Below are 143,798 nucleotides of genomic sequence, written 5' to 3'. Positions count from 1 at the left end.
TTCATTGGCTAATTTCTAGGATATAGGAGGAGGAGAAACTACCGGAGGAGTGGATGGAAGGTGTAATCTGTCCCATCTACAAAAAGGATGACCGGCTAGAATGCTGTAATTTCCGCGGCATCACGTTGGCCAACGCCGCCTACAAGCTGCTCTCCCAGATTTGGCTGCGTCGTCTATCCCCAATAGCAAGAGAATTCGCTGGGAAGTATCAGACGGGCTTTATGGGGGCCCGTGCTACTACGGATCAAATTTGAACCCACCGACAAATCCTCCAGAAATGTCGAGAATACAACATTCCCACGCATCATATTTCTGTAGATTTCAGAGCAGCGATACAGTTGAACGTGAATAGCTATGGCAGATAATGCACGAAGACGGTTTTCCGGACAAACTGACGCGGTTGATCAAAGCTACTCTGGAGCGAGTGATGTGCTACCTGCGCCTTTCGGGGACACTCTCGAGTCCTTTCGAATCGCACAGAGGCTTGCGGTAAGGGTAAGGCAAGGCAAGGCTGTTCAATATCGCTATTGAAGGTGTGATCCGCCGATCTGGCATCTAGAACGAGAGGAAAGATCTTCAGCAAGAATAGCCAACTCCTAGCCTTTGCAGACAACCTCGACATTATTACTATTACTACCTTGGGACGGCGGCTGCGATCTAAAAACGTGACTATAAACGGGGGCTGGGAGGATAGGGTTACAAATCAATGCGCCGAAAACCAAATATATGGTAGGAAGAGACTCCACAGAAAGCAACGTTTGCCTCCCACAGACAGTGCCTATTGACGGCGATGAACTGGAGGTGGTTGATAGGTTCGTATATTTGGGATCTCTGGTCACCGTCGACAATAATACGAGTAAGGAGATCCAACGACGCATTCAAGCTGGAAATCGAGGAGCACACGCCGCCGCATAAAGCTGACAATGTACAAAACGCTAATCAGACCGGTAGTCCTCTACGGACTCGAGACAGTAACCTTGTTTACGGAAGACATACGTGCACTTGCCGTATTTGAACGAAAGGTGGTGTGGACTATTTTTGGCGGAGTACAAACGGAAAGCGGAGAGTGGCGGAGGCGTATGAGTCACGAGCTTCAGGCACGGCTTGGAGAGATACCCATCATACACCTGACGAATGTTGGGAGACTACAGTGGGCCTGCCACGTCGCAAGGATGCCGGACGCCTGTGCAGTAAAATCCGTTCTCTTCAAGAACCTCACCGGCACCAATTCGATACTTTTACCAGAGATTTTCAAGAAGGCATATCGGTTGTGTTGAAAAAGTCAGAAAATTGAACGATAATCAAATTTTTCACTAATTTGGCGTGTAAGACAATATATTGCCTCGTTTAAAACTTTAAAGGTGCTACGATTTTGTTCAAATCTGGTGTATTTATTCTGAGGCGAAAAATTTTAGACTTATATTTTTATTTGACGCTTTCGGTACCTCTTTTTGAGTTAGTGTGGTAAAAAATCGTCATTTCCTATTTAATTTCATTCAAAAATTGACATAACCTTGACCCACTGAACTGATTTTATGGATTTTAAATTCTAAATTAAAGTGATCAACTTTTCAAAAAATGCAAAGCAGCTCAAAGTATTTCGGACTACAAAAAATTGAAACTTTGCAGAAAGAAAGAATAGAAAACATGATGGTTTTTGTAGCCACCCTAACTCAGAAAGGGGCACCTTAAGCGTCAATTATAAAATATGGGTTTACAATATTGTTCCTAACAAACACACCAAATTTGAACAAAATCGGAGCACATTTAAAACTGCTCCTTTTCCTATCAATACACTTTTAGATTTCAGTACAAGTTTTTTTTTTATTTTTATTAGAGACGTTTTACCCACTCTATGAGATTCAGTACAAGTTGTAGCGTAAAACGAGGCAAAACATTCCCTTACACGACATTTTAGTGAAAAACTTGATTCGAATTTCTAACCTTTTCAAACTACAAAACAGGCATGCCTTCATAAAAATCTCTGGTAAAAACGTTAGAAACGTGGAAGGTGTTCCAGTAAACGTGTAATTTGAATTGCTATCTTTGAAATAGTTCATCTATGTGTGCGCACGTAGATGTTGCTTAACCTTTGCACCACCGCGGACTGGATAAAAGGATGCTCCTCAAACCCCTTGTTAAGCGTGTGGATTTGCGACCTACAGGACCTGGGAGGAGAAGTGGTTTCGAATCCGGTTATAATTAGCTCATATTATAGCTTGGTTCGATGCGCGGATCCTCCAGCTTGGGTAAAAGGTGCTGTACGCAACTTCTTTAAAAAACTGCTTTATTTATCCTCCCTTACCTAATTTTCCGCTCTTTTCCCTTTGCAGCTTGTCCCATTTTGTTTGGATACTATCAACACCTTTGTTTCATTACTTTCTTCTACCATTCTTCAATTCGTCAATTGTAAAAAACTATAAAAAATAACACAGTCTATAAGTTTAAAATAAATTGAAAAATAATAATTGTGCCTATTCTTTTTATCAAAAATGTAACTCTATTAAAAATAGCGCAAGAACATTTTGCAAGTCATTTCGCTGCACTGAGAAAATAGTTCAGAATAATAGATCTCCTCGCTCTTCAGTATTGATAAGAAAATGTGTCTGTTCGTGGTCAAAGGTATATTAGCATGTCTTTTCAGTTCCGCACTTTCCGTGACTAAACGTCCATACCGCGCGAATGTGACATTATCGACACTAGATTTTCCACTCGTAAAATCCCCCCACTTTGTTCGCAATAAATGGTAAACAGCCTGCTTTGTTGTTGATTACTGTACACATCCCCTAAGTTTGGCACAATGAAAAAACGATCCAAAACATTTTGCCTATAACGAACATTGTGCGAAACTATGGCAGCCTTAGGACGATTACTGCTGTAAAGCTCCCCGGTAAACAGGCTTTCGAGTGTTCTCGTTCCGCACACACCTTGTTTGCTTTTATGGTTCAGTAAAGCTGATTTCCGCCGATTTGACCTTATTGAAAATGAACAGAGCGAATTTAGAGTGTTTACCGGTAGGGAGATTATGGAATAACAAAGAAGTATTCTCGATTGAGCTACGATCGGCGAACGATACAATGTCATTGAAACTATCATGAACTACAGCATACAATTTGTTTTTGTGTACATGATCCTGATCAATGTCATTCCTACTCATCGCCTCTCCGCGGACTGAAGGCACCCAACTGGGTGAATTAAACGAATGATATTAAATCGAGCGAATTAAAATCCCCTCACCGACACAGTTTTTCTGTTCTCTACTGGGCTCTGTTCGTATTCCAGAAGGAGTCTCGTTCTAAGAACAGATTTCACGCTCGATTCACTTTTCATCCAGGACTAAATCCACCACCAGTCAACCTCACGGTTGAACCAACGATTTGTCCTGGATACACACACAATCATTCATAGATTCATACGTAGGCATGCATAGAGAGAGGGTGCAGAGAAACCATTCATTGTAAGTACGCAGCACGCAAGTCGGCAGGCAGAGGGAACGATAATCTTATCCCACTTAACGGCCAGAAGTGGGCTCTTAGCGATGCGAATTTCCATTCATTTGCTCACCACTTCCTGGACCTATTGCAATATCAGATGCCCTTTTTTGGATTGAAATGTTTTGCCTGCGGCTTAGGGGTGGCAATTTTCCAGGTTAACCTATCACCCAGAGTCGACAAACTAAAAAAAAAATAAGGATTTTGTTCTTGTATAGAGCAAAAACAAGAACAGAAATGCTAAATAGTTTTCTCGGGAAACTTAAAATTAATAATTCTTTCCATGTGACGTCACCAGCTGAAAAATTGCTCAATTAATGGATAACGAAAAAACTATTGTTAAAATAATGAAAAATTTTCGAAGAAAATTCCAGATTGTTTTTTTAAATTAATCAAAAATTAGTTTGTTCATTTTTAATTTATCACAATGCCCTGTAACTGTTGCCTTTCATAATACCTAGTGATGTTAAATTTATTAAGCATCTCTAATCTAGCTGCCACACTTGGATATGCACTTTTCATGTTTGCACCTATTCTTTTTTGTTCTTTACGACCTTTGGGTACACAAAACTCACAACATCGTTGAAGCAATTTAGCCGAAAAGTCTGTATTGTTCACGTGGTATTGTTCCAATTTTTATATGAATAAGTGCATATTTGAAAAAATCATGTTTTATGACTGATATATTGGTATGATAATATGATTGTATTAATATATATTACATAACACCCAGTCTAATCATTACGTTAAAGCAAACTACTATTCAAATACGTTACAATTATTTGCACCTTCGTCAAATATTTTTTGATAATTCGCCGAAAAAAATATATTTCCAGTTTAACGTACACCGATCTCCGACCTATCATGCCAACCAACAATGAAAAATCAAACAGGCTCGTAAATTTGAAGAAAGAATAGCATTAATCCGGGTATCATATGGTGAATTTTGCTGCCTCTCCTCATTGTCGTAAGCGAGAGTGGTTCAAACATACCCTACATATAGTATGCAACAACAATATAATACCACGCTAGCAAGAGAATGCCACTTGAAAAATTTGCGCCGCACGGAAAAAGCAAAGAGTTTCCACCAGCCCATTTTGCTGAGAATAGAAAATCAGAAGCGGCACTCGTTACACTGTTTGCCGTGAGGATCTGAAGTTGAACAAAGAGCAATTTTTGATACGATGCTTGACTAATATTATTCTTTGTTTGATGAGCAAAATACAACAGTTGGTTTAGTGGGCGTAATTGCGGGATAATTTTTTTTTAATGGGGAATTTTCAATTTTATTCTCTGCAGCACTTGATAAATTATGCTTCGTACTTTGGACAAACAACAGCCTAAAATAATGCTTAAAACTACTCTACAATTGTTCATTCGAATATGATCAGGTTACTTCTATTCAGGTAAGTACCTATCGTCGAAAAGTATGCAATCTTTTTTGATGTGCAAAATTTTATCAGCATCTTGATTTTCGCTAAAACAAAGAAATGCGTGTCAGTAACGCGGATTATTTCTTTGTCAGGTTGATATAATTCCAACACGTGGCGTAATTATTTCGTATCGAATGCTTCACTTCACTAGTAAATCTATTGTATTAGATTCGTCTTGGATTTATATTATGCCAGAGGAATGCAGAGACTCGGTGATGGTCTTCTATAAAGATAGAAATCTATCTTCTAAGAATGTACAGTGTTTTCGGTTTAATGCATTCTAACTAATTACATATACTCCATTTATACAATCATATGACGTTACAATGATTGAATTATTTTAGACAAACTGTGATTTATAATTATGTTTGCTACTGTATGGTGCTTTGGGATTTGTAAATTTGTTTGGCAGACAAATTCAATTTTCGCTTGAATTCCTTCTCGCCGCTTGTAGTTTTTCCCTTCTTCTTTAGTTGGCTCTATACAACTGACCAGAATTCCCCAACCAATCTTAGGTACTAAGGATTAGCCGGAGTCTAGTGCTTCAGAACCATAGTACATATCATCCTGCTGTGTAATAACATTTGGTAACTACTTCCGCACCCCACTAAACTTCACCCGTTTAAATATTTAGTTTCGGTAAATTCATTTATCGTGTTATTTTACTACTTGCGTCTTTTCGTGGAACAAGCAACATCTGTAACATTCTCACGTCAAATAAATTCAGATCGAAAGTCTAACGAAACACGTCCGCTTCAGATTCAGAATGTACATAAGCGCAAAGAATGAAATTATTTATTTTGCTTCAGTATTCTATCGTATATTGTATTCCATTTTTTGAATCATTGTTACCTTTGTTATACTATAACAAAGGTTTAAAAATTGGTCGAAAAACACGAAATTGATCCGAGGCCCGGAGGGCCAAGTCACATATACCAATCGATAGGGTTCGACGATTTGAGCAATGTCTGTGTGTGTGTGTGTGTGTGTTTGTATGTATGTAATGATTTTTTCTATCGCCTGTTTCTCAGAGATGGCTGAACCGAATGGTTCGCTATTACTTTTGTTTGAAAGGTGGTATTGTCTAGTAGATCACTATTGAGTTGTTTCGTGATACGACGTTTCGTTTAAAAGTTATAAGCAAAAATGTGAAAAATACGTGACACTGGTTTCTTCGGAACTACATGATCGATTTCAACGATCTTAGTTTCAAATGAAAGCCCTTATTAAAGCTAAATTGTTCAGGAATTTTTAATTGAAAACAAACAAGTAGTTTAAAAGTTATGCTTAAAAAACCTGTTTTGACAAGGTAATAATTATCGCCTGTTTCTTAGAGATGGCCAAACCGATTTATGCGCTATTAGTCTCATTTGAAAGATAATATATCCTAATAGATCACTATTGAATGATTTTTTGATTGGACGTTTAATTTGAAAGTTATGAGCAACCGTATACACCACACCAAAATTAACAATAATTTATAATGATTTTAACCAAGATAATTAACCTAATTTCAATTATTTTAATATCAAACGAGAGGTTTTGACACTACGAATATATATGCAAAATTGCATAAAAATTGGTTTCACCAGTTAAAAGATATTAACCCTCGAACATTCGCGCCAACTTTTATAACACAATTACTCGCGCGCACAATAGCCCCAAACCAAAGAAAACGTGTGCACTAGAGTTTTGACTGGGAAAACTTGGTTTTAGGTTTATCGAACCTTTGGAAGAGTTTCTTGAAATTGAAAGCTCTATCGTCTGGTGGAATTTAAATTTTGATTAATCCCCCTAAAAGTGAAATAAAAAAAATATTTTTCTTCAGTGTCAATATAACACATTGATGTGTTCTGCAAAGTTATAGAGCATATTATTACAAGAAATTTTGCTAAAGACAGTAACCTTCTATCTCTGCAGCGAAGATAGAAATATCTTATTTATTGTATATGAATTTGTAAAATCAATTTTTCTATTTTTGCTTTTTTTGTAATTGTTGTATGACTTTTTCATGTACTGCAAAATTGTACAAATAGTAAAAATACACAACTTTGCTGAAAATAGTTTGAAAATGTTTGCTTGTTTAGGATCTGTGGAACTTTGATTATAAAAAATACCCTAATTTTGACTCCGCATTACTCGACTACCAGCAGACGGATACATTTTAAACATTTTACATTTGCTGATAGTTTTGCTGCATAAATTTTCCCAACAATTTAAATTATTAATGCATTGAATAATTATGATATTTTCCTCACAGTAAGTTTGTTGAAGAATATACGTTAGTTAAACTACGATTTGTAACTTTATAACAATATGGCGTTGAAAAACCTACACGTGTTGTATAAAATACAACAGCGTGAATTAATAAAAATTGATAAAAATTATTTTTGAAAACTCTATTGATGTGATTCAATAGAATGGCATTACAGAAAACTATGCATAGTTCAAAAACCTATAAACTAGATCTTTACTAGACAATGTATATGCTAAAGGATAAGATTTCCACTTACAACTTACTTTTATTTGCATTTACTCAGATTAATAACAACTTACTTATCCTTACTCGGCAATTTCATGAAAAAAGGATCTATCAAAATTTAAAAGTGTTCCTATTTTGTTCAAATTTTGTAAACTTATTCAATTTTCAAAAATTTTATGTAAACCAACGCACTACGCAACGATAACCAATAGATGAATTATGTTTCGAAGACGTGTCGATTTCTATCTCAAATAGCAAGTAAGACCGTATAACAAAGGTTCCTTTCACCACTAGGTGGATTAAATCGGGTTTTTTCAATAATGTTTAAAATGTTCTTAATTATTATTATTTGCGTTACTATTCATATCCTGGTAAAACGATTTAGAAAATAATAGAATGTTCAATTACATGTTATATTCACAATATTTTTTTGTATTCATGTTACGCAAATATTTGAGTCACTTTCCAATAGCAACATTACAACCCAACGACTGCAGGTCATTTGCTTTCGGCTGCTGTAATGGATTATGATCCGATAAAATGCTTTTTTCTCCGACCAACCCTAGCTGGCCCAGGGGCAACAAATTGAGAATTATTTGTTTATCCCCGAGAGTAGATTGTTCATGTTTGATTTACTTTTCGCGCAATCTGAGCATTCAAACGGATAACCCTCATTATTTGATTGAAACATCTTTATGCTCTTTTTTCAGATTTAGTTCCATCAAGTGCTATGTAGGTTATCTTTACGAAGGCAAACGGCAGGATCTGCTTGACAAAATCCAGTTGTCTCGCATATTGTGCTCAGGTTGTTTGTTTTCTGCTGTTCACCGTATTTACCTTTCAATAGATATACCGCTATACGTTTTATGCTGCTACTTCTGGCATGGAAACCTCTCGCATTAGCTGCACAATGTAACTTTTTGATAAATTAGTACGAAAGCAGTTTGAGGGGAGTATAATATTCCCAGCGCTTCTGGAAGCGAGAATACGTCATAGAAACTCATTTCAGTTCGTGTATTTACAGATCGGATCAGTTCTTTGGCGCGAGTAAATAGCCTCCAGTGGAGTGTGGATTTATGCGACAATGTTTTTATCCTTCCGTTGCCGTTTTCCAGCGCGACTGAGAAAAAGAGTGTAAAAAAGTATGTAAGCATCTCGTGTCTCTCTACTTGAGTGGATAAACTTTCGCTTTTACTTTGTCCTATGTGCAGGAACACAGCAAAATGCAGAGAATCACTAGTAGGTTTCAGACGCAAGCTGCTTTTTAGCACCACAATCGGTCAAAAAATCTTATTCAATTCATTCAGTAATGAAACTGACTTTTTCTTTACAAATTTGAACGCAAATGTCAAGTTGCAACTTTAGGTAGGTTTACAAATCATATAAAAACTATGTATAGAATTAGGGTTAGGGTTAGGGTGAGGTTCAAAACGGATATTCTTACCAGAAACACCGTAGCAGTTTAATACCAGGCACCTCCATTGCATTAACAAGATTTATAAACAACTAGCTGACCCGACAAACTTCGTATTGCCACAAATTAACCTGTGTTGTACATAAATCATGAATCTCGGATGATCTTTGTCACTTCTCGAGTTTTGCAAGCCCCCCAGTGGGCGGCCCTTCCGACGGCGGGTCACCGGCAACACTCGCGACCGGCTCGTCCTGAATGATCTAGTGTTACTATAGATAGTTTTTGTGGTCTTGTTATTGATTAATGTTTTATGGAAGAGTCTCGAATTTCTCGAGTTGGATTAGTTTTTGAGTTTCGCAAAAATTTCTGTTTTATTTGTATGAGAGTCCATATCCCCCTACCACAGGGGTGAGAGGTCACTAACTATCATAAAATAAATTCAAGACTCAAAAATCTCCTACATGCTAAATTTGGTTCCATTTGCTTGATTAGTATTCAAATTATAAGGAAATTTGTATTTCATTTGTATGGGAGCCCACCCTCTTAAAAGGGAAAGGGGTCGTAATACACCACAGAAAAAAAATTCTGCCATCTAAAACTCTCACATGCCAAATTTGGTTCCATTTGCTTGATTAGTTCTAAAGTTATGAGCAAATTTGTATTTCGTTTGAATGGGAGCCCCCCCCCTCCTAAAAAGGTAAGAAGTCCTAATTCATCATGGGAAAAATGGTTGCCTCCAAAAACACCCACATGCCAAATATGGTTCCATTTGCTTGATTAGTTCTCGAATTATGAGGAAATTTGTATTTCATTTGTGTAGAAGCCCCCCCTCTTGAAGCGTGGAAGGATACTAATTCACTGTAGAAAATATTTTTGCCTCCAAAAACCTCCACATGCCGAATTTGGTTCTATTTGCTTGATTAGTTCTCGAGTTATGGGGAAATTTGTATTTCATTTGTATTGGAGCCCCCCCCCCCTCCTAATGTGGGAAGAGGTCCTAATTCATCACAGAAAAAATTCTTGCCTCCAAAAACACCTACACGCCAAATTTGGTTCCATTTGCTGGATTAGTTCTCGAGGAAATTTGTATTTCGTTTGTATAGGACCCCCCCTCCTAAAGTGGGGAGGGGTCCCAATTCATCATTGAAAAAAAAATTGTCTCCAAAAACACACACATGCCAAATTTGGTTCAATTCGCTTGATTAGTTCTCGAGTTATGAGGAAATTTGTATTTCATTTGTACAGGAGCCCCTCCTCTTAAAGTGGGGAGGGGTCCTAATTCACCATAGAAAATTTTCTTGCTCTCGAAAACCTTCACATGCCAAATTTGGTTGCATTTGCTTGATTAGTTCTCGAGTTATGAGGAAATTTGTATGGAAGTCCCCCCTCTTAAAGGGGAGAGGAGTTATAATTCCTCTTATAAAGAGGGGAGGGGTCTCAATTCACCATAGAATAAATTCTTGTCACCAAAAAAAACACCCACTTGCCAAATGTTGTTCTATTTGCTTGATTAGTTCTCGAGTTAGGAGGAAATTTGTATTTCATTTGTACAGGAGCCCCCCCTCCTAGAGTGGGGAGGGGTCCTAATTCACCGTAGAAAATTTTCTTGCCCTCGAAAACCTTCACATGCCAAAGTTGGTTCCATTTGCTTGATTAGTTCTCGAGTTATGCAGAAATTTGTGTTTCATTTGTATGGGAGCCCCCCCTCTTAGTGGGGGGAGGGGTCTCTAACCATCACTAAAACCTTTCCTGGCCCCAAAAACCTCTACATGCAAATTTTCACGCCGATTGGTTCAGTAGTTTTTGATTCTATAAGGAACACAGGACAGACAGACAGACAGACAGACAGACAGACAGACAGACAGACAGAAATCCTTCTTTATAGGTATAGATTATAGTCCAGAAACGAAAAATTACACTCCTTTAAACTTTCGATGCGATGTTTTCATTACAAATATAATTGAATACCTTTCATTTGCTACCAATATCCTTAAAATCGGTTCAGTGGTTCGAAAGTTATGATTTTTTAGCGCAGTAAAGGTTGTCAAAAATGAAGACTTTTGGGATCACCTTAACTAAGAAAGGGACATCTTAAGTACCAAATAAAAAAATATGAATGCTAAAATTTCTGATTTATTTCCGCAATGAGCATAATTTGAACGAAATTAAGAAACCTTAATCCATATTTGGAAATACTACATCAACAAGAGTAAACTTGAATAAAATCAAAATAGCCCCCAATTAGTTCTAAGCCAGTAAACGTATGTTTGAATCTCGGCAAAACGGTGCTTGCCAGAAAGTCAGTTGGATTCTTTCACTAGCCCCGTAGTTGTCCTGTACTCTAACAGCAAGCAGCAAAGTCTTAGAAAAACGTTAAAGCCCAAGGATTTGCTTTTTGTAGTTTTAAGCATTTTGGTAAAACCTACTCCAAAGTTTACATGCAATAGATTACGATTTTCCTGAGAATATTGCCTAGTTGTAGACTGAGACTTCGAATAAAGCTTTGCAGTCGACGTATGAATCTGGATTTTCTTTGATGAGTGATAGTACAAATTTGGTGAGTCACCTACAAAAGTAATTAATTTATCAAATATAATGTTGGCAATTCTTGGCAAGTTTGCGGTATAAATGGAAAATATCTTGGCCAAGGTATCTATACTCACCTTGATCTTGATTTGTTAAATAGCTATCTCTGTTCGTTTGTATACACTTTTGATCACAGTAGTCCAAATCCGCTATTGACGTGCAAAACGTGCAAAATGTGTGACTCGTCCATAGTTTTCGAAGGCAAGAAACTAAAATTATCCGTTTCAAAATTCGGTGTACTCACGTGTCCCAAAACAAGAGAAACTTTTGAATTTCAAAAATTTACATGGACAACTACAAATAGACTGACGTTTGAGGTTATAACTTTGGATGCTGCAATTGTTAGCCTACGTGTACCGGACAGAAATTTTAAGCCGGATGAAGTTCTTCTCGCAAGCTCCGAAACTTTGAAAGCTTATCTTTACTACGCTGAAGCCAATATGACTTCATCGATTCAGTCTGCACCATTAAAACGAAGCAATGAGTGGTCCCAGAGAATTTGGTCATCCTACGTAATTGGACCTGATCTCATTCTAACCAAAGTTGTGCTCGGCGAGTGTATCAATCTGATGATCCAAGTACGATTCAGTGTGACATTTAACAACGAGATTCGGATCGTATACCATGTCGCAAGTGATCGAGTTCGTTCCCTGGAAACTTCTCATCGGATAATGCTAAATCTAGGCGGTCACTGTTCTGCTCATTTGGGAACGTACGATCACGTGGCGCAGTTAAATGCAGATGGTTTCTACCGTTTAAGTGGAAACAAAGCCATTGACAACGTAAAGAAATGTATGGCATCTGATGTGGCAGATCTTCGGGTGGCTCAGCATGTCGGGATGGCGGTATACAGGTCGGAAAGTAACGGATTCGATGGCGTCTATGAGCTGCCAAAATTGGAAAACTCTCAATTCGACATGAGGCTGATCCAGGCGAGAAATGGACGAGCTATGGAGATCTATTCAAACTTTAAATGGATGCAGTTCTCAACGTTGAATAATCTTCCAGATCCAAATCAAAATATTAAACCGTTCTACGCTTGCCTTGGAATAAGAAATATTGAAGACATTTTCAATATCCAGCAACTGATTAACTCCGTAGTTTATGAGGTGGAAGGCGACGATTTGATTATTACAGAGAATTCGACCATTTTTTCGAAGGATTCTGATACACTCAATGAATCGAAAATGAATATTTTTATTGATGAAGTTCTACTTCAAGATTTGGAAGAAAGAATACAAGCATTGAAAGAAGCAGGCATTTTGAGCATTGCAGATGCTCATGATATAATTATTGATTTACTGTATATGAGTCTCGATCTTGGGAGCGAATCTAGTGTCAGCTCCTACGGATTAGAGGAAGAGGAAATCAGAAAAATAATTCACGATTTAATGTTAAAGGCACTTCCAAGTCCTACCATTTCATTTTCTGAAACACTTGATACTTCAACGATGGAAAAAATATCAAACGTTTCATCTGAGGAAACAGAACCAGAGGAAGTCCTAAACGAGTACCAGAAGCATAGTGGAATACTTCTGCAGTTGAGTAATATCCCATTTTTGAAAAAATGCAAACAACGAAGCATGTTTTCCTCTAGTTTTAACTATCGAGCAACTCCTCAATTAGTTTATAACCGTAACGTTACTATGAAATTCGGTATTTGTAAAAAATCGTTCCCAAATAACAATAAATCGAGCTCTACCACCTAAAAACTTGTGAAAACTTCACATACCTTGTACGACGTTAGTTTGCAGTTTTCATACAAATGAAGTGAGCACTTGAATCTAATTCATCCGGTGTGTATGGCTTTGTGCTATGAAACGATCCAATATTCAACGTATCCTGAGTAAATATTGAATAGCACATATTGAACAGAAATGCGGCCAAGCATCGCCTGTGTGGGATTCGAAAATATAGAGCCTCTGCACGCTTCAGAATATTCGACGGAGGTTGGGCGATTGATGTGTGCGGAATGCAAAACCAATCACCGGGTACAATTCCTAGTCACTGCTATATCGGTACACATACATCATCACCATCATCCAGCGGTAATATCATCTTCTATTGATGCGTGTATCAATACGTGCAGCGTACCGTGGTGCACGCGGCAACCTGGAATCCCAGTTCGGTGTTAATTGTAGTGAATATTAATTTTAATATTTGCCTACAAAAATTTCATTGCTGCAACATGCTTTTAAAACATACTTGCTTTCAAATTTCCATATTAGAATGATTATCCTTTGATTAGAAAATTTAACCGAGCATCGTTATCTGGATTAGACACAGTTGCCGAGAAAACCTTTGAAATAGAATCGCTTTTGTGTACTAACTGTAGGCAATAAAATAAATTGTTCGTTTCGAATCGAACTCCCGGTGGCTGGGTGGTATCGAAATCTATGAATGTATGTATACTCACATATGTGTGTGGTTCCCATGCTGTGCGACAGCGAACGCTTGCGGTGGAGCTTCCATTTTCCGTCCCAGGACATCTAAATGTGATTTGTTGGACGAAGAATGGAATCGATGGAACCAAACTCCTGCTTATATCATTTCACCGTTCGGCACCACTATCGGTACCCGGCCAGCAGCGGAGGTGGCAGGATTTTCGAAATCAGTACAATGCATCGTGCACTGCATGCGCTCGATGTGTATCGGTACCTTTTCTAAACAATGGGAAATGTGATTCTGTGGCGCAATTCGAAATGAAACCAATATTTGTATGCTCGGTGAATCGAAATCATGTGGAAATTTGATTGAAGCGGAAATCCTTTGGTAAACGACGAGCAATAGACTTTGAAATCATGGACCAAATCGTGTTCATATAAGCATTTGTAAAAAGCTTCTTAAAATATCTTATCTTTATATTTTTATTTATATGTAAAATACATTTTACAATGTAAGGATCGTCGATTCACTTGAAATAAGGTCACAGCGAATATAGAGTGTACTATCAGAAATCGTGATGAATTCGGATCAAAGCCATGATAGCATTTATTTCCGCCTTATAATGAATCGGAAAAAATAACAGAATTTGATTGTGCGGGCACGGATATGTAATAAATTACTTATAAATATCAATTAAGCCAGTTTCAAACAGCTTTTTGTTCTGCCTACTGAATCCTATAATCCTGTCGAAATTATCATTTCATATGTCTCATTGTCACACCAAACCCATTACCGCAACCGATCATTATTATTATTTATGATGTTTAATTTGGTGACAAATATGAGCGACGATTTATTTTCAAACGCTTCCGCAATTCCGCACCCCTGCTGCCCGGTTGGACAGGAAAATTATTCAACGAGGACATGTGCAAAGCCCACAAACTACTTTGCAGCCACGTCGTTCAGCGGTGAAAGATGCCGCAGAATGAACAAAGCTATACAGCGCACCCTCGGATCTTGGCACCCCTTCCACAATAATTGTCGCCTATCCACCAGCAGTGTAGGCGACTGGGATGTAACGTACCGAGCAATCGCACTTCATAATAAAACAAATATGAAAAGTACGCATTTAATTATAAACATCCTGCTCCCTATTTACGATGGGAACATTATTCGCACTCCTCAAGCTACCGAAAGCAATATTATATTAATGTGACAGGGTACTGAGGATAAACAATTAAATTCAAATAAATCTTGTAATATTAAAAAGCTATTCAATGTGGTTTAGCCTTCTTTTTATATAGACTTCACAACTGAAACCTATGTACTAAGATGTATTCCCCTATAAGTCTATTACAGAGCTTGTGCAGTCTTCTTGCAGGCATAGTCGATGTGGCTCCTGAACTTGAACCGACTATACCAGCAAGAAGGCTTCCACAGCTATTTCGGCATTGTCTCGTATGATCTCTAATAGCTCTGTGGTATATGATAGCAAGCGAAGGCTATTAGCCAACGTGGTCCAGTCCATAATCAGGTATGGCGGGCCAGTGTGGTCCTCGGCGTTAGGTACCAAAAGGTATCTAGCCAAGCTGGAAAGCACCTATCGTCTCATGTGCTTGAGAGTGGCGTATCACACAGTTTCACATGACACAATCTGCGTCTTAGCGGGTTTGATGCCTTTCATGATGATCGGTCTATGATGATAATATCATCATCAGCGAGGACGTAGTGTGCTTCAATCAACGTGGAACTAGAGGCATACGGAGTATCACAAGATCGGCCTCGATGACCGCATGGCAGCGGGCATGGTCTAATTCCATAAAAGGCCGGTGGACACATCGACTTATCCCGGAACTATCCGGGTGCGTCAACAGGCGCCACGGAGAAGTCAACTACCACCTGCCACAGATTCTGTCAGGGCATGGTTGTTTTAGACAGTATCTGCACAAGTTTGGGCATGCGGGGTCCCCCTCGTGTCCCGAATGCGTGGATGTTGAGGGAACTGCAGAACATGCTTTTTTATATGCCCTCGTTTCGCGGGCGCGAGAAGCAACATGATGGCAGTGAGCAGACAGGACACTACTCCGGATAACTTAGTACAAAGGATGTGTTCTAGCTCGGAAGTCTGGGGAGCGGTCAATGCGGCTGCTGCAATGCCAGATCGTACTTGAGCTACAAAACCGCTGGAAAGCCGATCAACGGCGAATAAACAGCCTAGCTACAATAGTCCACTAGTTATCTAAGAGGGTGCGTTAAGCACAACAGCCCCTCCCTGAAGTAATACCGATAAGGTGGTGCCAGGGGGCGTGGAGGCTGGAGACTTGATTAGGGTTTTAGTGGGTCTAGATCCTCACGCCCCATTAGGGGGGTCGGGATACCTAACACCACTCCCTGAGTTGTGTTCTCAGGTGTCTGATGATACCGTATCTTCTACGGTGCTCAGCAGATTTCCCAACTCGTAAAAAAAGAGCTTGTGCAGTGACACTTCCTAGTCAAAGTACTCAGCCTGAGTAAAATAATAGTATACAGTAGGGGAATGTCCCCGGTTATGAAACAGGTTTTGTTTGTTGGCCATAGCTTTTGATCGGATCATCCAATTTTAAATCTTTTTAAAGCATTAGATAGTTTAAACATATACCTATCTTTTTGCCAAAGGAAGTATATGGGTCATTCCACTTGAAATTTACACTCAAAATTTTTTTTCTCTTCGGAATATTTTTTTTACGTTCTTTGTTCAAAAAAAATCGACACGTATTTTTGTATTTCGATGTTACTGTTGGAATTCGCAAGATATGATTTTTTAAAGTATTGTAATCCGCAAAAATCACTATTTTTTAAACGCTGATTGTAAACATAGTTTGTAATATCAAAAAATGACTTTCTACCAGATGTGTTCACTATTCCACAAGCTTTCAAAATTTAATTACCATACCACCTCTCGATTGTTTTTCAATAGTTAAAAAGTGCATTTTTATAAACTGAAATGAGAAATGAAAACTCTGGAAGTTATGAGTTTTTATGTCTCAGCGCGTGTATCAATGTGAAGCGAGCGGTTATGCTCAACCGATGTTCTAACCTACGGGCAGCTTCATAACCAGGCCGCCTTTAATGCTATTAAGTGTAACGTGTCGTTGAAGCGCGCGCGTTCGTCCGCTCGTTTGCTTTCACGTGCGCGCATGGATATAAAAATTCATAGCTTCTAGAGTTTTCATTTCTCCATTTCCAAATTTTGCATGCTTCTTCGAGCAAGATCAACAAATATTTTAAAATAGAAAAAATCGAGAAAAAAAAGTTCCAACTTTGAAAAAATTGCAATTGTTTATAAAAATGCACTATTTAACTATTGAAAAACAATCGAGAGGAGGTATGGTATATAAATTTTGAAAGCTTGTGGAATAGTGAACACATCTGGTAAAAAGTCATTTTTTGATATTACAAACTTTGTTTACAATCAGCATTTATAAAATAGTGATTTTTTCGAATCGCAATACTTTAAAAAATCATATCTTGCGAATTCCAATAGTAACATCGAAATACAAAAATACGTGTCGATTTTTTTTGAACAAAGAACGTAAAAAAAATATTCCGAAGAGAAAAAAAATTTTGAGTGTAAATTTCAAGTGGAATGACCCATATACTTCCTTTGGCAAAAAGATAGGTATATGTTTAAACTATCTAATGCTTTAAAAAGATTTAAAATTGGATGATCCGATCAAAAGCTATGGCCAACAAACAAAACCTGTTTCATAACCGGGGACATTCCCCTACTGTATACTATTATTTTACTCAGGCTGAGTACTTTGACTAGGAAGTGTCACTGCACAAGCTCTTTTTTACGAGTGGGGAAATCTGCTGAGCACCGTAGAAGATACGGTATCATCAGACACCTGAGAATGTTGAAATTTGACCATTGTTTGCTCAAAAGCTATATTACTATGAAACTAGACGTTGGTAGTAACTTGACTGCACTAGGATAATAAAAACGTTCAAAATTATGGGTGTTTCATAACCGGGGCCGTTTCACAACAGGGGACAATCCCCTATAATATACTTGCCGCACCGCATTTTCAACAAAAGCTCAAGAAAAATTCAATATTCATTACTAATATCTTAGTAAGTCTCTCTTATATTTAAACACTATTTCATGCCTGTGCCTTGCCTTTTTAGTCAGATTTTATGTCTAATTTCAAGTAAAATTTCGCGTCTGATTTCAATTCGAATTTAAAGTCCAAATGAAAGTCCAATTTTTAGTTTAATTCAAATTTCAAAATTCAATTTTCAATTTAATGTTAGGTCAAGTGAGATTCAAGTCTAAATTGGCTCAAATTTAAGGTCAATTCCAATTTCAAATTCAAGTTCAAGTTCAAGTCCAAATCCGAGCTCAAATTTAAATCGAAATTCTAATCTAATTTTAAATTGATTTTTATGTCTAAGGGCCGAGGCTGGGGCGCGTATCCCGTCTTCTTTTTTAAATACTAACTGACCCGACAAACTTCGTATTGCCACAAACTAAACTGTGTTGTACATAAATCATGAATCTCGGATGATCTTTGTCACATTCTCGAGGTTTGCAAGTTTTTGAGGAGTTCAACCTTAGATGACTCATTTTGGCAGTTACGTAACTATGAAAGCTTCCCAGATAACCAATAAGCATCACCAATGCTATTCAAAGGCAAGCCAATAAGCATTTAAGTCGCCTTAAATGCTACTTAAATGTTATTTTGGCAAAATATACATCTACTTTACTGCTAACCTTCTTATAGTGCAGACGATGCTAATTTGCAGCTAATTACCGACACAAACTATTTGAATAGAATTTTGGATGCCATTTTACAACACTTATGCAGTCAAAAAGCTAATATACAACAACGTGCAGTATAAAATGCCAGATAGACTCAAGTCTTTTTTTACACGGTTTGTTTTTTTCGATAACTCAAGAACGGTGCAACTGAGGGACCATTTACAAACTACGTGACGAATGTCGGGCCTCTCCCAAATGTATTGAGAAATAAATGAATGGTCCTTAAATTGCCCCGTTCCTAATAATCGAAAAAACAAACCGTGTAAAAAAAGTACTTGAGTGTCTGCTAATTTGCTGCTTACGTTAATACTTATTAGTTACCTGGGATGGGCAGTTTAATATACAAATTTGCAATTTTTGCTCACAGTAAAGTAGAAAACAACTCCCCAAATTGCTTAGCCAGAAAGCGGATAGCAACATACGCCGTGATTATACAACATTTCGCCGAATACCATTTCGCGAAAAACGTTAAGCGAAATGTACCATTTCACGGAAAACTTTTTCGTGGAAAGAACCATTTCGCAGGGGTGATCCTCTCCTTACTCGCTGTCCCTCGTTCGAACCCAACTGAAGGAAAGTAATACAGGTCAGTAGACCTAGGAAAACAAATAAACCTAGACAATGGTGATTTCTGCGGGGGGGGAGGGTTGCATTCCGCAGTGGCCGGCGCTTCCGACGGCGGGTTGCGGGTAACACTCGCCAACGTCTCGTCTTGAATGATTTAGTGTTACTATAGATAGTTTTTGTAGTCTTGTTATTGACTAATGTTTAATGGAAGAGTCTCGAATTTCTCGAGTTCGATTAGTTTTTGAGTTATACAAAAATTTCTGCTTCATTTTTATGAGAGTCATTATCCCCTTATCACAGGGGTGTGAGGTCTCTAACCATCATAAAATAAATTCAAGACTCCAAAAGCCCCCACTTGCCAAATTTGGTTCCATTTGCTTGATTAGTTCTCGAGTTATGAGGAAATTGGTATTTCATTTATATGGGAGCCCCCTCTCCTAAAAGGGGGAGGGGTCATAATTCACCATAGAAAAATATTCTGCCTTCTAAAACCCCCACATGTCGAATTTGGTTCCATTTGCTTGCTTGATTAGTTTTCAAGTTATGAGGAAATTTATATTTCATTTGTATGGGAGCCGCCCCTCCTAAACAGGGGAAGGGTTCCAATTCATCAAAAAAAATTCTTGCATCCGAAAATCCCCACATGATAAATTCGGTTTCATTTTCTTGATTAGTTCACGAGTTATAAGGAAATTTGCATTTGCATTCCCTCTTAAAATTTCTGCCCCCTAAAAGCCCCACATGCAAATTTTAGTTCCAATTGCTTGATTAGTTCTCAAGTTATGTATTTTCAAGGAAATTTGTATTTCATTTGTATGGGAGCTCCCGCTCCTAAACAGGAAAGGGGTCCAAATTCATAAAAAGAATTTCTTGCCTCCTAAAACCCCCACATGCCAAATTTGGTTCCATTTGCTTGATTAGTTCTCGAGATAAGAGGAAATTTGTATTTCATTTGTATGGAAGCCCCTCCTTTTGAATACCGACAGACAGACAGAAATCCATTTTTATAGGTACAGATAATGTAAAAAGATCCGCAAAGCGTAATACGCAAGTCCGGAGTTTTTAATTTAATCGGCCGGTACTCGTATGTTTTTAGTTAATCAGATGTTTGTATTAATTAAAACGACACAGAGTTTTTTGCCATGTTTTCATCTCTGTTAAAGGCATGCTACGTCAACGCATCCGCCGTAGTTATTCTAACAATTTTCCAACTGTCAAATTGTAGCTTTAGACCGTTTATACTATATAATAAAAGTTTAGAATTTGGTCAAAAAACACGAAGTGGATCCGACCGGCCGAGTTTTATATACTACCGGGGACCACCGCTAATTTGATCGATTCATTATGCAAACCCTGTTATGTTTTAAATTTGAACAATTGGAAACCCTAAATCTACTGAAAGTTGCAATGAATTGGCCACCCTGCTTTTTCCTAGTGTTTCCGTGGTGTGATTTAGTGTGATTTAAGCCGTTTTTAATTGGTAAGTTACGCAAATAACCGCAGTTCTAATTAAAAAATGTTCAGATTAAAAACGGCAAACGAACGGAGGTAATTGCCCATTTCGCCTCGCGTGTTCATTATGCCCCTAATCCTCCTATATTATCTTTTCTGGTGAAAAATATTTCAATTTTGAAGTCAGATCCAGAGTGCTTGTATACTCGTTATCGTGGAGGATTTAAAAATTGAATGCGGCTATAAAAAATAATTTTTGTATGATTTCTATTTTTGATTGCATCTAAAATATATCGTCCAAAGAATTCCTAAAGTCATACATCTGGTTCACGAGCTAAATCTGAAAAGTGAGTGGGGCTATCCAAAATAGTCACACCGTATAAAGTGCAATTTCAATGCACTAGTGAACAAGAAGCTGTCTGGAGCTGTATGTTTCCAATCGTGACTTTTCACTTTCAACAACCCATCTCAATTCAACAAGCACAATGAATATATGTGGTCCTGGTAACGACTTACTTGCGCTAACATCCATTTTGATTGCGACTTGTTTCTTGTATTACACGTGTTAAGTCAACCGAAGCGTGATATTTATATTAAACACTTGGCCACGTGTCAACACTTCTAATTAATTTTTTAAGCAAACCCATTGATACTGCGGCGTGTTGTTATGGGAACAAAATATTCAACCTATAAAATAGCCATATCGGTAAATAGTAGATCAAAATTGTCCACAACATCATAGAGATGGTGTAAGAATAAAACGATGTTTACACCCGGAACGTTACACATTGGATTGGCCACGTGTCTACACTCCTATGCCGCACGTTCGAACAAATGCAAGAAAGGAAATAAAAAGCACCCAGTTCGATATTTGTTTGTTGGTATTTATCCTACGAAATTACGAATTTTCATTTGCGGAACATGTTTTTCTGGCGATGATATGATTTGGATTGATTGCTCGCTCAGTAACGAGAAAGAAAGGAAAATTGACGGTTTCACTATCTAACATCTGCAACCTGGTGATCTGGTGATAATAGGATGCCACCATACTCGCAAGAGTGCTTGAATACGAGCTACTGCCTCCGTTCAAAGATCCAGCAGCACTTTGAATAAACAAAATCTAATTTGCTCAGCGTGTGATTGGGCTATATGAGTGCGCGCTTGACAGCAAGTGGTGTCGATAAACGCTTGCTGAAGGGGGTGAACACAATAGTTATAAAAATCAAATCAAATCGTTCGTCGTTTACAATTCACTTTCATCAATGTCTAAATCGCCACTTAATTAAACGGCTACAGAAAAACCGATACCCTGCTGTTAAAAAGGAGCTTGCAAAGTGATCCTGCATGGCGGAAGCAAATTTTTAGTTTCTCACTTCGTAGGTAACAACGAACGGACGAGATATTCAGTTGATTCATACTGTTCAGTTGCTCACACGGGACAAAAGGGTGTGATCCAAATACTATGCAACCGTAATATGTATTTGATTCCAAGGAGATTTAAGGATTTGTCCTTAGAATTGAATAAAAAAGAATTTTAATCTGTTTTCTATGTGTTTGTCTATGACTATGTTCAGATACAGAACACTGTCACTGTCTACACGGACCCAAAACCAATGCCCCGATTACCATCTATACCTATAAAAATGGATTTCTGTGTGTCTGTCTGTCCGTATGTTCCTTGTAGAATCGAAAACTACTGCACAAATCAACGTGAAAATTTACATGTAGGGGATTTTGGAGTCAGGAAAGGTTCTTATGATAGTTAGTGACCCCTCCCCCCACTAAAAGGGGGGGGGGGGCTCCCATACAAATGAAACACAAATTTCTGCATTACTAGAGAACTGATCGAACAAATGGAATCAAATTTGGCATATGGGTGTTTTTGGAGGCTGGATTTTTTTCTATAGTGAATTGAGAACCTTACCCTCTTTAGGAAGGGAATTATGACCCCTCCCCCTTTTAAGAGGGGGGCTTCCATAGAAATGGATTACAAATTTCCTCATAACTTGAAAACTAATTAATAAAATGGAATCAAATTTGGCATGTAAGGGTTTTTGGAGGCAAGAATTTTTGTCTATGATGAATTAGGACCCCTCCCCTTTTTAAGAGGGGGATTCCATACAAATGAAATACAAATTTCCTCATAATTCAAGAACTAATCAAGCAAATGGAACCAAATTTGGCATGTGGGGGTTTTTGGAGCCAAAATTTTTTCCTATTCTGCCCATAAATGAAGAATTTGCTAATATACCACGAACATGAAATTGAGAAAAATGCAATTTTATTACTTTTGTCTGTCAAAGAGGTTTTACGCGGTAAGGGTAACCCGTTTAATGTGCATATTACCCGTCATACATGCCGGAGTCATGCCGTTGAATTGAAACAGCGATACCTGTGGCCAAAAGCCTTCCGGGGCACGTTTTTAACGCAGTAGCCATTTTTTCATTTATTAACCTAAGAAGAGTTGACAATCCAGGGAAAATTTTGCTTACGTGCATACGCTGTCAACTATCTTATGCTGACGAGTCTTCAAAATGGTTTGAAACTATTTAAAACAGTACGGAAGCATAAGTGACGACGAAATGGATAATGAAATATCTAATCCGTGCACCTGAAGAAGTTGCCAACGAAGCGTGAGGTTCAAGCGTTTGAAGCTAGAAGGTAGAAGCAGCTTCATCATGCCGTCGTTAATGGGAGCTGCGAATCCTGCCGTGTAGGATATCATGGCAATGAAAAAAAAATAACAAGATTCGATCCAAAACTTAGCGATTGCTAGCCTTACGCCTGAAACTATCACACCACATGATCCGCTTGAATGTGTGATGGAAAAATGCGAAATAAGAGCACATCGGTTGCTGCGCATGCAGTTTGAATTCATCACGGATATTAGCCAACTTCTCATTTTGGATATTAGCCAAAATTGTTTCACGTCGTGTGCCTCCGGAAATGTAATTTTTTACAATCGGCTACCGTGGGGACGTTGTTTGGGGTGGATACTATCATGTGATATTACTACAAAAGTTCAATTCAATGGACAAAGTAGTCTAAGTCCCCCCAAATAAAAAAAACATGTGATATTATGGTCTCAATTTAAGAAAAAATGGCATATTAGCCAATTTTTCATTTATGGGCAGCTATGGTGTACTGAGACCTCTCCCTCCTCTAAGTGGGGGGCTCCTATACAAATGAAACACAAATTTCTGCATAACTCGAGAACTAATCAAGCAAATGGAACCAAATTTGGCATGTGGGGAATTTTAGACGTATGAATTTATTTTATGATGGTTTGAGACCCCTCGCCCCTGTGGCAGTGTGGGCGGTCTCTCATACAAATGAAACAGAAATGTTTGCGTAACTTAAAAACTAATCGAATTCGAGAAATTTTAGACTCTTCCACAACACATTAATCAATAACAAAGACCACCAGAAACTATCTATAGTAACACTAGATCATTCAGGGTGAGACGGCCGCAGGCCGCAAGTGTTGTCTGTGACCTGCCGTCGGAACCACTGGCCACTGCGGGGGGTAGCCCCCAGGATTTATGTACAGCACAGTTTTATTTTTGGCAATAAAAAGTTTGTCGGGTCAGCTAGTAAGAAATAAAAATATTTTGACTATTCACGGCACATATTTCGATGATTTTATTTAATCTTCATCAATACTGCGCTCTAAAACATCAAAAGCTTTTTCGGTACGCGCTACACTACGTAAAAAACCCATTCAAATGCCCTGTGAAACCACAGACCAATCAGTATGCTATCTGCCCCCACAGGCGACTATTTTGCTTGACCTTTAAGTTTCCTTTAAGAATTTCGATTATTCAACAAATCAAGATAACTAACCGAGTGACATGCAAGTTCAAAGCAAAATTCAAATGAAGGCGTTTGTGGCTCTCTAAGGGAATCCTGTAGCAATCCACTGTTATCAAACTGGTTCTTCTCTAACAGGAAGCTTACTTTATGTGGTTGTGTCAAAAAAAATTAAAGTTTGGTTCGGTTTGAACTAAAATTTAAGTACGGTACAAAATTTTTGTATTAAATTTTTAATAATATGGAAAAATGAACGCTGGTTTCTTCTTTTTTGTTTAGTTATTAAAGGTTTGATTTTATTACTTTTTCTTGACCAGCCCCCCCCCCATCCCTTCAACAATATTTTGAGACAAGGACATCAACTTTTTTTTCAGATTTGTATAAAAGTTTTTCAGCCTACTATTATACTCTTTGTTCTCCACATCCTAGACGGAAAATGATCACAAATTCTTACCAATATGCACTACTATATGATCGCATATTCGTTTCGTAAGGATAAATTTGTTCTCTGGATTCAGGAAATACGATAACACACTTATTCCGATAACCTAAGAAGCATCGCGAAAATACTATCCCATGCTCTATTATGCGAGCCAATTATAAACGGATTCGAACTCAGTAAACCCTCCCTTACCTAATATTCCGCCATTTTCCCTGAACGTCTTGTCCCAATCTGTTCTATTCTATAAAACATTTTTATTTCACTGCCTTTTTCTACCATCTCCTCCGTCGATTGTAATAATTACCCTTATAAAAAATTAAATAAATGCCTAACCTCAAGATCAAAACAAAACACCACGTTGGTCTAATATTACGATGCTTCTGTCTAGTATGTGTTACTAAAACGGAAAAATTGCGACGATCCGACTTTAACAGTGGCCCGACCCAAACAATATTATCCTATCATGGGGGCAAGACCAGTTAAGCCTAGCTAACTTACCTTATCTAACTAACTAAATGCTACTAATTCTTAGCCTAAATGCATTTTTTGACAAACCAAAGTCGAATAAATAGTAAATTTCACTGAAACGACGACAGCAAACTTCCAGCGGGTTATTCATTCCGTACGCAGTGCGGAAAGTCAGTTTGGCGCATCACCCGTGATGGCGTGTTATTATTTATTTATTATTATTATTACAACTTTGGTAGGCCGATCAGCATGCAGCGACTTTCATACGGTGGTAGGTTTGTCCTATCCCTCCAGCCAAGATTCCGAAGAGCGTATCGAATAAACTGCCTTTGCACACGTTCGATTCGGTTGATGTGAACTACATGATATGGTGTCCACTCCGTACTCTAGAACACTCTGCACCAGCGAGCAGTACAGGGTCTTCAAACTGTAGATATCTGCAAAAAACTTCGTATTTCTTTTCAGGAACCCCAACATTGCGGATGCCTTAACCTTAACAGCAGAAATATGTTCTACGAATCCTTTCCAAATCCAATCTAAATCCTTCATAGTTGTTTTTTATTCCAAACTGGGTGTCTGCCATGATGTAATTAAACGCGATTGGTGCACGTAACCTGGTAAAGGGTATTATGCAGCATTTATTCACGTTGCTTCCATTCCGTTCAAATTGCACCTATCCATGAGTGTGTTGATATACGTTAAATAGATATACGTTAAATAGATATACGTTAAATAGATATCGTAAAAAAAGAAAAGAAAATTTGAAAATCGTGTTTTTACAGGAGTGGCGTTTACAATGAGTTTGTTCTGTGCGACACTTATACTTATGTGTACCTACGATCGTTTTTCATCCACTTTCCGTGGTTGGATCATTTCAAAATTAATATCAAAATAAGCATAAAAGTCTGTAAAATCGGAATCTAAAATAAAAAATGATTTTTCAAAATATTTACTCGTTGATGTTAATAATTAATAACTCAGAACCGAACCAACACATAAACATTAAATAAATAGTTAAAACCAGTTTCAATCAATAAGCTCATGTTAAAATTTGAGTGGAATGGGTAAATTCCAAGGTTCGTCCTTACTATCCCAAAAGAAAAGTAAAAAATAAGAACAAAGAAAAAAAATTTAATTTGCTCCAACATGGTGCAGTACAAACGATTATTTTCTAATGAATAATGTTGAATTAATTATACTTTTGCACAAGTTTTATTTCACTAGACTCTTGCAAAATTGGACAATTTTTGGACGATATTCACCATGAAATTTCAACTTGAACTTTCGAATGAGTATGATGCATACACAGATGCTAGCCTGGAAATAGCATTATTTTTAGACACTCAAAGCAGATCATTGAAATTTACACTCAAAATGCTATTTATCTTAACAAATCCTAATATTAGATAATGTTCTTTGGAAAATACAACCAACTACGTTATTGTTTACCGACCGCCGGCAACATTGACATCGTAAAACAGCACAGATGAAACACCGACAAAGGACAAAGAAACATAATTTTCCTTTCACTGCAACAAGCATGGCGGAAATGTACGAGCCGCATTGGAGCATGAGGACTGTTTCCACTTCCTCTACCACACCAATCATGAGCTGCAGGATGGGTTTTACGCTGGTATTAGTTGCTGGTCTGTACTACTGAGTAGTTGCATTATATACCAGGAATAGCGCATCTGGTGTGCTCTCGCTCACACTGCTTCAGCATATAACCTTCGAACTTTACTCGAAAGCAATCGCATGAATCAAAGACACACCCAATTATTTTCTCTCTTTTATATGTACAGCAACGATCCTTTTTCAGCACATACAGTTGTAGCATAGCAGCAGGCCGTCGGACTAATATCCCATTTGGCGTTTGGCGCTGGCGTGGTTTTGCCTAAAATAAATGTTTTACTTAGCAAGGAACACAGTTTTCACAAGTTTTTGAAGCCAGAGTTCCGCGCGTCGGTCGAAATTTACCGCTCTGCAGCGAGGATGCTTTCCGGGCAGGGGAAGGAAACTTGGGTGGGAGACTTGTATGTGCTTTTCGTTGTTATGCTGGCATTGGTACTTTGGTGTATAGGTTACAATACATCCTCGCGCCTGAATTTGACTCACTCGAAGGGATTGGGTGAGATTCTACTGGAGGGGCGTCGAATGTTGGTGAAGAATCCGCGTCCCAGGCGGAAAGAGAAATTATTACAACATAGCAAACGGATGCTGCCAGTTTGTACCCGGTGCCTGGTATCGGGAGGACGGGACAGGAAAACATTGGCATCCTGTGTCGATGTAGCTGAGAGAGAGAAAGAAAACGAGAGGACCTGAGTGAATAGATAACATTTAGTTACGAGTTTTTGCATCCATCAGACGCACACGCCATTATCATGCATACGTGAGCGCAAAATTTTCACAATTTTCCACAAAGTTAAAATAACATTATCATTTTTCTCTCGAACGTTGACGTGCAACGATCTGGCAGCTACGGACAGCGCCGATTCTCGACGAGAGCGAGACAATCACTTGCAAAAGTCCGTAGTGCTTATTTCAAGGATACGATTCAGTCGGAAATCTGTCATGCTTTGGAGTGGTTTGCTCTTCGAGAGAATGTTAATTTGTTAGTGTCGTATAATAAATGTGATTTTAGAGTGTGATGAAACTTGAGACAAGTGAATATGTTTCTTAATAAATCATTTTGAAAAATAGTCAAAACATAAGTCGAGGGAAGATTTAAAATCAAAAGTGTGAAACTGTTTTATTTCAATCAACTATGCATGCCACTGCCTCGCCACTATCGTCACCATCTCCTTTGGATCTCCGGCCCGTGCTTCCTGGTGCAATTATTTCTTCAAACATGCATCCCGCACACGATTCTTTGCACAGGGTTCAAAGCCCTGTCAGCGTTGTTAACAACGTGAATCAACAGCACAACCACCATCAGCATCAACAGTCACATCATCATCATCATCATCATCATCACCACAGCCACCATCTTCAGAATATCCCGAACGGAAATACTGCTAGCAACAATAGTACTACTGCCACCGGAAGCAATTCCAGCAGTGGCAACACTACAAACGATAACACCAGCAATCAGCAGGATGACACCGGTGATGGGAGCAGCAGCAGTGCAGTTGCAACAAACAATAGTACCAACGGAACGGGAAGTACAAAGACTTCACGCGCTCAGGCATTGGTAAAGCCGCCTTACTCGTATATTGCTCTCATTACCATGGCGATACTGCAGTCGCCGCAGAAGAAACTGACGCTTAGCGGGATCTGTGACTTTATTATGAATAGGTAATTTGTTTGAAGTTACTACTTTTTCATTATTTCAAAATTTATTAGATCGATTTCTTATCTAATGTTCTGTGAAAATTAGGAAACAAAATTTTTATTTAAAGTTACACTGATAAAATTATTAAATTTCGAAACAGAAAATATCAACTTCATGAGAGCCATTGCATAATTTCACACAGTCAAGATTTAGTGGTTTTAAGATTTAGTAAAGTGTAAGCATGACTGATGTTTTCTGAGAATGTTGAAGTTTTGTAAGGAACGAATTGAACGCCATTGCCTTGATTTTTGAGATATTAAATCGAATCGAATTTTATATTGCTACACAATGGGATTTTTCTATTTAAATAAATCCGTATAAGAATTAATATCGGATTCTCGTGATATTTATATATTAGATCATTTGATTCAATCCGTCACCGAAAACTTTGGTCCACCACTAATGATAAAAAAAATACAACAAATTGGTAAATGACTAGATCCCTTTAAGCTAAAAGTTACTACTTTACATAGCAAATACAGTCAGTCCACAATCATGGGTCACACACAATTGTGAGTCATTTTTGCTTTAGCTGCTAATTTCCGTTTAAATATCACCTAATAATTGATCAAACTATTAGTGCTACTTATGAGTAACAATTTTGTCAATTAATTAGAATAAAATTCATGCATTAGTCGGTAGTTAAAATGAAAATGAACCATAATTCTGTGTGACCTAGCTTAGTGTAGGCCTAGCCTTAAAAATGAATTGCGTGGATTTAAAAGGGAAAATTTCTAAACGAGAGAAGTAATATTTCATTAAAGTAATAGATGGCTAAATACTTCCAATAACTGGAACTCGCCTAATCGGCATTCTTCCCGACCCCTCAAAAATATTTAAATGTCTAATATCACAATAACTGCATAATTATTTAGTGCAAAATAGTCTGCTGTGCCGTCTCTAATAAGGATACCGTAAACACTGCAGTACAACCACAGCATTCATCAAAATTGAAAATGATATTCGATCCGCGTTGAATCGAAAGCTTGCTACAGCTATAGTACTCTTCGTTTTTAGCAAAGTTTTTGACTCAATCAACAATACCATGCTTTGTACAAAGCTAAAGTGTTCATTATTACTTCAAAAATATGCCATTAAGCTCCTTCATTCATATCTGTCTGGCCGATCACAATATGTTGAGTTCAACGGCATAATATCGGAGTTCCGCAAGGGTCAATTTTAGGACCGCTTTTGTTCTCGATGTTCCTGATATTAACGATCTTCCTGAGCAACTGCTATACTGTAAGTTTCACTTATATGCTGACGATTTTTAATTATACCTTTACGGAAAAAGTAATGAAGTTGACATTCTCGTAAATAAAATTAATATAGTCATAAAGAAAATTATGATCTAGACTATTTAGAGTAACTCAAATGGTAATCGAATAGATGCTGGAAAAACTCAAGCAATCATTTTCAGAACGAAGAGAATAGCTCTTGATGAAGTTGCTCAAATTATGGTTGGAAACCAGACTAATCTCTATTCAGCTGTTGTCAAAAACTTGGGCATACTCATGGATAGTTATATAAAGTGGGACGCCCACTCATCAGCCGTGCGTAAAAAAGTTTACGAGTCTGTGCAATCATTAGTTACACTTCGTCATTACACTCATCAAGCTATACTAGCACTAGCTAGAACTCTGATATTTCCTGAATATTTCCTTTTTTTGACGTAGGACTACGTCTTTGTTTTCTCTACTGGGACTGGGTAGCACTTTGTGGAAACGAAAATAAAAGTGTAACGTTTGAATGTAACATTTCAAATGGTAATAGCTACTAAACTACTAAACGAAACTGAACAATTTATATGTCGTTGGATTTTATGGAGAGAGTAAGAGAGCAATTTTATGGAGGGCGGAAGAGGGGGGCATATAGACAAATGACAAATGAAACACAAATTTCTTCCTAACTCGAGAACTAATTAAGCAAATAGAATTAAATTTGGCATATGAGGGTTTTTGGAGGCATGAATTCATTTTATGATGGTTTGAGACCCCTGTGGTAGGAGAATAAGGATTAGCGCATGTGCCATATTTTCTGCTTTGTAACAAGCGGTAAGCTGCGAAAGTAAACTAGTAAAACCTTCTCGGAGAAAGAGACAGTGAATCGACGACGTTAACTTACGTGCCTGTTGCCATTCATGTCCAAAGAGAAAGACATTCGAATGGCACGTCATATTTGCGATGCACATGCTTTGGCGTTAATGTTTTTTTTAACCAATGGCCCTTTTAAAGGCCACAAGCGAGTTAAAGTAAGATTATCGAAACATATCAAGCTACGCATAATCATATTTAATACAATAATCTGTGGGTTGGTCATTCATTACTATTTCAACCTTTATGATGCACACAAGTGACTTTAAAAAGAAATCTCTATGTCTCAATGGTTGCAGGCGTTGTACTCTAGGTATTTTCAAAGCCACCAATTTTCAATGAAGAGTTGAATCGGAATATTTCGCTTTTCTCTTTTAAACATTCACTTAAACAATGGCACTCACAGATTCATATACACGTACATATGCCAGATATGCAGTTTACATTAGTGTTTGATCTAATGATCTGATATAGTCCTACGTCACCCTTTCGTACAACCTTAGGGCTGTATACCTTGTCGTTTTTTTTTTCTTTTGAAGAAAAAGGACATTTCAAAATGGTTCACCTTAAGTTTTTCTAGGGGTAATTTACATGCTTTATTTCAATTTTGTAACATATCTTGAATGCAAAACATCTGGGTTGAGCTTTAGACATAAAAAACGAAAGAGAGAAATTCAACTATTTATAACTTTGCGCTCCTGCTGATTATTATTTTTGCATGGAAATCTACACTTGAGCTTCCTTTGAGTGTACTTTCATGAAAAAATAGTCAGAAGCTTGATCGCATATAGTTTTTACGATATATTTTAAATTGTTATCTTCATCGTTATTTTTTGCTTTACATTCTTATTGAATTTGTAGTGCACTGAAAGGACTTATTGCAGCAGATAAATGCATATCTAAGCTGTCTATCCTGCTTTTTGTGCGGGTTTAAGGCTGCGTTTTTGATATTTGGTGAAAGTTCTCCTGGCCAGGCACGTAACCTGGGCGTATGTTCAGGGCCTTGCCTTCTCATATTTGGTTGGTGTTAAATCAGACCGAACCAAGTGACAAAAATCTGAAAAACGAAATCAAAGTTTGCTACTGCTGTGATAGTTTAAAGCTATCAATTGTTCGGAATCATTTCATATCTTTGGCAACATTTATGTAATCTGATTATAGCAAAATGTAGCTTAGGAAATTCTTAATCGTTTGCTGTCATTACCTTATTTCTTTAAATTTTGCGACTTGGTCCGGTCTGATTTAACACCGGCCATTTAGACTCGAAGTGACTTATATGTATTGTTTTGTCACAGACTTACAGTGCATAAAATTAAAACTGTAAGAAACACGTTTTAAGAATGTGAATATGAATAACCATTTCACCAGTCTATTCTATGTCCTCCTATATCTTTTTTGACGTAGGACTACGTCTTTGTTTACTATACTGGGACTGGGTAGCACTTTGTGAAAACGAAAATAGAAGTGTAACGTTTGAATGAAAGATTTCAAATGCTACTAACTACTAAACTACTGAACGAAACTGAATAATTTATATGTCGTTGGATAGATAAAATGACCAGCAATTCTATGGAGGGGGTAAGAGAGCAATTTTAAGAAGGGCGTTAGAGGGGGGCTTCTATACAAATGAAACACAAATTTCCTCAAAACTCGAGAACTAACTAAGCAAAAGGAGCCAAATTTGGCATGTGGGGGTTTTTTCTGTGGTGTACTGAGACCCCTTCGCCTTTTAAGAGGGGGGTCTCCCATACAAATGAAATACAAATTTCATCGTAATTCTAGAACTAATCAAGCAAATGGAATCAAATTTGGCATTTGGGGGTTTCCGAAGGCAAGAATTTTTTTATGGTGCATTGAGACCCCTCCCGTCTTTTGGGGGGGGGGATCTTATACGATTAATGTACAAATTTCCTCATAGCTCGAAAAGTAATCAAGTGAAAGGAACGAAATTTGGCACGTTCATTACTATTTCAACCTTTATGATGCACACAAGTGATTTTTAAAAGAAATCTCTATGTCTCAATGATTGCAGGCGTTGTACTTATGAACACCCCCCTAACGTATTTTCAAAGCCACCATTGCATTCAATGAATCTGAATATTTCGCTCTTCTCTTTTAAACATTCACTTAAGCAATGATTCTTATAAACATACATATGCCAGAAATGCCTTTTACATTAGTCTTTGATCTAATGATTTGATATAGTCCTACGTCACCCTTTCGTACAACCCTTAGGGTTGTATACCTTGTAGTTTTTTGTCCTCCTTGTCTCGTGCGAGTAACTATATAGCGTCACATGTAATATTTATAAATAAACTAGCTGACCCGACAAACTTCGTATTGCCACAAATTAACCTGTGTTGTACATAAATTATGAATCTCGGATGATCTTTGTCACTTCTCGAGTTTTGCAAGCCCCCCAGTGGGCGGCGCTTCCGACGGCGGGTCACCGGCAACACTCGCGACCGGCTCGTCCTGAATGATCTAGTGTTACTATAGATAGTTTTTGTGGTCTTGTTATTGATTAATGTTTTATGGAAGAGTCTCGAATTTCTCGAGTTGGATTAGTTTTTGAGTTTCGCAAAAATTTCTGTTTTATTTGTATGAGAGTCCATATCCCCCTACCACAGGGGTGAGAGGTCTCTAACTATCATAAAATAAATTCAAGACTCAAAAATTTCCTACATGCTAAATTTGGTTCCATTTGCTTGATTAGTACTCAAATTATAAGGAAATTTGTATTTCATTTGTATGGGAGCCCACCCTCTTAAAAGGGAAAGGGGTCGTAATACACCACAGAAAAAAAATTCTGCCATCTAAAACTCTCACATGCCAAATTTGGTTCCATTTGCTTGATTAGTTCTAAAGTTATGAGCAAATTTGTATTTCGTTTGAATGGGAGCCCCCCCCCCTCCTAAAAAGGTAAGAAGTCCTAATTCATCATGGGAAAAATGGTTGCCTCCAAAAACACTCACATGCCAAATATGGTTCCATTTGCTTGATTAGTTCTCGAATTATGAGGAAATTTGTATTTCATTTGTGTAGAAGCCCCCCCTCTTGAAGTGTGGAAGGATCCTAATTCACCGTAGAAAATATTTTTGCCTCCAAAAACCTCCACATGCCGAATTTGGTTCTATTTGCTTGATTAGTTCTCGAGTTATGGGGAAATTTGTATTTCATTTGTATTGGAGCCCCCTCCTAATGTGGGAAGAGGTCCTAATTCATCACAGAAAAAATTCTTGCCTCCAAAAACACCTACACGCCAAATTTGGTTCCATTTGCTGGATTAGTTCTCGAGTTATGAGGAAATTTGTATTTCGTTTGTATAGGACCCCCCCTCCTAAAGTGGGGAGGGGTCCCAATTCATCATAGAAAAAAATTTTGTCTTCAAAAACACACACATGCCAAATTTGGTTCCATTTGCTTGATTGGTTCTCGAGTTATGAGGAAATTGGTATTTCATTTGTACAGGAGCCCCCCCTCTTAAAGTGAGGAGGGGTCCTAATTCAACATAGAAAATTTTCTTGCCCTCGAAAACCTTCACATGCCAAATTTGGTTCCATTTGCTTGATTAGTTCTCGAGTTATGAGGAAATTTGTATGGAAACCCCCCCTCTTAAAGAGGAGAGGAGTTATAATTCCCCTTATAAAGAGGGGAGGGGTCTCAAATTACCCTAGAATAAATTCTTGTCACCGAAAACACCCACATGCCAAATTTGGTTCTATTTGCTTCATTAGTTCTCGAGTTATGCAGAAATTTGTGTTTCATTTGTATGGGAGCCCCCCCTCTTAGTGGGGGGAGGGGTCTCTAACCATCACTAAAACCTTTCCTGGCCCCAAAAACCTCTACATGCAAATTTTCACGCCGATTGGTTCAGTAGTTTTTGATTCTATAAGGAACACAGGACAGACAGACAGACAGACAGACAGACAGAAATCCTTCTTTATAGGTATAGATGGTCCCTTTATGAAAATACTAGCTGACCCGACAAACTTCGTATTGCCACAAATTAACCTGTGTTGTACATAAATCATGAATCTCGGATGATCTTTGTCACTTCTCGAGTTTTGCAAGCCCCCCAGTGGGCGGCGCTTCCGACGGCGGGTCACCGGCAACACTCGCGACCGGCTCGTCCTGAATGATCTAGTGTTACTATAGATAGTTTTTGTGGTCTTGTTATTGATTAATGTTTTATGGAAGAGTCTCGAATTTCTCGAGTTGGATTAGTTTTTGAGTTTCGCAAAAATTTCTGTTTTATTTGTATGAGAGTCCATATCCCCCTACCACAGGGGTGAGAGGTCTCTAACTATCATAAAATAAATTCAAGACTCAAAAATCTCCTACATGCTAAATTTGGTTCCATTTGCTTGATTAGTACTCAAATTATAAGGAAATTTGTATTTCATTTGTATGGGAACCCACCCTCTTAAAAGGGAAAGGGGTCGTAATACACCACAGAAAAAAAATTCTGCCATCTAAAACTCTCACATGCCAAATTTGGTTCCATTTGCTTGATTAGTTCTAAAGTTATGAGCAAATTTGTATTTCGTTTGAATGGGAGCCCCCCCCTCCTAAAAAGGTAAGAAGTCCTAATTCATAATGGGAAAAATGGTTGCCTCCAAAAACACCCACATGCCAAATATGGTTCCATTTGCTTGATTAGTTCTCGAATTATGAGGAAATTTGTATTTCATATGTGTAGAAGCCCCCCCTCTTGAAGTGTGGAAGGATCCTAATTCACCGTAGAAAATATTTTTGCCTCCAAAAACCTCCACATGCCGAATTTGGTTCTATTTGCTTGATTAGTTCTCGAGTTATGGGGAAATTTGTATTTCATTTGTATTGGAGCCCCCCCTCCTAAAGTGGGGAGGGGTCCCAATTCATCATTGAAAAAAAAATTGTCTCCAAAAACACACACATGCCAAATTTGGTTAAATTCGCTTGATTAGTTCTCGAGTTATGAGGAAATTTGTATTTCATTTGTACAGGAGCCCCTCCTCTTAAAGTGGGGAGGGGTCCTAATTCACCATAGAAAATTTTCTTGCTCTCGAAAACCTTCACATGCCAAATTTGGTTGCATTTGCTTGATTAGTTCTCGAGTTATGAGGAAATTTGTATGGAAGTCCCCCCTCTTAAAGGGGAGAGGAGTTATAATTCCTCTTATAAAGAGGGGAGGGGTCTCAATTCACCATAGAATAAATTCTTGTCACCAAAAAAAACACCCACATGCCAAATGTTGTTCTATTTGCTTGATTAGTTCTCGAGTTAGGAGGAAATTTGTATTTCATTTGTACAGGAGCCCCCCCTCTTAGAGTGGGGAGGGGTCCTAATTCACCGTAGAAAATTTTCTTGCCCTCGAAAACCTTCACATGCCAAATATGGTTCCATTTGCTTGATTAGTTCTCGAGTTATGAGGAAATTTGTATGGAAGCCCCCCCTCTTAAAGGGGAGAGGAGTTACAATTCCCCTTATAAAGAGGGAGGGGTCTCAATTTACCATAGAATAAATTCTTGTCACCGAAAACACCCACATGCCAAATTTGGTTCTATTTGCTTGATTAGTTCTCGAGTTATGAGGAAATTTATATTTCATTTGTATAGGAGCCCCCCTCCTAAAGTGGGGAGAGGTTCTTATTCATCATAGAAAACATTCTTGCCTCCAAAAACACCTACATGCCAAATTTGGTTCCATTTGCTGGATTAGCTCTCGAGTTATAAGGAAATTTGTATTTCGTTTGTATAGGAGCCCCCCCCTCTTAAAGTGGGGAGGGGTCCCAATTCATCATAGAAAAAAAATTTGTCTTCAAAAACACACACATGCCAAATTTGGTTCCATTTGCTTGATTAGTTCTCGAATTATGAGGAAACTGGTATTTCATTTGTACAGGAGCCCCCCCTCTTAAAGTGAGGAGGGGTCCTAATTCAACATAGAAAATTTTCTTGCTCTCGAAAACCTTCACATGCCAAATTTGGTTCCATTTGCTTGATTAGTTCTCGAGTTATGAGGAAATTTGTATGGAAACCCCCCCTCTTAAAGGGGAGAGGAGTTATAATTCCCCTTATAAAGAGGGGAGGGGTCTAAAATTACCCTAGAATAAATTCTTGTCACCGAAAACACCCTCATGCCAAATTTGGTTCTATTTGCTTGATTAGTTCTCGAGTTATGCAGAAATTTGTGTTTCATTTGTATGGGAGCCCCCCCTCTTAGTGGGGGGAGGGGTCTCTAACCATCACTAAAACCTTTCCTGACCCCAAAAACCTCTACATGCAAATTTTCACGCCGATTGGTTCAGTAGTTTTTGATTCTATAAGGAACACAGGACAGACAGACAGACAGACAGACAGACAGAAATCCTTCTTTATAGGTATAGATAGAGCTGACACCTGAAGTAAGCCCACAATTTTTTCCGAAAACTAATGTGTTGATTGTGAATTTTACGAGAAAATTTTGTTCAGTGATGAAACTGATTAGAAGTTAAATGAATACGTCAGTAAGCGAAACCCCGTAGGACCTGAAAATACCACCGTTTAGTGCGCTTTATGGGCTGACGAAAACATCGGTCCGTTTTTCTCCAAAAATGATTCCGTCCAGGACGTAACAGTTAATGGTGATCACCACCACAATTGAGGTTTTTTACCACAATTGAGTGCCCTTAATGTGCATTAGCTGTGGGTTCAAGAAGACGGCACAACATGCCACATCGCATCCACATGAATTGGCCTCCAAGTTCATGCCTTTGAACACCGTTGGACGTTTTTTATGACACCCAGTTAGCTTTGACTTCTAATAAGCCACTCGTCTTATGTTCGAATCTTGTCTGCATTTTTTGTGTACCATGTGAAATGTCTAGACTACGACGATAAGCCGTAAATGATTCGCGCGTTGTAAAACAACATTTGATAAATTGTGATAATATTTGCTTATTTCGAACTGGAACTGTTAGTAGGTTTTCTTAACTCTGCAGGAAAAATATTGCCTGGGAAAAATTTTCCATGATCGGAAACCACGAAGAAAAGTTAAAATAACTAGGTATATTATTTTTGCGGCTGAAAGATTAAACTGGTGATTGAAGAAGAATATTTCAAAAGGCTTCCAAGTGCTAGGACATAGCTTTTTCGACTTTTCTTTGGAGTTTCCCATCACCGCAGATTTGGTTTTTCTTGCGTTATTGAAACAATTTACTTGGGGAATGTCGTCGTGGTTGGGCCACCTTTTGGCATTCACCCATAACTTCCGTTTCAAACAAAATTCCTGAAATCTAAATGCAACGTAGCAAAGGTCTAAGAATAAGGTATATTTCTGGGAAATCTTGAACTGATTGCTTGTAACATTTACGTGAAGACAAATTTTTTTGTCAAAGTGCATGTAGTACATGTTGAGCCACCGCTGAAAATCCAAAAAAATACCTACATATTGAACTTCTATATAGAGACATGAAAAGAATGAATTCCGTGAAAAACTGCCCCTATAAGTACAAATACTCTATTTTTAGTTACATTTTTGTGAAGTTATGACGATCTTGTAAAATCAATATTACAATCGCCTTTTCTACAATGTACGTGTACTACCACAATGATGGCCCAACCATGACCACACAAGAGGCCCGATCTTTACAATAAACGCTTTTGTAGCACTTCGCCTTACCCTACCCGAACACCTTACTAGACGGGATTTTTCTATGGTCTTCGTATGGAGCACAATACACTTGAATTATTTTCAATATTTATTTCGGTAATTGCATTTTATGAATCATTTCTTGAAGAAAAGCTCACTGCGCCTAGAATTTTTTTTGTGAGATTTAGTCACTGAATTCAGTTCGCGTGTTTTGAATACACGATTGAAACTCACAATATTGTGGAAAGTTAGCTGTCACAGTAAGAACTTTTACAATGCTTGTATGTACATCGATAGCACGAGTTACTAACACTGTAAAATCGCGATGGCCCGACCATAACAGTGGCCCGACGCTAACGACCTTACCCTACATTTTCAAAAAAATTAAAATTTTTAGTTTTTCTGCTATTACTCAGGGACAGCTAGAAATGCTATCGTGAAACTTTTATCACTAAGAAACCATGATTTGTTTACTAAACAATATTTTAAAAACATTTCCATGCAGAAGAACAGAACTTTTTTGAACCTTTCTTTTGATTTTTTAACCACAATGGATGTTTGTAAATGTAATGTTCTTTCGATCAGTATCGCAGGTACCGAAAAGGTTATTGGTGATGAGTGACCAGCCTTCCGAGATTAATCGTTATCCGAATACAGTAGACTCTCAGAAAAGTTAACTCTCTGAAAAGTTAATTGTTCAGAAAAGTTAAGCGTGTATCAGCTCTCATGCAACGCTCTAAAAAGTTAATTTTTGCCTTAACTTTTCTGAGAGTTTGAATTTATTGGTTGTCCAAGCGTTTCTTCACACACGTGTGTTTACCTTCTATCTTTATTTCTCATTTTTCGGCTTATTGTCACCTTTCCACAGTTTCATACAGAGTCGCATCAGAACTGGGATTAAATTAAACTCTTGTATCGGATAGTTGCAACAATAGTTCAATACGGGCATATAGTTACTTCAGGATTTTTGGAAATATACTGGAAAAGCGCAAACTCAGATTGAATTTTAAATGCAAAAGAAGGAACAGCAAGGAACTAAAAATTAGCGCAAACGCTTATTTTTAATCAAAACGTAGACTACGAAAAAACAAAAGTAAACTAGTGTAACCGACTGTTTTAAACTTAGTGAAAGATATTATTTTATAAAAAACTATGAAACTATAATTTCATAAAGATATTGCTACATATTTCTTTCCATTACAACTTCCAGGTACATAAAAATATGTATCCTATATCCCGGAATGCATTTTTAGCTTTTGTATTCATCATCTTCAATGACTTTTAGGACTACTCAGAAAAGTTAATAGTTCGGAAAAGTTAATCGACCGATTCCCCAATCGATTAACTTTTCCGAGAGTCTACTGTATACAGTTCGTTGAATTTATTAGAGTGCATGCTACAAATCAGACGTGCTAATCATTATTCCGAAATCCTTATATGTACCTATATTAAACATAAAATAGTGAAAACATTTTTAGATATTCTTCTAAAATTTCTAAAAATATTTGCTCAAATTTTGCGTTTTAATAATATTTAAACAGAATTTCTAAAAAGATTCAAACTGTTGTAAACATTTTGAATCTTTTATGTTTTTTTTTTTTTTTTCAAAATAAGATGATTATCTACTACTAAAACTCAATGCAACATTCAATTATTCACCGATATTAAATATAACATATTATCAAGACTATTAACTATTTGATACGAATTAACGGCAAATAAGCCAAATATATTTTGATTCATTCAAAAACAAACTTCACTGATTGAATAATGGGATAATACCATGGATAACAACAGCATTAGTCGTAGTCACAGTGTTACTGATTTAATTCTCTCAAGTTACAGACAGAAATAACTAAATTTTCTTATATTTTATGCATTCCCTACAGATTTCCGTACTACAAGGAAAAGTTTCCCGCCTGGCAAAACTCCATCCGTCACAATCTGAGCCTGAACGATTGCTTCATCAAAATACCTCGCGAGCCCGGCAATCCCGGCAAGGGAAACTTCTGGACGCTAGACCCGCTGGCCGAGGACATGTTCGACAACGGAAGTTTCCTCCGACGGCGAAAACGCTACAAACGCACCACCATCCCGCCAGGAATGAACTTTCCGTCGGTGTTTAATCCTTTCGCCCCATTCTGGATACGAAAGCCGGTCCCGGTGATACCGATGCAATTTCCACCGCATGCCAACATGGCAGGATTCGCCGATGGGCTAGGGATACCTGCGCGGGGTGATTTTATTCTGGACAGTAAATTGAATTTGTTTGGAGGAAAAATCGATGATTTGAATGCAGCAGTAATGGAAAACAGTGAATTTTTGCAACGCAATGTGGAGAGTTTGAAAATTTCCAGTGCCATGAACAAATTTTTTCACGGTTATAATAGTGGAGAAGGAGGTCCCAGTGGTTCTTACGAAGACAGTGTAAATAGTTTACAGTGCAATAATAATAACAATAATAACAATAGTAGTTCAATTATTAGTGATAGTGTGAGTGGTTACTTCAGTAAACCTAACAACAACGTTCCTATGACAATCCCCAATGAACGATATCCGTCGGGTTCTTCTCCATCAGCTGTGGCCACCGGGGATAATACCAGTCCTTACGACTTAGAACTTTCTAACGACGACAGAATCGATGTCGAAAGTGATGATGATTACAATTCTATAGGGAGAGTGTACGAAGCCGAACGAAAACACGACGATTGTTATTCAAAGCTTAATGGACAATACTCACCGGCAGAGAAGAAATTGCATACCAAAGATCTAAGGTCTAATGAAATTACGAAGCTTCATAATGAAATCGAAGACGACTGCTGCGAAGATGATGATAACTCGGATAAAATCAGTAGTGGATCGCAGGATTTTCAACGGAGCTCTAATAAAAAAGTTTATAACTATGAAGACTCTGGTCATTTTCTACCAAACGCTATCGCGGGAAGATGTCAAACGTCGAAGCTCACCCTAGAAACTAGTGATGAACTTAATGTAGTCGACAGCTACGGTGAAACGAAGCTGGTTGGATTTGACTTCGCCAATCGAAAGCGCAAGTATGGAAATACCACAGGATTCAGCATAGAGAACCTGATTGGCTGTAACGTGAACGACAGATGAATAGTCAACGGTCTCCTACACCGAATGGTATCGGTTTGCCTAAATGAGCAGTAGCTGAGAAACACTTCCTTTTTTGATACACATGATGGGATAGTGTAAAGTAATTTAACGTTCTGTAAATAATGTACTTAGAATGTAATTATACTTTGTGATGGATTATAAAATATATGATTTTAGAATTTTAAATTGTTTTATTTCTACCGCACTTCTATTATTTAAATTGCATTTGTCAACTTTATGTAAAAATGGAAGTTCTGTTTTCAATTCATTATTTCTAAATACTTGTATGACCGCTTTGACCTGATGATGATGACTTGGTTTGATAGGATTTCAACTCTATATAGACTTTTCCTCTCTCAGTTCCTCTCAGTTAGCTTCGAGGTAAGAAACTAACAAGCTAGTCGTCATATTTTCGAATCTCGGCGGGAATAAACTATTGTTAGAGTCAACAGGATCGTAGCAATTGTCTTGTACTCTAACAGCTGGCTGTGAAGTCCGTCAAACATAAACAAAAGGTCAAGTTTCGAAAACGGAATGTAGCACTTAGGCTTTGCTTTTTTAGACTATTCCGCTTATTTTGACACTAATTTTATAACGACATACAACTAAAGTGGAAAGGAAGCGGAAAGAAAATCTGAAAGTTGAGTTCTAGAAACAATCGCATGGTTGACTTTGCAAATTCGAAATGAATTTTAGAAACAAACGCTGCCGGAAAAACGCAACGAGCGAGGCACAAAAGCAAACGATGCGAAATTGCTATACGAAACGACACTCAGTATGTAAGCACCAGTTATATGACTCGAAAATTTTCTTGCAAAGCCAATAATTACGAAAATAAGATTCCCTAAGTTGATAGCTATTCCCTAAGTTGATAAGCATTTCCTCTTACCAACGCTAATATGCAGAGATGTAGCGCCCTACACGCCAGAATGAACTGGAAAATTTGGATATAGTCCAAAAATATATCGGGTTGCGCATAGCAGGTGGGGTTCGCATCCACGCTCTTTCGGTTGGTACCCGAATGTTTTACTCACTAATACCACCTGTTATATTAGGCAGTCTACAAGTATTAAAAACCCCACTTTTAGAAGTAAAATTATTGAAATTACCGAAATTATGTAGTTAATACCTCAAAAGCTTCATTGTTCGATTTAATGAACCAAAAAGAATTTCAGCGTATTGCATAAAGATTTACTTTGGCCTATCCATTTCTTGAGTAAATGAATCAAAGAAACTTTTGATGGGCCAGATTTAAAATTTGCGGTTCGATCGGTAAAATAGTCGGGAAAGAACAGTGTACAATATAAAGAAGGCTTGCAAGCCCATGGGAAAGTGATAAGCTTTCCTACACACCTACTCGGAAGGCATACAAGTGCCGTTCCATTACCGCTGAAGGTGAAATTAGTCGTCATTGATTCTGCCAATTTCAAAAGCAGTTTTTTTGCTTGAAACAAAAATTCTGTTTATGAAAATATATTCGCTGTGTTCATATTGGCACGAAGAATGCAGTATTTACATTTTTATAAACACAATCCCGCTTTTGGGCCGAAAAACTGCTTCCGAAATTGGGCTTTCTGACGAAAAGTTAATGACTGCTAGTTTCCCGTGAACGGAACAGGGTCAAAAAAGTGGAAAAAATGATTAAAAAGAATCCAGTGAGGTCAATGAGGTTCATGGCTCGGGAAATCGGGTGTTCGGAATTCTCAATCCGGCTAAAAATGGCCAAAAACCTTGGTTATAAGTCACATGCACTACGCAGAGGTCAATTCATGAATGTTGCGACCAAATCACGGCGATTTGAGATAGCTAGAAAACTTCTAAGTCGGTTGAAGCATCCTCATCATAATGATTCTGTCGTCTTTTTCTCTGATGAAAAACTTTAATCAGGATCAAAAGGTGAATCGCAAAAATGACAGGTGGCTTGCACCAGATCGTAGTCAGGTTCTTATCATCATGTTAACAAAGTTTCCGACCCATGTGATTGTTCTTGGTGTAGTCTGCAGCGAGGGGGATGTAATGCCTCCGTATTTCTTTGAACTAGGACTGAAGGTAACAGCTGATGTATACCTGAAGGTTCTGAAGGATGTTGTTGTCCCATGGATGTTCAAGGTTGCTACCGGCCGTCATTTCCCGATCAGATGATTCTAACAAAAATATTATAGAATTGCAGCTCTGCTATAGTTCATATTTCTATCAAAGTTCTATCTAGGCTTCATTTTGCTCATCTTATGCATACGGAGGCAGAGTAATCTGCTTCTCACAACGAACAAGTGCTTTCGTTTTATGTTCAACCGTTTCCTCTCCCTCTGAACGATGCCTGAATACTGTTTTCTCTTACGACCACTCATCTTGCGCAGAAGGAGCACAACGACAAGCAGATCTAATAGTTTCTTCACACAGTGGAGACACGAGACTATTCGCTTAGTGTCCCAAAGAGAATAGGCGATAGGCAATTATATGGACTGAAACGATTTGCTACGTGACCTTGAGAGCATGCATTCGGTAGCGCTTAGGCAGAAAAAGAAAGATGAAACCAAACTGATACTCACTCGCTGCAGAGCAAAGCAGCAAGCACTGCAAAAGCAAAACAAAACTCGTCGCGTCGGAGAAGGTAACATCCGACTGAGAGAGAGCAAATCGATTCATTTTCTGCGCTTTGCCAGTAAAACGCCGAGAATTGAGACTTTTTGCAGAGCACGGCAGAAGCCTGGAAAAATGTGATAGAAAAACTTGCGACACACAAAAGGTTTTACAAAGACTCTATCTCGTTCTGTTACTTATAACGTGGTTTATTACATTTTAGTTATAAATCAGGACAGAATTCTGGTTTTTGTAACACATCTTGATATAAACTAGATTAAATTACATATATCATAATATGATATATTTATAATACGCCTAAAGCGGATTTTGTTGCAATTTTTGTTATTTTAACTACTAGCGAGACCAAATTTATAACGAAATGCAAAGGAGATTTTGGTATAAAAAACACTAATATTTATAACTCATCCTGTTATAAATTTGTTATTAGAGGTGGGCACAATTCCGCTAATCCGCTAACAGCTAATTAGCTCAGCTAACATTTTGGTTAGCGGTTAGCGTTTTCGCTAATTTTTATAACCGTTAGCGTTTTTGTTAGCTTCCGCTAAATTTATGTACCGCTAAATAAACCGCTAACTTTTTTTTGGCAGAAGGAAAATTTGTGAGAAATATCACACAGGCTTCGGTTGAAGGGTTCCAAATTCCAAACTTTTGTTCGTACTTTACCAGCCAAGAGCCGGGGTGGCTCTTACCGTATCAAGAATTCCTCTCCATTGTACTTCTGGGGTGACATTGCGATTCTCGTTTCGAATGATTTTGGTTCGTTTCGCCCATTCGTTTAACGTGGTCGAAACGAACCAAAATCACTCGATACGAGAATCGCAATGTCACCCCTGGGTCCTGGGCTACTCGTTTCCAAATCGTTACGCGTCTCGGCACATGCAAGTCGGCTTCAACCTGGTCAAGCCATCTAACTCGTTTGGCCCCTCTATTCCTAGAGAACAGATTTTACTGCACAATCGTTCGGTATCCTTGCGATGTGGCCGGCCCACAGTAGTCTCCCAACTTTTTCCAAATAGTGACTACAACTCATGGTGCATACGCCTATGCCACTCTCCGCTATCCGTTTGTACTCCGCCAAAAATAGTTCGCAATACCTTTCGTTCAAATACGGCAAGTGCACTTCCGTAAACAAAGTTGCTGTCTCAAGTCCGTAGAGGACTACTTTTGTACGCGGGCTCAAATAAATCGATATTTAAAAAAATTTGAGGCCTCCTACATTCACTGAAAACATCAAGGGAGATTTTTCAATTTTCTCGGACATCACTAGTTTAATAAATTCATAAGTGTTGGGCCAAGTATCAACGCAATAAAGTTTTCACAACAACCAAGGACAATTATTAGCAACAAAATATGTTTTTACAAATTTTCTTCCTGCTAATTCCCTTTATTCTGATTTCATTGTATTTTTACTAAAAACTTGAAATTTTATTACTACCTTTGAAACAAAAATTATCTTTTATTGCCGAAATCAGCGCTTTTCGCTTAAGTAATGTTGATTCTACAGTGCTAACAAATTTAGCTGTTAGCGGTTAGCGTTAGCTTCCGCTAAATTGTTGATTGATTTAGCGGTTAGCGGTTATCGAAGCTAACGTTTTGATTTAGCGAATTAGTTGTTAGCGAAGCTAAAATTTCGGTTAGCGGTGCCCACCTCTGTTTGTTATTTTAATTTGATCGGGTTCATCTTCCAACAAGCCGGAGCCCCTGCTCATAATTCCAACAAACACAAAAATAGCTTGCTAAAAATGTTTCGGAGTTTTAGGAGAAGGAAATTTGGCCCACTAGCAGTCCCGATATCAATCTTTTGGAATATTTTGTGCGGGGCGTCGTCGAGCGGGATACCAACAGGACGCCTCACATGCTCACATCACGCTTAGGTCACTCAGTCAAAACTAAGATCATCGAGGTGATGACGTCTAAGGTAATGTAGTATAATGTGCCCCCCTTAAGAATGAATGGATATATTTCAAAAGGGCTTCCCAAGATTAGCGTTATAACTACGAATATATGTTAATTTTTTAGTCGAAAATCAATTGCAACTGTTTACTTCCTTTAATATTGTAGAATAAAAATACTACGATTTATGTAAAAACGGCCTCTAAAATTTGGGGTTCTCGTCTATGCGGCAATATACTCCAGCTGCAGTATATTACACTCCATGTTGTGCTTCAAGTATATGTGCAATTGACATGCCTACTCTATTTTGTAGAAAGTTAAACTTTCTTAGACATTGCCAAAATATTGTATTTTCATCTAAATTAAACCTCGTGTCGTTCTCCTGGGATAGTTTTTCTTTTTCTTTCTGCATGGGGCATATTATACTACAGGTAGGGCATATTGCCCCGCATAGTTAAGTAATCTGAAATTTACCTAGAATTTAGACGTGGTTGATAAATTATTCCTAGTACTTTTATTCTACAATACTAACTGAGGCTAATAATAGCGGCAGTAGACTATAACTTATATCTATTTAGCTGTATTTATAGCCACATCTGCAATGGGGCCATATTGCACCGTCGCAAGTGGGGCATATTAGCCGCATACGACATGGCGGGAAAAATATACAATAATTAAGCAAGCTAAGCGTTTCTCACCGGTTTTTCGCCTGAGATAATGCTTTAGAGCTTCACTTTACGCAATCAAATCGCAACAACAGGATATTTACAGATTTTACCCTTACGGCTTACGGAAACGACGCAAAAAATTACATCGGAAGCTGTTAAAATACAAATTTATTTTAAGGTTTCTCATTAGTTTTGCATTTTAATTTGTGCTAGTTTGGAAATAAAAAAAACTGGGGCGCCACATTATACATATGTCCCCTATGGAACGAAACATGGTAAAACGTGCATGCGGGGAAGCGTCTATCAACAGTCATTAAAAAGGTGGGCGATTTTTTTTAAATGAAATAATTTACAATTCCCATATGTTATGAAAGAAAACAAACCAGAAAACATTGGTGTTAATTTCCTAAAACATGTCATTTATTGCAAAAATTCGTCATGCATCCCGTAGTGTATGATAGGAAAGAAAACAACGTTTAAAATTTTGACCAAGAATAGCATAGAACACGCAAAACGTTTACTTCAAAAGTATTACGCAAGCTTTATAAATTTCCCATCCACTCCAACATGATGATTTATAACCGTCGCGGACGAAAGCAAAAATCGATTCAATCAAGCTGATAACTATTTTTTCAAGAAAGTACACTCAAAAAGCTCAAATTTTTATTTTTATCCAAAAATAATAATCTGGATGAGCGCCAGGGAAGAAATATATACCTAGTTTGCAAAAAAAACTGGTTTTTAATGTCCAACGCTCTACCCACGAATTTCTTCAAATCTAATACTTCTATTAAAAAATTTAAATTAAGCATTTCAGTTATTAACAGAAAAATTTTGAGGTCGAACATTTTGTTCTAGCTATCTTTTTTTCAGCATTTGATTTCAAGTTTTCAATATTTGTGATTAGCTATTCAAGTTTATAATAAGTATGCGATGGTCTATTTATTCTATCAAAGGCCGGTGTGAGATCAGTATAAACTGCGTCAACCAAAGCAAAGTTTTCGATTCGATTTGTGCAAAATAACTAAATGTGATATCCAATATCGTAGTACACTATTAGCCAAGCGACTCATCTGGAAAGATATCCGCATCAAGAATTTGCAATTGGGTAATAGTAGAAGTGTACAGTTTGAAAACTCTACAGTTTGAAAATAAGCCACTCTGAGACTTTATTTTTGGATAGGACCATTCTATCTAAAATGCCCGATGTTGTACATTTTGAAATAAAAAGGATTTTCCTAGTATTTTAGTAGACGCAATGCAACAGATTAAATAAACCAGTTACCAACCGGAATAACTAAAATCTTTTCAAAAGCAGTAAGGTATTCACCGCTCTCAATCACGAAAAAACACCCCGTGGTCTAGCGTCAAGAAAGAATCCATCCGAAACCGGAGGATGTTTGCTTTGTTGTGTTACAATCTAGTGCTGATGATACGGCCCGAGTGATATCGCCCTGTTCGTGAGGAAAGCGTAACGAAAAATATTTTCATCTCAGTCAAGCGTTTAATAGGAGTGTAATTTAAATAACAATTAAATTTGCTGAATTCATTCGGATGACGAATGTTTCAATTAGAAAAATTTGCAATGGATAAAATATGTACTTACGGCACTGTAGTAATTAGGTCACTATTGCACATGAATAACGTTATAGTAGAGATCAAAAAATTATCCCGTGTTCCCCAAATGGGAAAAACCATCATTAATACTGAAGATTCTTAAAGAAAAATACTCAAAATAGAATTTTTGAGACTGCCATGGTCCTTGCAAATATTAATTGAATATGTCATAATTATTGACGAATCAAAACCATATTGACTGCTACCTAAAATAGATCACAAAGAAACATAATCCTGACCACATGTTTCCTCAAAATATGCGGATACGTATACGTATATACTGCGGAATAGTATATTAAGTGAAACACCCGTTCTGTATAAACCTCAAATAATCCTCTCGTCATAAGGGTCTCGATATATTTTCCGCACGATGTGATGATGATTATCATAATGATGATAGTAATCCGTGAAATATTGTCGCACATAAAAGATGAAAACGCCACAGCCAGCAGTGTCTTTATTACTTATTTGTGACGAGCAAATTGTGCTCGCTTCTATCGAAGCATCTGCACAGAAGCGACAAATAACATATTTGCCTATCCGCTCAACCGAACGATCTTTTCCCCTGTCGGTTCCTATACCTTCCATATTAATACTATATTTTTCCTACTTTTAGTTACAGTCACCCTCGCACAAAGCCAAAACCACCTCCTCGGTTTGGTTTGGTTGGCCTATACAGCGAAAAAGAGGGACGGGATGTTTGAAGAAAACAAAGCACTTTTCCAGGATAATGCGGGTTTGGCAAAAGGATTAAACTCGAAATAAAAATTTACTATTCAAAGGAAATAGGGAGTTGATATTTATTGCTTGCTAAGAATACATAGGGTTAGATGGATATTTTTGTAACGCGATTTTATTTGTAACTAGCTGACCCGACAAACTTCGTATTGCCACAAATTAACCTGTGTTGTACATAAATCATGAATCTCGGATGATCTTTATCACTTCTCGAGTTTTGCAAGTCCCCCAGTGGGCGGCGCTTCCGACGGCGGGTCACCGGCAACACTCGCGACCGGCTCGTCTTGAATGATCTAGTGTTACTATAGATAGTTTTTGTGGTCTTGTTATTGATTAATGTTTTATGGAAGAGTCTCGAATTTCTCGAGTTGGATTAGTTTTTGAGTTTCGCAAAAATTTCTGTTTTATTTGTATGAGAGTCCATATCCCCCTACCACAGGGGTGAGAGGTCTCTAACTATCATAAAATAAATTCAAGACTCAAAAATCTCCTACATGCTAAATTTGGTTCCATTTGCTTGATTAGTACTCAAATTATAAGGAAATTTGTATTTCATTTGTATGGAAGCCCACCCTCTTAAAAGGGAAAGGGGTCGTAATACACCACAGAAAAAAAATTCTGCCATTTAAAACTCTCACATGCCAAATTTGGTTCCATTTACTTGATTAGTTCTAAAGTTATGAGCAAATTTGTATTTCGTTTGAATGGGAGCCCCCCCCCCCCCTCCTAAAAAGGTAAGAAGTCCTAATTCATCATGGGAAAAATGGTTGCCTCCAAAAACACCCACATGCCAAATGTTGTTCTATTTGCTTGATTAGTTCTCGAGTTAGGAGGAAATTTGTATTTCATTTGTACAGGAGCCCTCCCTCTTAGAGTGGGGAGGGGTCCTAATTCACCGTAGAAAATTTTCTTGCCCTCGAAAACCTTCACATGCCAAAGTTGGTTCCATTTGCTTGATTAGTTCTCGAGTTATGGGGAAATTTGTATTTCATTTGTATTGGAGCCCCCCCTCCCAATGTGGGAAGAGGTCCTAATTCATCACAGAAAAAATTCTTGCCTCCAAAAACACCTACATGCCAAATTTGGTTCCATTTGCTGGATTAGTTCTCGAGTTATGAGGAAATTTGTATCTCGTTTGTACAGGACCCCCCCTCCTAAAGTGGGGAGGGGTCCCAATTCATCATTGAAAAAAAAAATTGTCTCCAAAAACACACACATGCCAAATTTGGTTCAATTCGCTTGATTAGTTCTCGAGTTATGAGGAAATTGGTATTTAATTTGTACAGGAGCCCCTCCTCTTAAAGTGGGGAGGGGTCCTAATTCACCATAGAAAATTTTCTTGCTCTCGAAAACCTTCACATGCCAAATTTGGTTGCATTTGCTTGATTAGTTCTCGAGTTATGAGGAAATTTGTATGGAAGTCCCCCCTCTTAAAGGGGAGAGGAGTTATAATTCCTCTTATAAAGAGGGGAGGGGTCTCAATTCACCATAGAATAAATTCTTGTCACCAAAAAAAACACCCACATGCCAAATGTTGTTCTATTTGCTTGATTAGTTCTCGAGTTAGGAGGAAATTTGTATTTCATTTGTACAGGAGCCCCCCCTCTTAGAGTGGGGAGGGGTCCTAATTCACCGTAGAAAATTTTCTTGCCCTCGAAAACCTTCACATGCCAAAGTTGGTTCCATTTGCTTGATTAGTTCTCGAGTTATGAGGAAATTTGTATGGCAGCCCCCCCTCTTAAAGGAGAGAGGAGTTACAATTCCTCTTATAAAGAGGGAGGGGTCTCAATTTACCATAGAATAAATTCTTGTCACCGAAAACACCCACATGCCAAATTTGGTTCTATTTGCTTGATTAGTTCTCGAGTTATGAGGAAATTTGTATTTCATTTGTATAGGAGCCCCCCCTCCTAAAGTGGGGAGAGGTTCTTATTCATCATAGAAAACATTCTTGCCTCCAAAAACACCTACATGCCAAATTTGGTTCCATTTGCTGGATTAGCTCTCGAGTTATAAGGAAATTTGTATTTCGTTTGTATAGGAGCCCCCCCCCCCCTCTTAAAGTGGGGAGGGGTCCCAATTCATCATAGAAAAAAATTTTGTCTTCAAAAACACACACATGCCAAATTTGGTTCCATTTGCTTGATTAATTCTCGAGTTATGAGGAAATTGGTATTTCATTTGTACAAGAGCCCCCCCTCTTAAAGTGAGGAGGGGTCCTAATTCAACATAGAAAATTTTCTTGCCCTCGAAAACCTTCACATGCCAAATTTGGTTCCATTTGCTTGATTAGTTCTCGAGTTATGAGGAAATTGGTATGTAAACCCCCCCTCTTAAAGGAGAGAGGAGTTATAATTCCCCTTATAAAGAGGGGAGGGGTCTCAAATTACCCTAGAATAAATTCTTGTCACCGAAAACACCCACATGCCAAATTTGGTTCTATTTGCTTAATTAGTTCTCGAATTATGCAGAAATTTGTGTTTCATTTGTATGGGAGCCCCCCCTCTTAATGGGGGGAGGGGTCTCTAACCATCACTAAAACCTTTCCTGGCCCTAAAAACCTCTACATGCAAATTTTCACGCCGATTGGTTCAGTAGTTTTTGATTCTATAAGGAACACAAAACAGACAGACAGACAGACAGACAGACAGACAGACAGAAATCCTTCTTTATAGGTATAGATATTTCTAAACGTTTATTGTTATTTTATCAGTTTGACGCATCCGGAGTGACAACGTATTTGTGAACGTAATGCGTGAATAGAATCAGAAAACCAGTAATAATCTGACGACTAGCGCAATTCAACGAAGCAAATATAAAATTTGAAACCAATTAAATTTGTATCGTAAAATACGAAGTTCATGTTTTACGATTAACAATGAATAAAGCAGAGATTTTCTTTCAAATATTCTGAAATTTCAGCAATTATACTAATTACTATGAATTAAAATCAACAGCATCCTGCGAGTTTATTCGGTTGTGAATTAGAATATGTATCTTGTGACTTGATAATTCAACAAATTCATATTTTGAGACCATGATTTGGCAAATTATTTTCGAACAATCTCAATCCTTTTTAAATTTCTCCGTGTCCTAATGTTCAGCGGCATATTGCCAAGTCTACAACACATTCGGCTTTTCTTCTACCTATTATGAGAAAATCAATTTGTTATTATGTTATTGCGAGAACCAGAGATGTTTGGATGGTAGAGATTTGAACGAAAACTGGAAGGAGGATAAGCCACCACTGCTGGCTGTGTTAGCCGTTCATATTAGAAAACAACAAAAGATCCGCGCGACGATGATTCGCATTGTTGTTCGCCCACTGCAAAACACGACCCACCGGGAAATGGTTGGCAGGGAAACAGAAGTGAAAGCAATAAAAGCGGATTTTCTTTAGATTTGCGCCTTTTTCGAGCCCTCTCGGTTAGGATCGTGACGGCTGGTGGGTGCTATTGTGCTTTTGATCTCATTCGTAGCCTACTACTGCTGTGTCACCACCCCCTTCCAGATGAATGCTGATTGCGGAGTATTTTCATCAGAACGAGAACCAACAAAAGGTTCTAGTGGATTTTGGACGATATAAATTGTGTGGTGTTTTGACTTTTTGAGGGGACAATTTGTCTTTATTGATCCCGGTTGTTTTCGGTATGAAGAAAAGTGATGAGCCACTGAAACGCCCATAGAAAGAATCCGCAGTCCTACTGGTTAATAATCGCTGATTTTATTATTATACTTTCTTGCAGAATTTTTCGACGTTGTTTCACGGTAATTTATATAGAAAATATGATGTTTTTAAAAATAAATCTACATTAATAACAATTAGAGGAAATTGTCCATTTAATGCTTATAAATACCTATAATTAAGCTCACCTATTTCAAGGCAGACAAGACAAGATTTTTTGTTCACCTTTTTTCTCATTTTCTCCGACCGATGTATTTTCTAATCGGTTACCAACAAAACAAAATAAATAGTTTGTTCCAATGCGGTGCTCAATTTGCTCGGTTTATGACTGTGGGAGCATTTGAACAACCAAATCGGTAAGGTTTATCGTACAGATCGTACACATATTCATACTTACAAATGTTTTGATAATTGTTGATATAAATGAATTTTACCCGTTTGATATTTGATTGTTTTAATAAATTTTGTTCTAAAGCAAACAAAATAAACTAAAATTGAAAGTTTTTATTCGTTTTACGATTTGCACCAATCAAAGTAAGCGGTATTGCCATCACAACATCACGTTCAATTTTTCGCCGAATTAGTAACAAGTCAACGCCATGACTTCAAAACCAGTTAAGCTTCTCGATCTGCTTGAACTTGCATTTGAAAAGCCAGAATCAGGAGTTGTAAACCTTCACCTGCTCTACAAGCTTTTCCGGGAAGTGATTGTAGGGTTAAAGATCGGTGATCAACTTACTGTTACGGAAACAGGCTTGGATAACGAAGCCGGAATTTCTCCGCCTAGAGATGAATCTAGTCTAGAGCATCCAATCCCGCAAGAACCCGCAACTCAAGAAATAACATCTCAGAACGATACTTCGCAAAATGGCATATCTCAGAAAGCTGACTCTAAGAATTCAATTCCTCAAGAATCAGCTTCTTCCATCATGAGTTTAGAGGCCGCAATCGACATCAAGTCTACTAGTGTTAACGAACAACCATCCAGTGACGAACCTACGCCTCCTCAATCGTTGAATACACTATCTTCGAACACCAAGAATGAATCTATCACGACCGGGCTCATTACACAAGAGGAACTGACAACCGAGCAATCATCAGAACCGTTGGCGGACACAACCTATACCTCAATCGGATTGGGAACTGAAGCAGAAGCTTCCCTAGCAGGTGAACCACTCAGAACGGACGATTCAACTAATCAGTTGCCAGCGATAAATAATCTGCTTAAAGCTTATCTGATACGACTAAAAGCTCTTGAAAATGACGTAAACACTATAAAGTCTAGGAACCTAGAAGTGTTCGAAATTTTGGCTAAAATTCTTGAACAGGTTGACCATTTAGAAAGTCGTTTGTGCGAAGAAGAAAAGAAGGTTGCCAGGATAACGTCTGACATGGAGTGCCTTAGTTTAATAATGTCTCAATATGAATCTAAATTTAAAGAATTATACGCCGGGTTAGATCATCTTGAAATCCAAATTCGAGAAATAAGATGTTCTATTAGGTGCATTGAAAAAGAGAGGGAGCAGCTTATACAAAACATCCAAACAGTCACAGAGCAAATGAACTACTTTTCAACTATTAAGGCAGACAAAGCAGAAGTACTCGCTGAACTATCTCTTCGAGCCTATATCACGGATTTAAAGAAATATGTTCCATTCGAATGCTTCAGGACAATAGAAGTAGATGTTTCAAAGAACATTGGACTGCTTTATGACGAAATTTTCAATCAAAATAAATTGAATCTTCCAAAATTCTATGAAGTTCAAAGGTCGATCTCTACTAAAGCGCAATCAAGTGAAACCGAAAATATACAGAAACAACTTGAGAAGGTGCAATGGAATCTGCAACTGATGAATGATCGCCAACACTCCAAACAAAAGACAACAGCGTATTCCGCTAGTGTTGCGTATAAAGAAAGCGGCAGAATTTCAAACTGTTTGGCTTGCGGTGACCACGCCACTCTGGAAGAACGCAATGAACTCATTCCCCAGATGAACCGTTTTATACCGTCCGGCGGAAATAGAAAGGCGAAGGAAATTTTCACGATTCATAAACGGAGCGCTGGTGGAAGCTACACCAAAGTAACGCGCAACGAGACAATATTGAAAAGTACATCGCTGCAAAATCTTTGCAAAGGTATGAATACAGCTGTTAGTGTTAAGCAAATTGCAGGAAGTGATGGCTGCTGGTATCTAGCCGACACGGACACGAATAAATAGCTTTCCACCAGGGGCTTGCGATGGGTGCCATGTTTTTGTTGCCAACATCTCAGCACATCTCGACAAAGGTTGGCAGCAAATCTACCTGTCAGACGGGCGCTATTTCTTGCATTTTTTGAAATAGCGCCCTTCGTTAAGTGGACTGTCAAACACCGTTCGTTAAGATACGGATAGCACCCCGCTGCTTTCCACTGAACATTTATTAATCACAGTTACTTTGTAGAAGTAGAATAAAATATCTTGGCGTAACCAAGGTAAAGAAAGAGGAATATGTTTTACTGAAAAATCAAGATATAGGTATATAGTAAATATATATAGTTGATTTCGTTAATTTACAATTAACTACATCAACATTAGGCTCACAGGTCACAAATAGAAGCTTTTTTTATGTATTAGCAACTTTGTCGAAAATAATATTGCGTATTTTCATTGCGTATCGTATTTTCAATCCAACTCTAAAGAATTTTCAAGCATCTTGATAAGTAATAAATAAGATAAATTCTCAAAATTATCATCTCAAAAATTTGAGAAATTCACGACAACAAATATGGACAGTGGACTGGATATCCAGTCCGGTGTGGTTCAAGGGCTCACCAATATCTACCCAACAAACATTTTTGTTGAATAACAGCTTATCAAGCGCTTGTTCACGGGATATTAGCTGTATATTGGATAAACTACTCCTCAAATCAAATGGTTCTTGGGTACGATCCACAAGTTGAGTTCGAATCCGGTTGAAAGGTTGAAATTGGCTCTCATTATAGCTTAGTTCGATCAGCAGATCCCCCAGCACATACTGCACATACCTAATAAGCGTTGCTTCAGTGACTCTCCCTTACCTAATTTTCCGTTGCGTTTTGTCTGCCCCTGGGGACACTGGGCCGTATGAATAAAACAATTTGCTTTGCTTTTCCCGTGTAAACCTGATGGGAGAAGTAAAGCGAACCCTTTCATTCATAGGGCATACAGTATACTGTCTACACCTTAGTTTCGTTACTTTCTTCTACCGTTTCCTCTAAAACTGCCGTCGATTGTAAAAAGAGCTGGCAAAGTTTTGTAACATGTTATCACGTCCCATACAAGATGTAAATAAAATATAAATTAAAGAAAAATGTATTTTGTGTTGCATGTCCGGAGTTAAGCTGAAAAAATGTTAAAGTTTAAAATAAAATCCCCTGCTTGAAAGGCCGCGGTCTACCCGAGAGCAGAGGAGTTTTGCGTAACGCAAGGAAGTCCCACTTAAACCTGGTGAAAAGAAGTTGCTAGGCAATGGCAAGAAAGACAGACCCTCATGTTCTGGCAAGCAAGATGATCGAACATATTCGCTATGACGGCGCCGCAGTGGAGACACCTACATTAATTTCGAGTTTGCGTGAAGCAGAATAGCGATTTGTTAAAAAAAAGGCGATTTGTTACTTGTTAGGCAAAAGACAGAAATATATCGGAAATAATTTTCACGCATTCAGCTACGGGCAGTTCTGTAGGTGGAAAAGAGGTCGTGCGGTGCCGTCATAGTGCCGTACATCGTGAATGCATACATACAGTGTAATTTTAATAACCCACCATAATTGTTGCCTAACATTTGAAAAGGACAGATAAGCCAACTGTCAAACAGAACGAGTGAGAGTTCATTTTCCTAATGCTGCTCCAGCAAAAATAACTCTCTCTCGTTCTATTTAACAGTTGGCTTATCCGCCCTTTTCAAATGTTGGTCGGCAATTTTAATCGCGCAGTGCAAGCCCAGTAAAAAAATGAGTTTTTTCGTAGATTATGTTAAGATGCTTTTCAACCTATTAATGAGTCTATTTGGTTTTAGCGTGCACAATGGATTTGACAACCTGATGGTTTTCTACAGTCAGGTTTGTCGAGTTCTACAGATTTATTGTTTTATAAGTTACTGCAATTGTAATATATAGTATTCTCTGTAATGCCGAAGAAAAAAACTGGTCAACGTAAGAAAGCTGAAAAGCAAAAACTTCGCCAGAAAGAGATTCGGAACCGCGAATCTCAGCTGCCGGAGCAACCATGCAATCTACCAATGGATTGTGAAAAATGTGGCAAGTAAGTGATAACATCTGTGAAACCTGTTTTTATCGGTCCAATAGTTAATATTTCCTCAACAGGAAGCAGAAATCTCGTGCCTTTTGCTACTTTTGTCAAAGTGTTCAACGTTTACCGATCTGCGCCCAATGTGGTAAGCAGAAATGCATGTTGAAAACTGGTGACTGCGTCATAAAGCATGCAGGAGTTTTCACTACTGGTTTGCAGATGGTTGGGGCAATTTGTGATCACTGCGAAGCATGGGTCTGTCATGGCCGGAAGTGTCTGCAGTCACACGCCTGCACCTGTCCTCTTATCGATGCTGTTTGCGTTGAGTGTGAACGAGGAGTCTGGGACCACGGAGGTCGCATGTACAAGTGCTGTTTCTGCGACAACTTTCTCTGCGAAGACGATCAATTTGAACATCAAGCGTCGTGTCAGGTACTGGAATCTGAATCGTATAAGTGTCAGTCATGTAACAAGCTGGGTCAATATTCGTGCTTACGATGTAAAACATGCTACTGCGAAGATCATATTCGTCGAAAAGGATTCAAGTATGATAAAAACAAGCCGATTCCTTGTCCCAAATGCAACTATGATACAAGTCAGACTAAGGATCTGAGCATGTCAGGTGAGTTTCTATTTTAAGATAGGTAATTTATTTTCACCCTTTTTTTAAATAGAACTGTTACGTCAATTGTTAGGTTAGTTGGGCCAAGTAAAATTTTGGGAACTTTCTATTCTTTCTAATATCATTGTTGAAGTTTGTAATTTACAAATATAATCTATTTTTCAGTTCGTAGCCATAAATATGGCCGTAAACGCCAAGATGACTCCGGAGATGAGGATGACTACGTTTACGATGCCGAGTATACTGCCTATCGTCAAGCTGCAGATCGCTACAACGAAACTGATTCCGACGATGACGACGACTATGATGATGGCTCGGACGATGAAGAGGATTCCGACGATGATGAAGAAGAAATCAGCGAAGATGAAAAGGCTGCTGACAATGCTGCAACTAGCTCCGGTGGACAATGCGGTAAATGAAAATCTTACGTTTGTTGCTTGGTTTTGTTGAATTCTGTGTATTGTGGTACAAATATACCGTAGACGGGATCTAATAACTATGAGAAATTTTGTAATCGAAAGAACTTAGCTGTTAACAGTTAAACTGCTTACATTTGACCAAACTACTAAACCGAGCGTCTAGAAAAATAATCCTCGCATTCTACGCCCCATTCCCTGGCGATCGTATAAAACGTTGAATTTATTAACTAGTTGATTCATATCGTTGGACACCTTTGTTAAGGCTCCAAGATATGTAATGAGACCAACATCATTCGATTGCTACGAAAAAAAATAGAGAATTTCAATTGCCAAATTTGCTCAGATTATTTCAGGGCTTGCCAAATGAGCAACTTACCGTATAAAATTCTTCTTTGAAGGCTGGGTTCTGAATCACTGGCAGACGACGGCTCAAGGAGAAAGCACCACGGAGTATTTCTTGATTTACCTCTAGTTGTCCAGCCTCAACAGCTTTAATGTATGCCAACACAATTTTCACTCTTGAATGCAGCATTTTAATAGCATTGTGCTGAGCAAGCAAATGTTCAGCAACACTCGAATTTTCATCGGATTCGTTAGTAGACATACGAGCAACGTGATCAACTCCAATTCTTTCTGCTTCTTCGGTTGCCAACGTGTACGTCAGTGGAACAAAAAGCATCACTGCGTCGCCTTGGACGATATCGATAACGGATTCATACAGTGAAATCGGCAACTGATTCATATTGCGACTAGTTGGATCTAGCAATAACATAATTGGGCATTCGTTGATTTGACAAATCTGTTTGTGAATATTGATGTGCTTCTCAGAAGGAACACCACCAGTGGTATACCAACCGAGAAAGTCCAAATCGCTGAAGACCTGCTTGTCTATAAAATAATTTATATTTTAAGTAGAATTTGAAACTGCGCTGCATTGACTTACATTGTTGTTCTTTTACATTGTAGTAATCCATCAAAATATGCACCTCATCTTCTACTACATCGAACTTTAATTCGAAAGAATTCATCACCTCGATGTTTCGTCCTTTCTGCTTACCGATTAGGGCTCCAAAAACCTGAGATCTGAACCCATTTTGTGCACGAATCCTTGTCCAGTGATCGGATATATTCATAATTACCAACGGATGCAGGGAACATGTCACAGACGGTACTGTAGCGCTACCGGCCATAACATTTCGCGATTCTACACATACCGACTTGCCGAGTCCTACCTGGGACGACGCAGACGGGACCAAATGAGACGACGACATGCCGGGTTTCGCATCGGAATCGACGTCCATTTTTTCATCTGTAGCTAGATGACTCATTTTGATTCAAATTCGAATGGTTCGTTACAAAATTCTGAAATAAGATGTAATTAAAAAGATATGCAAACAAAAGTTTTATTTGCAAGTTACCAAACAGTGCGCTTTATCCTATTTTCAATCACGCAGAAACGAGATATAGTAAACGTCAAATACCAAATCAAATTAAAACCCTACAAGCGTATACCGTATACCTGCCTTTGTAGAGCTTGGTGTCATAAACGATAAATCTAGATAGAATTAACAAAAGGGCGAATGTCGCAAATGTAAACAAAACGAGTGAGAGTTATTTTTTGCTGGACCAGCATACGAAAAACAACCCTCACTCGGTTTGCTTACGCTTGCGACATTCGCCCTTTTGTTAATTCTATCTTCGTTTGAGTACACTCTTAAATGATTCTATTTGTAAATAGGTCAGATTTAGTCAAAGCTAGGTTGAAACTACTCAAAATGCCCTTAAAGTGTACAAACTCAAACTTTGGGTAAAAATTTCAACCAATTTTGGCTACTTGCTACCGATAATTGCATTATTCTCTATGACAAATAACGCACTTGTAAGTTCCTACTACCAATTTTTTGGTTGAAAAACTACTCAAAATCTGAGTTTGTACACTTTAAGGGCATTTTGAGTAGTTTCAACCTAGCTTTAACTAAATCCGACCAATTTACAGGTAGAATCATTTAAGAGTGTATGCCACACACCAGAGCTGCCACAAATACAGATATTTGTGCATACATAAATTTGGGACTCATCAATTATTTCTATTTATGTTATTACCTACACTCTTAAATTATTCTACCTGTAAATTGGTCGGATTTAGTTAAAGTAAGGTTGAAACTACTCAAAATGCCCTTAAAGTGTACAAACTCAGATTTTGGGTAGTTTTTCAACCAAAAAATTGGTAGTAGGAACTTAAAATTGCGTTATTTGTCATGGAGAATAATTCAATTATCGCTAGCAAGTAGCCAAAATTGGTTGAAATTTTTACCCAAAGTTTGAGTTTGTACACTTTAAGGGCATTTTGAGTAGTTTCAACCTAGCTTTAACTAAATCCGACCTATTTACAGGTAGAATCATTTAAGAGTGTATAAAGCGCTTACCTAATAAAGGTACGCACACTTCGCCTTGTATACGTTATTTATTTACCTCTGGAAAAATTTACCTACAGCGAAATACAGTCGCACTTTAGCAATCGTTAAATAGATCTGACCATAGTGATGTACATGTTAGTCTTGGCCGAATTCCATTCACTTCATACTCCAAGCAAAGCCGTGGATTAAACGTCCTTTCTAGGACTTGACCCTTGCTTATCGACACACTTCGCAGCCGGCTATAGAGTACAGAGCAGTTACGGAGCTAGTGCAAAATCCTACTGACTCTATCTAGCAGCACCGCCTAGCCGAGATTCGAACATACGACGACTGGCTTGTTAGGCCAGCATCGTACCTCGAGACCAACTAAGCGGTATATCACTGCATACTTTCTGAGCTTTAATATACCAAAGGTTCTGTAGATACAAACTAGCCACTCTGCCCTGGGTTTACGATTGGCGCCAAATCGAGGTGGCAAATTTGGAAAATTTCTTCAATTTGGATTATATCACTACCAGCTGATAGCGATGGCTGGCAAAGAAGTGATAAACAACACAACTCAGCAGAAATCGCATCAAGGAAAAAGAAATGACTATCTTGATTGGAATGAATATTTCATGGCGACAGCTTTTTTGGCGGCAAAACGTAGTAAAGATCCTAATACACAGGTAGGGGCCTGCATCGTAAATGAGGAGAAGAAAATTGTCGGAGTTGGTTACAATGGATTTCCAATAGGATGCGACGACGACGAGTTTCCGTGGACCAAAGCCTCCGGCGATCCGCTGGAGAATAAATATCTATATGTGTGCCACGCTGAGATGAACGCAATTTTAAACAAAAATAGTGCCGATGTTAAAAATTGCACGATCTACGTTGCCCTGTTTCCCTGTAACGAATGCGCTAAAATGATCATACAGTCACGCATCCGGGAGATCGTTTATATGTCAGACAAACATAGCCACAAAGATGCTACCATTGCGTCCAAGAGGATGCTTGATGCTGCCGGGGTCAAGTATTGGCAGTATGTGCCAAAAAGCAATAACATCTTGATTGATTTTACAGAAATAGACTGGGATAATTTAAAACAGCTGAAATTATGTTAAGGAGTGTATCAACAATAAAATATGAGTTTTATCTCGTAAACAATAACAATATTTTTAAGTAGAATGAAAGTAATGCTTTTAAATGGTTAGCTTCGTGTCGGTGCTATACAATGATTTGTTAAAGCTATGGAACTAAAAGAGTCTCAAGAGACTAAATAAGAACGTGTCAAAAGCCGACTTATTGATAACACATTTTATGGTCTTTTGCTCTTTTTCGAAAAATCCCTACACTTGTAACCTTATATTGTTGTTGCAGTTGAAAACCGTAATAATCGACTCGCGACATTCGGTTTTATTCTTGTTCTGTGTGTCGCAACTATGTCGCACGTGGTGCGCTGTATAGCGCATCAATGTGCGAACACAGCGCACTACGTGCGACGTAGTTGCAACACACAGAACAAGAACAAAACCGAACCTGGCGAGTCGATTATTACGGTTTTCAACTGCAACAACAATAGTAACCAAACACAATTATTGTAGCTTTCCTGTTTACTTACTATTAATGTTTTATCATAACTAGAAAACATTCGGGACGCTCATAAACGGCTTAAAGGTTCAGGGATCATGGCTGAGAGGTTTTCTTCAGAGAGCTATGCGCTTGCTAGGTCAAAAAAAGCCTTGGGCTTATACCGTCTTTAGATATTGCCCTTCTTTATCGACAGACTTCGCAGCCGGCTGTTAGAGTACAGGAAAATTACGAGGCTAGTGCAATGATCCTACTGACTCTATCTAGCGAGCAGCGCCCAGCCGAGATTCGAACATACGACGACTGGCTTGTTAGACCAGCATCGTACCTCGAAGCTAACTGGGCGGTTAAGCGCTTGCTAGGTCATGAAGAGCTGATCGCGCGTTTTGTCACATGTAAATTTACTCCTGAATATCCAGCTTTTTACGAGCCATAATGGCGGACGTGTTCGTAATATTTGAACAGCATTTTTGACATTTCCCCAATACATCGCACGTTTTCATTCCGCGCGTTCGCGGTAAAACTAACGGAATGTACGGAAAGAAAACGTGCGATGTATTAGGGAAATGTCAAAAATGCTGTTCAAATATTACGAACACGTCCGCCATTATGGCTCATAAAAAGCTGGATTCAATTGCAATGTAAAATTGACATGGAAAAGATTTAGTGTGAACTTTCTATTACGATCTTGTGTTATCTGGGTGGTGCTATTTAAATGTTGTGCGTCAGATATAAGAAGAAACCGGTAACAATGAATCAATCTCAAACGATTGATTGTTTGTCACTGAGCTGGATCCTCTCTCTTGACGCCTCCATACACGTACGTACATGTTGGCGGGAAAATGTTGGTGAATTCATGTTCGTCCAACACGCTCGCTTGTGTGTGAGTGCCACGAACCAAACTGGCAGAAGAAAATGTTCGGCTCGGCACTCGGTCGGAATGACCCTCCAACATTTTGTTCATTTCCAACCCAACATATCTAGACAGAATTAACAAAAGGGCGAATTTCGCAAATGTAAACAAAACGAGTGAGTTATTTTTTGCTAGACATAGGAAAATCAACCCTCACTCGGTTTGTTTACGCCTGCGATATTCGCCGTGTATGGGGGCCTTTAGGTTATAACTTTAAGTTTTAGCTGAATCCGCACTCTTAAATGATTCTACCTGTAAATATGTCGGATTTAGTTAAAGCAAAAACATCCCATCAAGAAGACTGGCAACTCTGCTAAAAGTCGAGCGACAGTAACAGCAATGCTACCTGCCGAGTTAAAGTTGAACTTTCACATACTAGTGTGTGTATATTAGAATATGGATGTACACAAACACGTATGCAATGCATTGCCATGCTCGCATATACATATTTTCTCACCAATACATGTACACACAGCTTCAACTTTTGTCGGGAGGGGTGCGCTGTTCCTTCTGTTGCTCGACATTTTGTATGGGCGCGACGAAGAGATGCCAGTCTTCTTGATGGAATGTTTTTGGTTAAAGCTACGTTGAAACTACTCAAAATGCCCTTAAAGTGTACAAACTCAAACTTTGTGTAAAAATGGGCAACCAATTTTGGCTACTTACTACCGATAATTGAATTATTCTCTATGACAAATAACCACCCCATCGACATCTCTATATCGAGCTGCAGTGAGCGTCAGCGACAGCATGTCCTGGGCTCAAAATTTGACAGCGGGCCCAAATCAGACTGCTGGCAGTTGAGTAAAACGCAGTGCTGATATGTTATCTCATTTTCGCACACACGAGATGTTTGCGGCGAAAACATGGTTACCTGTCGATGTGGTGCAAATAATACACTTTTCTAACTTCTCAAAATCTCAAAATCAAAATCTAAGTTTGTACACTTTAAGAGCATTTTGAGTAGTATCAAGCTAGCTTTAACAAAATCCAACCTATTTACAGGTATACTCTTGGGTATACCTATAGAATCATATAGATATATCATATAGATATTGCGACATTTGCCCCTATTTAGACTACCCCGATTTACATGATTATCACAGTCGAATCTCGCACACGATTTCGCTAAAAAAAAAGAAGTGAAAAAGAAGGGAAAGAAGGAAAAAGAAGTCAAACTCATTAGTAGATCAAACTAGAAGCCAGTCTAGTGGCAGATTAACAGTGCAAAATGCGCTACGTTACATTAAATGATTATCACAGTAGTCTAAATAGTGCAACCTATTTATAGGTAAACTTATTCAATAAGATTGCAGAGTATTTCTTACTCAAAATCTGAGTTCGGACACTTCAAGGGCATTTTGAGTAACTTTAACCAAGTTTTAGCTAAATCTAACCAATTTACGGGTAAACTCATTTAAGAGTGTAAGCTGTTTGTTTACCTCTAGAAAAATTTTGCTACAGCGAAATACAGTCGCATAAATACCATAAAATTAATAGCAATCCTTATAAATATTTAGAGCTTACCATAAATACTGATGTGCATGTTGGTCTTGGCCGAAATCGCCGAAATTCGTTCATTTCGTACTGCTGAACTTTAACCCGTTTAACACCAAAGGTGCTGTAGATACAAACTGGCAACTCTGCCCTGGGATGACGTCGGTGCTCGTTACGATTGGCGGCAAATTGAGATAGCAAATTTGGTAAATTTCGATGTTTTCCTCATCGTTGAAAATTTTACATTTTTTAAACATTTTAGATTATTTCAGTACCAGCTGGTAGGTGATAGCGATGGCTGACAAAGACGTGATAACCAACGCAATACAACGGAAACCGCACCAAGGAAAAAGAAATGACTATCTTGATTGGAATGAATATTTCATGGCGACAGCTTTTTTGGCGGCAAAACGTAGTAAAGATCCTAATACACAGGTAGGGGCCTGCATCGTAAACGAAGAGAAGAAAATAGTCGGAGTTGGCTACAATGGATTTCCAATAGGATGCGACGACGACGAGTTCCCGTGGAGCAAAGTCTCCGGTGATCCGCTGGAGAATAAATATCTTTATGTGTGCCACGCTGAAATGAACGCAATTTTGAACAAAAATAGTGCCGATGTTAAAAATTGCACGATCTACGTTGCCCTGTTTCCCTGTAACGAATGCGCTAAAATGATCATACAGTCACGCATCCGTGAGATCGTTTATATGTCAGACAAACATAGCCACAAAGATGCTACCATTGCGTCCAAGAGGATGCTTGATGCTGCCGGGGTCAAGTATTGGCAGTACGTGCCAAAAAGCAGTAACATCTTGATTGATTTTACGGAAATAGACTGGGATAATTTAAATCAGCTGCCTGCGACACCCGCGAAAAAACAGTGATGTTGAGAAGTGTATCAACAATAAAAAATAAGTTTTATCTCGTAAACAATGATAATTTATTGTTATATAACTCTGCTATAAATAGTATGTAGGTTATTTTCTTTACAAACGGACAAATAGACGCCAATAAAATTGCCAAGGACTGGTACATAAATAAATGTACATTGTATTTTTGAGACATTTCCTGCTTCAATAAATTGTCAAATTGTAAACTGCTATATAACATTCTTGCAAATCTTACAGCTGACTTCATAACTATACTATATTCCTTGCTCACTAGTGACCTTGAGATGTTAGTATAAAACTCTTAACTAACTTCTTGTAATTAAAGGAAAGTCGTGCTTTTAAATGGTTATCAAGCTGCTAAGCTTCGTGTCAGTACTATATAATGATTTGTTAAAGCTATGGAATTAAAAGAGTCTCAAAAGAGACTAAATAAGAACGTGTCAAAAGCCGACTTATTGATAACACATTTGTATGGTCTTCGCTTTTACTCTTTTTAGAAAAAAAAACCCTACACTTCAAACCTTAGTAACCAAACACAATTGTAGCATTACTTTTTTCCTTACTCATAATGTTTTATCTTAACTAGAAAACACTCGTTACGCTCATAAACGGCTTAGAGGGTCAAGTAAGTTAGTCCTATTTGTAAAAATTCAGTGATCGTGGCTGAAGGGAGGTTTTCTTCAGACAGCTATGCGCTTGCTGGGTCATGAAGAGCTGATCGCGAGTTTTGCCACACGCGAATTTCTCCCATTTTGGATCCAGAGTCTAAAATGAAAAGAAAATTATAAATCCATGCAACAATGGGGCCTTAAATATTCCATACTTCATTGCCTACTTGACTTTCTTGTGTTCGAGAACATCACCTTGATTTTATCATAAAATCATATATCTTTTAAGACTAAAGTCGTCAACGTACTTACGTCTAAAAGTATGAACATTCATTGAAGGATTTCAAATCACGCATATTTGTGCTGTGATTATTACATACAGTCTGGCGACTGACTTTATACTCACTTTAAGGGGAAAGGAGTCGTCGTTAACTTTTCAAATTTCAGAAGCAGTTTTTAGGCACAATATAAAAGTTTCTTTTTTTTAATGTATTCACTGCATTCTTCTTGCCAATCCGATAACATGGCATATGTTTTATGAACACAATTTTTATTCCAATTAAAGAGAAATTAGTCGTCATTCGAACGAAGAGCGCGAAAACAGACACTGATGAAGCCTACAAGTCGTAGGCGAAATACATATCTGTCGCGAGTAAATAGTAGCGTTTTTGTTTTTGCTTATGCCCAACCTAGATTCGCCCTAGTTCCAATCGAATGGCGGTCAAAACATCTGTTTTTTTCCGTTTTTTCAGTCAGGTTGAACTTTAGTTTCGCCGTTTTGACAGCTGTTGTGTTGGAATCGGAGTAAATCTAGGTTGAACCAAGGTGAGTTAAGATATCTTCCTACACTTTTTGTTAACATAGTCAGTGATCATCAAGGGTAACACCCAGCAGGGGTGATAAACAAATTTAAACATCAGAGAACATCTCTTGGCTCACCTTGGGTTGAACCTAAGCAAAGACAAAAACGCTATTATATTAACGGGTTAAACAACCATCGAAGAAGCAAGTAGTAATGAATTAGCTTCTAAAAATATTAGTCGTTTCTCACCCCTGAAGAACACAACATATAGATGATAGAGATGATATATGACCTATTTATAAAAATGTATAAGAACTTATGATATCGTATTCTTATCGATTCAACCGTTTATTTGTATTGTCCGGTAAAAAACCGCTTTGACTGTTTTGGTACCAGATCATTTTTGGCAAAAAAATCGAAAATTATGTTATAATTCTATAGTCGTAAGCACTTGAAATATTGATATAAGGCTTTAGAGTATTCGTCGCATCGGCTGCACAGTTGTCAAATCTGTTCTCTGATTTAGTATAGTTTTTGTACGATGGCGCATATCTCTGCCAATTTTGTTTTTTTGTATTTGTAGTGATCACATGACAAATGCCATGATACAAAATGGTTCTTTATGGAAACTAACCAAAGGAAACGAGCAAGTTTTTTTTTTCAAAGAAATGTCGAACCATTCAACTACGACCATCCTAGTATACTGATGCAGATGCAGATGCTTTATTTTGAGCACCTCAAATGCACTAAAGTTGACAACGTTGATATTCTTCCTTGCTACCCCAAAAACGGTAAGGCCACAACTGAAACAGAGGAGTTAGACCCACCTCGATCGGCTCAGCCGGCTTAGGCTGAACTACGTGCGTATTGGAAGGTTCCAGAATACCTCCACCTCCGTCCAGCAGAAGGTCCGAATCGCTAAGTGTTTCGCGCAGTATGCTGGGTGGCGAGAAAATAACGCCAGAATCTGATATGAGCGATTTACTCTGTCAAATGCAAAGGAAATTTGTTATCAGTAAATTAAATTTGCTAAAAACCACCCGTTTATCACTTACCGGTGTCTCAGCAAAGAAGCTCATGTCGGAATTTTCCCAGTTTTGTGTGAATCTAGCTTTTTTTGTATGTGGTGATTGCGGTACGGGAGGAACAGCATTTTTCTTAGACTCGATCTGCGACGGACCAACGTTACCGTTCACGGCGACTACTTTGCTAGATCTTCCATTGTCAGTTTCTTTAGCCTGTTCGTTGCTCATGATTTCAGCAATGTCCTCACCAAGTCGGGCTGGACTGGGCGGTATATAACTGTTAGATAGAAAAAAATAATTAGAAACAATGCATTTGCAATTTATGAGAAACATTTTCCTTACACTTCTGAGCGCCGCTTCCCCAGCTCTGCCATTGCATTTTTAAACGGTGTCGGTGTACGGGGCTCCATCGACTTTGAATCTTTCAAAGGCGTTTTAATAGGATTTTTAACATCCTCATCTGTAATCTCTCTTTTTAGAGGTTGGTTATCTTTTAATGGGACTGGAGTACTCAAAAGACTAGTATCGTTATTCTAAAATACAAAAAAGTGTTAATTTTAAATATACGATAGTCTGGGCAGAACAAAAAATAGCAATAATAAAACATAACAAACCAAACAACGTACTTTAACGATGAGTTTCTTAACGGGTGTACTGGCCGGTAGCTGATCGAATGAAACATTCAAACTGGGAGAATTCAAAAACTGACTGGGTGAAAATGGAAGTGGTTTAATGGGTGTAACAGTTGGCGAAAGGAGATGCTTTTCGGCCTGTTCCTGATGCTGGTGCAGCGTCTGAGACTGAGATGAATGATGCGGTACGCTAGGAAGCGACTGACTTGTGGCGGATGTCGCCTGCAGCAGTTGCAGGTGCCGTTGTTGCTGGTGCGCAAGCAATATCTGATGCTGCAGGTCGTTCTAAAAGTGCATGGAACGATTTTTGATTATTTACATTGGTGTGTTATACTCTACGATTTATTGAGTTTTACAATGCTTTGCAAACAATGATTTAGTTAAGTAAATACCCTAGCTAGCTCATATTTTGTTTCAGTTTTTTTAATTTACTTAATCGTGATGAAAAGCAAAATAAATTGAGGGTTGGCACACCGTCGTGAGCGAAATTAAGAATAAGAAACAAACGCACATAGAAATAAGTACACAACGTAACAAAAATAAGCAATCAATCATAAAATATGAAATCAAAGCACAAAATTGTTAGTCTCACCATTTCGTTCTCGTCCCGGAATCGTCGCCTTTTCCGTAGGATGCTTGGTGTGTTGATCTTAAACTTTCGATCGCTTCCATCTCCATCGCTGCCACTCAGTAGATCACTAAAATCTACGCTGGTTTGTGTGTACGGTTGATTGTTATTATTGTTGCGGTTGGTTTCAGGACATCCACTGCCGTTATTAATGTTATTATTATTGTTGTTGTTGTTATTTAAAATTGCTTTGGCATTAACAAACGTGGTTTTCCCCGCCGTGTACAGTGGTGCAATGACAAACTGTTTCTCGCTGGTCGCATTCGGCAAGGGTGAAATGAGAAAATCTCCTTGCTCAGTTGAAACTGCCACGGTTGTATTATCTTTATCGAGCGAATCTTCATCAATTATACTCTCGGGCGATGCTTTTTTCCGATTATTACAGATTATGTTCCGCAAGCTAGTCTGGCTAGTTTGTGCCTGCTGTGCAGTCACTTGTACGTGTCCTGTTCCGGCAAGATGCTGTTGATTTTGGGATTTCGGTTTACGACGTGTTGCGTCAGGTCCTTCGTACTTTCGTCGCATGGTTGAGTTCCAGTGGTTTTTGATAGCATTATCCGTACGACCTGGCAGCAGTTTGGCAATTTTTGCCCATTGATTACCCCATTGCAGATGGGCTTGATATATGATGTTATCCTCTTCATCGGTCCAGGCGGTTTTCTTGATGTTAGGATTAAGATGGTTGTGCCACCGCTCCCGGCACTGTTTTCCGATACGGCCACGAAGATGACGCGCGATGAGGGTCCACTTTTTTGGGCCATATTTGGTGACTAATTCAACCACTTTATCGTCTTCCTGCAAGATACAATAAGATACGACATTGATGAGTTTTAGAAATAAATGATATACAAGAAAATCGAAAAATGTCCCTTGGAGTTTTGGGAACGTTCAAATTTAAAACTACCCATGGCCATGTACACAACTTAATTAAATTCGGAAATCCTTCAGGATGAAGATATCTCGTACGATAATTTCGATTTTAGTTTTACTCCAACTCTAGCTCAAAATGTTTTTATTTTATTCTAACTCTATTTTGGGGGGCTCCGTAGCCGCAAGATTACCGAGTCAAGCGAGTGGTGGTGGGTTCGAATCTTAGTAGAATCAAGCCATTCGATGTCAAGTGACTTTAGCATGGGTTTATTCTCAGGCCCCTCATTTGCTTTTCCTTCATGCTGAATTTTATATTTACTCTCTGAAGCCTCTTGACAGTGCAAATGTCCCTCATATAGTTAAGTGTACTGGTCAGAGGTACGAATGAGTCCTCGCTAGGGATGGCTATAATATGGGATAGTTACTGGCAACGAGGAACAAGTGGGTAAAGTAGATCAAGCTTTGAAGGAAGGGTAAACCCCAATACACACAAGCACGCATAAAATTTAATAAGCATATCGCTCATTCAATAGCGATTATAGCAAAAAGAAATGCTGTGCAGGTCATACAACAAACACCCGGGCGATATCACAATAGATCAACTATATACTGGTCGCAGTGAAGAGTCCACACATGAAAAAAAAACTCTGTTTTACTAACAGTTCTAAAATAATAACAATGGTTAGTCTGAATTTTCAAATATCGTAATTGTAACAAATTTTACAAAAAATATATAAAAGAGATTTGACCTCTTTCAAATTATTGGTAGATTAATACCAGTTTTTGTTTTTCTTTTAATACCTAAGTGTAGCCTATTTTATCTATTGTGTCTGGTTTAGCTTCTAAGTCATGAAATAAGGCAATTACATCTCCTAGGTGAAAAGAATAGATAACTGGAGCTTATTTCACATCCTCCGTATAAAGCCCTGCATAGAGTTCCGAGCGAAGTGAAAATCCAATACAAAATGTTCAACTTTTTCGCTAGCGAAAAAACGTGAACCACCGAATTTCATTCTCTGCTTTGCTTTTTGATGTAACCTATGTCTATGCTCCGGTGACAGGAAGCGATTAAGGATGGTGCAGGCAATTCCCAACGTTGCAATGGAATCCGAACTTACACATCCACCATGGTCATATAGACAGACTACGCATAGCTTGTACTGCTCTACTGCTCTCAGGCGATAATTCAACGTCATCTGCTTGAATTCGTCACAGTTCCGGACGCGACGATCAACCCTTCCGCATATCGGACATGGCTTTCTGATCGGAGCGTCAATAGAGTCCCCTGAATTACTGTGAGAATTCTCGCGAAACTTTTCAAAAGGACCTAAGTAACATTGAGAGACTCTCTTTGGCGTCCCTCTCTTCTGATTATTACGGCGATATAAATGCATTCCAACAAAAAATTTCCTCACGTTTAGCTAGATAGTGACGCTAGCAATAGATTCATGCAGAGCTGGTGTTTTAAAGTGCATTTGGATTGCCGTGGGAGGTGAAAGAGAAGAGACGCAAAGAGAATCTCTCATTGTTACTTAGGTCCTTTTGAAAAGTTACGCGAGAATTGATATATCCTTTGTGTGACGATCTACCCTTTTCGCATTTGATAACATCCATTTTCAGCGCAACCAGTGTAGTAACCTCGCTCGCATCCATCACCAAGTTATCCATGAACACTTCGAATTCTTTCAGAGAAGGCTCCTCGTACGCTCTCTTCCATCGCACCCAGTCTAACTTAATCATTGCCGGTAATTTTTCCACTAGCTCCTCCAAAAGCGTTGGATTAGCGAGTTGGCTTCGAAGGTTGGCAGCTTCAAGGTTATCGCAAGCCATGCCGAAGTTGATCAACGTGTCCAGTCGTTTTGGTTTCGGAGCGTCCATACGACGAACTTTCCCCAACAAGTGTTTCACCAGAAACTCTGGCCGTCCATATAACCGTCGCAACGTCTCTATTATTGATGGAACACTGTTCGGAAACATCAACTCTGTTACCTCAGCTTCCCGTGCTGAGCCCTTTAAACTCTCCTGAAGTCTCACAATATTTTCTACATGCGAAAACCCACATGCAGAGTTCCCACTTACTAGACTATTGTGAAAAACTGGCTATTCACCCGGTTCGCCCGAAAAGAACGGAAGCCTTGGCCATACTTGCCGCGCGGTCAACTGACTGGGAGTAAGGCTAATAGCATTTTCTTACGGAACAGTAATATCGCGTGGCACGTTCGGTCTTCTCTCCAGCTCTAGCTCATTTCTTGGTTCTATAACTCCTACCCGATCGTTTGCATTACTTGGTCGATTCAAAGCTACTTCGCCCTCTGCCAACTGCAGTTCTACTGCACGATCCCGTTCTACTCGCGTTGGTGGGGTTGCTTCACGCACGGGACTGCTGACTGACTGTTGGCGGAACATTTCCGCTAGTAGTATCTTGCTGCTGCTGATCGATCCAGTCGTTCACTTTCGAGGTACCGCTCCGAAAACTGACCTGCGAAAGTTCATCGTCCTCGGCGAGCTGCTCCTCTGGGTCGTACTTCTCATTAAGATATTGCTACTCTGCTTCGAATGCCTTGGCTTTCGCCTTGCCTTTTTTCAGCTTTCTCTGCTTCAACAGACGTTTTTCTTCTAACTTCTGTAGTGACAACAGCGTTCGAGCTCTAGAGCTTGAAGTGTTGGCGTTCGCAGAAGCCGCACAGGAACTTGCTGTATTCAGTATCTCCGGATGCTTTTTCGGGGCCGTGACAGTTACTTCTTGTCTTGGGAAATTTTCCATTACGTTGCCAGACTTTGAACGATCACTCTGTGTAACCATTGGAATGGTTCCCGTGGGAGGTTTAACAGCCGCTTGCTGCGGGACTACGAGCCGATAACCGATGGCGCTAGTACTGCCTGCAGCCGATTTCGCCGATGGTTTTCTTCCACCTTTCTTTGCTTCCGAAAGTACTGTTTGTAAAAGATTATCTTTCGACTTTGATTTTGACAGCACGAGGGGAGCCGGTGGTTGAGGACATTTCGCACAATTCCACGGTCGATTTTCCACTCCCGGCGATACTCCGGCGCAACTTAGGTGATACCACGTTTGGTAGTTTTCACACTCGACCATCTTCGCTTCGGCAGAATTAGACCGACCACACGCCCAGAATCATAGCATTCCATTTCTTCCATTATCTAGAGTAATCTTTAATATTGTTTGGATAGTTGTAGGGATAATGAATCTTTGCAGCGATCACCTTAGTTTGAGTAGCTCAAAACTAAGGTGAAATCGCTGCAAGGATTATTTATTCCTACAACTATCCGAACAATCACGGGTGAATGCACAGCATACAATTATACCTAAATCACAATCGGGTTAGCTTCCTTCTACTGCAACGGGATCAACAAACTGCACGTAGGTGCACTGGTTGATCTGTAATGCAATATCTATATCGCAGTTGCATCTCAGTTCACGTCACCGTAATACAGATTCAACTTTCCAATTACTATTTAATTTCACTCTTACTGATTATCTTCACTCGAATCTAGCGGACACAATTCACTTTGCTTTTAAATCTTTACCTTGCAATCTAAACTTTCACTTCTTTTCCAATTTTAACTTTGTTTATTTATCTTTTTCCGATGACACTTGATCGATTGCCTCGTTGAAGGCTGGCTGTGAACCATTTCGCGAAATTTTTAACTTTTTGGTTAAAATTTGACAGTACGATGGTTTTTCGAAAATAACCCTGCTCGGGAACATGATTAGTTTTAAGTTTTAAAGTTCTGAGAGCCAATAAGATATGCCACAGGTGAGGAAAGAGCTTCGATGTGTTTGACTGAATTTTCCTTGAATTTTTTTTTCACCACTGGCACTGTATGGATATTTAACATATAACAAATTTGTTTATTCAACCCGAAATGAAATGAGATATAGTTTATCTATCAAATAGGAGCAAAGGAACACCAAAAATTCATCCAATTCCAACCTGGGCTGAATAAATAAATTCGCTGTTATAGAAACATAATATCTTCATCCTCACCTTATATATGCTCTCATTGAGTAAAACAACTATCAATCTGTCAAAATATGAAATGGTTCCCATTCTGAACTGATTTTAACCACTCGAGGAGAAATAGCCATGGAACTGTCAAATTTTAACTAAAAAGTTAAAAATTTCGCGAAATGGCTCACAGCCTAAACGATCACTTACCCACTGCGAGTGTTGCAGTGTCGCCAGGACACCCTTGATCCAACTAAATATTAGTGATTCCATTGAATATAAAATTTTGGTTTCGAAATAGTTTAAACATACACAAAATAAAAGAATATAATAATAAATTTATAAGGTTTATAAGGAGCACCTGCTTTTTTATATACGCTGAAGTCGCTTTTTGCGCGGTTTTATATACAGTTTGAATTAACGCGGTTTTTACGCGAATTTCGAGATCTGCGCGGTTTTTTACGCGATTTTGTTTTACGCGGTACGTATCCTTCGCGTAAAGAGCGACTTGAGTGTAATCATCTCTTAATGTTATAGATTAGCTTTTTGTAATTAAATTGATATTCAGCGAAACTCTCTCATTGAGTTGCAACATTATAATAGTCTACTTCCGTACATTGTCTTTCCCTGCAAGAACATTTCTTGAAATGCGAGTGCTGATCATTCTCTTCTCTCTGATTTCTTACTGCGTCATCATATCCATTAATGTCGATTATCTATACTGCCGGCCGGTGCGTTCAACATTGCAAGTACGATCGACTGCCCTTCTATCGTTCGTTTCATTTCCCTACCTAACACAGGAAATATCATAAAGCAAGCTTCCGTTCAGCATGTTCGACAACATACTTTTGGTTGCGATAGGTAAAACTTTTCTTATATAAATTTCTTAGACGCAAAAATACCTATATTTTCACCGCATCATAAAAACATAATATTGTCGAAAATAGTATACAGATATTTTTGTCGCATTGGTCATATGCATGAATGCAATACAAGCACACTCGAAAGACCCCTATGAATAAACTGAAAGGGTTGCCGCCAACCATGTAAATAAGTGCGCACTGGGGTGAGACGACCCTTCCTACTGTTAATAGTTAGTTACAGTCACAGAACGATGCACAGTTTAGTGGAAGCAGATAAAACCTGTAACTACACTACACTATGTACAGGAAAAAACCTGACACGAAAGATCATGTTTTGCTGTGTTCCTTTCGTTTGGAATGCAGGAAACCTACCTCCTTTGTCCACGGTCCCTTGATGAGATCGGGATTGACTACTTTGGTCCAACGCTGTTGACATTGTATGTCAGTGCGGTCTTTTAGAAATTTGGCAATCACGTCCCACCGTTCACCGTACTGCTCCACCAGTGATTTTAGGGCGGCATCCTGCAAAAAAAATATTTTGTTATTACCGTATATTGCTACAACAAAGGGGAGGGGGTGTTTTCAAGACAAAAAGTATACATATATGTTGATATGTTTGCTCAGGTGCTCAGATTTGCTTAAAATTTATGCATGTTGTTGTTCTTTACTTGAAATTTTTGGTTTTTATTTACAATTATGAATTTTAGTTAGAATTTTAGACGTTGGTGTAACAAAACAGTAGTCGTATGTTTGAATGTCGATTCACAGTGGCTGTTAGAGTCAACTGAATCATACTGCCGTGAATCGCATAACAGTCCCATTTATATAGGAAACTCCATAGAAAATAGGACAGTTATGCGATTCACGGCAGCATTGTACTAGCCCCACAATTGTCCTGTATCCTAACAGTCTGCAGAATTAAAACAGAGGATCAAATTTCGAAAACGGAATGTAGCACCTATAGAAATGCACAGTATTTTTCATGCAGATTGAAGCCGTGAGAATAAAGTAGCATTCAAATAAACTAGACCAGTAATGCAAATTTACTATTAATCAGTAAATAACAAAAACAAACATGAGATTTTTCAAAACAATTAAATACTTATATGATTATTTCAGTCAACTCCAAACCATACGTATATGTTGAAATTGATGGTGAGACTATTGATCGCGTAAATGAACTAAAGTATCTTGGAGTAATCATTGATGACAAGTTAACCTTTAAGTCTCACATTGATAATGTCTTAAAAAAAATGGGGATGCTACCTCGATATTTGTGTGATCGAATTGAAACTACAATAACTAGAAACGCGGAAGATCCAAGAACACATGTTTTGTTTGGAAGATCACTGTCTCACTCTCTGTTGTACAACGGAATAAAAAAATTTCAATTCGATGCCCAGACAAATAAAACGTTCAGCAACGTTTGTATTAATTTAAGAAGATTGCATATTTATTCATATTTTGTATATTTAGTGGATATATTTATATTATCATGTTCACTGATGTTCAAATTATACTACCAAAATGAGCAATTTTAACTGGCTTTCAAAGTAACCTCGACCAAAGACTGTTTATTATCTTATTAGCATTTGTTTTGATTTTGTTTCTCTATCAATCAATACTTTATATCAAACCTCCTTTGAATTCTCTTAAAATTCTTTTTTTTTATTATCCAGCTGGTCGCTTAGCACCGTATAAAACTCTATGCCGAGCCTTTTTTGTATTGTCATCGTCATAGCAACAGGGAGGCCTCAGACACCAGTTCTATCTGACGAGACAGCCATTGTCGAGTACTAAAACACGAGCAGATCTCCAAATATAGCCGACACACCTATGCCCGCAGACAGATCTCGCGCGAACCCAACGAACAGACTCTGGAATACCTCTGCCAAAGGCCGTACTGTCATTTAAGGTGAAATGTAATGCTTAAAACAATGAAATGGTATATTTATAAAACGTTGCACAGTGGTCTCAGAGGTATCTAAACCCGCGTTTTTTAATTGCACTGAAATAGTTGATTATACTGGTTAAGTATGTTCAGAGAAATTTCTTAGCGTTAAAATCTTTTTCTTATGACATGAATGATTCTTTGATTAATCCCCCTAAAAGTCAGATAGAAAATTAATTTTTTGAACAGTAAAAGATACTGCAAAACAGTGTTCTTCAAAATTTTTTGAGATTATTATAAAGAACTTTGCCAAAGAATCTAACCTTCTAGCTATTAAAGTTTTAGAGATAAGGAACAATTTTTGTGGAGACTTTGTAACTTGCAAATATAGAGCAGCTTTCAAGCTTAATTCAGTGCTTAGCGGTTACCTGGGTTTCGCTGTATCTCTTACTGTTCAAAAAATAAATTTTCCATCTGACTTTTAGGTGGATTAATCAAAGAATCGTTCATGCCATATGAAGGAGCTTTTAACGATGAGAAATTTCTCGGAACATACTTAACCAGTATAATCAACCATTTCAGCGGAATTAAAAAAACGCGTGTTTGGATACCTCTGGAACCACCTTGCGTTGTAGAGATGATATTAGATTCTTTTAGGTTAATGTGCTGTCTATTGATAAAAAATATACGGAATACGCGAATTTGATAGCTATAGTAGTGGTAATACCTAACGGCTGGGCGATGTTATCCAAGCGAATTTCTGATTACCGAGGAGATGACTTTATATATTGTAGAGCACTTTGATTGACATTAGCAGAAATTATAATTTTCAGGACACTGTAATGTTACTTGAGCCAATGGAGGAGCATTAATTTTGTATGATGAGCATTAAATTAAATTAATTGGAAGATTTCAGCGGGTCACATGCACAAGATCAGCGGGATGTAGGTATCGCGACCCGGTAAGGTAGTAAACCGAAACTTTCATTTATCACGAACAACGAAAATGGAAATACCGAATGGATCAATCAGTATAGGAGACGGCAAAGAACAAGGACGATCGTGGAACGTATTATCCACGTAAAAAAAGTTTTTTTAACTAGTTGTACATGCTCGTTGACAGACCAGTATTGGCATACGTTGTCACGTATGGTGGCGGAAGGGGGAAGTTTAGACTCAGACGGTTCTCACAAAACTGAACCATCTTCAAAGGATACATTTAAATAATGGCACTGTCTGGAGCATTTACTACAATTCCAACTGCCGCCTTAGGTATATATTAGCCTTATATCAAGCCTCTATATTTACATCTGAAGCAGTCTTATGTGCTTATCGACAACATACGACTAGCTTTTGACAGTCTTGGGTTGACTCCATTGATTATACACGATTGTGGTCGGAAATAATTGCACTTAATAAGTTCGCTTAGCACTTTGTCGTATAGAACCTTTTTAAGCAATAGTAGATATTAGGTTACATGGAAAAGAAAATTACCAACATTGTCGTGGTATTAATGTTTATTGTCATTAACCGAAACCGAGGGTATGAAATGGGAATGGCAACTAGTATAAAAAGGGCCAACATAGCTCTAGTAATCCCAAACCTAGCCGTTTCCACGTGGCCATACCAAATACTTCAATTTGTATTATTGAGTAGCCAAGCTAAGTAGCCAAGGGTCGGGGTTGTATGGTTTTCTGTTGCTTAACTCATAACTGTAGTTTTAGGCAACAGTTGAACCACATAACTTTAATTTCAAGTGTTATAATTATTTAAACTAATATTTTTAGTAGACCAACCTATTTTCAGAGATAGAAATAAGGCGCTATATCCTTGGTTAATTTCAGCTTGGCTTCTGGTCTAAATGCCATTAGTTCATCCCCGAGGATTTTTTTCTTTGTAAGAGACTAAACCACTGCGATCATTATTAGGGATCTATTGTGGATTTCATTGAGTTGAGTGGAATTAGGTATTATTTCTGGTTTCACTTGATTTCTTGGAATTCTCTCTGTGGTACATGCTGCGCAGTTGGCCTGGCCGTTGACAAGAAAAATGATTGATTCAAGCAATTGTCATTTTCCAGGATGCTTTCTAGAATTGGCTGCGTTAGTATGAGATTAGATTAAATTAGTTAGCCGAAATCAATAGTTACTGCACTTTTCAAGCATTATAAAGCTTTTTTTCTGAAAACTGGGTGGCTATAAAAGTCGATCATACGGTTATTTCAATATCAAAATGCGTACCATATTAACATGAACATAAATAAACATCCGGAACGCCGTGTATCAGGTTGTTGGTCATACTCACACAACCAGAAATAAATGGGCTGATAGACTTGCTAGATCTAGAGCAGAAGGATCAGTTGCCGCTTGAATATCTATGATGTATCGATTGCAGTATGCCTAACAAAACAGACGATTTAATCTTGTTGTTTACTTGAGCATGGAAGCTCCCAGAATTTTAAAAAGTTATACACAGGTATAGTTTATGAACGTATGAACGAGACAGTATATAAAAAATCTTAACTATTAACTTTCCTAGAAAATTTCCTAGAAATTTTCTTTTCAATCCAGGAAGAATACGCATCCGGAACGTTTTCTACAAAATTCTTCACGGCAATGTAAAGTCCATAAGCAGTGGGAAAGCAGCAGTCAGCAGTCATTGCATAACCAGTCATTGAAAAACTAAAAAAAGTTACTTGGGCTTGGTTGAAGAATTCTGGCTTGAAAAATATAAGCAAGAATAGAAAAATTGCCATTAAAAATTTTAAAGAAAATTAGTGACATTCTATTTCTAAATTATTTTTTTCCGTTCATATACACACCAGAGTGTTCCATTCTGTTTTCACCAATCAACTAAAATTCACTCGAGAATGGGGAATTTGTTGGTCGACACATTATAAGAACACGAAAAAATGAATATTTCAAGAGCAACCCAGTAACTTTTAATCTTAGTAAAATATTTTTGTTCAAAAGCTCATTGAAGCGCCTTTCATGTAATAGCGATATGATTACCTGAACTGATGGTAGTTCGAATTTTATGAATTTTTGAAGAAAGACAGGTGGCAATGACGATAATTTGATCCACCTTAATTCAGAAGAGAGTACTATAAGATCCACATAAAAAATATGAGTTTAAAACTTTCCGAACAGAAAACAGGTACACAAAATTTGAACGAACTTGGAGCACTTGCTCTAAGTACATTCTAAAGCAACCGGCTCCAAAGTCATTATCACGGTGACCATTCATGAACATTCAAATCGAAGCCCCTGAAAATGGATAAGACTACCTAGAACCCACAGGCAAATTTTTTTAAATTTTGGTTGAAATTTGACAGATCTCTCTAAGAAAATGACCACCGACCTGTCTTATTTCAACTCAAAGTAAAACATTTTTCTAGATGACCTGCCTACATGTAAACAAGCTCAGAGCTGGGCGCTCGTAAAAGTTCACCGTGGTTCCATTTCTATATTGCCACGAAGTACACGTGTAGCTAACTTAAAGCGATTGCATGTTCATTAGTCAACCGAATTTTAAAAAATAACCAAAATTTAATGTCAGATTCCAAAAATGGAAATGTAGCACCTAGGTTTTGCTTTCTTTAGGCAATCATCAAACGATTAGAAGAAAAGAAGCGTCCTGCAAATACCTTACCTCATGTTTTGTCCAACGAGTCTTGCTGGACTTGTCCCCTTGCGAATGTTCCGAAAGATCATCGTCCGAGCTATCCATAACGTATCGTGGGCTGGCTAAACAGCTTACAACAAACTTTCAGACGGCTGGTTCTCCCTAAATGTTTACCTTTCCGCGCCGCCTCTTGATCGCTGCTGAAGACTTGGCACACTTTATTCTCCCCACATGTCTTATGCTGCTTCTAAATTTATTCAATTACGCACTTTATTCCATCCGGTTATGTTCTCACATACATTCAAAATTTGAACATAAAAATTTATGCGGGAATGGCCAAGCTCTTTTCTTTGTACACTTCCTGTCTATGTTTCCTATATACATACAGCAATAGGCTCAATTTTCTCCTGGTTCTTTACGGATACTCCACCACTGTAACACTAATCACCTTTCAGGGCACGGTGTGTCTTCTTCTGCTGCTGCTTCAGGCGTTTTGAACCATCCTAGTAATATGAGGAAACACTTATTGAAACTAGCGATGACTTCATTGCATTTAGTACATCGTATTTTGTTTATTACTATTTTTCCAACATATTTGATTTTTAACCAATAAAACCTTCTGACATCCCTACTAGTTTCAACACAACTCACATATGGGTAATATATATTCCTTGTTTAATTACACTTCTACGGCAGATGTTTTGTTTTCATGCTTCTGCGCTTCGCGTGTGGCGTTCGTCCTCGATCTCTTCTAGATATAAATTTCTACGGGGCGATTTTTCGCTACCTCTCTTCCTATTCACTTCTTATACCATCTAGTCGCTCTTGCTCACTCACACACGACGGGACAGGCATCCACAGCACCAGCAGGAAGAGCTCTATTCACCCGGTGCTTATACCTATGAATCTATATTATGTATTGATGTGGAAGCACAACGCGAGGGTCGCTGCCATTGACGTCCCCTTATTTTTTCAAATGCAGCACATCTTATGCTTCTAGCGGCAAACAAAACAAAAGCAGAACAAAGTTGTGTAAAGGGTGCAATAAGCTATGTATGCGGTATTGAATGATAAGCACTTACGAAAAATTACAAGTGGATTTTTGATATTATAAAACTTCACATAATCTAAACGCTTCTCTAATCCTTCGATAACCTTTTCAATTCTTGCTGCTGCCACAAGACTAGAAACACTAGATCCCCAGCATAACACACCTTCTTTTCACGAATTTATTCAATAACACACAGCACGCATTTGATTTTTTATGCCAAGTCAGCTAGTTTGTAACACATATTTACATAGTATTCACCAAAATTTACCACTTTATACCTAATGCTTTAAATTCTAACCATAAAACATTTTGTTTTAACTTTTTAGGTCTTTAGGTAATACGTCTTATCGAACCGAAATACGGCAAATTCTAAACTGATTGAAGAAACGAACGATGTTCGTTTGTCGGGTGCTTACCTTTTCAATTTTGACGTTTATTCGAAGCGTCGCGTAAAAAGGCCTTTTTCCTCAGTATTTACTGCAAGGGGTTTCCAACAGCAATGATTACTACCTAGGGGTTTCCAGAAAAGCGTATGAGTGAGTGCGTAGTAATCAGAGATTACTTTTATAATCATTTATACGAATTATTTAGGTAATCAATGGTAATCAGTAGAGTAATCAATAATAATCTTAAGTAATCATTGGTATTGCCCTTTGCATTGAAAGTTGGATTTTGAGCACACTTGTTCAGTCACACATTTTGTAGGTGAGAAAAGTTGCCAAAATTTCGTGGTAAAAACCCATGAATCTTGGTTGATTCCTATTTGAATTCTAATGCTTAAGTAGAGTTGTTATCGACGCTCCGAATAATATAAAAATAGTTTCTAAATACATACTTCCGCGCATAATTCATAATTTTAACAAATATGCAGTATATATGAAATAAATGAAAAGTTAAATACCGTGGACCCCCGTTCGTTTGACCATTTTTAATCTGAACACTTTTTAATTTGAACCCCGTTGGTTTGCACGACGTGCAAATTAAAAATGGTTCAAATGTCATTCTCAACATGACATCATTTGTTTATGCAGACAATGCACATAAACACGATTCGTTTGTACTGACCTAGCGTGTTTCATCGGTTTCACATTTCGTTTTCCTAACGATTAAGAGAGAAATCCGATTGGAAAATGCAATATTCGCACTTGCAACTGCCAACTAAAACAAACCACCAAAACAATAACAAAGAGCAGGGCGGCCAGTTCACACAGGTTTCAGCATATTTCGGGTTACCAGTTGTTCAAATTAAAAAGTAACCCCGTTAGTTTGCATGAGGAATCGTTCAAACGAACGGGGGTCCACTGTACTATTTGCTTTTCCTACAACTGGTACTGGCGCCACTGCTAAATCAAATGTCAGCTCAGATGGGAGAGTTGTAATGATGGGAAATGCCGATCAAAATCTATAACGATTATGGATCAAGTTTTCTTATCGTTAATAATTAATAACGATAATATGACTGTATAAGCAAAAATACGTAACAAATAGAACAAAAATGTTAAAATAATAACAACCCAAGAAGAAGATTTCACTTTAAACCCTCCAATTTTCGATACTCTTCCGTGACGATAAAGTTTGATGGTATTATCGATACAAGATTACTAGCGATTTTATCAGACTTTTCATCACAGTTTTGAAGGTTGCACTTTATAACTGTGCAGTCCAATTGAGTGTGAAGAGCGCAATATCATGATTAATTTATAGTAATCACAAGAGATTGATTACTGGTAATCAGAGGTAATCAGTAAAGTAATCAAAAGTAACTTTTTTCGAAGGGCGTAGTAATCATTGCTGTTGGAAACCCCTTGATTACTACGCACCTTTGAAAAAAGTTACTTAGATATAATCAAATATTGCAATTGCCTATCCTGCTTTATAATTCACAGTCATGAATTGTATATGAAGACACGCACGACTGCAAAACAACTTATTGTTCACTTCGATTTGACATACTCTAATCATTATACAATTCCATTGTGAAGTTGATATGAAAACGATTTAATGTGAACTTACGATGTTGTGTTATCTGGGTATGTAATCTACGAGTAATCCTTCAATATAGCACCCCTTGAGCAGTAAGTGGCAAACAAAATCTTGATGTCGCTGCCATCGCTGCTACACTGAGAAAACTTTTCGTATAGTTTCTATGTGTCCCACATATAGATTTTTGCAATGTGCCCAGTAAATGATCTTTATGTGCCAAACAGTTATCATTTATGTGCAAGCGAAAAATTAGCACATACTATTCATATGCGTATATTTTTTATGTGTATAGTTGCACATACTATTCATACGCGTATAATTTTTATGTGCATTTTTGGGAGGATTGTATTTATATGCAGCTCATGATAATCATATGAGATTTCATATGGAAATTTACTATTAGTTATGTGCAGAATATTTTGAGTGTATGTATTGTGCTTCCCCAGAAAATATTTCGTTTTTCAGCTTTATATTGTTGTGCGCAAAGGTAAATTATCCCACATAACAACGGTAGCTGAATTGCAAGAGCAATGGCTGTTTACGGGTTGGTTTAGGGCGATCAAAGCTGCACAAAGTAAGCACACAGAGAACAGATTAACAGACTCAAAGGAAGTAATCGATTTTTTGTGTGTAAAATCTGTCGGTAGCGCCCTCCAGAAATAGTTTGCCAAACGCATCCAAAAATATCCATGTACCTTTATCAAAATTTCTTTGTGCTGGAGTTACATAGCAGCGATGGCGTTACATAGCAGCGACATCAAGATTTAGTTTGCCACCACAGCTGCCAGAAATACAGATATTTGTGCATGCATAAATTTGGGACCCTACCGTTTTCTCCGGAGTATTTAATTTTCTCAATCTATTCTTTTAAATAACATAAATAGTTTATGGACTACTTTAAAATTCAGGAACATTAGTAGAGACAGAAATCACAGCAACTGAAATAATTGATGGGTCCCAAATTTATGTATGCACAAATATCTGTATTTGTGGCAGCACTGTTTGCCACTTACTGCTCGAGGGGTGCTCTATTGAAGGATTACTCGTAGATTACATAAAAACCTTTTACACACTTTTTGTCAATTACCTGGTAGTCTGTTCTCTGTGTCGAAACTACCTTTCTAATAAATACAGTCAACTTTCGTTCGTTGGGCTATCTTTAACTGGGCTACGTTTTAATCGGGCTCCCGTTAATTGGGCTATAGCCCATCTAAAACGAAGTCAAACGTCATTTCTGACAGCGTATTTTTTCTTCCGAGGGGCTCTTGAATGTAGTTCATTCAAGTGTGGAAAATAATTTATATAGAAAATATTAAAATTAATTGAATGAAACACAATTGCATCATATCGTTTTCCGATCCCTTATGAACTTGACCCTCCTATTTTTAGCATCACGATGAAACAGTTAAAAATGCCAATATATATTAATATTGTAGCATGAAATTCAGCTATTTGCTTGTTAAACAATCTAGAACCAAATTTCAACAAAGAAAAGATTAGGTTCCACTTTGATTCTGTATTTAATATAAGTGTATATTTTTATAAACCTTTCTGCGACGATTTCGACAAAAACAATCGATATATCCCTCGGTTTTGACATCTCAGCCCAATTAACTTTCGTTAATTTCACTAAACGGGCTAAGAGCTTAGTGCAATTAGCGAAAGTTGACTGTATTAGTCTTGCATAGTGCATACCCTCCTGAGGCTGAGGCTTTTCGCGGGAAAGCCGGGGTTTAGGATATTGGACTAATTCGGATTACTAGTTTGAATATTCGAATATTCCATGTAAATCACTTACATTTTATTTCACAATCATATCTAGTATAACTCAAATAATATCAATTTTTGTTTTCTAATTGCAATTCTTGTTTAATTTGTGCCAACTAAAGTGAAAAATATTGCAATGTGTGAAAATAAGCACTTCTTTATATTCAAAGGTAACAACTAGGTAAATATTTTTATATATTTTAAAAATCCCGAACATTGCAGATCAACAATGTAAATTGAGTGATGATGTGTTAGAAATTGTTAATCTCCGTAATCCAGCAACTGGAAAATCATCTAAATACATGCTACAAAAAAATGAAGACGTGATATGGGAAATCAGTTGTTTCGCTGAAGCAAACCGATCCTGGTTTGTTGATGAATCGGTGCATTCAAACGGTAAAATCTATCTTCCGACTAGGATGGATCCGCTGTTTCTAGTTATTCCTTACCTTGTCAAACATTGTCAAAATAAGGCAGTTCCGTTAGAACATATATTAATTGATGATGATTTTCCTCATACTGTGAAAATTGTGGATTCATTTCTTCACGAAAAACAGCTGGCCCTCATTGCCGATGTAAAAAAAGCTGGCAATATTTTAGCATACAAATATAATGAGTCTAAAATACTAGATTGGCTTATGCAAAAATGCATTCGCGTAAAGCAAACCTTAGGACATCAACAAGTATTTGCTGCTCGCTCGCAAAATTTCATCAAAGAAGAAAAAGAAAATGAACATCCCGAAGATGAGGCGATGCATTATGCTCATGGAATCATTTCCGATTATCTAAGCTTGGAATTGAGTAAAAAGCTAGCAAATATATTAGGATTTTCGGAAGAAAAACTTAAAAAACGTAAGTCAACGGCAGAGATAGAAAGTAATCAAATCAAGAAAATCAAGAAAGAAGAGTTGAACGAAACAACACCGGCTAAGACAGCGAATTCGTCGACTAAAAAAGTAAGTGCTAAGTCGAAAGCACTGGCAAAAGCAGCATCTGGAACAAAGGGGATTGCAAGTTTCTTTAAAAAATAATTCTTTTCGGTACCTTCGGTATTATGCAATTACATGTTGTATTTCATAAATAAAAAAACGATTTATTGCTGGTTAAAATGAGTTCGTTTAACTGTGAGGTTGTCCCTGGATTGACTGCTCTTGTTGTTGGCAAAGGGAAACTAGACGTTCCTGTTGTAATGTATCAATGAGAACAAAAGTGAATTACTATTAATTGTTAGTGAGAAACTAGTGATGTACGTTATTCTTAACGGATTCTTTTAACCCTTCGTTACTCGCGTTGCTGTATTTTGTGCCACGCTTGTGACCCGTAACTTTATCTCGGGATTCCAGCAATAAAGAAAATTACTGTTTTCAGCAAAGTTGATCCGCACAACAAGATCTTTCAAATGGTGGAAAAAGATATAGATTTTTCGCCAAGTGGCATTAGTATTCGAGTGAATTCGAAAGGTTAAATACGATCGATTTTTTTCTGTAAAGTTAGATTAAAGCTACCTATTCTGTAAAGCTATTAGTATCATACAAGGATGGTTCGATCACTATGGCTCAATTTTGATCCATTTGGCAGTACCGTCCCAGTCGAGCAACAGTTTTATAAATGTATCATATATCACTTTGTCAAGTTTTGCTCGGCTGAGGCGGTACTCTCAAATAAATTCAAATTCAGTCAGTGATCAAACCATCCCTGGTACCAACATTACGAAATGACATTTTCTAAAAAGCGAATTTCTAATAGTTTTCAAATGGGATTAAAATCAGTAATTACAAAAAAATTTACCAAATTTACATTGGTTTTAACGCGATGAATAGTAGCTATATTTAATCAGCCTGCAAAATTTTTACGAATCGAATCGATATCGAGTTTGTCGAACGTTTTTTCATACTCAATTGGAACAGGGTCACAAATTATTTGTTAATTAGGCTTTATATCTAGCAGTATATAGCTTAGTCGATGAAACTCACCTGAGCTCCCTGTAAAATGTTCATAATTACGATGACCTTCTGTTTTACGTGTACCATACGTTTGAAATATTCGTGAAGTTGAGGATCATTTTCAAAGTTTAGGTTCTTCATCTCCACCGACAAATTGTCCAATTGTTGACGCAATTCCATTTGACTTATACGGGCGCTGCGGATATTATTATCTAGATCGTCAATCACCGGTTTAAATAATCGAAAAAATCCTTCGGAAAGAATATCTCGAGTCGGATTGCCACAAAAGTTTTCCGTGTTATCGGTGCGCTCTTCATCATCTTCGATGGAAGTTACGGAGCTATCAGAAGGATCGTCCATACCAATCTTGTTTTGGATGTTTTTGGATTTTATTATTTATCAAGTTTAATCTAGTTATTTCGAAGGTAATTTAGCATCCAGGATATAAATTTTCAGTAAAAAACAACAAACGCAGGACGCAGCCGTCAAACTTATCAAACACTGATCAAAAGCGTTGCCAGCACTTTTTTGAATTCAGAAATAAAAACAAAATCAAATGAAAAATGGGAAAAAAATTGTTCTGGCTCAGATCGAATTTCAATCGAACTCTTGTCCATAGGTATTAATGATTAAATTTTAAACATATTACAAGACCATAGACTACCCAACCTATTTTCAAATTTGCTATAAAAAAAAAATTTAAGTTTTGAATTCAAGGAGTACGTTCTTTTACAAGTAATAAAACTCACTTTTTTCAACAATAATAGGTAGGGTTATTTTAAATATATTGTTCACATAGCATTTAGTATCATTGAAGTAATTTAATAATTTAGGTTTCGCCTTCTCAAAAAACGTTGAAAACTTAGCGAATCATGTACTAATTTCCAACAAAGCGCTTGTACTAATCGTAATTCTAATAGAAAAGAGACGTCTTTACTTTCGACGATTACCCCCACCACCAGCCAATATGGTAGCAATTCTAATAAATATGTTCATTGTATCCATGTAAATAGACATTGCCCTGAAAAGAATGTACACGTCCATTATGGTAATTTAAAGATTGCAAATATTTTCTACTTACGAGTTAATTGGGTCAAAAGGTCGCGATGCGTACATTGGGTAGTGTTCTGCTCGCTTAACGATTTTCTGAGTGTCGTACAGTAAGAATCCACTAAACAATAAAAGGCCTCCATATAGCGAAAGTGAAGCTATTCCAGCTCCTAGCGCAGTAGTAGGTGGAAGGAACATTGAAGCCATTGAAGAAGCAAAAACTACTCCCAAGCCAATTGCCAATGGACCTCCCATGTACAGAAACTTATCACTCGGTGCGCAGGTAGCCACCGTCGATAACCCACCGACGACGCCTGCGGTATACCAAGCAGCTCTTACCAGAATTGGGCCACCAATAAAACAGATGGGAGCAATTACTGCTCCTACAATAGCTGAATGTGCCGCCCAAGCTAATTGCTTACTTCCGAAGCCTGGGCTGTAAGGAATTGATTGAGCCAGCATGCCAGAGCCGATCATCACTGCAAATGTGCCTAGAATAGACTAAAATTTTCACTTAAAAACATTATCATATCATATTACATACTACAAAATTTACCATCCATCCATTTCTCGAAACCAAATTGAGCAGTGTCGGATTACGAAATACAGCCACGGCACTGGCAGCTGAAATAGCTAACGAGCTCCCAAAGTAGAGATACGTGTCACGAATGCGTTCACGAACAAACTCTGGCCAAGCATGAGATTGTTCCAAAGCACTGGTACCGCTGCCGAATCCTAGCCCATAAAAACATAATGCACCGATTCCAAGAGCTGCTCCGCCAGCCAGTGCTCCTTTACCTAGGGAATATGCGTTAGGGCCCGGCGGGGCCATGGCACGTTCGCGAAGTGTTTGCCGCTCGGCACGAGTTGTCCAGTTAGTACCTCCTTTCACGTCGCGGGCATAATAACGAATCAGCTGGGGTCGTCGTGAAACTTGTTTGAACGCCGGTTGTACCAGTGAAGCCGATGCCAGAATTCGGCCACTGCATGCTAGACGGGACAGCATTATCAAGGTGTTGCGTACCCTATAAAAGTTATTTAATGTTCGCACATAAATTGAACTCAATCCATTATTTATTTTTTAATTAGAGTTGCCAAGTCTGAAAATTACAAAAACCGGCCGGGCTGTTCAAAAAAGAGAGGACAGAGGATTTGCCTGGAATGTGTAACGTGCGTCAATGACGTTAATATTATTTGGGTAGTCTGCCGGAAGTCGGTTGACAGTTTCCCGTATAAATGAGATGAACAGTCAGTTGTAGAGATAGCCAACGGTAGGACATCACAGTCGAAACCACAACAAACATTGAATGGATTATTGAAGATAGCTAGTTCAGTGATAACTACTGGTGCTAGTGGACAATTTAATGTATATTACCCCCAGAAGCAAAGTATTGTCACCGCAAAGCTGGTTAACTTCAATGATCCATTGCTCAGGATTGCTTATAAATTTATCAAAAAATTTAACAAATCAGGCAAAAAGTAAAAAATCCGGCTTCATATGTCGGAAACCCGGCCTTTTTGCAGGATTGATCGACCACTGGCTTTGCAAGTGAAAAACCGGTCGGGCTTGCCAAAAACCGGCCACTTCACAACCCTATTTTTGATATAAATTTGGCTAGTTCCAAGAATCTTAACCTTCTGGGAAGCGGCTGTAGAAAATGATGCAACTCGGTTGTAATATTTGCAATTATTCATAGAAGAATTTTAGCTTTGAATATTTACCTGCTTTAGTACAACTGTAAATAAAATTCGGCCGAAAACAAAATTTCGTCGCAATTTCTCAAACTTTCACAAAAAACTTTAATATTGTTCTGCACACTTTTCCAGAAGTTTGTTTGCGACAAAGGTGCCAGATATTTTTAAAAGTAATCTCCGCAGCAATGATAATGATGCCAAATGTTTTATTCAAAGCAAGATTAAAGGGATTAAAGCGACCCCCCGGCACGACGCCATTTTTCTGTGACTGAATCAGAAGCGTCAAAAATAAATACTAGGCGGGAAATCACTACTTCATAGAAAATCAATGCAACGGTGTTGTTTGGGGTACAATACTGAGGGGTCCAACTTAATGGGGGTACTGTCAAACTCTGTAGACCAAGATAGCGATGTCGTGGAGGTGGATTAAAGGCCTTTAAGCGGAGTACCGAGCACCCTAAATACCACCCCACTGTCACAACCCGGGCAACCATTTCTTCATGTTTCTTCATTTTTCGATATATCACTTGATATATCAGTCTTTAAAGACACCAATAGAGAAAATCGATGGCGATCGTTACCATTTCTAAAAGAAATTTCTACAAACTTTAGAAAATTAAAGTTTACTTTATAAAGATCTTCACCAAAATATCGATATCAACCGTCATCTTCGAAAATAAATATCAATTTCTGTCGCCAATTTGTTATTAACCTTTACGTATTTTTTTTGTTTTTATTTTTGGCTCGGGCAAGTTTCGAACCCATGCAATTTCTAAACTGTACCACTAATCCTCAGATCTACGACTACTCTTGGGGAGCTTAGATTAAAATGGCAATCATATTCTAAAGGATCACATGCATGTATATTAACATATTGGCGAATTCGTCTATGTACGAGAGTCGCGAACTAATTTGGCGTAACTGGCAGAAGAAGATGTTTGGGTTCAGTGCTCAGTTCAAATGATTCGGCCAACATATTGTTAATTTCGGGTTGAGCATACATCATATATGCACATGTATACGCATCGATGCCATTCTTCATTATCCTTTATCAATGTTAAAAGATACAATGATATCAAAACAGAAGTAGTTTTAGATAAATATCGGCGAAGAAAATTAAAGTTTTTGCGATACTTTCATACTGAACAAAATTTAGTGTAATCCCAGATAACACAAAATCGTAATAGAAAGTTCACATTAAATCCTTTTCATATCAATTTCACATCGGAATTGTATAATGATTACAGTATGTCAAATCGAAGTGAACAATAAGTTGTTTTGCAGTCGTGCGTGCCTTCATATACAATTCATGACTGTGAATTATAAAGCAGTATAGACGATTGCAATATTTGATTATATCTTAATCTTATATTCAGGAGTATTTAGTTGCGTGTTATAAAAACTACGCAAAATAGAATTACAAATAATTGTCAAAATTTTCGCACGTATATCGCCTCCACTTTGGTACATATATGTTCATATATGGCGTGAAATATAACTTTTTCGTTCAGATATGATTTCGTATATCTCAGTTGCAATCGAGATATACAAACCAAATGGTTTACTGGAATATCTTCAAAGATTTTTATCAAATTACTGACAAAGAAAATGTTTTAAATGCGAGTGTCGATCATCAAATCAACTCTCACTCGGTTTGTTTACGCTTGCGACATTCGCCCTATTGTTAATTCTATCTTCATATGATACCTCGTTTACGCTAACGCTAACATCACAGAACAGATGTGGAAGTCCGAACGATTCAGCGATCAAAACTGGTAACCGAGTCTTTTTTGTTTTTATTTTTCTTTGGGAAGGTTTTCGCATAGAAGCGAATAACAGCAATATAAGTAGAACGCTATATATAGTTCGGCGGATACAAAAATCGGGAGCCAATTAAACGTCAGCGGAGCCAAACGTTTTTCAAAATTCGAATTGTGGGAGTAATGGTAATAAACACACTTTATTTTTATAGATGTAGTCATTTTCAACACCCGCTAGCAATTATTTTCCGTAAAATCCTGCACATTTCTCCATAATTTCAAATTTAATTTAAAAAATCAGGGATGCCAATTCGCCTGGTTTTCTATCCGCCGAACTATATATATGAAGATAGAATTAACAAAAGGGCGAATGTTGCAAGCGTAAACAAACTGAGTGAGGGTTGATTTTCCTATGCTGGTCCAGCAAAAAATAACTCTCACTCGTTTTGTTTACGTTTGCGACATTCGCCCTTTTGTTAATTCTATCTAGATATACTATACTCGCTTCCAATCGCATAGCAGCTTTCACATGCTTTCGTGTGCATTCGTATGCGTTCGTGTGTTTTAGTGGAAAAAAGTGACTCGCTACCGCCAGGTTCGCTAGTATCTGTAGAAAGTAGCATGTACGTTTTTGAATTTCTACTTCCATTTCTATTCTGTGCTAACATGTTGGCATCGAAAACATGGCTGCCAGTAGCTACTTGGTTTTTTCAAAGCCCCCCACCTCCCTCTTCGGCAGACGTCTTCTGTGAATGACGCCCAAGGCTTGTAATTTTTTCTCACCTTGCTGTTTATCTATCATTGAAGCAGCCCGATTTGTCTGTCAGTTTGCGAATGTCAGTCAAACTCAAACTCAAAAATGTCAAAACATTTTGAGTCATCCATATTGGTGATGGTGTTCGTGCTTAATCTGTTTAATCATTTTTAGTAGGTTTATGGAATCTAAACTACGTATAAAAGGATTTAGTGGATATTTATGTTAAGCCCCAACTTCTAAACAGCCATTTTCTTATGGCTCAGATCCTGTTAAAATAGAAAGTGCAAGTGGTTCGGCATGAAAACAAAGAGCGGTCGTTTTCATAAAATGGTGTAGAAACTCTGTGCAGTGTATCCTAGACAGACTGTTTTTTTGTGTATTCTATCTACTAGATAAAAAAAACACTAATTAACTCCGTACGTCAAACAACGTCGACAGCTGGGCAAGAGGAATCGTGAAGGCGATCCGCTATTTAGCATTCTGATAGTAAAAGCAACCTGAAAAGTGTAAGTTTTTCGCATAACTTCTTTTTGCTGCCTTTTGTTTGATTCGACCAATCTATGCTACAAAAATCATTGATAAGCTTGAGCTGTGTTACAATTGCAACTATATGTATTTACAATTTATTCCATTCGTGAACACGAAACATATAGCAAGCCTCGGTAGATACAAATGGCAGAAATGTATTGATTCAAATTGGTAATGAGATTTAAAAGTTGAGGAGAGAGAAAAGTTGACACAAAAAATTCTTTAATACCTATTATTAGTTTAAATTTTATAATTTTCAATTTGAGTGGATGGATTTGATGATATAAAGAGTACGTTTGTTTCAATATAAATGTTTCATAATCTCACTATTAAGCGCAACAATGACAAATAGTTTATTAGTGTACATATTGAAATCTCAACAATGAAAGATTCTTATAGTGCATTTAATTTTGTTAAAATTGAGTCGATTCATAGACAAACCGTTTATTTAAAACACATTTAGTCCTAATCGTTAATATATATTGCCTCGATTTTATAACTTTAATATTGTGCACAATCATTTATCATCGGAAATAACTTCTACTGAATCAGTGGTAGTATAGCTTGAAGAGAACCAGTGTATTAAATTAGCATATATTCAACATCAGTATCGGTACTTCCCGGTGTTTCATAGTTAAATTGCGACCTAGCTATCGTTAGTTCCCGGTAGTTTGTACTTTTTTCTGCCACCAGATGATTGGAATACTTTCTCGAGTCCAATACCGCAGCTTTGATAGGTATAAATTTAACATTTTAATCCCAACAGATGGTACAATATCTATATGTATAACGCTAGTCTGCCCTCTGCCTAAGGTGAAATTAGTCGTCATCGATTCTGCAAACTTCAAAAGCAGTTTTTTTGTTTGAAACAAAAATTCTGGTCATGAAAATATATTCACTGTAATCAGCAAGAAGAATGTAGTGAATTCATTTTTTGAAATAGAATTCCGCTTTTGGGCCCAAAAACTCCTTTCCAAATTAGGCTCTCCGACGAAAAGTTAATGACTGCTAATTTCCCGTGAACTAGTCAATTTCGGCTAGGAGAATATGAGGGGTTATATCGGTTATATCGCTATATATCAATAATTGTCCTGTATTAAAACGACTGAAATATAGAGAATTCCCAATATTTAACAGTAGTGCATTTAGTAGTGCGGTCAACTAAAACTGTTTATTTTCACTAAATTTACAAATACATTGTAGGTACATGGATAGGAGGGTTTGCATATGTATTATTTCTAGGTATGGTAGGTACTAAAGCATTTTGTGTAAGAGAAAGAGAATGTGCAGTATTTCGCGACAATTTCTTATCACTGTTAGTGCGTTACGGTTCTTTAAGCTCGTTCTTTCTATGCCTAACCAATATACAAGTTAGAGCTACTTGGCCATAGTCAAAAGAAATTTTTACAATCAGTTGCAATTAAAGAAACGTGGTGACTTCAAGGTTTTTTTTGTTCCTAGCAAACACAGGAATCATGCATTTAATGGAAGAATTTTCTCTTCGAGTTATTGGTGGTTACGAGTGGACAGTAGAAAAATGTACTACGATAATATATTCAACATCATATTAATCACTAACTGTAAAACCAAATGTAGAAACAGTTTTTTGTAATGTCTCCTATTTAATAATAAGATTTGAAATATGAATGAAAATTATAACTTACTTTATATTACTAAAAAAAACTTATTCATTACAGTGAGCAACATGTCTGCGGGACCGTATAATTATTCATACATTTTCAAGTACATTATCATTGGTGACATGGGCGTAGGCAAGAGCTGCCTATTGCATCAGTTCACGGAAAAAAAATGTAAGCTTCGAACCGTTGAAATTTCATTTGCTCCATATTAGAGTATCACAGTTGTCAAATAAATTTTAGTTATGGCTAGCTGCCCTCATACGATTGGTGTCGAATTTGGAACGCGCATCATCGAAGTCGACAAGCAAAAGATCAAATTGCAAATATGGGACACTGCTGGCCAAGAGCGGTTTCGTGCAGTCACTCGGTCGTACTACAGAGGTGCAGCAGGAGCTCTGATGGTCTACGATATCACTAGACGGTAGTTGTATACAGTTTAGATTCGAAGAACTTGATATCAATTCATTTTTTACCATAACAGCTCAACTTATAATCATCTATCCAGCTGGCTAACAGATACTCGCAATCTAACGAATCCAAGTACCGTAATATTTCTCATTGGTAACAAATCGGACTTAGAGAGCACTCGTGAGGTTACCTACGAAGAGGCAAAAAAGTTTGCCGACGAAAATGGGCTAATGTTCGCAGAGGCCAGTGCAATGACGTAAGTATATTTGATTTGCCACGCAAGCAATAGGGCGTGGGTCATCGCTCCGGCAGCTTGGTAAATATGAATATTTACTTATTCGTAACAGTCCCGCCTGGAATTTGATTGTAAAATTTATCAGGACTACAACAATTACTGCTGATTTTGAGCGGCAGCCATCATGAACCATCAAACGTCTGAAATATTTGGGTGAGGGTTTTTTTTTCAAATTGTACAGGTTTGGTTAAACCAAAAAGTCCCAGAATTTTATGAACTTTTATCACGGGTTTAAATAGTTTATAGACTCATAAACGAAAACAATAATGTAAAAAATTTGAGATCTCGAACTTTTCCTAGAAATATTTCAATTCTCCTGGAAATTGCCTATTTTGAAAATTCATAATTCTTAAACAAAGCATTTTAGAACGAAAGTTCTTTTATAAAAATGAGACCAAACGTTATTTGAAATGTTTTCATGTTGTCAAGAAAAGTTGGAAAAACTTTGTATTTAATAGAAATTTTTCAAAATATTTTTACTTGATCCTTATCTTTCAGTGGTAAAAATCTCATTGGGAGTGATCCCACTACCACAGACTAGGTAGTAAACCATTTACTCTTTAGCAATTCTAAATGTTCCTCTGCCTGGGCTATTGCTGCCCTAGTTTTATGCCCATTGTTTCCATAACACTCAATATTACTCACGCAAGAGCTCCTTGTTCGCTCGGGTTGAGCGGAAGAACAAAACAAACACAGCATACTCCTGTGAGTTCATAGCTACAAAATGCTTTCATAACATTCAGCGTTCCAGTATCCACTGGATACAATGAATACATCCCATGAAGCAGGAAAATTGTGCTGCTGAATAAAAGAAATTGAAAAAAGGAAAGAGGCCGCATTTTCGGAGGATCCAATGTAGAATCTCGCTTGACCGTCATTAGAGAATTTTAATTTTTCAATAGCACTCTTTTTCGTATAACAGTGTCGCTTACATGAAAAGATGGAGGTTAACCAATAATGAATTCAACGGGTATACCTCGGGACACCGAAGATCACTAGAGCGCCATAGCGAGTCCATTTTCGAAACCATTTTCAAACACGACAGGCATTAACATTAGAAAAAAATAATCAGTTCAGCGGTTTCAACAAACTGGAAGAGTATTCTGACAGATAAATGGCCGGTATAAAATCAAACAAGCATTCAGTTTTAATAACAATCAGCTTAATTTAAGCAGGACTGTTACCTCATGATAAAAAATCTACCTTTTGAAAACGGACTGATTTGGTACAAAATTCCCTTATTTTCTTACGCACGAATATTTCGTAATTCTTCGAATTAAGAAGAAAAAAGAAGAAATCACAAGAACAAAACTATCTTGTGTTATGTTTAAAGTATTTTTTACTGATATTTATATATTTGAACATAACCGGGGGAACATGAAATGAACTGACTTTTGTAAAAAATAACATGTTCCTGCTTTAATATTCATTCTGCAGCGGTCAAAACGTGGAGGAAGCTTTCCTGGAAACAGCCCGCAAAATCTACCAAAGCATTCAGGATGGTCGGCTTGATCTGAACTCTTCCGAGTCAGGCGTTCAGCACAAACCGGCTCAACCGGGCCGAACAACGCTGAGCAGCGACGCGCAGAACAATAAAGACAATTGTTCGTGTTAATTTCGTCCAGTGGCCATTGTGTGTTATAGTTATTTAGCGAAATGTTGGGATGGGAAATACTTGATACGAGATCTGTGCTGCCTAAGGCATTGCAGGACATACCTTGAAATCATATTCGTCACTTTATAGCCAGGTGACTCCGAAATCGAATGGTTAAAAATTATGGGTCAAATCAAAGGAGAACGTAATCCCATAGTGTAATTGTCTTATTGCTGTGTATAAGCCAAAAGATCGTTAAAAATGTATCTTTGTTGTTGTATATGTTACTTTTGAGTTTTCTTTCTGTTGCAAAGTGAAAATTTAGATATATAATTAGGTATATATACATACTTTTTATAATTTTCAAAATGTTTAATCATTTATGTTTCGTATACACTATTCCTAAGTTTGTAAACACATTCTAGTAGTTCTAAAGAACCATTATAATTCCAAGAGGTGTAACAAAACTAGCACTAAGAATGGCCCAAACAAAATAAACAAAAAGTAACTTGTAGATATCAGTGAATAACATTGAATGATTAACCTCGAAATTGGTGTCGCAGTTCTAGCAACTTTTTAACGCAAACGTAGGTTGAATATTGTGATCCGTACTGTGGACTTTGAATGCATACATAATGTTGTAATGTACTATTTCAAATGCTTCACATAATAAAACAAAAATTATTTGTGGAAACGAGCAACCCATGCAAATTGAAAAAAAAATCGCCATTTTTATTCCGGACTTCTAGCTCAGAAGTATCCGCCAGGATTTTACCATTAAACAAAAGGTGAATTCTTTTATGCTTACCCTTAATAGCATGCAGTAGAAAACTTCTTTAGAATATTCCATTTAACTGCAGTCAAATTCAAAAATTTTATATTCTCACGTGTACTGCGACCATTTGAGCGTTTAATTAAGTATACAAATATAAGACCTACTATATATATGATATATAATATATAGAAAATTAGAAGTTTAGAAATCCGAAATGCAAAATTAAAGGATAAAAATTGACATTTTAGTATTACTTTATCAAAAAAGTCTTGAATATACTGAATATAAATTATATTAGCCAAGGAAAAATTACAGTGTGGTTCGTTTAAAGTTAGACAAACAGGACAAATGAAAAGAAAAGCGCTAAACATGGATACACTTACTGAAATAAAACTTTATAAAGCTACTTATTCCGCCACTAAGAAACAGATTATCTGTCACTTGAGTAGGTATATCACATGCAAGAAATAATTAAAAAGAAATTTAAACCGAACCTTCGAGATTTCTTCGATTAAAACCGAATTGCTCCCAATTTTATCAAGACGAACCTTTTGAACGACCAGTTTGAATAAACAACAAAAAGAAAATTATCAAAAAGGGATTTATTTGTTACCATATGACACAATATTACATATTGCGTATTGTTCGTTTGTTTAACTACAATATTTTGGCCTTAATTCTTACGTCAACATTTTATACAACTAATCAAACAGCTGAGTTACATTCTATTGACATATTGTTGGGATTTGTGCTATTTAGCAGCGAAACATCAGAGCTGGCATCAGTCGTATTCATATGATACGAAGTACTCATCAATTCCACTTCATCCTCATCTTCGTACATTTTTTTCATGCGTTGCTTGTAACTAAAAAACAAAACTTTCGATTAACTTGGTTTCAACTACAGACATCAAAACATCCCCACATTTGACTATCAGGATTATTCTCCTGGTTGCGACATTTTTCCAATTTTTTCTCCAAAGCACGAACTTTGTCCTTCTGTGGCAATTCAATGGTACGAACCATCGAGCGGACTCGCTTGACTGTTTCAATTAGCACCGGAAGTTTCTCCTTGGCCGTTCCGAATAGAGATTCTGTGACATAGCTATCAAGGTTTTCCTGTTCCTTACTGGCAGCATGTAGAACAGCAGCCAAAGCAATCTATCGACACGAACAATTGCCAGAAAGAAACAAATTATTACCAATATCGTACGTACCTGAGATGGAGCATACATCAAGATTGCATCAGTAAGAAATGTTTTGTCTATAAAATCTTCGATTCCGGGCCTCAACCGGTCTGGGTTATTCATATTGCAGCGTGTCTGCAAAGGATAGTGGTTTCATCACTGATTGAACACATTTCATCACAGATAATACCTTTATGTCTATCAAAAATCCTTCAATTGGTCGAAAAGGATTATGAACGGTGAGATAGTAGTTTAACTCCTGCATCAATAACAGTTCGTTGGAGAGTATAATGTCCATTGCTTTACTACGATCACCTTTAATGTTAGCTACAAACTGTCCTATTGACACGTTGAACTCTTCTACTTTACAAGAAAGGTACACGCATGTCGCTCTAAAACAAATCACCATTAGCATGTTGCACCGTTTTTACGTGATAAATCATAACTTACAGAATTTCTTTGGGATGATAGTCCATTGAGGAATTATTTAAATAGAACCTTTTAAAGTAGTGAAAAGCCGTTCCAACCACGCATTTGGACATGGGTGGCTCAAAGCGCTTACAAAATTCTTTAAGCTGCAACTCATACTGCTTTAGAAGCAAGCGCTCTTCATCTGCCGATAGGAAAAATGCCAATTTTTGTTCTTCCTAAAAAGATACATAGAATGTTTGAATGAAACTTGTTTACGTTTGAAATTCCGAAAACATACGGTCATTTTTGCACCATGCCGAGCGATGAAATTACTATTTTGTTTCACTCTCAAGTCTGCCAGTTCCTGCTCACTTTTAAAAGTCCAGTATTTTTTTTGTGAACTTTGAGGATACATTTTGCTTTACAAATTTATTTTACTTTATTGAGGTAATAAGATCAAACGTTATTCATACAAAACAATTCGATATCAAGGATATCAAAAATTGATGATCAATGTCAACATAGAAAGAATCGTGTTTGATATGTCGCCGGGTCGCCGCTCGCGCTTGATAATCGTTACAGGGATGCCACATATAATTCTGTGTTTTTCGTTGGAAAAATCTGACAATCTGTACGGCGAGGAAAAATATCTGTGCAATAATCTTTCCAATGCAAAACAATGAGAGTGAAAGAGATAGAGAGTCATTTTGCTGACTATTTCCGTCTCTTTCACTCTCATGTAAAAGCTCAACAATCTGTTAAATCTGTGTAATTTGGCGAAAATCTGTATAAGGTTTTGCAAGGTGACGTCACGAATGAACCGGAATGAACGCAATTCACCCATTTGACATCCACTCGTGGTTTGTTTACTATTTGTTAGGCGAACGCAACCCGGTAACAATGTGACAGCTCCCATACTAATCAAACGTACCTAAAACTGCTGGTTCATGGTTCACGACAGATGTTTGAAAGCGGCGTAAATATCGAAGAAAGAGTTTATTATCATTTGTTTTGGCAAAAAATCCCTTGTGCGTATAAGATCTGAATTGGTTTATTATTTCAATAGAGTATTTTACGAACTGACAATATTATGTCAAGTACCAAAACGTTTCCGTGGTAATGACAATAGCAGCATAACTGGTTCTTCTGTTATAATAACATGCTCTTTTTGGTTCTGTCATGTAACAGAGTGTTTTTTGTACAACTGCAACGATCTCTATTGCTTGGATTTACTCTTGAATTTTGCTTAACTTGTTCTGTTAACGATAAAATCGATCCAGCAATCATGGAAGAGCATTTCATTTTGAATTGCGCAGCGGATAACTTTTAATGAAACACGCAATATTGAAATACTTTAGAGCAGACAACTCGTACACAAGAGTGACAATCTTGTAATAAATACCGCTTTTTATCTTGTAAACAAATCAATCAAACAACCCACCAAGAATTCAAACAGTTTTACCGAAAATATGAAACAATGCTGAAATAATCAATACGCACTTTTCAAATCGTTGTCCAGACAGCTTTTTGCGTTCACATTTAAAGCGGGGTACGCTGCTGAAAAGTAATGGGTAAAAAGATAGGACAAGAAATGCTCAAGAAATCGATTTCGTTTACGATTTCTTAAGCAGTACGCACTTCATAAGAAATATTATGTCACGTTCAGATGGCGCAGTTTTACATGCAGGTGAATTAAAACGTCACTTTTCCGTACGGAATAATATCCGGCGCAATTATTACCACAAGAAAAAATGACAGGTGGTTGCTTGCATTGGAGTTGTCAAAAGTTGTCAAAAATATTATTCCGTACGGAAAAGTGACGTTTTAATTCACCTGCATGTAAAACTGCGCCATCTGAACGTGAAATAATATTTCTTATGAAGTGCGTACTGCTTAAGAAATCGTAAACAAAATCGATTTCTTGAGCATTTCTTGTCCTATCTTTTTACCCATTACTTTTCAGCAGCGTACCCCGCTTAACGTAACAAAAATTAACATTTCCTTTGGAAATCGAAGGTGCGTCAATTTTGACTGGCACGTAAAAACGATCGTCGCGACATTTTGGACACTGGCGGGTGTTATGGGAAACTGTTAATAACTGTCACTTTGTTACGGGGTAGGGCGAACGCGATATGCATAAAATGGAGTTAAACGTTTTAAAAGCGTATTATCCAGCAGTGTCGCCCTCCAAACTACTCGGAATGGCAGTTTTTGTGCTTTTCTGACTTGCCGTTAAGGCCTTAAGCAATATTCAGTTTCAACTTGTTAACCCATGTTCCAAGTCCATGTAAACAAACCACTGATAGACGTCAAAGAAGTGAGGTTATGCTCGCCCGTGCAAAACCTTATTCTATGCATACAGATTCTGTACAGGCGATTTCTTTCAAATATCTGTTAAACACAGAATAATCTGTGCATGTGGCAACCCTGAATCGTTACGTTATTTGTCGACCAACATTTGAAAGGGGCGGAAGAGCCAACTGTCAAACAGACCGAGCGAGAGTTATTTTTTGCTGGAGCACACGCTTAAAAAATTTGACCCACTTTCACGAAAAGTGGAACAGCTCAAAACATGCGTATATTTTACACACTATTTTGAGTAACTCTTACTCCTTTTATGAGTTCCACCGTAGAAGCTCATTAATGAGCAATATTTACTCAAAAATGAGTGCCATTTCACCCAAAACTGAGTAGTACTTACACAAATTACGAGTAAATTTAACTCAGTTATGAGGTCGACCTAAACTACTCAGAATTTAGAAATTGCCATTACTCAAATTTTTGGGCTGTTCCACTTTTTGTCATAGTGAGTCGGTTTTTACCAAGGGGTCGGACACTCGGCACAGCCGTTTTTATGTTAGGCGACTTGAAACGAACCGAACTGTGCCGGTGCTGTACCGAAAGTGCCGAACTGCAAGATTTGTTAAATTTGTTAAAATCTGATAGACTTGGCAACCGTGCGAGATGATTTTGACAACTGGCAGTGCTCCCATTTCATATGTAAAATTGAACCGGAGGTGTGTAAAGCCCTATAAATGTTATTTTTATAAGGCTTTAGAGGTGTGCCGTTTGATATTTCTGCAGTGCCGGGGCACTATGTGCTGAGTGTCCGACCCCTTGGTTTTTACTCATTTTTGAGTTGAAAGTCACTCATTTCTGAGTTAATCTTATTCATTCGCGGGTTAAATTTTTTAAGCGTGCAGCATAGGAAAATGAACTCTCACTCGTTCTGTTTGACAGTTGGCTTATCCGCCCCTTTCAAATGTTGGTCGACATTTATTTTAGAGTGACTATATGTCGACCAACATTTGAAAGGGGCGGATAAGCCAACTGTCAAACAGAACGAGTGAGAGTTATTTTTTGCTGGAGCAGCATAGGAAAATGAACTCTCACTCGTTCTGTTTGACAGTTGGCTTATACGCCCCTTTCAAATGTTAGTCGACATATACAGAGTGGCGACAACTCATCCCAAATGTATGCAATGCGGTTTTTCCACCTCCTCGACATCGCTATCTTGGTCTACAGAGTTTGACAGTACCCCCATTAAGTTGGACCCCTCACTATTGTACCCCAAACAACAATGGCCGTCGCATTGATTTTCTATGAAGTGATTTCCCGCCCAGTGTTTTTGACGTTTCAGTTTCAGTCACAGAAAAATGGCGACGAGCCGGGGGGTCGGGTTTTTCCAAAATTTTTCTTTCTCTTTCCTGCATACGCGTTGGATAGGTCGTCTGCTCGATTGGAATGACACTGACAGATAAATCAATCCAATTTTGACATTGTCGCCACTCTGTATAGTCACTCTAATTTATTTATAAGGTTTTGCACGGGCGAGCATAACCTCGCTTTTTACGTCTGTCAGTGGTTTGTTTACATCGACTTATGTCGAATTTGTTTATTCAATCCGGATTGGAACTGGATGAACTTTTTGTGTTCATTTGCTCCTATCTGACAGATAAAATTCATCCAGTTTCAACCCGGATTGAATAAACAAATTCGACATTAGAATGCGGGTTAAAATGATTAAAGTGAATATTGTTAAGGGCGTCTGCGGCAGGTCAGAAAAGCACAAAAACTGCCATTCCGAGTAGTTTAGAGGGCGACACTGCTGGACAATAAACTTTTAAAACGTTTAACTTTAGTTTATGCATATTGTGTTTGCCTAACAAAATAGTAAACAAACCTCGAGTGGATGTCAAATGGATGAATTGCGTTCATTCGTGACGTCACCTTGCAAAACCTTATAGCGAATTTGTTTATTCAATCCGATTCCGGGTTAGAACTGGATGAATTTTTTGTGTTCATTTGCTCCTATCTGACAGATAAAATTCATCCAGTTTCAACCCGGATTGAATAAACCAATTGGGTTGTTTAACGGTATATGGGTTTTAATGGCATATGATGTAGATTGGCATAAAAAATAAGAAAACATAAACTATTTAGTTTTTTTTATTGTATAAACGTCAAAAAAAAATTTTTAATGTTTAATATGTCAGGTCAATATTTAAGACCACATGCCATCAAAAAACCATTCGCGACATTCACTGCTTGTTTGCCTGATATTTTGTGACAACATTACATTCAACATCAACTATAGGCGTTTTTGACAAGCTATCGCCCGCTTAGAGGCGCTGTATAAAAAAAGTGATGAAAAGTAAAATCGCTGTCAAACTCCATACATTTTTGAAAAAAACTGAAATAAAACGCAGTTTTTGATTAACCCTTTCAATTGTCAGGATTTTAGATAGCGAAATATTGGAAGAAATTTGTTTATCTACGTTAAGGTAAGTGAAAATATTCGAATTAATTAACTTTATGGCAGAAAAATGTTAATGTTTGATTTTGTACCGCATGAAACAAAAGTACATAGAGTCAGCTGTAAAGTTTACATATCCTGGATAGAGAATCACCAATTATTTTCAGTCTTCAGCGTTTTCCAATGTGTTTTCAAATGCTAACGGATTAATTTTCTTGATTAGCGTCATCTGCGCCAAGAACCAAAGATATAACCTATCAGTTCGTAACCATAAATACACTTGCGAAGCTCTAATAATCTCCCGAAGCAGGAACAATATATATCAAATGAAAGGTAATGCTTTTTCTTACCTTTATTATCCATTTTCATCATTCCCACTGTTGGTAATTCAATAAAATATTACATTTAAAGTCGAGTTCCATATAGGTGCCAGCAAGCGTTTTGGGAATTGCACTTTTTTTGTAGTTCCAATAATCACAACCAGGTAGCGAACGGTTGCTCTTAGTTTTGCTCGAATTCGCCTATAGTCCGCCGCGTTTGCGAAAGCTTTTGACATTTCTTGATGTCACAGTGATGAAATAATGTCCCTGTTGAAATCATCTTACGTGTCTTCTGCATGTTTTTCAACGTAACTCACGAACGTCATTACACTCAACCAAAAGACCACATACATTTTACGTGTAAATGCACATACTTTTAAAATATCAGCATTCATATGAGTTTTATCACGACCATCTAATATTCAAATAGTAAAATATTAATATTCAAGTAGACAACATATACATTTTATATACATATACTTCATTGTCATATGCCTTTCACATAACTGTCACGTGATTGTCAGGTGTGCAAAATAAATTGTTGATATAAAGTAATTTTCATGTGCCGTTCACATAGTTGTCACGTGACCTTCAGGTATGCAAAATAAATAGATGATGTAACATATTTTTCATATGCCGTGCACATTGATGTCATGTGATAGTCAGGTATGCAATACAGATTATGTAACTTGATTTTCATGTGCCATTCATATAACTGTCACATGACTGTCAGGTATGCAAAATAAATAGATGATTAACGTATTTTCCATGTGCCGTTCACATAGTTATCACGTGATTGTCATGTATGCAAAATAAACAGCGACGAAAAAAAACATTCAAGATCGCGTCAAGTGACAGTGAGGCAAATTGTCTTTAAATTGGTGTTTCGCAGGCAACTTACTGCACTTTTTCAAAGGTAAATATAAATTATTATTTAAATAAGCAATAAAATACATTTATATCAATGATTTCAGGATTTCGTTTTTCTTATTGGAGTTGTCGCACAATATTATTTGGAGCCAGGAAAGAAGGTAGACTGCGAATTTCTGCAGGTCCTTGCGATCACAGTCCCGACACTCTTTAGGCTTTAGGAAAAAGGTAACTGTTCTCATATTTCAGTAATCAATTTATAAAATAGTTATCTTTTTAGGAAAAAACAATATTTTATTACAAGGCGGAAATCCGCTCCGTAAAAGGATATCCATTTCTGCTTTCTTGGCCCTGATAATGAATTTCTAAGTTGCGACGTTTGCAGCTAAAAAGCGATTGGAGCTGCTGATTTGTTGAAAAGTTTGAACACAAGGAATACAAGCCAAGGTATAAATTCATCAACAATTTAAAGATATTATGTTACATATTATTTTGTATTTTCCAGATACGAAACTTTGTATCGCGTTACTTCTCCTGCTTCTCCTAAGCACCGTATAACCACCAACGCTTGCAGCATCCAGATCGAATCCAGATACAAACTATTCACCTGTAGAACAAGTGGTTTCAGACTAATGCTGAGGCAAAAATTAGGAATAAAACAATCACAATGTAAACATGGAATGTAGGTATATAGTGCTTATATATACAATTTTAAATAAACTTTATATCGTCATAAAAAATTCGTTGTTTTAATATGCACAAAAAACAACTTTTAATATCATTATTTATGGAATTGTCCGTTTCGCATGAAGCAGATAAGATGTATGTGACGTTCAACTAAAAGTTAAATGAAGTTCTGACACAAGGTATCTGCATTTCACGTAACTTGTATGTGCACCCATAGATCATATTAATGTAATTATTTACGTGAAAAACATATGGTATTTAGGTGAAAAGTATTATGGAAAATATTTATATGGTTTTGCACCTGAAACGTAAGTGATTATTTTTTTGAGTGTTATATAAACGCAAGTGTCTTTTAATAAAAATTTAAAATAATGTTTTTTAAAATATCGAAGCTGTAGACAATTTAAATGCAAAAATAAATTTTGTTATATGTTCCTGGAAGTGTTCTGCGTGCATAAATGTGTTAAAATGAGACATTTCTCAGGCACTAAACAACCCAATTCGACATAAAGGCCCCGCATATGTTGGGTTGGAAATGAACAAAATGTTGGAGGTTCATTCCGACCGAGCGCCGAGCCGAACATTTTCTTCTGCCAGTTTAGTTCGTGGCACTCACACACAAGCGAGCGTTTTGGACGAACATGAATTCACCAACATTTTCGGCCAACATGTACGTACGTGTATGAGGGCCTTAATAAGAGATACGCGGAAACTAAAGCCAATAATTTGGCATCAGTGTACAAAAACTGTCAGCACTTGCTACGGAGCAAAATGCTGTAGCAGTGTGACTTGATCGTTTTCAACATGATCCGCTTCAGTTTTATTTACATCAATTTTGCACAATAGAGCGATACCGTGGACCCCCGTTCGTTTGACCATTTTTAATCTGAACACTTTTTAATTTGAACCCCATTGGTTTGCACGACGTGCAAATTAAAAATGGTTCAAATGTCATTCTCAACATGACATCATTTGTTCGATTCGTTTGTACTGACCTAGCGTGCTTAACTTGGTGCTTAATCGGTTTCACATTTCGTTTTCCTAACGATTAAGAGAGAAATCCGATCGGAAAATGCAATATTCGCACTTGCAACTGCCAACTAAAACAAACCACCAAAACAATAACAAAGATCTGGGCGGCCAGTTCACACAGGTTTCAGCATATTTCGGGTTACCAGTTGTTCAAATTAAAAAGTAACCCCGTTAGTTTGCATGAGGAATCGTTCAAACGAACGGGGGTCCACTGTATATCTTTCAACTTAATCAGTGTAAAATGCATTACAAAGCTTTATACACACTGTGTCCGAGTATAATATTCAAGGTGCCTGACAATAGCTTAAGTAGATTTCATAACTATTTCAATAACAGACCTCATAGTCCATAGACAAGTATTGGCGCTGGCATCGCGCTGGTGGCTATTTTCTAGTTATGTGTGTATTGGTGCTTGAAAATGAGGCAAACAAAAACAGTAAACAAAAGAGATGCATTCCTTTGTCACCAAGGTACAGAATGAATTTCGTCTTACGCTGGCTTAAATACCAGCAAATTTTCAGAATATGTGCTTGAATTTGGAACAGGATGGAAAATTTGACTGAAATATGTGCTCTGCAGTGTGGCAAACGGAGAAACACAACTACCCAAGTAACCAATAAGCATTAGTATAAGCAGTAAATCAATCGTTTATTAGAATCCCTGGCGTTTTATACTGCAAGTTGCTGTTTATCAGCCTTTTGACTGCATAATTGTTGTAAATTGGCATCCACAATTCTATTTAACTTGTCGGTAACTAGCTGCAAATAAGCATTATCAACACTATAAGAGGGCTAGCAGTAAAGTAGCCGCATATTTTGCCAAAATAGCATTTATGTAGCATTTAAGGCAACTTAAATGCTTATTGGCTTGCATTTAAATTGCATTGAAAATGCTTATTGGTTACCTGGGTATAGAAATCGCTATTTTTCGGAATGTTCCTCCAGCATCAGCTGTTCCCCAAAATGAGGTAAACATCATGTATATACACGCGTATTTCGTGTTCGCTAGTGTGGGTGCTTGAGCTGTCAGAAAGCTCTATAGGGCTTTTGCCACGCACACATGCAAGACGTCTGCTGGGCACACATGGCATCTTTTCCTATTCGATGCAGCAAAAACGCGTTGGATAAAATGATCATTTTTTCTAAAACTATTTATCCATTCAAAACAATTAATGTTTAAATCAGCCAAGAAATGTACCCCGATATACATGTTTGCATTTAGCAACTGATATTTCAGTGAATTAGCATTAAATCGGTGACTCAAAAATACGGCTTTTGGATGCAGCATCCCAGTAAACCATTTGGTTTGTATATCTCGATTGCAACTGAGATATAAGAAATCATATCTGAACGAAAAAGTTATATTTCACGCCATATAAGAACATATATGTACCAAAGTGGAGGCGATATACGTGCGAAAGCTTTGACAATTATTTGTAATTCTTTTTTGCGTAGTTTTTATAACACGCAACTAAATACTCCTGAATATATGATTAAGATATAATCAAATATTGCAACTGTCTATCCTGCTTTATAATTCACAGTCATGAATTGTATATGAAGGCACGCACGACTGCAAAACAACTTATTGTTCACTTCGATTTGACATACTCTAATTATTATACAATTCCAATGTGAAATTGACATGAAAACAAGCATGAAAACGATTTATTATCAACTTTCTATTACGATTTTGTGTTATCTGGGATGCCGCATAGGCCAAGTTCGAAGTAAACTGAATGTAGCTTTAATTTTAGCATAATTTATGGTTTTCTTGTCCGAAAGCAATCGCTGATTATCGATATTTGTTCAATCTTATCCCGCTAACATATGTCGAATTTGTTTATTCAATCCGGATTGGAACTGGATGAACTTTTTGTGTTCATTTGCTCCTATCTGACAGATAAAATTCATCCAGTTTCAACCCAGATTGAATAAACAAATTCGACAATAGTTAATACACTGACGAACTGACATGACACTTAGAAGAAAATCCTTTATTAAGGCGGAACCGAAAGTGGCTAACGTTATTGTGTTAGTGCGACAAACACTGTACTGTACATCTCATGTGTTTGTTAAAAATCTAAACGTTTATTTGAATATTGCATTAGTATTGGTAATATATGTCAAATAGCGGAGCTTGCAAACATAAACAGCTGATCCGCAGCCAACCGCACTGACTACAAACATCCCGAAAAAGGGTTTGTTTTCTTTATCAAGGCATTCCGATTCAATCAAAATTAACAGCAGCAACTGAATAATGCGTAGGAGCACTAGGATGTTTAATTAATCCGCTTGCATCGGATTGCGTTTTTGATTCCTGCGTTTGCGTTTTGTTTGTTTACCTCACTCTAAGCTCATCGATGCGGCGAAAGTTGAAAGCTCTTTAAAAGCTCATTGATGTGACGAAAGTTTGATACTGTGTTGCTGCTTTTTCGGAAATCGCTAGTACAACGAAATATGTGCGCAACCAAATATTTATTAACTAATTCCAAATTATACATTGTTCGCTTTTATGAACACGTAATGATCGATATAATCAGTTAAATTTATTTTCCATTAGCAATTATGTTTTGCTGAGCGTTTATTGATACATATAGCAGATCGATAAATTGAATTACAAGTTTTAGGAAATTATAACAGCGCTGGAAGCACTGATTACGTGGCGAAAGCGTACTCTGCCAATACAGATGCATTTTTAAGGTGCAAAACAATACATGCTTCGAATGGTAGCCATTTACCCAGCCATCTTTGAGCCACTTTCGGTTTCCCCTTAAAAACCATCGTCCTGCACATTTTGCTTGCACACTAGCACCCTCTGTTATGCATGTTGCGGAGTAGCTTACATTTGCAGGGTTTTATGCTGTTGGGTTTTGTACATTTGAATGGTTTTATACTGAAAACTCAAAGCAATACCCGCGCGCCGCGGTGTGAACATGTTGCGAAATATGCTTTTTTGAAAAATGAGTGGTTTTTGATTGGACGATGGAATTATCGCGAGTGTCTCGTCTGTTTGTCTGTGGTTAATAGTTACATTTTTGATCATTTCTACCGCGTTTTAGCTTATTTGTTGAAAATAGATTTGTTATTTAGTAAACAGATATATTACATTGCTATACATATAACGCAAATAGTAATTTCTGTTTTAAATGAAGAAAATAAATTATTTAAAAAGTCTCGCCCTTCTCAGCCCGTATAGTTTACATGAAGCAGTCATTTTTACCTGCCCAACAGCTCTCCAATACATAAGCAGTCTGCAAACACCCTATAGAGCTTGCTAAATTGCACTTGTGTTGGTGGTTTGTTGTCCCCCAGTTTGAAAAACATCATAGAAAAACATTCATCTTAATTTCACAACATGTGTAAAAGCTCAGCCGCCATTTTAAAAGTATGTGGTAATGCTCCTGCTACGTGGCGCTCACATCACTAAGAGGATTAACTTGGATTTTCAATGTCTGTCAATGCATATCAAAGTATTCACGTGTTCACCAAGGCGTCGCTACAGCAACTAGCGCGTTGTTTATGCAATTTATCCAACCAAAAATAAAAGTAAACAACATTTATCTAAAATAGTAGTTCTTGAGTTATTCCTTTTTAATCTTTCCGTAAATAAACCAAGTTTTTTTTGCATTTTGGTTCAAAGTGATTCTGTGTAGCTTTCGCACCCGTTCGTCTATATACGGAAGTCTTCATAGAGGTAAGGTTTTATGGAAGTCGAGCAAAGTTGAAAAGGCTGCTGCAGGTTCCGCCGCGATGGTGTCAGACGGTACGAATGGTGTGTTCAATTATAGAAAAACTCTAAACATGACACCTATTTACCGGTAATTACCAAAAAAAAACAAAATCTTGAGCCGTTTCTATTCTTGATTGTTAGCCAGGTTCAATAAATAACATAAACAAAGTTACAGTCGTTGCTACAGTAACTTATATCAGAGTAGCCAGTATTCCGAATATGCAGAATATAACAAGACAATATATTAAATTTGGCAACGAGGGTATTGAACAACTGGTGTACCTCAAGAGAGATGTCGCTAGTTTCTTATTGAAAAGTTTACACACCATTTGTATGATATTTTATATGAGCATAAATGTCTGTTCTCTGTGGAAAAACTAACAGCAGCAGCAACAAATCGCGTGTACTTATACGTGGCATGGTGTGCCATATCTCAAATTCTCAATATCGTGTTTGCCAAATAGTAAACAAAGCACGAGTGGATGTCAAATGGATGAATTGCGTTCATTCGTGACGTAACCTTGCAAAACCTTATGTCGAGCCTACATGTATGAGGTCTTTAATAGAGTTGGAGAAACAATAGAGCTTACTACAACTCAAGCACTCACACTAGCGAACACGAAATTCGCGTGTACATACATGATATTTGCCTCATTTTGAAGGAGAGCTGATGTCTGTTTGCCTCGTTTTCAGGTACCAACACACACATAAATGGAAAGGTCTATGCGTGATGGGACACGCAGAAAATATTTATTTAATAAAGCATTGCACGCAGATGTCAGTGCGTTTGTTTTCGTCCCAGGTTTGACAGTGCTGTGGGGTTTGTTTTGATTACTTATTCGCAAGACCCAGAAGCAAAAAACTGCAAAAATGACAAAAATATATGTTGTACAAAACTGCTATCATTTTTCTGCTTCGGAAAAGTCGGGCATTTCCGGTTTCCGCAAACAAGCGGTACGAATTACAAGTAATAAACCCACTAGCAATAAAATTAGGTTACAAAGGGAATCAAAACAAAACACTCAAAAACGTCAAACCAGAGTTGAGGTTAGGGACCGTGCAAAGGTTTATCACGCTAATAATTTTCGCGTGGGAATCGAAGAAAGTGGAATCTCCGCAATATTTTAACGAATGCTGATGTGACATTTCTTTTGGCATCTCTGCCAGTACCAGTTGTCAAGCAAAAGTCAATGAATGAATGAAGCGAATGAAGTAAAGTGAAAATCGCAATGAAAAAAGGAAAAGAAACCTTCATTGTTTGTATCGCAGTGACAGAAGATGATACAAAGTAGGCAGAAATAATATTCATTAACAATAAAAACGTTTAAAAAATCCATATTTCTAAACCAAAATAATCGCTTGAAGTGAAAATGGTTCGCAAAAAATAATCTATTTCAAAGTAGTTGCTGCCGTATAGAATATCGAACATATGGGCTTAATTTTTCATTTCTAACATTGGAAATAGGCCACGATATGCATGGTGTCTTTTTCAAAAAGCAAAACTAGACATTGATAAAACACGCAGCAAAATCAATTTACAATAACCGTGAAAATCGTTCTTTAAAAGTGTGTATTTGGCTTTAATTGTATTAAGTTTCAACAATGTCAGGAATGTACGGTTCTAATAGAGAAGCTGTTAGGGTGAAAGTCAAGGTACGAATTTATTACTCAATGACATGATGGTTTGTTTCATGAGCTTATTTGCAGAAATGCGAAAAAAATGTCCCGCCCGAGACACGTAAATTTAGCGTAGACCCTCAGATCACAAGTCTGGAAGTTTTGTATTCGATTCTCGCCAAAGCATTTGATTTAAAGACTGATTTTGGTATAAGCTGCAAAGCTCCGGACTCTACTGGGCAGGAAAGTTATCTGGTGGTTCTTTCCGACTGGGATTTGGATGCTGCATTTATGCGGGCGCACAATCAATCCATTGCAACTAAAAGCGAACCGTGTCTTTATCTGAGAGTTGATATTAAACCATTCTCGGAAACTTCGGAATGGGATGGTTCAATTAATACAGGTGGTATTACCAGAGAGCTAGCATCGCTGCAACAATCCTTTGGTGCTGGCCAGAAATATGTGCAAAACAAGCTACCAGGATTGATAATGAATCATATGGAAAAAACCTTTTCTTTAGTGCAACGGGCTTTAAATTTGACTGAAGATCCACTGATGACTCAAACGATACGGCCTCCACTGTCTGATGCGGAATTTAGAACGTTTTGTGATTCTGTTGGGCAAATTATAGAATCTGAGCAATTGCGTAAAGTAATTTACCTTGGTGGCATTGACCCCAGTTTACGAAGAGTGGTTTGGAAACACATTCTTAATGTTTATCCAGATGGTATGACCGGTAGAGAACGGATGGACTACATGAAAAAGAAATCAGGTTAGTTGTGTGCCTAATGAATAGTTGAATAGCGTACGCTTCAATAATTTATCCATTCACTATGTGTCTTTTTCAAGGTGAATATTTTAAGCTGCGTGATGCTTGGCGAACGGCGGTTCAACAGGGTAATATTGTCGGTGAACTAGCCTATGTTACAAGTATGGTTCGGAAAGACGTACTTCGGACAGATCGGTTACACCCATTTTACGCAGGAAGCGATGATAATCAAAACATTGCTTCGCTTTTCAATGTACTAACAACGTACGCACTTAATCATCCTGCTGTTAGTTACTGCCAAGGAATGTCCGACATCGCTTCTCCTTTACTAGTAACTATGGCTGATGAAGCTCAAGCGTATATATGTTTTTGTGCAATTATGACTCGGCTTAGCTGCAACTTTATGCTGGACGGAATTGCAATGACTTTAAAATTTAATCATCTTTCCGAAGCGTTGCAGTACTACGACTCGGACTTTTACGCATATTTGAAGATGCATCAGGCAGATGATTTGTTATTCTGCTATCGCTGGTTACTTTTGGAAATGAAACGGGAATTTGCTTTTGATGATTCGTTACGAATGCTGGAGGTGCTCTGGAGTTCGCTGCCGCCCATGGCTCCGAATGGTGAGTTAGCTCTGTTTGAAAAAGAATACAAACCTGCTCCACCAGATGACGTACCTCAACCAAAAAGTCCTTGTCAAGCAACCTTAAGAACACCACGCGAAAATCCGTATACTAAGGTCTGTGCACTCAGGCGTCAAAGTTCAGCCCTTTCGTTGAGTTCATGCACTAATCCGATTAATATCCAGGGTGGTCTCACTAAACTGAATGCCACTAAACGACTTAATTTAAGTCTTGACGAAAATATTACTCGTGATAACTTCTATTCTAGCAGAAATATTACTAAAACTCATCAAAGCTTAGACGAAGCAAAAATTTCACTTGTAAAACAACGTAAGACATTTCATAGCGTTGGAGACGATGACTTCCAGGAGAGTAATGGCAATGCTTGCCAGGAAGAGAACGAAACTGTCGATGAAGATGATGAAGTCTTTCCTTCTTCTCAGCCAAACGCGCAGGAGGGCGACCTCCCCATTACCACGGTTACATTTGGAAAAAATCCTTTTTTGGATAGCTCATCAGAATCGACGACTCCTGTAGAGTTGGGAGAAGTAAGTACGCAATCGGTGACTCCTAGCAGTCAAATAAATATGATCACCGTGAGAGAGGATGTCAAAAATGTCAACGAACAAGTAAGCGAACCACAAACGATGCCGCAACAACATCCTCCACAATCTTCGAAACCAACAACTGCTGCTAGTAGTACACGAAATTCGCCAATTAGTCGGAACAAAAGTTTGTTTTCCACCGGAACGGGAAATTTGATTGCACGACAGCTTAGCAGTCAGCGGAAAAATTTCAGCGCATCTGGGGGTGGTCATTTTAAGGAATTGAAGGAAAAACTTGCAGCTGGCAAAAAAGGTAAAAATTGCGATTTATATTTGCATTGCCGTATTATTTTTCTTCTCGCTTTCATTAAATTATGGTAATTCTATTCTATAGATTATATTTCTAAGCTTGTCTAATTAAATTATCAACAGGAATATTTGCTTCGCTGGATAAGACCGATACTGATGGACTTCCCACCAACACTAGCGGTGAAGATCGAAAACCAAAGCTGGTGAAAAATTTCAACGAGTTTCTCAGTTTTGCAGCTATGAATCGCAGTCGTATTAGCGACAAATTAAACACTAAGCGGCTGCCCACATCGCTGGATTCCACGGGAAGCAATACGACTCTGACAACCGGTTCTTCTATTACTATGGATGAAGATTCGACAGAGACAATTGAGTATGACGAACTTAAGCCAAAACCACTTATCAAACTAACAAAATCTTCGTTCGATGACTCTGATTCTTCTAGTTTTGGAATAGCCGATTCTGTGACGGCAGTTTCGCGGTCTAGTGATAATAGTAGCTTTATTGTGGATGACAGTTCCGTATCAGTATCGCCTGTGAACCAACCACAAGAAGTGAAATCTTCAGACCAGGACGAAGCCGAAGATGAAGATTTCTTTTTCCAGTCTCAAAGTGGGCAAGAAGGTAGTAGTCCAGACGATTCTCAAGAATATTTTCCCATGACAACTTCAATGACTCGTGAATTACGGTTGGAACTGGAGAATTTGGATCGGCAAGTATTCGGAACTGATTGTCACAACCAGCAACGATACTATACGCTGAGTGGTTGCATTGATTTGGATACTCCACCGGAAAGCGGAGAATCTATACAGGATTTAACTCAAACACGTCAAATTAGCAATCAACAACAGATTTATAATGGCTCGGTAGACTCTATGGAGATACAATCAGCAGATGATGTTTGTGACTTGAAGGAAATATCCGTTGTAGATACAGTACGATATCGTCATAAATCAAAGGGTGTCAGTGACACTGACACTGATGCTGATAAACGAATTAGCTCTTCCAGTGCCAATGCTGATGTGTTTGTATGGGAGAACCCGCTGCACCAATGTGAAAGTCCTCTATCTGCCACAGTTATTGGGGATGCTTCAACGCAGATGCACGCACCAACGACAACGATAGTAGAACGAACAGCTACCACTCCCGATGAACATCCTGAGCTAGAGTACGATGGTGACATAATTGTTGAAATGTCAATGGGAAAAAAATCCATTACTCCGATTAGGCTGGTCCGGCGTACAGGTGATCAATCTAATAACAGTTCTAATCGTAATTCAATGATCCTTCCCGATTCGGAATCGGACTCTGATTCCCCCGAGCAATCCCGTGCAATCAATTTTAAATTTCACCCCAATAATCCTTTCTACGACGCCAATTTTACTGAACCAATGGGACGTACTCCTATGGCCAGTTTAAATAATTCTGCACAGGAACGATCGTTGGCTATTCCGAATACGACGAATGTGACTAGCATTGCCGACTGTAGCAATTCTTTCGAAGAAGCGTCCGAAGCGTCTAAGGTGGACCTAGTAATCCGGCAACCAGCAGTAAATAGCTCAAATGACGCCACGTTACCAGAAAGCTCGCGCACAATAAAAATAGCCGGTGTTCTTCCACCTCCACACGAATTCGGCGGAGGAAATCCTTTTCTAATGTTCCTTTGTTTGACTATTCTACTGCAACATCGTGACTACGTTATGAAGATGGGTATGGATTACAACGAAATGGCGATGCATTTTGATAAGATGGTGCGAAAGCATAACGTTACACGAGTGCTGAACCAGGCACGGCAAATGTACGCCGAGTATCGAAGAATGTACCAGCAACAGCAACAGCAAAGAAATACAAACGGTAGTGCCAGTATGAGCAGCAGCATGTACGGTCGCCTAGGTGTAATGACAGTTACTAACACAAGTGATGAAGGATCGGCTCATCCCAGACGTAACACCACTAGCGGACTAACGTTCACGGCGTAGGTACTGAAAAGGTACTATTTTTTGCGCAATTTTTAATTGAATCAAGAGGCATGCATTTTGTGCCGAATAACATAGAGTGTGTGACTTGAAGTTTAATTACCTATCTTAGGGTTCACACTTTATTTCTTTGGTCCTACAACATATAGTGTATTTGTGAAAATAATGTACTGTTTTTCAACTTTCAGCTGTGACAAGGTCGCTATAAGCGAAGTCAAGATATAACTGTGATGAGATGGGACAACCATGCGGATAATCTCCATCATTTTGCATGAATGAGTATCAATATTAACAAATATTGCTATTATGTGAACATCAGACTTGTAGTGAGATTTTAACAAGGTAATTTAGTGGACTACAATAGAACAACTCAATTGGGGCATTTATCACATCATGGCAGCATCTCATTAGCTAACCCCAGTAAGAAAAAGCCTCAATTTTTGACATCGTGGCAAATCGGCTCAATATAGGTAACTTACCGTACTATTTAGTATTACTACTTGCCTCAACTATAGAGTGACGAGGATACCCTCGGTGAAATTACAAATTCTGTATTCATGCTGTATGCTTCGAGCTAACAACAGACTGTTTTTACTTTCAAGTATTTTTTCGAAATTTACTATTGTTTTTCTCAGGCTTCATTTTCAGTTTTTTGCTCAATAGATGCTCATTTGACTGCAGCGACTCAACGAAACAGAATTCGAAAAAGTAGTGTAAAAGGCAATTGTAGAGCTAATTATTATCTATGTTATTGCTGAAGAAAGTATAGTTCTATCTTTTGTATTTACGGCGCTATCGGGCTGCTACCCTGTTGGTAGCAAAAAGAGTGCTCATTTGGCTACCAACGGGGTAGCAATCGCATAGCGCCGTAAATACAAAAGATAAAACTACTTTGTTCAACAATAATGTAGATAATAATTGACTCTACAATTGCCCTTTACACTACTTTTTCGAATTCTGTTAAGTTGAGACTCTGCAGTCAAATGAGCATGTACTGAGCAAAAAACCGAGAATGAAGCCTGGTTTTTCTACCGTATCGTGTTTGCGAAACTTACCTTTTTGTAAACTTTAGTCCCTAATTCTTGTTCTTGTTGAGTCAACCCTTGAATTAATGAAAATTTCGACAATTGCTTGTTTCTAATACAAAAAGGCTCGACTCTCACGTGCTAAGCACTATTAAGTAGTATGAATAAAATTGACTGATAATTCCTCTTTCAATTTTCGTAACGTCGTCACTTTATTTATTGGCACTCTCTCGTATACAATTTAAGCCGAACTTTTATTTTAATTGTGTGAAATACGGTATGTACTAAGTTTCTCTATTTATTTTGATTTATATTTATGCTTTAGATAGTGCTATAGTTCAATCGAAGTAATTTTTATATCTTGCTTTTATTTTGATGGTTTTAACATGTAAATCGACTAATTGGAAAACTACTTTTGAAGAGAAATTTAATTTAAGACTCATGTCCAATCATTTCTAATGTTTTGTTTTCGCCAACTTTTTCTTATTCTACTTAGTGCAACTTTGGTTAGTTTCAAACAAAGATGAAACTTTAGGCATATGGATGGCATGAGGCATAGTAGTGTGTAGTAGTAGTGTTGGGCCAAACAGACTCGACAGAAAATATATATTTATCATTGATGTGCGAATAGTTCCAGATGAAATCCAAACTGCCACAAGTTATAAAAGTATGAAAGTCTACATTTTGAAATATTAGGGTTTTGAATAGAGGAAAGTTCTTATATCTTCGTTCTATGTGTCCTCTTCGAATCAAAAATAACATCAAAATTTGAAAAACGTGGGTTTGGTGAATGACCCGTCGGTTCCAATATCCAATAATTTAATTTTTCGTTGTGATATCCATGTGCATTATTTAAACTTGTCACGGCCAAAGTTTTCACTGTACAGTAGGAGGTGCTTGATAGGCTAAAACGAAACAAATCATTAGAATACCATATTAGGCTTTCCTGGCCGTGTGGCTCAGCCGTCTTCCCAAAATCGCAGTTTTGAAATCAGGCAGCCGGGAACCACCCAGCATCGCACCCAGCTTAGCTACTCAATAGAGCATTACCGGGTATGACCGCGTGGAGGCGCTAGGTAGGGCCTTGAGATGGCAAGAGCTATGTTGGTCTTTCTTGTTTGCTTTCCCCATTTCATACCCACCAAACGCAGAAGTGAAACATATGAGCAGAAACTACGAGTGAAGATCAGCCTGCCAACACGAAACAATCTTGGGATCTCCGGAAGATGGATTTTGGTCAAACCATGCCAGCAAACATCCCAACAGGACACTGAAATAGAACCTGGTTGCTAAAAATCGTGCAACGAAACTGTACGACCAAGATGTGACCAAGTACAACAGATGTATGAAACATATTGTTGTATGTATTGTTGTATGAAACATGGTTGAAACGTATTTGAAAATGGGATTTGAACAAATCCCAGGTCAAAAATATTACCCGTTTAGCCAGGTAATATTTTCTAGGAGGATTCTACGAGTAAATTCAAAAAAAATCAAATCTACGAGTAAATTCAAAGCAAACGTAAATTGAAGAAGTGTGGCAAAATATTCAAAACACCATCTGATATGGAAAAGTGGTGGAAATAGATGACAGATGCGATGATAAAAGACGAAGAATAATTTCTCTTGTATTTAGTCCTCAAAACACCAACAAAAATAAATTTATACAAAATTTGTTCCTAATTTCCTCATGGAGAAATTGGAAATTTTATGCGGCCGAATTTTAAATGGAACGCACTTTATCCCGAAATTTTCACCATTAAAAGTCTGTGAATTGGTAAACAAGGAAAAAATTATATTGACATGTTTCAGTTCACTACACAGTTTTTCTGACGATTGATCAGAGCTGGAAAATTTTGCTAAAAATCTTTTTGCAGATATTTTTCTTGGAATGCTGAAAACATGTGCTTGTACTTTTACGAAAAAAAACTCCCCTACGATGTTAGATTCAAGAGTTCTAAATTTTTCAAATCAGTAATGTCCGAGAACATCGAAAAATTTCGCTCAAGGTTTTCTGGGAAAATAGGAGACCTCGAATTTTTTGGAAATCGTTTTCAATCATGATTCCGGAAACTATGCTCGTGATGATGCAACGTTTATGAAATACCGAAACCTTTCGGCCCAAACCTGAACGAAACTTTTGAAAAAATGTCCCAAGCCTCCTAAATCACGCTCATATGCCAGTATCATTTTTTGAAACTACTTTATAATTTATCCAAATGTCATATTTAGGCTACCTATAATTGAGCTGATTTTGTCGTGGCATTAGACAGTACGTTTTTTAAACTCATTAAAATACATCAACATAAACTAATATAATGGGCAAACAATTTCAATAAAAATCCTGCAAGCTAAAACTGCTTTTATTAGAACAGAGTGACCGAATAAATGACGTACGTATATATATAACAAATATATTTACTACCAAATCTCTAAGCGCTGAAAATTCAACGATACTATGATCGGGCATTAAATTAAACTGACTTTTCAATTTGAAATGATGTAGGTGAATTATTGAAAGCGAAGAAAGTGTACCGAGTATTTTTTGTTTATAAATTATTGTTGTTCATTTGCTGAAGCGAAATATCACCTACTCTAGTTTGTTCATTTCGTTAAAATACTAGTAGCACAACGCTGGTCTCACTTATTCCATTTAAATTGTGTCTAACTCTAAGGTTTCTAATCATTCCCTCACATTCTAAGCGATTGATCTATTTTTTGCCTCATGATTTAAATTTATTGTGCATCATTAACATATCATGTAGTATACAGCACTGGTTAGCTTTTAAAAAAAATGTTATGTTTTACAGTTCAAATTAAAAAATGAATGCTTTGATTAGAACCTTTAGTATGAATTTTTCTAGGTATATTGTGTCCCGTGAGGCGCCATAATTCTTTGCACTGTTCATATTAAGTTAATAATTTTCTAGTAATTTGTTTTCAAAAACTGAAATTTTTAACTCCGAAAGCAAAATTATGCATGTCAACCATTTGCTCCAAACTTTTAATGGTTTTCATTGTAAAACGTACACAGCAAATAGGCCTGAATTAGTACTTGCGTACTTTGCGTTACTTAGAGAACGTTAATCCGTTCTGTCAAGACTGTCAAGATCGTTGTTTTTGCAACAAATAAAATAATATATTTTGCACAATCCTTCGCACCAATTGATAAAAAAGTCAATCAAAATTAATGGTTCAAAGCACGCTAAGATGTGTTACGCCTGATGTATGTTTAAGGTTCTGGGTTCTGTGCTCACGCAGTATGCAATGTCCCGTACGACTTTTTTGTTGCGCATTTACTTAAATTATAAACGCGTAAAACAGCTGGATTTTTTAAATATTGCACACGTAAACACAGCTAGGGAAGAAAGGGTGACTGAATAAAACAGTGAAATATTACAAAGAGAATCATTAATAAAAAAGCACACAATTTGTGCGCTAGTATCCAATACTTTGAGTATCCTATCACATACATTTGTAAGAATTCTGTAAAATACAGATATTTTACAGATACGAATATTTGTATCACTTGAATTTGTTTCCCATTATGGTTTAATTTCAATAAAATAATATACCTATACTAAAAGGTTCTAACAAGTTTCATCACTCTTCTTAATCATTGGGTATACATTTGAAATGCAAGATTTATGGTTTGTGATAGATTTTTTTTATTAATATTTTAGTTTTTCGCAAAGTGTGTCAACTCGTTGCACAATTAATACAACGAAAAATCACCTTCCCATAATTTCTAGTCCCTAGTAATTGCTTGATATAGTGGTTTTTATAGCTCCTTTATAGAACCTTTCCAATTATGCAATAATTATTGTTCCAATTTATCCAATAAAATTACATTGCCACTGCTGAGAGTCCCTAATCCCTAAATTAGGGATTTCGAATCATAGCCAAAAATCCATTCTAATATTGTTCTAAAACGTACTAAAAATGTCGCCTCACCAACAGGGGCTTCTATGTTATTCACCCTTAAGACTAATTCATTTTTATATTATTTTATCGATAGATTTCAGACAGTCTGATTTTTAAGTTCAATTTTAATATCTTAATTTTAGCTGGCGTTTTTTCTTTTTTACAAATTATTTAAATAAGTGTTTTGACAGCGCAGCTGACTTTTATATGTTTTTTTATTCAAGTAAAATTAGATATTTGAAGGACCGTACATAAAATACTTAGACCCTGGTATCAAATCGTAGATAGTGCGTATGTAAAGAATTAGAAATACCCAGAATTCATAATAATCGCCAGTATCACCATTTGCCTTTAAAATTGATAAACATTGCTGCAAGTGCACCTAAACGCTAAAAGCCCTGTCAAATTAAGAGAAGTTTGAAGAATCCAACTGAATCCTGTAGAATTCTGACGCACCGATCCGTTTCATCTGTTTAATTTATTGTTTTTACTATACTATAGGTTTGGTTGTTATTTCTTTTATTATCTGGAGTTTTTGGCAAATTTTACAAATATAACTTACATTACAGTATAATAACAAAAAGAACGAGGTGGAGTTTATTGATATTGATTGAACATTTTCGAACTATCGATTTTTTTTAGAATTAAATCGCCTATTGGTTCGCTATTTAATTTTTTGGTTATTTTTACTGTATCAAAATTCTTAACAACAAAATAACAGGCTGCTAATCCGTTTGTTTTCGAAGCACATAATTTATAAGTTAAATAGGTTTCTAGTCAGTGATGCACATTCGATTCTGGCAAACTCCGTAGAAACAGGGTCACAAAACTAATACATAGTTTCCGACAACTCGTCTATGTCATTCCAAAAAGCGATTTCCCAGGATTATTGTAATCAGTCTCCAGGATCTTATTTATATACAAACAAATATGAATAATTCTCAATATTCCTCTGTGTCGATCTCATTTATATAAAGTTCTGCTTTAATTCTACTATAGTTTATGTAACCGAGATGAAAAGAATTGCAAGGTAATAATAGAGCATAATTACAAACAAGAAATGCAGATGTGGGATGAATAATGTGAACATACATTTAGGATATCTGTCAAGATGCATGAATGTTGAAATGAATAGTTCTTTTGAGAGATAAATAATAATCAAACATGAGGAAAAGGTGTTAATTAAATAAACTAAACTATCGGAAAGAAATACAATTTTGAACGTTCTATTTCGGATGACAGTCTATTTCAATTTAAAAAAATATATTAGGGGGTGGTGTTCGTAAATAAAATAAAATAAAATAAAATAAAATAAAAGAAGTGAGGAGATCCCATCCCATCCGAAACTATCGTATAATTATTAATGAAGCCCATATTCAGAAAACTAACCACTGGTTATTTGTCTATTATAGAAATATTTTGCACAATATAGGTTGTTAGGCTAACCAGGAGTTTGTACCATTACCTGTTATACGGTCGGAAATGAATGAATGTGGTTGTTTGATACGCCTATCTGAAAGGGTTTCCAAATTAATTACCCGAAAATGGTTTGTATAACTAGGAAGATTTATTACATCACTAGCTGACCCGACAAACTTCGTATTGCCACAAATTAACCTGTGTTGTACATAAATCATGAATCTCGGATGATCTTTGTCACTATCTCGAGTTTTGCAAGCCCCCCAGTGGGCGGCGCTTCCGACGGCGGGTCACCGGCAACACTCGCGACCGGCTCGTCCTGAATGATCTAGTGTTACTATAGATAGTTTTTGTGGTCTTGTTATTGATTAATGTTTTATGGAAGAGTCTCGAATTTCTCGAGTTGGATTAGTTTTTGAGTTTCGCAAAAATTTCTGTTTTATTTGTATGAGAGTCCATATCCCCCTACCACAGGGGTGAGAGGTCTAACTATCATAAAATAAATTCAAGACTCAAAAATCTCCTACATGCTAAATTTGGTTCCATTTGCTTGATTAGTACTCAAATTATAAGGAAATTTGTATTTCATTTGTATGGGAGCCCACCCTCTTAAAAGGGAAAGGGGTCGTAATACACCACAGAAAAAAAATTCTGCCATCTAAAACTCTCACATGCCAAATTTGGTTCCATTTGCTTGATTAGTTCTCGAGTTATGAGCAAATTTGTATTTCGTTTGAATGGGAGCCCCCCCCTCCTAAAAAGGTAAGAAGTCCTAATTCATAATGGGAAAAATGGTTGCCTCCAAAAACACCCACATGCCAAATATGGTTCCATTTACTTGATTAGTTCTCGAATTATGAGGAAATTTGTATTTCATTTGTGTAGAAGCCCCCCCTCTTGAAGTGTGGAAGGATCCTAATTCACCGTAGAAAATATTTTTGCCTCCAAAAACCTCCACATACCGAATTTGGTTCTATTTGCTTGATTAGTTCTCGAGTTATGGGGAAATTTGTATTTCATTTGTATTGGAGCCCCCCCTCCTAATGTAGGAAGAGGTCCTAATTCATCACAGAAAAAATGCTTGCCTCCAAAAACACCTACACGTCAAATTTGGTTCCATTTGCTGGATTAGTTCTCGAGTTATGAGGAAATTTGTATTTCGTTTGTATAGGACCCCCCCTCCTAAACTGGGGAGGGGTCCCAATTCATCATTGAAAAAAAAATTGTCTCCAAAAACACACATATGCCAAATTTGGTTCAATTCGCTTGATTAGTTCTCGAGTTATGAGGAAATTTGTATTTCATTTGTACAGGAGCCCCTCCTCTTAAAGTGGGGAGGGGTCCTAATTCACCATAGAAAATTTTCTTGCTCTCGAAAACCTTCACATGCCAAATTTGGTTGCATTTGCTTGATTAGTTCTCGAGTTATGAGGAAATTTGTATGGAAGCCCCCCCTCTTAAAGGGGAGAGGAGTTATAATTCCTCTTATAAAGAGGGGAGGGGTCTCAATTCACCATAGAATAAATTCTTGTCACCAAAAAAAACACCCACATGCCAAATGTTGTTCTATTTGCTTGATTAGTTCTCGAGTTAGGAGGAAATTTGTATTTCATTTGTACAGGAGCCCCCCCTCTTAGAGTGGGGAGGGGTCCTAATTCACCGTAGAAAATTTTCCTGCCCTCGAAAACCTTCACATGCCAAATTTGGTTCCATTTGCTTGATTAGTTCTCGAGTTATGAGGAAATTTGTATGGAAGCCCCCCCTCTTAAAGGGGAGAGGAGTTACAATTCCCCTTATAAAGAGGGAGGGGTCTCAATTTACCATAGAATAAATTCTTGTCACCGAAAACACCCACATGCCAAATTTGGTTCTATTTGCTTGATTAGTTCTCGAGTTATGAGGAAATTTGTATTTCATTTGTATAGGAGCCCCCCCTCCTAAAGTGGGGAGAGGTTCTTATTCATCATAGAAAAAATTCTTGCCTCCAAAAACACCTACATGCCAAATTTGGTTCCATTTGCTGGATTAGCTCTCGAGTTATAAGGAAATTTGAATTTCGTTTGTATAGGAGCCCCCCCCCCACTTAAAGTGGGGAGGGGTCCCAATTCATCATAGAAAAAAATTTTGTCTCCAAAAACACACACATGCCAAATTTGGTTCCATTTGCTTGATTAGTTCTCGAGTTATGAGGAAATTGGTATTTCATTTGTACAGGAGCCCCCCCTCTTAAAGTGAGGAGGGGTCCTAATTCAACATAGAAAATTTTCTTGCCCTCGAAAACTTTCACATGCCAAATTTGGTTCCATTTGCTTAATTAGTTCTCGAGTTATGAGGAAATTTGTATGGAAACCCCCCCTCTTAAAGGGGAGAGGAGTTATAATTCCCCTTATAAAGAGGGGAGGGGTCTCAAATTACCCTAGAATAAATTCTTGTCACCGAAAACACCCACATGCCAAATTTGGTTCTATTTGCTTGATTAGTTCTCGAGTTATGCAGAAATTTGTGTTTCATTTGTATGGGAGCCCCCCCTCTTAGTGGGGGGAGGGGTCTCTAACCATCACTAAAACCTTTCCTGGCCCCAAAAACCTCTACATGCAAATTTTCACGCCGATTGGTTCAGTAGTTTTTGATTCTATAAGGAACACAGGAAAGACAGACAGACAGACAGAAATCCTTCTTTATAGGTATAGATTCCACGGCAGCTGACGCAAGGCGAATTGCCAAAAGCTTCTCTGAATTTGCTCAATCGCATTGCAGTGGCTGTAGGTAATTACTATGCACTTTTACTCTTAACGAGTTGTTACTACATACAATTAGTAAACGATTAATATCTTTCTGTACTGCGGTGCAATTGACAGGAGTAGCAACCGTTTGAAATTGTTGTAGCTCGTTGGCAAATGAAAGCAGCTCCAGTGAGTTATTAATGTAAATTATAAAGATGAGAGGGCCAAGCACGCAGGCTTGAGCTACACCAGACCATATTCACAATACTTTGGAACACATGGAGTTCACTGTAACGAAGGATTTACTGTCGGACAAGTATGAGGAGAGCCATTTAGTGAACCATTAGGGAAATCCGAGGTGATTCATTTAGATGCGATGCTTCACGAAACCGTGCTGGCTGTTAAGGGGGACCCTACATTGGAAAGTCGGAAAAATCGAATTTTATATTTTTGCATTTTCAAAAGGCTTATGAATTATTTAAATTGTTACGTATCGTTACGTATTCTTACGTATTGTTACGATATCTCAAATTTTCAATTGTTTTTTGAGCTCTCAATTGTCAATTTTTGATGAAAATACACCATTCTTTTGGAAAAATTGCCACCATTTTGGTAATTTTACGAATTTTCAAAAACCGCTACGTAATAATTTAGGTATTGTCCTAAAGCTGTAAGGAACTGTTTTCTACAGTTCTATACCTTAACCGATAACCAGAATACCTCATCACTTAACTTTAGTTCCAGCACGCGAAACAAATTTTCAAAAAGCCATTATTTTTTGATCTTCCAGCCACACCTCCCCACCCCCCCTTAAGAGATTACCGGTGCAATTGCTCTATACAAATTTGTACGAATAAATTTTTCAAATACTTTACTAGTGTAGCATAGTATGGATATGTACTTCGACAGTTGGTATCAGGTATCAGCATCTTTGGCTCGAGCAGCAAGTTCCTCACAATCATGTGGAAGCCCTACCTTGCCCATCTTGCCCGTGTCATCATTTACCTGATGAGAACGGGAAAGAAAACAGAAGGAATAGGAAGGGGTGGATGAGGAATTTGGATAAACACAAACACATACATACCGAGAGATTTTTGTGTCCCCTAGGGATACTGCAATCCTTGGTAGTTAACTTATCAATAGTACACCCACGGGGGGATATACTCATGATAAATAAGAGCCTATAACTCAATACCACTTTCGGTAAGAAACATCAAAATGTCTCGTAATTTTAGTTTCTTAAAATCCTATTCATTCAAGACGTAGAATCCGAAGATCCTATGACGCAATTGTGCTACTGCAGGACAGTTTCAAATTACGTGGTGTACCGTAGTCGGATTCACATAAATTACAATGAAACGATTCAGCTCGCTGAATCGTAGCCATATGACAATTTTGTCTGCAGTGATCAGTCAGTGATCTGACAAGAATACTGCAATTTACCTTTGAGTGTTGCAAAAGAAATTTCGCAACCTTCTCACAAGGCTTAACAATGAAACTTTTCGTTTGTAAACAAGCTTCAAGATTTTTCCAATAACGTTCATGCTCAATCTCGTGTGTTTTTATATTGCCTGTATTTATTGTACCGTTAGTTATGTTAATTTAGTTTTATCATTCAGACAAACACTATGTCAGATGATTTTTATACACCAAATAAACGTTCATGTTCAGATGAAAACCAAGATCGAATCTTTTGTCTTATCCAACATGCCGCAATTGGTAAAGCAGGTTCCGGTCCGAAAACCGACTTTTCTGCTCCAGATCTTGCTAGTTCATCAGCCCATTCATTTCCGGTTATACCAGAATGGCCCGGAACCCAAATCAGATGAACGGCATTTAGAATGCTTACTTACTTACTTAGGTGGCTTGCCGTCCTAAGACAAAGCCTGTTGAACAAAATTTCTCCATGTAACTCGGTTGAGGGCTACCGCTCTCCAATTCCTCGGACACCGAGTACTCTCCGCCAGATCTCGCTCCACCTGGTCTAACCATCTTGCTCGCTGCGCTCCTGGCCGTCTTGTTCCTACCGGATTTGAGGCGAACACCATCTTTGCAGGGTAGTTGTCCGGCATTCTTGCAACATGCCCTGCCCATCGCATCCGTCCAGCTTTAGCCACCTTCTGGATACTGGGTTCGCCATAGAGCTGTGCGAGTTCATGGTTCATCCTCCGCCTCCATACTCCGTTCTCCTGTACGCCGCCGAAGATCGTTCTTAGCACTCGTCGTTCGAAAACTCCGAGCACTCGCAGGTCCTCCTCGAGCATTGTCCATGTTTCATGCCCGTAGAGAACAACCGGTCTAATAAGCGTCTTGTACAGGGTGCACTTTGTACGGGGACTTAGTCTGCTCGACCGCAATTGCTTGTGGAGCCCATAGTAAGCACGACTTCCGCTGATAATACGCCTCCGAATCTCACGGCTGGTATCATTGTCCGCCGTTACCAGTGAGCCAAGGTAGACAAATTCATCGACTACCTCAAACTCATCGCCGTCGATCAATATACTACTGCCCAAGCGGTGTCGTTCGGCCTCGGTTCCGCTGGCCAGCATGTACTTTGTTTTAGACGTATTTACCTTTAACCCAATCTTTTCTGCTTCGCGCTTTAGTCTGGTGTACTGTTCAGCCACCGCCACAGATGTTCTGCCGATAATATCCATGTCATCGGCAAAGCAGACGAATTGACTAGATTTGTTGAATATCGTGCCCCGCGTGTTGATATCCGCTCGGTTCATAACACCTTGTAGCGCTATGTTGAACAGCAGGCATGAAAGACCATCACCTTGACGAAGCCCTCTGTGTGATTCGAATGAACTTGACAATCCACCCGAAATCCGAACACAGCACTGCGTACCATCCATCGTAGATTTAATCAGTTTGATGAGCTTCCTGGGGAAGCTGTTCTCGTCCATGATTTTCCATAGCTCTTTCCGGTCGATGGTATCATATGCGGCTTTGAAGTCAACGAATAAATGATGCGTTTAGAATGCTTAGTTCTTCTAATTGGGTGTGGCAGGCGATGACTGTTTTAAATTTAGAATTAGCCGCACAAAGGGCATTTATAGCGGTTTGACTATCAGAACAGAAGTAGATAATCTTGCCTATCAGTTCTTTCTGAAGTGCAAACTGAGCTCCGTACATAATTGCAAAGATTTCAGCTTGAAAAATGGTGCAGTAACTACCCAACGAATAGGATTCCTCCAATTCCAGCTCACGGCAGTAAACACCGCGCGACCTTCGTACAAGGAACCATCGGTATAACAGACCACATAGTCGAAAATTTTCCTTTCCATGTAGCCTGACATCCACTCCTCTCTAGGAGGAAAGTCACTTGAGAAAGTCCTATTCGGAAAAGTACGCATGAGCGTTACATCGCTAGGAGCAAGGGAAAACTTGTCCTCAGCAATAATTTGCGACCACAATCGAGTATGACCAGTGGAACCGTCCACAGACTGCCAAAGGTCAATCGCGTGTAGTCGTTAAGCACATATTAGTGCCTCTTGCTTCAGGTGGAAGTGTAGAGGTTTAATATTGAAAATAGCTTCTAGGGCGGCAGTAGGAGTTGTAGTAAATGCACCAGACATTGCCAATAACCACATCCCTCGAAGATGGGTTAGCTTTGTCTGGACAGTCACAACTTCTCCTCTCCGCCACCATACAAGACAACCATACGCCAGTATTGGTCTGACAGCGACCGTGTACAACCAGTGTATGTATTTGGGTTTAAGCCCCCTAGAGTTGCCAATTGCTCGTCTACATTGTCCAAAGGCCATGCACGCTTTTTTAATTCGGTAATCAATATTTGTGGACCAGTCAAGCTCAAGCTTGGCGTTGAGAATCAACCCCACGTACTTCACCTCGTTCACGACATCAACATCTGAATCGTAAAAGCGCAGAGCGTGAGCTCCATTGGAATTTCTACGTCTTGAAAATAAGACGATAGATGTGTGTCAAATAATGTGCTTATGCACTTTCCAACTACTAGAATGAGATAGTCATCCGCAAAACCATATGCCGGATAGCCTAGACCATTGAGTTTCCTCAGTAGTCCATCCGCCACAAGGTTCCATAAAAGAGACGAGAGAACGACACCTTGTGGACATCCACAAACGCTTTGCTTCCAAATGCTTGCTTGCTGTAAGGACGAAAAAAGCAATCGTTTACTAAGCATTTGTTCTATTCACTTTATGATTATTGAAGGCACATTATGATAACGAGTAACCTCCAAAATGGAACCGAAAGATACGTTATCAAATGCGCCTTCAATATCCAAAAAAGTTCCTAAGCAAGATTCCTTTTGTGAAAAAGCAAATCCATCACCTCTTTTGAATGATTTTCAGAATCAACTACTTTTAATTTTCTGCCACTTTAACTTGCTGTCAAATTATTAGTTCTACTTATGAGTAACAATTTTGTTAACCAATCAGTGTAACATTCATGCATTAATCGGCAGTTTGTGGAGTGACTGTAATCAACTTTAGGTTTTGTTTGCCATAAACACTCAGAAGAATGAAGTTTGATATCCTTTTATATCCTTTCAACAAGTAGAGCACAAAATGTAGACATTTTTTGAACTAAATACTAAATACATCTCTGAATAACGTATGCACTTTGTGGTTCGTACTGCCACATTATTTTTGCAATGACATATAATACTTGTGCTTCAGGAATGTGATATAATGTCAGCATTTGAAAGTTGTAAAATACACCAAAACGAAATTTATTATTCCAAATTATAATAGTAGAAGATGAGGTTCCAAACTTTCATGCTGCGGTGGCTGGTAGGGTCGACCGTTGTGTGATCCGTTGTGTGATTGTGTCCACCTTTCGTCCATACGATTTTTGAAACCTGTTACTGGGAGCAAGGGATGGCAAATGATTTTAAAATTTTTGATGAATTTGAGTAAATGAACCAAACTGAAAATAAACTGTATTGGCGGTAATGGAATTAACTGTTGGAATCATATTTTCCTTTTTTACTTTTTTAATTTATCAACTATCCGAGCGAATCTCAATTTGGATTTGTTTTTTTTTTTGTACTAAAAATAATGACGCAATGAATAAAGTAAACTTGTGCTGCTTGTGTTAGAAGTAAGGAAATTGCAAATTTAATCAAGTAGAAAGCAGTTTTCCTATACAGTTTCCTCGTAAGCTTCGCAGAGGACTCGATGAGAGCATTTATTTTTAGCCATATTAAATCTGAGCTCAGAAGTGAAAGCGATTGAAAATTCAAGCTTTTTATTGAGACACGAAATATCAATGTTTTTTGGCTTTGAAAACTAGGCATAAATTGTGTTTGAACGTAAAAAAATATGACAAAAGGAAAGCTAGCAGTTTAAAGTCATGTTCTGTTTAACAGAAACTGGAACTGGAAAAGGGAAAGCTGTAAATTAGCTGGAATTGTACTGTTCGAATTTGATGGCTTCGAGCGACACTGGCATAAAATCAATTGCTTCGAGAAATTTGATTGAGCTGAAATATTGATGCCACTTTGAGCGGGCCGTTTTGATCGAAATGTTACATTTAGATTATTGCTCTTCTAAAGACGTATTGATTACAGTATATCATTTTACGAAAATTGCAACAAAATACGAGATTGAAAAAATAAACTTTGATCGACACACAATAACGGCAATACAGAAAAAATATACTAACAGATAAGTGGTTTTCGATAGTGAAGCAAATTAGCTGTGACACACCGAAATCATGAAACACTGACTGAAATTCTTTAAATGGTTCCGTTCTTATAACTATGTTTACAGGAGGGAAGCGAATGCCACGCTTAGGGTGGCACGTGAAACAAATATATCATCATGCTGCAATTTCTTCTTGTAGCTGAGCAGGACTGTAGGTATTAGTTACAACATTTTATATTTTTTATAAATAAATGCAGGTAAACATAAAATTAATTATTAATTTGAAGCATTACATATTCCACAACTAAATGCACGACAACCTTACAAGTATATGCTCCAACGAAAGATAGTAATGTTTATTCTTGTTAGACGATGTTTGGTGCGTATTTCCAAAAATACATGACAACATTGTTCACCAGAGTTGAGCGTTTTTATTGTTAATAAGAAGTAATTCCATAAATTAATTCATTTTCGTATGTTTATTTGCAGCCAACGTGACATTCCAATCACGATTGTTTTCAGCAATGGAAACATTTTTGAAAACTTTCATGTATTTCGTTTGATATAATGGTGTACAACATATCTTCCGAGTTGTTAAAATTTTCGCAGATTTAACAGCTTGTTTATTTATTTTGGCATAGACTATCTGGCTCTTTAAAACTTTAAAACAACTTCACGAAAATCTTTTAAAAACAATAATTTACCTAGACTTTCTAACTTTATTATGTTTTTCTTTTTTCTGTTCGCTATCCTATGCACCATTCTCAATACTTGTTTTACTCTAACTGCAATATTTAGTAAACTTTGCGAATCTGCGTTATGATTCCGACGACAAAAACAGAAAAAATGTATTGAATTTTGAGCTGAATATGATTCGAGTAATTTATTCCCTTGTTTAAGTTTGACAGTGGATTAAAATATGATCATCATATTCCATCGAAAAGTCAACATTTCGTTTTCCAGCATAAGGACAACTTGCTTGAGCCGATTGGTAAAATTTTTTGTCAAATGCTATTTATAACCGAAACAATTGTAGCAGACAGTATCCTGCGAGCGACTACTTTACTTACCTATTCTTGTTTGGAGTGTGATGAAATATGATGATACTTCCTGCGTTTGTTAAAATAGTTTTTGAGTTTTTAAAAGTCAAATCTGTGTTAGGTTTGTATCTTTCTGAAGTCTTTCAGAGTTTAATTTCATATATTCCGAAACGTTAAGATAGATGAAAACTGTTGAATAATTTCTTTTGAGTAAAACAAGTATATATTTGAACATACAAATTTAAAAATAAAAACTTATCCACCTGCAATGGTAGAAATCGGTGCTACTTAACTTTCCCTCATTTTATCATACAAGCTACGATTAGATTCATAATTTTTGGTTTCTAGAAAGTGACATACTTTCTTAAGCTATGGTTTATTTTTAATTTGAAGTAACTATCATTGTCTAATTGATATTTTGTCTAGTAATTGATGTGATTTATTAGTTCTCCGCCTATTCAACTGGTGCTAATCCAGTAGTTATTTACTAACTGTGTCAATATGATGAAAAATGTCATGGCCGTGATCACACATGCAAAAAACAATCATACAGGTGTTGAAAATAGGTGGAGTCACAGGTTATATTGTTGATAGATACTTTTTTAAGGACAAAGGATAGGTGATGAATCTTTTTTATTAGAAGTGATTATGTTAGATCTTGTGATCGGGATGTCAAAACAAATTGTGTTTAACGTTTAACTGTTTTGAAAGTTTGAAAGTGCTCTTGTGAAACAAAGATAAATCACTCTCCGTTTGCCTTTGCTCAACAAATATCCAGATTCCACAGACTTTCATTGCGATGGTTTTTTTTTGCAAAATACACATTGTATGAGAATACAGTTATGCTTTTTCAACTTTGTGAGGAATATATGTGCTTTTATTCTTGTACCGGTTGTATCTATATTTGCAATTAAAACTAATCTAGTTCTCAGATTCGATTCGGTTCAATTTGCTATTGGAGCACAATAGAAGGTACAATCTTTTTACCTATCGCAAAACCGAAATGTATGACGATTTCAATCTGTTTCTTGTCGTAATCAAGCGAACTTGTAACGAAAAAATAATTTAATGAACAAAACCCTTGCAGATAAATTGCAGAAAATGAACTTTTGTCCTCCTATTGATTCCGATAGATCACAGGGTTGGTGATTTCGCATCTATTATAAAAAAACAAAAAGAAGGTTAAGATGACACTTAACCTTATTATGTCTTTTTTATGTTTCCCTCACATCTCACTTTTAATAAAGGTTCTATTTCGCGTACAATCCTGGTACAATAGAACGTAAACATAGTCGCTTGAAAAACGATTGTTTGAGATTAGACTTCCAGTTAATTTATATACTGTAAAGTCGACGTAACAATGATTAACAAATTCCAATAACATCTGAGGGGTTAAACACTTGTTGTTTTTTCGTTTGAAAATAATCATTGTTGTACATTAAAATGTGGGTATAAACTTAGTTTTTACATAGAAAAACGTTAGATTGATAATTTTTAGCGATAACAATATATAAGGGCAGTAATATTCTGGAGCAAAGCAAATTCATATTCTACGAAAGCGAATTGGTCTGCTCCATGCAGGCAGCTCGATACCGCATCATTGTGCCTAAATTAGTTTGGATATACACTTATTGTCACGCCTTTTGCTTATTATACAGGATAGTTAAACGAGCCCGCGGTAGATAATACTAAGCGTGTTAAGGTACTGTAATCAATAATTGAATTGCATATGTCTGATTTGAGAGTGATCAATTCAACAGTTTGCAGATGTTTGTCAGATTAGTAAAATGAATTGAAACCTAAAGTTTTCGAGTTTGCAGAGACACGCAATATAAAATGGGCAATTTTATTTTATATTTGAATTACTTTTCTTTAATCAGAATAAAATCTTACGGTACGCAAAACAGAAAAAATAATGTAAGGCAAATACACAGGTGCGACCATGCGGCAAGAACATTAAAATTTCAAACGGTGCAAAAAATTGGAAAGCTTTATCTAAAAAGTAAAAACAGTATAGTTAACTTACATTCATTCATATACCACACATATACAATTTAACGAAAAAAAAAATTCTCAAAACGGATTATAGAGCATGCAATATTTCAGCTTATTCGTTCTGGTTTCGCATTATTTGCTAAGTTGAAACTGTAATCAGATGAAAAAGCGTGATGTTACCGTGAAGTGATGAGATATCAGAATTACGTTAATAGGCAGCAATATAGGAATTGCCGTTACAGTTATGTCTGACAATCACGAAAGAAGCGCCGGTTCTGAGCACATATTTACATTAAAATACATTTTTTTTTTCGAAATATAATGAAATAAATAATTTTCTGCAAAAATCCCAGCAGCCTACTTTTTTCTTGCAGTCTTTACTCGGGTAAATGTTGGGTTAAATATGGGCAGAACAAATTGTAGCGAAAATGTGGAAAAATTAAAATAATTAGGTATCCAAGATAGAGTAACTAATGATTTGGAATGTTGGCAAACTAAAAAAGGTGATTCGGAGCTAGACAATATTTGTCCTTTTATCTTCTAAAAACCCCTTGTTCAAACTACAGAAGCGTCAAAAATAAGAAACAATTCAAAGCGTTTATCAGAGGTTATAATTTACTTTAAACGTCAAAAGTCAGTCATTGTGAAATAGATAAATACATTAAATCTGGCGAGAATCGAGTTGACTTTAAATAGGCTATCTAATTTTCTGATGATTCGATGATTTTGCGTTATAAAACTAATTAGCTCTGAAAATAGTTATAGATTTGGGCTAATCTGCAATTATCATTTTCATCGAACAAATGTAACGTACATATTAATTAAAAGGCTACATCTTAGTCTTTATAATATACCATTTGAGGAGTGTAGTATTTAAAGTATGACCCTTCTTCAAAAGTTTAACATGTTTCGAAAATCATAATTTTCATTGACAATGCAATTCATTCTTTAAAATTATAACCAAAATTTGACAACTATATCACGATGGAGTGCAACGGGGTTTATATCGTGAAAAAAACAAACTTTTAAACAGAGATCAATGTTCATGAAATTGCTGAAGGGATTAATGTTTAAACCCTATGAATAATTTGACTGTTCGACAGTCAAAATTCATCCAGTTTCTACCCGGTTTGTATAACCAAATTCGCTTTAAAGTAATCCACACGATAAAATTTTGATATAAGCTGAAACTTTTTGCAGTAGGAATTACGTAAATAATATCTCCCCCCTCAAACCTACACATACGAGCCCCAGCCAATGTCATTCTCGTTTAGTGACGTAACTGTAAATTTCTCCGTAAGTCAACAAATGTAGGTACTAACGAGTTGCTGAGTTTGATACAGGAATGAATTTTCCACAACCTTTAGAGGAGTAAATACAATAGACAGTGTGTTTTCTACGTTTGACAGGCCTAAACGTGGGACAGGTTTCAAAAGTGGGACTAAGAGCCACGTGAATTCATAGCATAAGCAAAAGACGAGACTCACTAACTACAAATGAAGTCGGGTCACTCGGTTTTATGTTCTTTGCATTGTCTCTTTGGTAATCTGTAATTTCATTCTGTAGTCAATAAAAAAGTTCAAAATGAACTGAAAACAAACGAAAAAACGGTGTGTGCAATAGAATTCGTACGTATTTGGACTGCTATGGAAATATTTGAGTAAAAAAAAGTTGGATGCAAAAGTTGAAACACATCGCTAGAGTTGTTTTTGTTTGATATAACTAGAACAAGGGCGAGTAATAATAATTTTCCAGGAAATGCAATTATACTCAATATGTAGTTGCAAGTTTTTTATTTTGCTCATTTTTTTCTTGGAATCAATATTTTCGATGACTGCTTCAATGTATCAAAATATTCAAAGAATGCTTCTTTTTGTTCGTTTAACAATTATAAATTTTCCAAAAATGTGTATATCTGGTTTGTCTTACAGTATTCCGGGTGCATCTTATTACTTGTGACATCCATCGATTTATTTGAATGAATTAGTACGGTTTTACGCGTTCGATCATCGCCGTTGAATCCGTCATCAATTTAATTCGATGTCGCGTCTACGTGCAGCTTTCTTAAATTTGCTCTATGAACCAGATTGTTACCCCTATTAATTTTAACTATTGTGGTCTGGGGTAGTATTGTAAATAAGCTACAATCTCGTTATCATCAAAAATGTGCACAAAAAAATGAAGATATATTTTATGTTTAAATATATTCATTTAAAAGTGATTGAAGGTCTTGAGTCATAATTTCCATAGTGCCAAAAAGATGAAGAAGATTGGGGGTGGTTATCATTGTTTTATTTTCGCTGAAAACAAGCTTGTCTCATGCGTTGAAAATAAAGCTTATATTTTCAATAAATAGCGTCGAAACAACACGGGTATCACTTATTGTCTTAAAGAAATGCTGTTTATGCTAGAATTAATAATTCCAATAATTGTTATTGAAATTGTAAAAGGAATAATGCAATCCTTTATAAAGCTCATAAAGTATATAAATTTGAAGAACCAGAATTTTCGACTTTATTTAGACTTTCATTAGAAATGCAAAAAAATAAATGATTGTATCAAGTTACAACATAATTGCATATAAATGAAGTATTTTGGCAACATTGCAGTAGACTTAAATATGATAAACATATTCGAATGGGAATTTCATTGCAGTTCGACGGGGAACCTCTGTTACTGTTACTGTAACTGAAAAATTTAGCCTGTTTTTGTTCTGCAAGTTTTCAAAAGTTTTTGTTCTGTACTTCTGTGAAATTGTTCACCATTCAAAAATTTATCAAAAACGAAAAAGAAAATAATTGTAAAAGCGTAAATTTGTTACATTCATATTTAATCAATTACAGTATTTTTAAAACAAGAAACTAACCAGTTTTAGAATTTTCTTGCAAAATGGGATATACTGAGAAGCAAAGGCTTAACGTACACATAAATAGGTCTAGAACTTTGCAATCAGTTTTTTCTTGTTCATAACATGTAGAGCAATTCTAAGCTCGCACGCAATCCATCATTATTATGCAGTATTTGGGTAACATTTAGATTACGGATGTTTTATTTTTATTGTTTTAATATTCAATAAACATATTTAGGTTGTTAGTAAAGTATCTTTCATCATCTGTGGTTATTTTCTCTAGTGTAAGCTCTGATTAAATTTACAGAAAAAGAATCAGTAGTGATCAAACTGGCGTTTTTTTTGTTATGAAGCCAGAATAGGACTTCTTCCTATATCTTATCGTTATCAGAAGGCCCATTGTAAATAAAGGTATTCGTTACTCTAGGAATGAAATTAAATATTGTGCATTAGTTTGATTATAGAGCGTTAATTTTCTGAGATGATATCGAAAGCTGTTTTTAAAAGAGCGAGTAAAAAAACATTCGCAAGGTCTACTGTGCCTGTCAAATTCGTAATAGTAACAAAGCATGCGTTTGCTGTATAGTAGGCGCCATGATAAAATGTGATGAAAACTTTATATTTCCACCCAATTAGAGTTCAACTTGCTGTTTGTAAGTATATGTTCGTAAGGTATACTGAACTATTGATGAGTTTTCTATTTGGTATGATAATGCTTATGCATTCATGTGTTTAGAATATATTTATCAAGGAATCTGTTTTATCGCCATTTCAATCTAGTTTAAGATCCCATTACTTAGAAAAAAAGTAATTAACTTTAAAAAGAGACATATAAATTTGACAAAGTATACAAGATCTGTCACAAGTGAGAAGTAACAAACTAAATATTGTAACGTTAGCCATTTAACATCTCTGCTCTTTGAGAAAAAACTGGACAATTTTAAAAACCAAAAAATACGGTAAAATTTACAAGAAATATTTAAAACAATTTTTAACCTGCTGCAATTAATAAAATTTTAAATATTTGATTTCCACTTTATTGTGGACGACCAGAGAAAATAATCTGATGTAATTTACGATTTCGGTTACCAGTAGCGGTAACAAATAACACTAACTTTTGCAGTTGTAATGTTGTAATTTTGGCGAGGGGCATTCAGAAATTTTTGGTGAACCTATGATGAGAATGCAAAATCAGAAAAAAAGTTTACTCTGGACGGACGGTAGTTCAGCTCTCATTAACTCGTATTGTGTTTTGGCTTTCGTACAGTTTGCATGGTGCTTAGAGTATTTAAAGTAATATCCGACAATTTCCATACAGTGCCATACTATTTTGTATGAACGTCTTGCCGACTTCATTGAAATCATAGCGTTGCTGTTAGACATTCTGTAATTAGTTTACATGTAACGATATTTCCTAGAGCTTATTCGATCCAGTATAAAAGTATAATAGAAATAAATTGCTATTTACAAATGGATACGTCCATTAGCTGTGGCATTCCAGGGTGATAGGTAGCTTATGTCTGTTTAATAAATCGTTTAACTAAGACTGAATCAATAAAAAACTATGCATCTAATCACTTTTAGCTATCAAACTACCGCTAAGTTTTTGTATAATTGAAAAGGACTAAACTATATCTACTAGAAAATATCTCTGTATTTTTGCATAGCTCACGTTTCTTTTTTGCCTTTTTACAACTTCCAATGTCGTCATCAATCACAATATTGTTTTCTACAATTTTTATGGCTTTATGTTTCAAATTAACGGTCAACATCCAGCCGGTTGATATTCACGGTCTAGCTTGCATGGAGCGAAGATAAATTATGCATGTTTATAGAAACTTGTTATGATGCTAATGTTAAAAGGTAAAAATCTGACTAGATAGTAGAAAGTGATTAAATCGGGGAAAGGGTTCTAAAAATTCAAAAATCAAACCAAATAAAGTGTTAATTGCATGCAAGTACTAAGACAGACTAGACAAACAAATGAATTGGGTATTTATACAGCAAAGAAAAATCTACACTGAATGTTTCATAACTTATTGTGTGGCAATAGTGCACATAACATTCAGTAGATCTTTCCACATTGCGTAGTGAGTTTTTATAACATTTTATTCGTTTTGATGAAAACAAACTTTTACAATAAGACTGTCGCAAGCCATAGCTTTTTTTACCATATGGAAACGTTGATTTTTCAATACTATTGCTTGCAACGGCTCAATTGGGTGTCAGTTTTGCTTATCTTTTCTCTAAATTGCGTTCACTGAATGTTACTGTTTGTGTACGTAAAGTGAAACAATAATGGTCTTTAAGTTGTTTCCTACACTCTTTTGCTACACTACTAAAATTTTATTAGGGTCTTATACATCTTGGCTTATGTTGAATTAATACCAAATCGTTTTTGTTAGATAAATAGAGGATGAAATAAAAAAAATGATAATCTTAGGTAGGTAGCACTTTGAGTAGTTTAGGAAAACTTAACTCAAAGAATAATTTTATATTTATCTCGTTTAAAAGGAAAGGTAACGGAACAGTTAAGTTTTAGAAAAAAGTTTTAACAACAACATAAGATTTTGTAAAATTCAAATTTCCTTAAATGTGTGATAGTCGATTTCCATTCAACATTAAACATTGTCAATTGAACGTCACCGGCATAGTAATAGAACGGTGCGTCAATGATTATTAGACCGTATATTCAAGATCATGCTGACATTCCAGTAGGACTCTGTCAATAGTTAATCTAAATGATCTCAATTCTGTAACGGCCCTCGGAAATATTGTATGTTCTATGTGAGCCTCGTGTGAGCGTGCTAGAGCTAACTGCGGTAATGGTTATTAGGAATAAACAAAATAGAATGAAAATTTCCCATTAATTTTTTATGGAAGAATGTTGGAACAATTTTGTTAACCAAAAACGTATAATCTAACTGAGGGTTTTCAGGAAAATACACTATTAGAAGGTTTAATATTCATCTACCAACTGACAAATATAAAAAAATTAAGGAAAATTGATTCAGTTCAGAGTGCTCGGTTTACCGCAACACCCTTCGTGCCGTGTTTAGCAGATACACTGCTAGAACGCTACCGATACACATCTTAACGTTTAGATGTTTGGTAATGAGTATGCTAGGGCTTGAATTACACATATCTTCCTCACAAAAACACATATGACCATTGCCTGAACTTTCCATCATACACACGTGATCTACCATGAACAAGTTTATCTGTAATTGAGACGTGCACATTCGTCTTACAACTTCATAAGCTGAAATATTTTAAGATAAAATATTTTTAAAGCACAAATTTGTTACATTTCCAACAGCATTTTTTTGTATGAGAAAATAATGAGCAAACATATATAATGATGGATAATGATAGTACATAAGCGTGGGTGAGATATGGTAAGAATATAGAAAAAAGAGGAAGAAGAAGAAGAAAGGTTTATATTAATATATCGCTGTCGCTATTGCCTAAAAGTAGATTTATTTTAAATTAAATATTATTGTGTATAATAAATTTTTGCTTTTTAATGGCTCGTACGTGAAACATTATCTGCTGCTGCAAATATAGGTACATATACACATCAGACCTCTCTAGAGAATTTTAATTTGAAGCCTTGACTTGCACTCACATCCAATTTAAAGTCAAATAAAAGTTATCCTGCGGTTTCATTTTCTCCGACCTGTACTACTGTACATAATTTTAATCGATCAACAACAGAAGAAATGAGATGGACAACGGAGATGGATTTTCAAACTTACGCGTCCGCGAGTGTCGCACCATTTTGACGCAACACCCATTGCATGTCATCAACGGGGGCTGATCTCGTGGTAATGCCGTGTAGTTAAATGGGTCCTTGCAACGGGCATCCGTCCAACTGTCGCATTCGTAGCAATAGATCGATCGAGCTAGATTTATGTTTAGGCAATTTGTTGGCAAATGTTGTCATTAGCAATAAAGAAAAGCAAAAAAAACGTTAGAAATTTTATGGAATGCCATAATTTGAAAAGTTGATAATTAATAATACATATTTTCAAGTTTATGCTGTTTAGAACAAACACATTTATACATATTTTTACTTTGTTAATGTTTATCTGGTTAGTGAGCGTTATTTGAGACAAGCAGTGGGAAAGTTTTAAATAATGGTAAATTCTACGATCGTTTTCGTATTGATTACCACAAACATCAAAAGAAAAAAAAACTTCATTATCGGATAAACGAGCAAAAAAATGTTAATGATTTACGTTTCGCAGTCCTTGGACGTTTCAGCAAGACTCGGCACCATCTCACAAAGTGCGGGTGAACAAAAATTGGCTGAAAACAACGGTGCGAATTTCATTTCGACCATATAATGGCTCTTGTATTCATCAGATGCAACGCCAACGCATTATTCTTCCTGGGTCATTTTGGAGAAGGATCGTGGTAAAAATACACCAGCCTTGAAACACTGAAGGAAACCTTTGTCGAGCAGCTTGCGAATCATTTTTAACCATATCAAGACCATAGTAAAGGCAAAAGGTAGTTATATCGGAAGTAAGGCAGATTAATTGTTGACAGATCAAATGTAGTACCTAGGCTTTGCTTTGTTTTTTTCTAGTTCTAAAAGCTAAACGATATTTTTACAAAATAATATCAGTTTGTTCTGTCAATTCAAGATAGTCTCTTAAACTAGTTTTAGGGGGCTCCGTAGCCGCAAGGTTACCGAGTCTCTGCTTTGACAAGCGAGTGGTCGTGGGTTCGAATCTTAGTAGAATCAAGCCATTCGATGTCAAGTGACTTTAGCATGGGTTTATTCTCAGGCCCCTTATTTACCCTTTCTTCATGCAGAATTCTATATATTTACCTACTGAAGCCTCTTGACAGTGCCAAAGTCCCTCCTATAGTTAAGTGTACTGGTCAGAGGAACGAAGGACTCCTCGCCAGGGACGGCTATAGTATGGGATATTACTGGCAGCGAGGAATAAGTGGGTAAAGAAGAACAAGCTTTGAAGGAAGGGTAAACCCCAATACACACAAGCACGCATAAAAATTAATTAGCATATCGCTCACTCAATAGTGATTATAGCAAAAAGAAATGCAGTGCAGGTCATACAGCAAACACCTGGGCGAATTAGCACAATTTTATTTTAAGACCATTTATATTTCGTGCGGTTTTCGGCATTGTAAACTTATGTAAACAAAATAATTGAGCGTATATATTTTCCTAAAAAAAACCTTGTTTAAAATCTTTCTATAAACCGTTTACAAACATTGTTGTTACTGTGATACTGGATCAAATGGATTCCTTTACGGTCAAACCATTTTTTTTGTATGAATATCATTTTTACGACCAATATTTTGATCTATTGTGATGTCGTCCTCTCCGGTGTATTTTTCTGAATTCTGCAGTTTGTTCTTTGCAGTATCGATATGGAGTGAACGAATCACTTATTATCCGTGGTTGAGAATCGATGTTTACCACCCTTTTTCACTTCCATGGTTTTTAATATCTTTTAACCAGTCTTTAGGTTCTTAAGGACCAGGTTATAAAGTGCACATGGATAAGAGGTATCATAATGCACCTTGAGCCAGTACCATTCTTATAATCTTGCTGTGGCAAGGGACTTCAAAGCAAAGCATAGCCTAAATGCTTCATTTCGTTTTCGAAACTCGACCTTCTGTTTTTAATACTACGATCCTAGTGACTCTAACAGCCTCTCCCAGCTGAGATTTAAACATACGACGACTAGCTTATTAAACCAGCGTCGTACTTCGACGCCATCTGGAAGACAGCAAGAGGCTTTATTGTTGATAATCGCACAGTATAATATTAAAGAAGGGTAGGGGCTGCGCTTAAAGCGGCACTACTTGCTTTGACGGACTTGCTTCCGGATACTGTGGTATTGTACAGAAATTCTGCAGACTATCCGACTTCGGCACATCCTAGACTTCTTAACTCCCCAGGCGGATAAACCGTTAACGCCTAAGCGTGGGGCTTTCGTTCCCCTAACCCGTCGGGCAAACAAGTGTTCTTCATGTCAATTATATCGTCCAGTCGATTTGGCTTTTTTACTTACGCGATTTTTAAATTTATTTCGTTATGTTTAAAAATAATCAAACTATGGTTTCTCGGAAACTAATCAAATTATTGAAACAAACTATGTTCTGTTTTGTTGCTAGACGATTTGGAAACATGTTTATAACATTTGAGCTTTGCCACAAATCTTACCCCATAAACTTTAAAACAAAAGTCGGATTTTTTAGGATAAATTCGACTACTTATTTTATTCTGACAAATCGGTGACAGCAGACACTGAAGCCTGCAAGGGGTAGGTGGTATTAGAATAAAATAAACAGTAGAATTTGATCGAAAAAAGTATCGACTTTTCTTTCTTTAATTTTCGTATTCTATTACGACGCTCAACAGACAAGCTTTTGTTAATACTTTAGGAAAATAGACGTACATTTTAGCCAATCAACGATCGAATTACAAAACGTATCCGTGTTTACAGATTAATTTGTCACAGATAAACTTTTATCTTATTATATTTATTTTCTGTTTTCATATACTTATTTTCTCGTTTAACGTAATTTGTTGGTCACAGGTAATTGTGATACTCATGGCATATTAATAAGCAGGAATTAAGCTTACTTTGACACTCTGCCGACACTTGCGGTATCCAGTACCAAAACACTCCAACTAGCACTGAGAAAGCAGCATATTTTCAAGAAGTAGATAAAAGTTTTCGAATATACATATATGTAGTACTTCAAACAGAGTTGGTGAGATTTCATGATTAAAATGACTAGAAAAGAAATATCGTCAAAGTGATGGTCGAGGGCAGATCAGTAAATTAATAACATATAAACAAATATGATTATTCAAATCAATTTAACATATTCAAACATAAAATCATTCACATCAGCTCGTTAGAC

The 143,798-nt window shown here is 37.3% G+C and overlaps 13 protein-coding genes across 20 annotated transcripts in view; 7 read left to right on the top strand and 6 right to left on the bottom strand.

Annotated features, from left to right (window-relative positions):
- Positions 1 to 11,579: 11,579 nt before the first annotated feature.
- On the top strand, positions 11,580 to 13,115 carry LOC128740764 (uncharacterized). The gene has a single exon (XM_053836330.1). The coding sequence runs from the start codon at positions 11,580 to 11,582 to the stop codon at positions 13,113 to 13,115; it is 1,536 nt and encodes a 511-aa protein (XP_053692305.1).
- Positions 13,116 to 28,095: 14,980 nt separating this feature from the next.
- LOC128743431 (fork head domain-containing protein FD3-like) lies at positions 28,096 to 41,486 on the top strand. The gene is made up of 2 exons (XM_053840004.1): positions 28,096 to 28,625; positions 40,259 to 41,486. The coding sequence occupies exons 1-2, from the start codon at positions 28,096 to 28,098 to the stop codon at positions 41,484 to 41,486; spliced, it is 1,758 nt and encodes a 585-aa protein (XP_053695979.1).
- A 15,263-nt stretch (positions 41,487 to 56,749) lies between these two features.
- On the top strand, positions 56,750 to 58,071 carry LOC128743382 (zinc finger protein 330 homolog). Its single transcript, XM_053839945.1, has 3 exons — positions 56,750 to 56,971; positions 57,034 to 57,581; positions 57,747 to 58,071. Exons 1-3 carry the CDS (start codon positions 56,838 to 56,840, stop codon positions 57,998 to 58,000), a joined length of 936 nt encoding a protein of 311 aa, XP_053695920.1. The 5' UTR covers positions 56,750 to 56,837; the 3' UTR covers positions 58,001 to 58,071.
- Positions 57,755 to 59,463, bottom strand: LOC128743381 (COP9 signalosome complex subunit 6). Its single transcript, XM_053839944.1, has 5 exons — positions 59,419 to 59,463; positions 58,944 to 59,362; positions 58,377 to 58,888; positions 58,133 to 58,300; positions 57,755 to 58,077 (listed from the first exon to the last, which is right to left on the bottom strand). Exons 2-4 carry the CDS (start codon positions 59,326 to 59,328, stop codon positions 58,160 to 58,162), a joined length of 1,038 nt encoding a protein of 345 aa, XP_053695919.1. The 5' UTR covers positions 59,329 to 59,362; positions 59,419 to 59,463; the 3' UTR covers positions 57,755 to 58,077; positions 58,133 to 58,159.
- Positions 59,464 to 59,585: 122 nt separating this feature from the next.
- On the top strand, positions 59,586 to 65,281 carry LOC128740763 (uncharacterized; the record flags this gene model as incomplete). The annotated part of the gene is made up of 3 exons (XM_053836329.1): positions 59,586 to 59,610; positions 60,997 to 61,515; positions 64,689 to 65,281. Coding segments are annotated over 3 exons (1,137 nt in total), but the record flags the coding sequence as incomplete, so codon positions are not given.
- Positions 65,282 to 65,325: 44 nt separating this feature from the next.
- LOC128740572 (myb protein) lies at positions 65,326 to 81,613 on the bottom strand. 8 transcript variants are annotated; one of them, XM_053836129.1, is made up of 9 exons: positions 81,527 to 81,613; positions 80,225 to 80,700; positions 75,056 to 75,205; positions 68,947 to 69,777; positions 68,349 to 68,639; positions 68,065 to 68,255; positions 67,753 to 67,999; positions 67,525 to 67,683; positions 65,326 to 66,052 (listed from the first exon to the last, which is right to left on the bottom strand). In XM_053836129.1, exons 2-9 carry the CDS (start codon positions 80,300 to 80,302, stop codon positions 65,924 to 65,926), a joined length of 2,076 nt encoding a protein of 691 aa, XP_053692104.1. In that variant the 5' UTR covers positions 80,303 to 80,700; positions 81,527 to 81,613; the 3' UTR covers positions 65,326 to 65,923. The 8 variants fall into 8 exon arrangements, with proteins under 8 accessions (XP_053692104.1, XP_053692103.1, XP_053692100.1 ...); XM_053836128.1 differs by having other exon boundaries at positions 81,517 to 81,603; XM_053836125.1 differs by having other exon boundaries at positions 80,849 to 81,592.
- A 3,377-nt stretch (positions 81,614 to 84,990) lies between these two features.
- Positions 84,991 to 86,095, top strand: LOC128742795 (ribonuclease H2 subunit B). Its single transcript, XM_053839253.1, has 2 exons — positions 84,991 to 85,168; positions 85,221 to 86,095. The coding sequence occupies exons 1-2, from the start codon at positions 85,135 to 85,137 to the stop codon at positions 86,027 to 86,029; spliced, it is 843 nt and encodes a 280-aa protein (XP_053695228.1). The 5' UTR covers positions 84,991 to 85,134; the 3' UTR covers positions 86,030 to 86,095.
- On the bottom strand, positions 86,066 to 87,395 carry LOC128742796 (SNAPIN protein homolog). Its single transcript, XM_053839254.1, has 2 exons — positions 86,972 to 87,395; positions 86,066 to 86,179 (listed from the first exon to the last, which is right to left on the bottom strand). Exons 1-2 carry the CDS (start codon positions 87,299 to 87,301, stop codon positions 86,117 to 86,119), a joined length of 393 nt encoding a protein of 130 aa, XP_053695229.1. The 5' UTR covers positions 87,302 to 87,395; the 3' UTR covers positions 86,066 to 86,116.
- A 318-nt stretch (positions 87,396 to 87,713) lies between these two features.
- On the bottom strand, positions 87,714 to 89,820 carry LOC128742787 (growth hormone-inducible transmembrane protein-like). The gene is made up of 4 exons (XM_053839243.1): positions 89,714 to 89,820; positions 88,548 to 89,016; positions 88,023 to 88,492; positions 87,714 to 87,962 (listed from the first exon to the last, which is right to left on the bottom strand). The coding sequence occupies exons 2-4, from the start codon at positions 88,995 to 88,997 to the stop codon at positions 87,875 to 87,877; spliced, it is 1,008 nt and encodes a 335-aa protein (XP_053695218.1). The 5' UTR covers positions 88,998 to 89,016; positions 89,714 to 89,820; the 3' UTR covers positions 87,714 to 87,874.
- A 2,511-nt stretch (positions 89,821 to 92,331) lies between these two features.
- LOC128739169 (ras-related protein Rab-14) lies at positions 92,332 to 97,929 on the top strand. Its single transcript, XM_053834598.1, has 5 exons — positions 92,332 to 92,709; positions 94,429 to 94,542; positions 94,612 to 94,792; positions 94,853 to 95,035; positions 96,512 to 97,929. The coding sequence occupies exons 2-5, from the start codon at positions 94,437 to 94,439 to the stop codon at positions 96,687 to 96,689; spliced, it is 648 nt and encodes a 215-aa protein (XP_053690573.1). The 5' UTR covers positions 92,332 to 92,709; positions 94,429 to 94,436; the 3' UTR covers positions 96,690 to 97,929.
- Positions 97,930 to 98,057: 128 nt separating this feature from the next.
- LOC128743158 (cyclin-H) lies at positions 98,058 to 99,511 on the bottom strand. The gene is made up of 6 exons (XM_053839682.1): positions 99,339 to 99,511; positions 99,080 to 99,276; positions 98,820 to 99,021; positions 98,660 to 98,764; positions 98,368 to 98,603; positions 98,058 to 98,308 (listed from the first exon to the last, which is right to left on the bottom strand). The coding sequence occupies exons 1-6, from the start codon at positions 99,453 to 99,455 to the stop codon at positions 98,149 to 98,151; spliced, it is 1,017 nt and encodes a 338-aa protein (XP_053695657.1). The 5' UTR covers positions 99,456 to 99,511; the 3' UTR covers positions 98,058 to 98,148.
- A 12,241-nt stretch (positions 99,512 to 111,752) lies between these two features.
- On the top strand, positions 111,753 to 117,102 carry LOC128739177 (uncharacterized). The gene is made up of 5 exons (XM_053834606.1): positions 111,753 to 112,090; positions 112,145 to 112,826; positions 112,904 to 114,307; positions 114,427 to 116,293; positions 116,468 to 117,102. Exons 1-4 carry the CDS (start codon positions 112,040 to 112,042, stop codon positions 116,280 to 116,282), a joined length of 3,993 nt encoding a protein of 1,330 aa, XP_053690581.1. The 5' UTR covers positions 111,753 to 112,039; the 3' UTR covers positions 116,283 to 116,293; positions 116,468 to 117,102.
- A 22,813-nt stretch (positions 117,103 to 139,915) lies between these two features.
- Positions 139,916 to 143,798, bottom strand: part of LOC128743584 (protein quiver) — a 4,393-nt gene continuing 510 nt past the window's right edge. Inside the window, exons 2-4 of the mRNA XM_053840183.1 lie at positions 143,515 to 143,568; positions 140,645 to 140,791; positions 139,916 to 140,148 (exon numbers count right to left, since the gene is read on the bottom strand). Coding sequence (XP_053696158.1) covers positions 139,916 to 140,148; positions 140,645 to 140,791; positions 143,515 to 143,568 — 434 coding nt within the window. The remainder of the gene's footprint in view (positions 140,149 to 140,644; positions 140,792 to 143,514; positions 143,569 to 143,798) is intronic.

Source organism: Sabethes cyaneus, chromosome 3 (assembly GCF_943734655.1).
Source record: "Sabethes cyaneus chromosome 3, idSabCyanKW18_F2, whole genome shotgun sequence".
NCBI lineage: Eukaryota > Metazoa > Arthropoda > Insecta > Diptera > Culicidae > Sabethes > Sabethes cyaneus.
The sequence above is the reverse complement of the archived record's forward strand: the minus strand, read 5'-3'. Positions and strand labels throughout refer to the sequence as shown.

Excerpts from the sequence above, each read along its gene's own strand:
- LOC128740764 (XM_053836330.1), top strand. The coding sequence starts at position 11,580 with ATGTGTGACTCGTCCATAGTTTTCGAAGGCAAGAAACTAAAATTATCC.
- LOC128743431 (XM_053840004.1), top strand. The coding sequence starts at position 28,096 with ATGCATGCCACTGCCTCGCCACTATCGTCACCATCTCCTTTGGATCTC. Across the intron at positions 28,626-40,258 it reads TGTGACTTTATTATGAATAG|ATTTCCGTACTACAAGGAAA; the intron begins GTAATTTGTTTG and ends CATTCCCTACAG.
- LOC128743382 (XM_053839945.1), top strand. The coding sequence starts at position 56,838 with ATGCCGAAGAAAAAAACTGGTCAACGTAAGAAAGCTGAAAAGCAAAAA. Across the intron at positions 56,972-57,033 it reads GATTGTGAAAAATGTGGCAA|GAAGCAGAAATCTCGTGCCT; the intron begins GTAAGTGATAAC and ends TTTCCTCAACAG. Across the intron at positions 57,582-57,746 it reads TAAGGATCTGAGCATGTCAG|TTCGTAGCCATAAATATGGC; the intron begins GTGAGTTTCTAT and ends TCTATTTTTCAG.
- LOC128743381 (XM_053839944.1), bottom strand. The coding sequence starts at position 59,328 with ATGAGTCATCTAGCTACAGATGAAAAAATGGACGTCGATTCCGATGCG. Across the intron at positions 58,889-58,943 it reads CAATGTAAAAGAACAACAAT|ACAAGCAGGTCTTCAGCGAT; the intron begins GTAAGTCAATGC and ends ATTATTTTATAG. Across the intron at positions 58,301-58,376 it reads TCAAAGAAGAATTTTATACG|CAATCGAATGATGTTGGTCT; the intron begins GTAAGTTGCTCA and ends TTTTTTTCGTAG.
- LOC128740572 (XM_053836129.1), bottom strand. The coding sequence starts at position 80,302 with ATGGATAGCTCGGACGATGATCTTTCGGAACATTCGCAAGGGGACAAG. Across the intron at positions 69,778-75,055 it reads AGGGACCGTGGACAAAGGAG|GAAGACGATAAAGTGGTTGA; the intron begins GTAGGTTTCCTG and ends TGTATCTTGCAG. Across the intron at positions 67,684-67,752 it reads GCTTCTTTGCTGAGACACCG|AGTAAATCGCTCATATCAGA; the intron begins GTAAGTGATAAA and ends TGCATTTGACAG.
- LOC128742795 (XM_053839253.1), top strand. The coding sequence starts at position 85,135 with ATGTGTGAAAATAAGCACTTCTTTATATTCAAAG. Across the intron at positions 85,169-85,220 it reads GCACTTCTTTATATTCAAAG|ATCAACAATGTAAATTGAGT; the intron begins GTAACAACTAGG and ends CGAACATTGCAG.
- LOC128742796 (XM_053839254.1), bottom strand. The coding sequence starts at position 87,301 with ATGGACGATCCTTCTGATAGCTCCGTAACTTCCATCGAAGATGATGAA. Across the intron at positions 86,180-86,971 it reads ACATTTTACAGGGAGCTCAG|GAACGTCTAGTTTCCCTTTG; the intron begins GTGAGTTTCATC and ends ACATTACAACAG.
- LOC128742787 (XM_053839243.1), bottom strand. The coding sequence starts at position 88,997 with ATGCTGTCCCGTCTAGCATGCAGTGGCCGAATTCTGGCATCGGCTTCA. Across the intron at positions 88,493-88,547 it reads TTTCGAGAAATGGATGGATG|TCTATTCTAGGCACATTTGC; the intron begins GTAAATTTTGTA and ends TGAAAATTTTAG. Across the intron at positions 87,963-88,022 it reads CCTTTTGACCCAATTAACTC|GGCAATGTCTATTTACATGG; the intron begins GTAAGTAGAAAA and ends CATTCTTTTCAG.
- LOC128739169 (XM_053834598.1), top strand. The coding sequence starts at position 94,437 with ATGTCTGCGGGACCGTATAATTATTCATACATTTTCAAGTACATTATC. Across the intron at positions 94,543-94,611 it reads TCAGTTCACGGAAAAAAAAT|TTATGGCTAGCTGCCCTCAT; the intron begins GTAAGCTTCGAA and ends AATAAATTTTAG. Across the intron at positions 94,793-94,852 it reads GTCTACGATATCACTAGACG|CTCAACTTATAATCATCTAT; the intron begins GTAGTTGTATAC and ends TTACCATAACAG.
- LOC128743158 (XM_053839682.1), bottom strand. The coding sequence starts at position 99,455 with ATGTATCCTCAAAGTTCACAAAAAAAATACTGGACTTTTAAAAGTGAG. Across the intron at positions 99,277-99,338 it reads GGCATGGTGCAAAAATGACC|GAAGAACAAAAATTGGCATT; the intron begins GTATGTTTTCGG and ends GTATCTTTTTAG. Across the intron at positions 99,022-99,079 it reads TATCATCCCAAAGAAATTCT|AGCGACATGCGTGTACCTTT; the intron begins GTAAGTTATGAT and ends GATTTGTTTTAG.
- LOC128739177 (XM_053834606.1), top strand. The coding sequence starts at position 112,040 with ATGTCAGGAATGTACGGTTCTAATAGAGAAGCTGTTAGGGTGAAAGTC. Across the intron at positions 112,827-112,903 it reads CTACATGAAAAAGAAATCAG|GTGAATATTTTAAGCTGCGT; the intron begins GTTAGTTGTGTG and ends GTCTTTTTCAAG. Across the intron at positions 114,308-114,426 it reads ACTTGCAGCTGGCAAAAAAG|GAATATTTGCTTCGCTGGAT; the intron begins GTAAAAATTGCG and ends AATTATCAACAG.